General features: G+C 38.1%; 2 protein-coding genes across 6 annotated transcripts; one reads left to right on the plus strand and one right to left on the minus strand.

Annotated features, from left to right (window-relative positions):
- The first annotated feature begins 46,474 nt into the window (after nucleotides 1-46,474).
- Nucleotides 46,475-74,067, plus strand: PITRM1 (pitrilysin metallopeptidase 1). 2 transcript variants are annotated; one of them, XM_021528824.3, is made up of 27 exons: nucleotides 46,475-46,570; nucleotides 47,111-47,213; nucleotides 47,994-48,100; nucleotides 48,639-48,790; nucleotides 49,227-49,341; nucleotides 49,454-49,550; nucleotides 49,926-50,086; nucleotides 51,321-51,447; nucleotides 52,124-52,212; nucleotides 52,743-52,871; nucleotides 54,495-54,608; nucleotides 55,015-55,111; nucleotides 59,031-59,165; nucleotides 61,128-61,266; nucleotides 62,671-62,787; nucleotides 63,866-63,998; nucleotides 64,685-64,805; nucleotides 65,551-65,627; nucleotides 65,928-66,093; nucleotides 66,217-66,317; nucleotides 67,265-67,385; nucleotides 68,192-68,263; nucleotides 69,335-69,447; nucleotides 69,895-70,020; nucleotides 71,240-71,385; nucleotides 72,996-73,098; nucleotides 73,589-74,067. In XM_021528824.3, the coding sequence occupies exons 1-27, from the start codon at nucleotides 46,533-46,535 to the stop codon at nucleotides 73,680-73,682; spliced, it is 3,093 nt and encodes a 1,030-aa protein (XP_021384499.2). In that variant the 5' UTR covers nucleotides 46,475-46,532; the 3' UTR covers nucleotides 73,683-74,067. The 2 variants fall into 2 exon arrangements, with proteins under 2 accessions (XP_021384499.2, XP_077645181.1); XM_077789055.1 differs by having other exon boundaries at nucleotides 46,515-46,570; nucleotides 47,126-47,213.
- A 640-nt stretch (nucleotides 74,068-74,707) lies between these two features.
- PFKP (phosphofructokinase, platelet) lies at nucleotides 74,708-116,064 on the minus strand. 4 transcript variants are annotated; one of them, XM_077789061.1, is made up of 23 exons: nucleotides 115,683-116,064; nucleotides 107,819-107,892; nucleotides 101,954-102,031; nucleotides 99,547-99,736; nucleotides 96,886-97,051; nucleotides 96,197-96,241; nucleotides 95,998-96,106; nucleotides 95,468-95,563; nucleotides 94,646-94,738; nucleotides 94,156-94,281; nucleotides 93,519-93,583; nucleotides 92,858-92,927; nucleotides 90,434-90,580; nucleotides 89,505-89,575; nucleotides 88,965-89,052; nucleotides 87,888-88,040; nucleotides 82,524-82,676; nucleotides 78,913-79,077; nucleotides 77,856-77,917; nucleotides 77,273-77,384; nucleotides 76,432-76,531; nucleotides 75,712-75,817; nucleotides 74,708-75,237 (listed from the first exon to the last, which is right to left on the minus strand). In XM_077789061.1, the coding sequence occupies exons 1-23, from the start codon at nucleotides 115,765-115,767 to the stop codon at nucleotides 75,087-75,089; spliced, it is 2,505 nt and encodes an 834-aa protein (XP_077645187.1). In that variant the 5' UTR covers nucleotides 115,768-116,064; the 3' UTR covers nucleotides 74,708-75,086. The 4 variants fall into 4 exon arrangements, with proteins under 4 accessions (XP_077645187.1, XP_077645184.1, XP_077645183.1 ...); XM_077789058.1 differs by lacking the exon at nucleotides 87,888-88,040; XM_077789057.1 differs by lacking the exon at nucleotides 82,524-82,676 and having other exon boundaries at nucleotides 115,683-116,062.
- Nucleotides 116,065-144,179: the final 28,115 nt, after the last annotated feature.

Below are 144,179 nucleotides of genomic sequence, written 5' to 3' on the forward strand. Positions count from 1 at the left end.
ATAGAATCCTACAATCCAGCTCTTTAAAGCATCAGTCCTTAGCACTTATAGGACAAATTAAATGGATTTTCAATAGATTTTTGATTATCAGGAAGGTATGTGACTGTCTATTATAAACACAATAGCCCTAGCAACATGAGGATCTACTTTCAGCTATTCAACAAATAAAACATATTTGAAAAAGGATTGTGGCCCCAAATCTGGTTTTGGTAGCACACATTCAATTCTCTTGACATTATCATACTCATAACAGAAATTTAGTCCAATTAATACATTTTTTTCCTTTAGATATTCTTGGTGTTTCCAATAGCACCTGTGCCCTTCAAAAGCTGGTCATTTTATGTCAACTAGTGACAAGCCAAACAAAGGACTCTCAGGTATTTCTCAGGCACTAAACAGGTCATCAGATGCCAGGAAACACTTGTTCTATGAGTCATTAATACTGAAATAGCAGTGTCTGTTAATAATAGATGAATATCGTCTTTTCAGAAGAGGATTGGTCTTTTTGACACTAATGTACTGGACTGAATGAGACTTTTCATTAATTTAGTGTAATAACTTAAAGTCATAAAGAATAGAATCATTTACGTTTGCAAAGACCTCTGAAGGTCACCTCATCCAGGCTCGGACTCAAGCAGAGGTAACTTCAAAATTAGCCTGGACTTCTCAAGGCCATGTCCAGTGAGGCACACAGCAGATGCTCCAGCCCAGGTCCATTGTGGGGACTCCCTGCTGAACTCACTCCTACAGGAACACTCTTCACCCAAAGTGCCCTTCCAAGAGTTGTGTAGAGGAAATAAAACTTTTTCCTTCAACCTGCTGGTTGTTCTTTTGCCAATACAGCCCATCATACTGTTAGCCTTCATGCTGCAAGGACTCACTACTAATTCATGTCCAGGTGTTTATTTATGAGGGCTTCCAGGCCCTTTTGGCAGAGCTTCCAACTGGACAGTAATTTCACAGCCTGGACTGCTACATGGAATTCTTCCATTCCAGGTTCAGGGCTTTGCGCTGCTCTTTGTGGGACTTGATGAATTCTCCTGCTGGTTGATATCCCTTTTCTGTACTATCATCTCGTTTCCCTGTTTTGATGCCAATTGAAAACTTTGTTGGGGTTATGCTTTGTCCCATTGTCATTGGTAAAAATGTTAAGCAGTGTTATGTGCTACAGAGAATATACCACAATTTTCTTGTTCAGACACTGCCTCACCTCCACTCCTAAGTGTCCTCACACCATCTGTCACAGAGGAAAAAAAAAAAGAAGAAAAAATTGGCAGTATAAACTTGAAAATCCCCCCATTTCACACGTGAGCAGCACCACATGAACTATGATAAGGAAACAACATATATAAGTAAGAGAGCTCAGCCAAACAAGGATAACACAAAGTCAACATGAAATAGGTGGGAATATAGCTTTTCACAACTTGCTTTTTAATTTTTTACTGTGTTTTTGTACAGTGTTCCTAACAGCAAAAGATGTAGGTGAAACTGTAAAGCCAGTAATAATAATAGAAGGAGAGGAGCTCAGCCAAAAAAGCAAGTTGTCCTTAAAAGGAGGTTAAATTCATAAATACAGACCATGTGTAAGCGGTAAAACAAATTTAATACTTACTGAATAGTGTCACTGATATAAAAATAGGGCATGTTTCCTCATGCTTAATGGACCATATCAGATTCAGAAAAAAGGTTTTAGATATTTTTTTTAGTTCAAAATAGTGACACAGAACTTTCACACTGCCCCATGTTAGTAAACAATAGTCAAAAACCTTTTCTACAAAGCTTTTGGAAAAAAAAATGAAAAGTGAAAAGTGCAATAAATGAGTTTTTAATATGGGGACAGTGATGAACTCAGTCCATTTGATCTCTCAAACCATGTGATATGTTCTTTGTGGCACAAATGAAAGTGGTATTTTCCTAGAAAGAACACAGAATCATAGAAAAGTCTGGATTGGAAGGGACTTTAAAGATCCTCTAGTCCCAAACCTCCTTCCAGTGCAGGAACACCTTCCACTATACCTGGTTACTCAGATCCCTATCCGACCTGACTCTGAACACTTCCAGGAATGAGGTATCCACACCATCTCTGGGCAACTTGTGCCTTCAACCCTCACAGTAAAGAATTTCTTCCATATATCTAACCTGACCCTTCTCTATATTTTGAAGAGATTTTCCCCTTGTCCAATCACAAAATGCCCTTGTAGTATCTTTATGTACTGGGAAATGCTGTAAGGTCTTCCTGAAGCCTTTTCCAGGCTGAACAACCCCAGCTGTCTCAGCCTGTCTTCACAGGAGAGGTGTTCCAATCCTCTGATCTTTTTTGTGGCCTCCTCTGGATTTGCCCTAATGTGTCCATGACCTTCTTATGTTGGGAGCACCAGAACTGTAAATAGCTCTGCAGATGGGAGCTCACCAGAGCAGGACAGAGAAGAAGTGCCTTCCTCAACCTGTTGGCCACAGAACAATGCCAAACTTGTTCTCACAATATCTAAACCCCCATCACAGTATCTAACCCCCTCTCTTCCTTCTCCAGAGAATTTTTAGTGAAAACCTTACGACATCAGAAAATGCTTTCTTTACAAACTCTTGTGTAGGGCAATATAGGAAGGATTATTTAGGTGATGGGCAGCATAATAACACATTGATAGCCTTCAGAGGTTACAGTATTTTACACAAATATTGAGGTTGTCTAAGATGTGGCCAATGACTATTTCGACTCAGATTTCTATAAGATGTGCTGGGTAGCTTGAAACTTGAAACTTTGCAGATTGTGAGTGATCATTCTCTATTTTCTAAGGAAAAGCAAGATCCAGCAGAAAATCATAGAATATCTTGATTTGAAAGGGACCCACAAGAATCATCACAGCACAATCTGCCCCTGCACGGGACAACCCCAAGAATCACCAGTGCCTGAGAGCACTGGCCAAACACTTCTTGAACTCTGTCAGGCTGGTGCTGTGACCACTTCCCTGGGGATCCTGTTCCAGTGCCCAACCACCCTCTGGGTGAAATAAATAAATAAATAAATAAATAAATAAATAAATAAATAATCAGGGACCATCACAATGTTCAGAGCTGGAAGGGACCTAGAAGGACGATCATGTCCAAATGTGAATGCTGCCAGGTGTGAGAGGTATTGGAGACTCAGATTTCACTAACATTGTCCTGTGGCTGCTAACACCAGTGCCAACAGGAGGCAAAGAAAACTTTTCCTTTCTCTTAAGTTTTGACAGGAGATGCAGAGGAGCATCTACTTGAGCAGTCACAACATTTTGTGGTGTATTTGATGCAAGGAAGAAGGACTTGATAAACTCAACAGTTTATCAGTTTTAATTCTGTTCATACATTATCAGTTAAATCTTCATTTCCCTTTTGAAATGGATTGTAAATCCTAGATAGGCATTCTCAAGGGTCAAAGCAGCTATGACTTTTCAGCTGAGATATTTTTTTCAAGAAACACTAATACAAGTTGTAACCATTCATCCTGGTTTTGTGCCAGGTTACTTGGCGAATGCATAGAATTAGGCAGTTCCTTTAATCTAAATTGATGCTTTGCCAAGGTGGGTTATTTTTATTATTAACCTTCTGTCATGCCTGCTGTACAATAGTCCAGAAACCTCTCAAGTCTTTGGCAGAGCAGCAAGGGAGACTCTCTGGCAAAGGAATAAGAGGGACTCAAAACCAATGGAATTTAAATGATTATGAAGAACAATAAAAAAACTAAGTTACTAGATTGCTTAAAAATATCTCGAGGACTCTGTTGCATACAGCAGTGGGAGTTAGTGCTTGCTAACAAAGTATTTTTATTATTGTCAGGGTGGCTGCCCAGAGATGAATTTGCTGATCAGTTAATAAAAAAACAGGTATCACTACTGAAACAACTGTGTTCACAGTTATATTACATCCCCTTTTTTGATGTTTCAGTAGATATCAACAACTGGCTGAACATAAAATAAATGTGCTTTCATTTCGATGAGAAACGTCCCAGTCCTCCAAATCAGTAATTTTCTGGGCTTCAAGAAATCATGATCTTGTTTTCAAATACTTGTGCACTGTTTTCACAACAGGAGGGTTGGTATTATTCTGTACTCCAATTCCATTTTGTTTTTCTATTTTATTTGTGTCTCGCCCCTCCTACACTAAATCTTCCCACCTAAAGACACATAAACAGCTCATAGTTCAATCTAAAATGCTGTGATTCATTTGTGACCAACTGCTTTGTTTGGAATTACATAAGAAATACCCCATTATTTTTTTTTTTTTTACCATAAAATATTGACAATATTTTGGATAAAAAATTATTCTTTTAAGGAAATTGAGGCAATCAATCTTTTGCAGCAAAACTTCATGAGGATGCATGTTAGGAACTTTCTTCTCAAGCATAGCTGTGCAGAGGTAGATGACTTCCAGTTCAGAATTTGCTTTATAGCCTCAAATATTCTTCATGTTGGCTTCCTACCTTTTAAAACAGCCAGTTCTTTTTGGCCTTTGAAACTTTGAAGTCAATAGAATGATATACATGAGAAGATCTGGCTGCATACAGTGTTTCTGAGGCACAGTAATATAATCTGACTTTACCTCTTAACAGTCAGGATTTATGTTTTATTTAAATAGAAAAATCAGCACAGAAAGATCTCCAAACTAAAGAACTGCCTTGGCCCTCAGGAATTCAAAGTCCAGATATTTTTATTTCACGTGAACTCTCCGGTAAGCTGTATAAAGGGTATTTCAAGAAGTATTAGTCAACTAATGCTAAGTTAGGTATCTTATTAATTTTTAAAGTATCTCCCCTGTTAACTTTTTATCAAAGTACCTGCTCTACCATATTAAGCTTTGTCTGTCTCAGGTTATATTTAAAATAAAAAAAATAAAACCGGAAATGGCTTACTAACAAAAACTGTAAGAGTCTCTCAAAGTTCACAGATTCAAAAAGTAAAGGAGAATTTATACAGAATCCCACTGCTCTTTTCTGTGTGGTCTTCCTAATATTTTTGTCAAAAATCCCAGTCTTTGTAGGTTCCCTCACACACATTTCTCACTTTCATAGTCCCTGCACGATTCAGTCAACCCTTGTAACACCACTTGGCAAATGCACTGACTGACAGGACAGCAGATTAAGACCATTAATAAAATCCACTGCACAACCAAGCTTCCAATGAGAATGTGCCCTGTGGTAATGGGGAAACTGTCAGTAGTAACAAAAAAGGAACAGCAAATCTACAAAAGGAAACTCATAACCATCTAACCTACGCAGCCTGCAGTAATGACCTAACTAAAATTATTTAACCAAATAATGCAATGTTTAACTTTCCTCAGTGAGAAGAGGAAAGAAGAAAGGCAGACATAGTAAAAAATTTAATTTTAGGAATCTTGCTCAAGGGAACATTATTGATACTTATTTTTTATTCTTGGAAATACCTATGGGATTTGTAATTTGCCCTTTAACACTTTTACCATTTCATACATCAAGGTATTTTATTGGAGGAAGAAATAAATGGGGGATAGGAATATGAACCTCCTTATTTTTCTATTTGTTTAGTAACAGCATGGTCCTCTCATGCTGTGTATGCAGCCAGAACAGATATTTCACTTTCTATCAGGCAAATGGGAATGGAAAGATGGAACCTGTGTGACATTAGCTTCTGTCAGGGTCATTTAATGGACATCAGGCTAAGAAAACTTTTAAGGAGTGATTTATAAGAAGAAAGGGAGGTTGAATTAGAGAGGAGGAAGCAGAAAGGTTTATTTGCCATACAGCCCTTATTACATTAGCACTGGAAAGCCTGGACTACAAAAGCTTGAGCAACCAAAATAAAATCAATAGGACCATTTGTATAAATTAAACTTACATTATGTGGCACAGCTACTGTACACAGCTGTACATTCTTCATGTAAAAAATCTTCCTTGGTTTAAATTAATGTCTGAGGAATAAGGGATACTCAGTCACTAGCAAAATGGAGATAGTCTTAATGGCTATTATCATGGAAAACAGAGGATGTGGTAGTAGGAAAGAAAGAAGGAAAAGGAGCTGGGGGAAAACCATTCTTTTTAGATCCCAATTTTCAGTCACAAGACAATGGTCTTTTCCCATTGACATTAGCATCAAATCAGGCTGAAGGATGACTGAAGGATGAGGAGGGACAGGGGAGGGGTAAGTGAGCCTCTTTCTCAGAATAATGTTGATTTCTGCACATGGGGTTTTTGGCCATCATTATTTTACCCAGCTGGAACAAAGTGAAAGGACATGGGTAAAACAAGAATTTATTCACTATGATACTCTATCTTCCTTTTCCTGTGACAAAGGACAGCTCTGTGGCATGCAGAAAGCTCCCTGCACAGAAGGTGTTAACCTTTTGCAGTGACCCAAAATGGGGAAATCACTAAGAGAGGCAACAGATCTCAGAAATTATAAATGTCACTCTTTATTGCACATAAAGAATATCTTTCTTTACCTTATTTTGCCTTTCACGATCCATTTTAGCAATGGGTGATACTGAATTTTTTGGAAAGCAAAGGACTCCAGGGAGAGAGATGTAGCAGTAAGAAAAGCTGCAGATAAGCCTGTGAGTCACATTTTCTGTTGATCTAAATCACTGTCATTCCAGCTGTCTTCATCAGAGATACATTGATTTACACAGACTAAGGACCTTGCCCTGTATTTCCAGGAATTAACAGTGGATGATTCAAAAATTTGTATTATAGTTCTTATGCTACAACTCTATTTTCTTAGGAGAAGAAGGAGGATGGTTTTATGTACAGTATCTATGTTGATCCATGGTTACGTTAATTGTCTTTTGGTAAATGATACCTCTCTTATTAATGGATGAACTTCTCAGCTGTAAATGACAAGATAAATTGATTGACCAGCTGGTAGTTTGGAGATACAGTATTTCTCTAAAGTAGCCAAAGCTTGAAGTGGGGGAAGGGATTCATTTTGTTTTAACCAGGATTCAGCATTTCTTCACACAAACAGGACTAACAGAACAATTCTGATGAACACATCTAGGTTATGAAGGAAAAAAAAAAAAAAGGCATTTTCCTTTAATTGTATATTCTGACTTGCAAAACACTTCCTCTCCTCCTCCCCCCAGCACACACACAGTAAATGTACCTTTGGTTTACTTTCGCATATTTTATGAAAAATGCATGATGAGCAGCAGCAGCGGGCAGCTGCCATCTGCCGGCAATTCCTCAGCCTGGGAGAGGGGGCTGTGCATTGACATTGATCCAGACATTTCAGAGATTACTACTGCAAAACAAAGTACATTTGGAAAAACAGAACAATAAATCAGAATTATCGGAATCGAATCTATTAACAGTCTTTAGGATACACCCCTATTGAAGCTGGAATTCCCTGTCAGACTGACAGTAATCCTGATCAAAGAACTTTGTTTTCCAGCAGAAAAACAGAGAACCGAACCTGACACCATGTGCCCTGAGCAGGAATCCTTCTAAAAACTGTTTGTTTTGTTTTATTTAGAAGCTGGGAGGAGACCTGATGGGGGAAGGAGAGAGGCTGCATTTCTGAAATTCTTTCTTTGTGAATCAGCAGATAGCACTTCTGGAGCTGGGAATGTTTCCTCTTGGACCGACTCCATCTCCTTTTTTGGTCTGCAAACGCTTGAGGTTAATGGTTGGGGTTGAAGAAGTTGAAGCACATGGTAGTGCTTTGAATATGAAAAGAGGAATTTGCACAATATGGGTGCATTAGTCATTTGCAGTTCACTAATTATCTGTTTTATGTTAATGCTAATGCTCCATGTAAGTAAAGTAAATTAACACGATAACATAAAAGAAGCAATTAATGGAATATATAACATTTGTAGCTTTAATAAAACCGATTTCATTCCACACACAGAGAAAGCGGCTATTTAGGTCTCTGAAATAAATGAGGAGCTTGCTGAAACCTTGCTGCTCTAAGTAACACCAAGGACAGACTCACATGACATAATATTGTTGCCATGGTAACAGGGATGTGCACCAGTGGAATCATGCCCATATATCATTAATTTAGTGCTCTGCTAAACACAAAATAATACCTCTTCTAATTATATTGTGTCTTTGATTCTTAAGAATGTAACACCGTTATTACCTAGAGTCAACAGTAGGACATTTGAGGCACAATGGCTATCATAACATACAACTTAACCAGAACATATAGCTTGTTGTACACTTTCTTGGATACAAAAAAAAGATTTAAACACCCCAAAAAAGAAAAAAAGAAAAATATTCCAAAGAATCCACATCCACAAGTCTCCCATATCCACAAGTCTCCCCTAATTCTCCTATATATGCCACAGAGGAAGCTAATTGGATGTGTGCCATTTGGCAACATCCTTCTTTACAGTCTTCCTGAGGCTCTGTGATATCAACCACTTCCCAAAGCCTGGAGGCTCAGCTTGATTTAGAAGCGCATCTGGTGCTTTTGGGAAGCGTGCTTGATATCAGCAATCACACTGCACACACACAACTTCCCGAATATCACATCCATACCCAGAACACTCATAGCAGCAGCCAAAAAAGGGGGAGGGGAAAAAAAAAAGCTAGCATAAAGAGCTGTGACTAAATTTACTGATGAGAAAATGCTGATGTTGGTGAAGCCACAGGATGACTTGAACTGTTAGTAATGTTATTAAGTCACCTTAGAGGAAATCACCCTGCAGACTAATGTAAAGAAAGGCTGTTTTATGGCACAAAGTATTTTATTCAGGTGATGAATAGTTTCCAGAGGATCCATGAGTTTCAGGAGGTTGCAGGATCTCACACTCCTCTCAATCCTGTTACCTTACTTCTGTCACTCAGTCTAATTCAGTCAGGTATTTCAGTGCATGTAGTGGCAACACACCATGTGGTCTCGCTGAAAGCAAGAGCACAACTCGTCACAACTAGTCAGTGTGAAAATGCCTTCTGAATTTGGAGTCACAGTGCTTTATTTTCCTATACCTTGATCTTCAAGCACATCACACTGCTTCCTCCTAAGTGGGTTTGCATGATCAGCTTGCTCATTTTGAATCTCAGCTTCCTTCTGACTTGGAGAAGGCCAGAGAACTCTGATGAATGATGGGCTAATTTCATATCTCATTTTTCTGGATGGAAGGGAATCTCCAAGAACCTGTATCTCCCCAGGAACCCTTCTCACATTCCAGCCTGGATGACCTATTTTGTAGGACAGCACTCAGGTGCATCTCTCCTGTAGCCATCTTCTCATAGTCCTCCCCCAAAGACAAATATATACTTTGTTTGATTCTCTGCTTCTTCCACCAGGAGAGATGGAAGGATTTTCCTCATTTTCCTCACCACCCTGCCCCATTAATCTCAAATATCTCCTACATTAAAAAAAAAAAAAAAAAAAAAAAAAAAAAAAAAAAAGGAAATACTGGGGGGGGGGGGGGTATGGGGTGGTCTTTAATATTATTTTATATCTTTTATATTAATTCAGTTTGTAACCTCAGTTAAATGCTTGGCTCTCTTGAGGTGAGACATAATAACCATCAAGTTACTTGTATATATTTGATCTCAATTTTTAGCACATCTTAAACTCATGGGGGATTTTTTTTTTTTTTTCCTGAAAAGACAATGCAATTTCTATGCAGTTTTCCTAGTGATTATTCTGGAGGACATTTTTCTTCAAACGATGATTACAGTCCTAACAAGGTTCAATACCTCCCATCACTTCACGGCGTGGATTCCGAGGACCACACTGGCACCTAGTGGAATGCTCCTGCAGCCAGCCCGGCACGCACTAAACCCCGGGGCTGCCCATGAGCTCAAGTCCCTGCTGCTGTGCTGTGCTGGTATATGCAAAAAAAAAAAAAAAACAACCTCCAATATAAATAAACAATTGCTTAAATAAAAAATAAAAAAATCACAGACAAGCTGAAGAAAGCTAGTAGGCAAAGTCTGGGACTATCTGTTACTGTTGTTATCTCTAAGCAACCAAAAGAATCACTTGTATAGTTCTGTTTGGAAAAAATATGTTCTCTTACACAGGGACTTGTGTCATTCACAGCATTGTAAGTAAGACCTATGTGCATGAATGGGTAGGAGTCTCTCTCTCTACATTGCTAAATGAAAATCCACTCCAGGCAAATGCTAAATAAAATTTAATGTCACGTACTTTTATTTTCAGTGCCTTCTTCCATTGTATACAGTATAGAAACAGCATGTGACAGAGCTAAGTAACATGCTTTGTTTTATCCTATTTTAAATTTGATTACTCCAGCTTTTATATTGCTGATGCATGGCAGGCACCTGATATATAATATGATATGATATTAAAAAGGAAATTACTCCTACAAGTAGTCTTAAGTAGCACTTACTTCTAGCCTCTCCTTCTTCCAGACAGGAGCCTTCTAACAGACCTTGGATTACAAGATTGATTTGCGTAAAATAACTTCTGATTTAATAAATCAGCAACAAGAATAATCAGCAGCAAAATTAGGACATTAGGACACTGTACTTTGGACCAGACAGTCCAATACCTGGTTAGATCCAGTGCTGCCAATGAGCACATGAGGTTCCTTTGTCTAATAATCTGGTTGAATATTTCTTGTTATTAATCTCTGCAATTTTTGGCAGGGGGAGAGCACAGGAACAGACTGAAGCTTTATTCTCATTACCCAAATGCAGGGGCTGTACAAGAATCCTCCCAGCTCTTGGTACAAGGCAGATTTGCTTTCCTTGGTGCCCAAAGGGCACAGACGTTTCATTATTCAGTGTTCAGAATGTTCCCAAAAAACCCTAAAATGTCCACCAACGTTCAGCCAGGTTGTAAGAGTGTTTGTGTCCAAGCTCTCATAAAGTATTCTCTGAAGATCACTTTTGCCTTCTTTAGAGCCCTTTTATACCTTAAGGCTGGCAAAGAGAAGCACTATTATGACAGATTATCTGTCCTTTGTCAGTCTATGCTGAGGTGCTTTGGATGTGACCTGAACAGAAGAGCACTGGTTCACTGTGTTTTCTGGAGTCTGGTAGGTACAATTCCTATACAGCAAAGAACTTCAGGCACTGAGGAAGGACAATATATTGCAAACAAAACAAAGTATACTTTTATAGACTTTTTTCATGTTTTAGAAATGATTCATAATGTAGTGATTAATTATAGTGTTTATTATGTCTGTTTAGGCAAATGTGACAGAACTCTTAGCAGCAGCTCAGCCATAGCAAGGAGAAGCAGAAAATATTATTTTTCCAGAAGAATGAAACTAGAAAAAATGAGGGGATGCAAAGGGACGAGTGCTATAAATTTAAAAGTCTTCCAATTATGCCATCTTGCAAAAATTTCAGCATGCTCTGTGCCACAGCCAAACTTTTCCACTCATTCTTTCAGTATGCAACAAGACTCTAATGGGGGGTCATGAGGCAAAGATGCCTTTTATTATGGCATTTAAAATTGCTTTCTGTGAAGTGCCTGGAAGAGAGATTCACCAAGTGAACCTCAGAGCAGACACGGGAGGACATCATCATCCACTTGCAAATATTTCTGTCAACAGAAAGAAAAAGCTCTATTTTTCAAATTGCATACCCTCTACAACTTACTCCCACAACTGTAATTAGGAACATGCCCCCAGGTACAAATAAAACACACTGTAAAAAGCAGAATTTCTCTCTAAGATTTGACAGGGGTACTTTGTGAGAGACTTACTGTTTCTTTGTACTTAAACTAAAAAATTGGATCCTCACTAATAGGGACTTGCTGTAACAAATTAGTCACTGAGACCTGAAGGCTTCCTATCATAACCAGTTGAATTACACTATCATATGCATAATTTAATATGAAAATTAACAGTCCAACTCACACAACATAGTGTAGGTAATTTTATTTCACTCTACCTTTTGCCCACCTACACAAAAACCTTTTAATTGCCATTAAAAACTGAGTATCATCATTGCAGGATTGGTTGTCCATCTCTGCTCTTTTGTGAAACATGATGGTGCTGCATGAATTTCTCTTTATGGTTGTGGTTCTCAAATACTCTTTTAGGTCGGTTCCAGAATCCTGCAAAATCAGTGGAAGTTCTTCCTTTGATTTCAGTGGGGGCTGGATGAGATCTGTAATTTATAAATTACTAAAGCAGTTGGAATTTGAGACAAGCCCTCGGATTAAAATCTTCAGACGTCTGAGATAACTTACAATTACTGTATCTGAGGAAGGGTAACATGGGATTTTATTGCATAGCATTTTCCCTAGGTACTTACAGTGAATTATTGAAATAAGACATATGGTTTTGAACAGCGTTACATTCAGCATTGCATATTCTGAACATTTCTGGGTTTCAAATAAAACAGTGTGACAATAAACAGACATGATGCCTTTTACCAAAGGGTCTCACAATGCTTTAGAAGCAGCAATTAAGCTGGCAAGGTATTTAAGTGGTGCTACAGATGGTCACTAAGGCACAAAGACATTTCCAAGGTCACTCAATAAATCAGTGACAGCAGCAGAGCTAAACCCCAGGCACCTCTGTCTCCCCACTGCAGCCACATATAGGGCCAGCCTGTGCCTCTGTTCTGTGTTTTGCTGTTGCCCACACTTTTTTTTTTAATTTCTCGGCGTTTTTTGTGAGTGCTGGATGTTCGGTTTATGAATTGAGCAAGCTAATCTGCTGATGTAAATTGGCTGGATTTGACTGACTCCTGAGCAATGTATCATGTGCAATGCAGCATTTGCATTTAGCTTGGACACAGAATGATGTGAAATATGAGTTTGATGCAGTTGGAAGTCACATGGTTGGGTCCTGCAGGTCTGATTTAAAAGACACTGCCACTGAGTTGTTGGAGCTATAGCAGTTGAAACCAGCTGAGGATCTGATGCAGTGATCTCCTAAAACCTTTGAAAAATATAGAAGCAGCTAGATTTTTCAAACAAGAATGACTGTGTGATATATCACAAATCATAGTTGGGCACTTTACACATTCAACAGGCTCTTTAACTATTTACCTGCAGTTAAAGATTTAGAATGCAAATACACAAAAAAAAAAAAAAAGTCTTTAGCTTGGTGTAAATACATAAATAAACAGAAATTGAGACTCAAGAAGCCAGGCATAAATTAATATTTGATACTAAATGTTACATTTTTGAATAGTAAAAAACATTGAAACAATCCTCACAATGCCCTGTAATGAGGCAATTTTAATCTTCCATAATAAATGCTTATTTTAGATGAGTAGAGAACATTTGTAAGGGGGAAGCTGAGACTGAAAGCTGATGACCTTGCCTCTGGACACAAAACAGGTCAGTAGTGGAGTAGAGTTTAGATTGTACCATTTCTCAAATCCCTGTCCCATATTCATTCCTCCAGAGCCCAGGCTCCTAATTTAGGAGGCATGTATTTAGCGACACACTGTCAAAACAAGTCATCATTTTTCAGGAAGAGATAATGTGAGTGGAATTTACAAGCACCAGAACCTTTGCCATGTTTGATCATCAGCATAAGACTCTGTCTGCCTCCTACTACCAGATTTCCTAAAACTTGGAACTTTTCCATAAGCACAATTGCACAGCCCAGTAAGTCACCATTTCCTAGGTCAGCTCTTCTGAGGTCAAACCCTCAACCACCTTCCACTCACAAAGAAGAAAAAAAATGTCTTTGTGGGATTTTTTACAATTATTACTCAGACATACATGTTTGCCTTTAAAATCAAACCATATAACATATAAAGATTGCTTTAATAAGAGAAATACTGTAAAGATTATGGCTTTTCACTTTAGCTGTAAAAAAACCTTTCGTTTCTGACAACATGTGGCCATATTCTGAAGGGCAAGAGAGTGTCTGGATGGTAACCAAATGTTATCTCATTCTCTGACTATTTTAAAATATTCATTAACATGAACCCAAGCTTGTAAAATGAAATAATTATTTTAGTACTTTTATCATCATTCACAACATAGCAATTGCATGCTAATGAGCAAGAAATAGTCTCAATGGAAGAAATAACCCCATTGTTGTAAAATACCTGAGGAAAGCTACAGGAAGTTGGAACTAACTCATTTCAGTGGAACTGTACAAGACAGACTGGAATAAGTCAGAAGGCATGTGATGGTTATATTAGAACATTCCCTTATTGAAAATTTTTATTCTATTAAAGTCATAGTTATGTTCTTAGCTCCTCAGTTAGAGAAAAAAAGTGTGAGTTCTTCTACTCCAAAGCCCCTCGACCTCATTATGATAGGAAATTTTTTCATGTTAGAAAAGTATCATTTAACTAATCTGCATCTAAGTACATGTGAACTTCTGGCATCTCTAAATGTAAGGAAGTAGACTGCAACTAAATTTAGGAGTACATGCAGGGTTAAAAATTAAGAGGTCATCCACTAGAACAGAATTACGCTTATTACCATTTTACTTGAAATGCATTTATAGGCATGGTGAATTTTCCCAGACATATCTTCTGAAACCAAACACTCCTTTTTAATTTTTCTCTTAATTGAGGTTGTTGATTCTAGATGCTGTGGGAAAAGAATTCTAGCAGCGATTTAAGCAAGCACCCAGGACCCATGTAAACATTTATCCTTCTACAAAGCGTGATGCTTTTTTTGGCAAACATTTCCATCTCTTTTATGTTCCTTGGTGCTAGGCTATTCAGTCCCATATGATTTTTCCCATTTTCTCAAAGGCTGCAGTCACTTTTATTGCAGTCAGCAGTTTCACTTGATTTGTAGGACAAACACTCTTAGCATTTGGGGTATCATTCTTGAATTTAAATTTCACAAAATATACACTGGAATAGGCTTATTCCATTGTCTCTGGTACAGAATTCTTCACAATCTTAAAGGTCATAATCTATTGGAGCACCAAAACTCCACACTTGGAATTCTATCTGGAGACTTGATCTTCAAGAATTGATTAAACAAGGAGTTAATTTGTTTGAATAATTAAGGGAATTTCTCCACTTAAATGCCAAAAACTGAACTGAGAGACTCAGCAAGATTCTGCATATGCTTAGCATTCCAACATATTAGTGTGGGAGAAATGAAATATTTGAAAATTATTTTTGATATTTGTGAGATATATGCCCTTCTGTAGGATGACCATCATGCTAAAAGTGAAGAAGGTTTTTGCTAGGTTCTCAAGTTGAATGTTTCAATTGTCTCTTTGGTAACCATCAGCTTCTGAAAATTAAGAAAATGGAGAAAAATCATGATCACAGAGAACTGATGAAAGGTTTTAAATAATAATTTTTCTATGTATAATGTCAGACCTGAACTCATTTGCTTGCAGGGTAGTCAAGCAAAGGAGTAATAAATGACAACTAGTCCATTCCTATAAAGTGAACCATGACCAGTTGTGTGTTAGAAGAACCTCACTACGTACAACTTGATACTGGGAATTTTTCACTATGCCATGATAAATGTGATGCTTGTTTACCATCACTGCTTCCTTTCACTCTATATTGACTTCACTCCACTGGAAGTAAATTTGCATCTGGCACATGGATTATAATGAATGGTCATTAAACCTTAATTATCATATGAATCTTAATTATCATCTGTTTATAATAAACGCTTTGGGACAAGGCAGTGCTTAAAGACCAGGATGTGCCAATATTTCAAGTCTGAAGACTTGGCTATGATGAACAACTGGTGGTGAGAGCTGCTTAGGAATTCACTGGAACAAAGCGAGTGAAACATTGTGGAACGGAAGTTTGCAGTAGTAAAGAGGAAAGGATAAAGAAGGAGAGACAAAATTTTGAAGAAGAGGCATACTTTGAAGTAATTCCTGAGCTCCTGAAGGTCTCTATATATTGTTAACAAGCTTAAAAGAAAATTCAGAGTAATAAGGCAAGAAAATTATTTGCAGTGTTTCATTGCTCTGAGCAAAAGTTATGAATGAATGGTTTGGGAATGGTGCTTCTTCCTAGTGGAGAATCAGAAAACAATGAGCACTTGCCAAAGTTGTCTGTCAAAAAGGCCCAGGACCAGACTCTGAGGAGTTATGCCTCATGTCCTCTACTTGTCAGTGTCCAGACTGTTCATGTCCATGGGAGATGCTTACATCTACCCTGATGAATCCCATCCAAGGCACTTGCTGCACGTGAGCCAAGTTTGTGAGGCCCAAGCACAGCAGTCAGTCAAGTGCCCAGAGACAAAGGGAGCACTGTCAGGGTTGGGATTATAGACTGGGATTAAAATGTCATCTAAGACATTTTAACTATAACCTGTCCATTTAAAATGTCATCTAAGTTTTAGTGCTCTTGAGAGAGTGAAATAATAATTCTCCTGTTAATTAAAATGAACAGGACCTGACTAATCCCTCTGTACTTCTTTGTAAATCCAACCCCCCAATTCCTCCCACTTTCAAATATTCACAATTTTATGAATCTATAAACTGTGTTCCTTGAACATATATTTTTAATTTTGAACCTACAGAGGCTGGATTTTTAAAATCTGCTCATATCCTTGAAAATGCATGATTCGTAATCAGTGTATTTCAGAATATTTCTATGTTTTACCCCAACTTACTCTACATTTCAGTCTTTCTCCCTCAAAGATGCCCAACTAAATCCATGTCTCTGTAGCTCACATGTCCCCATGATGTCAGCTGCACCACAAGACTCATGCGTCAGGTGTTATAAATTATAATCACTTCCCTGGGAAGAGGGATGAGTTCAGCCCTTGGAAGCTCTGGTTCATTGCCCTCCCAGCTCCTTGGTGGTGAGGAACAAACTGTACACAGAGGTACCTCAGACTCTGAACCTGTCTGTAGCCTCAGCCAAAGAGCTCTTTATGTATCTCTGTATAAAACCTTACATTCTTATAGTAAGAGCCTCTAAGGAATAAAAGGAAGCTCCTTGAATACCAGTATTATACAAAAAGACCATTTCTTCTCATAGAACACCAGTCTCACCTGCAGCCCTTTCCCCGGAATCACCAGAAGCAGGTGATCACAGAACACAAGAAACACAATGCCTGCCCTGCCAGACAGAACCCAGAGCTGTGACAGATAAAGATAGCAAAAAACCTGTGGCATGAAGCTTATTAAATCTTTCAGAATTTATATTATCATTCACTGTTGTTGATGGGGAGATTCCTGGGAACTACATAAACATCCAGCTACCTTTTAATCTTACTAAGACTTCAGCCTTAAAAGCATTCTTTCTAAGAAGTTTTAATATTTACCAGCTTTGTGCTACAATATATTTATTTTTATCTGTTTTGAATTTACCACCTTTTAATTTCATAAAAGCCCCCATATTCATGTTATGAGACAGGGAGAACAGATGCTCCTGATCTATTTCTTCTATTCTTTTTATTATTTTGCATTTTTTTATCACATTCCCTTATTTGTCTTTTTTATCCTGGTGCTTTCAATTTCTGTTATGAGTTTCTCCACTGCTCTATTCATTGCATAAAATAAGATTAAAAATGAAATAATTTTAAAATACATCAGATAAAATAGCTGAAGCATACAACATAATAAAGTTATAAACATTTGTGTTCTTGAAGTTTTTTTTTAATGTCTCAAATGATACCAAAGATGGAAAATATTAGCAACAAAGCATTTTGTTTCAGACAATGGCCTCAATAAGGAAAATGAATCTTGTTGTAATTATGTATAAAAATACAGATAAATATACAAACCTACTTATTAATATACAGATATTTAAATATATAAATGTACAAATGTCCATACAATATGTTTGATTTACCTCCAGGTATTATGAGCCCTATAGCCACAGGTCAATTAAATGGTTGAATTAGAATTATGGGTACAAAGATTTGGCAGTTCATGATACACCTCAGCATGTTCCAGACACTGAAATTTATTTGCCAGACTGTTTTAATAGAACAGGCATTAATATGACAGAATTCTAGTTAAATACAAGATTCATGGAGTTATAGAGCAGGTAACACAGTGCCTATAAACCTGTTTTGTTAGCAGGAAAATTAAGGATTGGTCTTACACCAGCTGCAGAACCCAATCTTGCAATCATCACAAATAAGTAACTTTACTCAAGTGCATTTATCATGGCCATGTTAGCTTTCTCATCTTTAATCTAGGCCCCTGCTTCATTTGATTTATTGCAATCATTACCCTCTTAAATCACAGCCTGAGACACCTTTTCAAGCTCAAATAGATAAATATTCTGCGTTCCTACAAGTAATCCCATATATTTATTTATTTTCTAACTCTGCAGTTGTCCTTTTATGTTACAAATGACAGTGAATGTGCTGTATTTGAACAGTAAAACTGTTATTCAGTCTAGAATTTCAGCTTCCATATGAAACATGGATTAGAATATGGTTTACAGCACAATCTGCGGCCACATTAGTGTCTTAAATAACCACCAGATTCCATCTGTCTCTATTTGATCAACACACACAGAAAATGAGAGCCAAGATATAACAAGCATTCGCTGAAACTTTTTTATGAACATGTCCAGTTTATTTTGCACTTCAAATAGACAGAAGCAAAACCAGGAGTGAGGAACATAATCTCATGTGATTTAGTCTCTGTTCCCATCACCCTCAGCAGCGTGCTCCGTGTCAGTCGGTGCTCCAGGTTCTTATTTGCTGAAGCAGAAATTAGCTCGGGAGCCACCGTGAGTGCCCAGCCTGGCATCAATTCTCCTTCTTCCACACAACCCTGGGAGAGTTCAGGAGGAGGAAAGCTCCCTTAAAGAAGATGAGTCAAGACTATATTTGCATTTATTCACCATCCTGTCTAAACCAAAGGACAGATCAATGGCCTCCAGTGTCCCTGCTCACTTATGAGTCATTGGGCATCCCCACCGTCACCTGGGCATCATTATTTGTGGAATCTGCTGAAATAAGGGCATGATTTCCCAGAGAAGGAAAAATCTTTTATCTCCTGCTCTGTTCACCTGCACCACAGTCAGCACAGTTGGATTAGTCAGCAGTGTCTATCCAGCATCTGCAGTACAATATGACTGGGAAAAGACAAACACCATCTTTTCCTGCAGTGCAGATAGCAGCAATTCCTTAAAAGTGCAAGCAAAGAACAGGGGAAAACTGATACCTTTCTGCACTGCTGAGGCACCTTCTTGACACAGATTTTCCTGGTTTCAGCTGCTTTAATGTAATGCATGCTGAGTTTCACTCCATTATTATAGAGTATCTAAGAAGTGAGAATGCTGAAAGAAAAATAATAAGTCAATACTATATAAGTTCTAAATATTTCCAAATGAAACCTTAAAATTTTTCTATTACAGAACAGAAAGCAAAATGTTGGCAATTTTTAAGACTCAAGCAGCTGCACAATTTTCATTCTCCACTGAAAAACTGAAATTTATTTGCCAGACTGTTTTAATAGAACAGACATTAATATGACAAAATTCTAGTTAAAATATATTTTAGTTCTATTTTGTTCTGCATTCTAGTTAAAATACAATTTTCATTTTGGTTTATAAATATTCACAGCAGGATACTTTTATTTTGGAAAGTTCTTCAAAATGACATCTACCCTAAGACTGAGTCAGTTTTAATTTTTTTTTTTTTTAATACTGAAAAATTGAAGTCCAGTTCTGGAGGTGTTGGTTTGATTTATTGTATTGTAAATGCAGGTGAACCCAGGGGGAAGAAATGACAATGTCTGACTCCAGTTCAGAAGGCTGAATGATTTCTTTATTATAACTATACTATAATACATTCATATACTATTTAAATGAGATACTAAAACTACATACCTACTTTTTCTACCTTATCTAACTCATAACTCGTGACCCTCTGTTGAGAGACCAGACACAGGTGGCTTGGATTGGCCATCAGGCTCAAACAGTCCTCACCAGAATCCAATCAAGCAATCACCCCAGGTAAACAATTCTCCAAACATATTCCACATGGGAAAACAAGGAGCAGAAATAGAAATTGTTTTCTCTTTTTTTCCTCTGTGGTCCTCTATGAAAAATCCTGAAAGAAAGAAGAATGTCCCTGCGACAGTATACCTTACAAACAATGGCCATACTATTGAAATCAAGTTCAATGTTTCAAATATACCTTTGTATCATATCAACTTTTATGGGGAGGAATTCTTGAAATTACAGGTCTGTAGTATATTTACCTCACCCACAGTTCTTACAAGAACAACTATTTCTGCTGGTGTGAGGGAGGCAGGTTTGTGTGCAAGGAAACAGTGTTTGTTTCTACAAAGATAAGTTTTCTCTCAAAGTCACATTCTGTCAATGTACTTCAGGACAGGAAAAGTTGAAGACAGGCATACATGTCCCTTGCTTGCGGATTTGAGGACGGCAAATTCAAGTCCTGTTTAGATCCACTGGCAAGGGGCTTGTCAGCAGCAGCAGCAAGCAGAAAGCCTTTGCTTGCATACATGAGATAAGGAAGAAATCCTGAGTCTAAAGAGCCATTACTGGTGTATCCATTGCAGATAATTTTTTCTTTCATGTGAACAGTAAAATTCCCTCATAGCAAGGAGTTAACTCTAATTTAAGTCACCCACCCCCTTCTCCAGATGCTCAGCAGAAGGGATATCTGAAAATCTGCTGGGAGCTCAGGGTCTGAGCCAAAGCCCAGCAAAGCCAGGAGGCTGCTGCCCCAAACCAGAATGAATCATCCATTCTGCAGCATTTTCACACTTATGGGCTTGCCCAGTTGGTATCAGCTGATCAAGTCAGGTAGCCAAATATTTATCACACCCCACTCCAGCCTGGTTGCATAACATGTCTGTGCTGCACAAAGGAAATGCTAAAGCCTGAGAAGTTACTCCAATTCAGGTTTGAGCTAACTCTGAATGAAAACTGCTGGCAACTGTTGTAATAAAACCTGACAAGCTGTCACTCTGCCTGCAGCAAAGAGAGAAAAGCTGTGGTTTTACACAAGGACCTGTCCAATCGGAAAAAAAAAAAAAAAAACAAACATCGAAACCACAAATTTAAGAGGTTGCAATGAAAACTGACTTGATAATTAAAAGAAACTTTTCAATTGAACAAATGATACCACTTAGAGCTTTGCTGCCAGCTATTAAAATTCCTCAGAGGGACATTTTTAACCATGAATTTTAGTGTTTTGTGTAAGTGGCAGCTGGGTACGCCGAAGACCAAGGCAGGAGGCCAGCAGAGGGGATATGGGAGCTGGCTGCCTCTCGTGCCCTGCTCCCTCTTGACCAGGCACACAGCTGACCATTAGAAATGAGTGCCTCCAAGGCTGTCCCATCCTGGTCTCTCTGTCTGCTGACATTGCCAGAGGGTCGTTTTCAGATAGACACAAGAGTGCATCACAAATGCATAAACATGTCAAAACGAGACTGTTTAAAACTCTGTTTTATTACACTGGAGCTTGCAGCAGTGATCAGGAATGACTGATGAGTCTGGGTTTCGGGTTTGAGGATGGCCAAGTTTTCATTAAGTTACATCATTTTTGGCCTTGACCATTTGCTTTTATGTTTTTAAACTTTTTTGCTGGCACAAGCCTTTTTGATCCCCATCCAATTACCCATCTCAAAATAGGTTTACCTCATGCTTTTCAAGAGAGGTTTTATTAGCATTGTTTAGTGGTGAGAGGAAAGCTCAAAGAGCCCAGTTTAGCTTTTAGTCAGAAAATGCCATGCCACTGATGTATTAAAAACCACTGCAGTAAGTCAGAGGAAGAAAAAAAGGGAGAAAAATAAGAAATAATAGTGATAAAAATAAGAAATGAAAGAGTAGATTCTTCCATAATTAATAGAGCACAGAGCTCTTCACTATTAATATAAATTCAATTCAGCTACCTTTGTGTCCTGGACCTTCTTATTCTGTGTATGTAACTGTTTTTCATTATTAGCTGTTCCATCAAGCCTTTATATAAATGCTTTCTGTCATGAACCCATCTAACTCTGTCCTCTAGGAAACATTTGCTCCTTCTAGGTGCAGCAAGGATAATGAAGTCATCCATTACAGGCTCTGGTCTACTCTGTTATAGCCAGTTTATTCAGCAGAGAAGTGTCTCATGGGTACAGGCACACTCTTGCAGCCCTTCCAGCAGGAGATACAGTCCTGGCTGGCAGTATTTGTGTTGATAAACTCCACAAGCCACATTCCTGCAGGTGCCTTTGCACACCCTGCCTGCAGGGCTGCTACCTGCCAGCTCAGGCAAAGGCACTCCAGGAATCAGCTCCCAGAACAGAATCCTCTGTATTCCCCCAGGCTGGATGGATGGATGGATGGCTCCTGGCTCCCCAGGGAGCTTGGGGTTAAGGGTCCTCCTCTGCCAATCTCTTTTTCCAGAGTGCTATGACCCAAAAGCTTTCCCCTGTTCCTTGCCTGGATCCCATTTAAGCTAATAGCTGGACATTTTGTTTTGTGACAAAACTGTATTTCCTCTGAAAGACAGATACTCTCCCAAGTCCTTAAAATTTACATATTCTATGTCACAAATCCAGACAGGAAGCCCACCTATGCAGGGAAATTGGAAAAAAAGATTCCTGAAACCCTATAAATACTCTTCATTCACTGGAAGATGCAGTTTAATACTTAACATCAAGACAAAACTGAATGGACTTATTTTCACTTGGGAATGTCAATAATCTTTGTTTGGAAAATTTTTATTCTGTGGATAATTTTAATTATAATAATAGCCAAAAATTCAGATTTAAAAAAAAAGGACTGAAATTAAGGAGCTTCCCAGAATATGGAAGATCCAATTTTCATTTTGTTCTGATTCTAAAATTCACAATTAAATCCCAAGAGATTCCTATCTGACATAAAAGTCCCCACAAAGTCTTAGTGAAAGGTGATGTATAGCTGTTTTTAACTGGTTAGAAGCATTCAAAATAGCTGACAAATTCAAAAAGCTTCATAACAGAAACAGTTTCTATCTCTGTAACTTGAGAAGACAATTGAAGAGGGCAACAAAATGCATTTGGAATTTCAATTCATGTTCAGAAAAACACTTAAGTATGTGCTTAGCTTTCAGCAGGGCCAAGCTAAAGTTAAGTTAAACGTGGTTAATATGCTTTCCTGAACAGAGATAATTTTCTGCATCAGGTTGTTAATGAACAAATGGTGAGACTTTTTTTACGCTACACGTATAAATGAATCACAGTAATTTCCAACCAGCAAGTAATAAAACTATATTGTGAGGAATACCTTGCTAAGAAAATCCACTATGAAATGTTATATAAAAATAACAGATTGTTCTGCATTTGATTTCTCCAAATGATCTCATTTAAATGTAAATTTTAACTAAGTTATGCTTCCCTTGGTGGTATTACTGTTTAAACTAATTGCTGGCTGTTAGAACTCAAAATCGTGTGTATGCAGCTGTGAATAATAAATTTCTATCATCTCACTAAAGAGCTCAGGTTTGTATCTCTTGATATCTCTTTGTCTTCATGGTATTATTAGAACTAGTTTTTACACCAAATAAAGTTTAAGAAAGGTAACATAGAAAATTTTAAAAATAGATTTTGTAAGGGATTAGGTAGGTCTCTTCCAAGGGAAACATCTGTCAGTTTGCAAAATTTTACCTACAAGTCACTCTAAGATCATTTACCGCTGTCAGTACAAAGCAACCTCTTGCAAACCTGTGATTCCTTGCTTTTGTTTCCCACACACCTAATTTTTTTTCTCTCATCACAACAGTTTGATTTTTGCCAACATTTACAATATGAGGAGAAAAATCAACAGGACAGCTAATGAATAAATGGGATTATTATGACATATCTCCTTTTTTCCTAACAGATTCCCTCCAATTTGTAGCAGGGAATGCTGCACATTCATGGTGTGGTTTGGATCCCCATGTCTGTTTGTGTCTTACAGTGGTGACTGAGCAGAGACCAAGACCTGCCCCAGAGAAATACACATCCAAAACCACTCCCTTTGGAGGCTTTGCAGAACTGTCCATGTTCCACCTGTCCCCAGTGCTTAGCTTGCTCTCCAAGAGAGCCACACAGCAGTTCAGTGGCTGCCATTTGTGCAGAAAAACAAAAGAGCCACAATATAGAAACGATTTGGTGTAGGAATGACGTAGGCAGGAAGTAGCAGGTGAATTTCTTCAGAAATTCTTCTCTGAATTTATAGCTCTTGAAGGGGGACCTTCAAGAATTTCCATTTTGTATTGTGATAATTTATTTGTGAAATTACTCAAAAAGATCCTAACAGGAGTGCTCCAAGCATAAAAAACAAATCTTGTCAGGTGCTTAGATGGTACAGCTACAAAAAAAACCCCAACAAAACAATACAAAATCTAAAAAACAACAAAAGACAAATAAAAAATCCACAAAAAATGCAGACAGATAAAACTTCTATGAGAGCACAGATGAAAACAAAGTGTGAATTCCAGCTACTTCTGAGAAAGGGGAGACCTTAAAAAAAAACCCCGTTACCTGAGAAACCAAATGATCTGACTGGAACCCAGTGTAAAGTTTACATGCATTATTTAAAAGCCAAACCACTGGTCCTCCTTTATGCATCTCTTGCCAGCAAAGCTGAAATATTTTACTTTGCCTATTTCTTTTTTCCTGCCAGTGGTACAAAATAAATTAATTCATTAATCCTGCTGTCACTTTGCTTTAAATGAGGTTTCCAAATATTCATTTAACTTAAAATATGAGCTGAAGATGATAAGTTTTGACCAGAGGTGGGAGTTTTAATGATTTCAGAAACCAGCAACTGGACAGAATCCTTCTACTTTGATTACCAATTAAAACCTAATCAAAGTGTAACCTCTCAGGGGCTGGTTTTGAATTCATTGACACCTTGCACCTCATTCTTTGAACAGGAAACCACTTTGTAGCTGGCACTTTCTGAGTGACTTGTTGTCCATCCAAGTAGAACAAGTTTTAAGATTTAAGAGATTTCAAATCTGAATCTTTTTTCAAGACTTGAAGAGTGTGTAGGATTCTTCTTCTGCTGTAGGTGACAGGGCGTGCTCCCAGGCTGGAATTGCTGGGATTCTTTCCACTTCCCACATGGGCTTAAATTCACAGGTTAAAACCCAACTTTAACTTTTCTTGGCACTTTCTCTAGGCCTGTCAGCAATGACAGTGTCATTATTTTCTCACTCTAGCTCATTTGCTGGTGGTAGGTATGCTTTAGGCTCCTGCCCACAGTCCTAGGAAAACACTAGCACAATGTGAAGAAATGGATCTTCCCACAAATGCCATAAACTTTATGGCTTCCAAACCTAACACCTAACACACCCATGGGAAAATTGCACCCCAATAGTTACCAAGGCACCATAGAGCTACAATAAAGTGCTGCACCCCTTTTTATGTAAGTTCATGATCTCCCACATTTAGAGAAGAAAGGATAGTGTTTTACAGAAAAGGTTGATTTCTCATGGTTGCTGCTGGAATATAAATTGCAATTATTGCAGTCAAGTTACATTTTATTTCTACAATGATTTTTTTTCTCAAAATAAATAAGAACACTTCAATAACCATAAATTTTGTTCTGCTTTCTACTCTCCTAAAACAAATGGAAATTACATGGACGTGTATCCCGAAGATACAATGATAGTTTTGAAACTAATCAGGGGATACAAAACTATGGTTCTGACAACAGCCATTATATTTTCCACATTGCATAATGTAGTTGCTGCATAACTTGTTTTACTCCCTTTAAATCAAAGTTAAGACAACTTAGATTGAAGTTTTAGTAATGTTAACTTAAAAGATGCCTACTGAATCTTCACTAGCCTGGGACAAACCTAAAAAATTATTTTATTTTATTTGTTCTTGTTCTTGGGAAGTGAAATTACATAATTCTGACAAAAAAAAAAAAAGTGTTTTCTCTTTGTCAAAGGAGACAGCACTTTTCACTTTGTAATACTGTCTTCATTGAATCAGATTTATCAGGAGAGTTAGCAATTGTTATATTACAAAATATAAGAAAAACAGTGTGGAAAATCCCTTGAACAGCATAAAGCAGGATCTGTAGTGTGGAAACAGCGAGCCTCAGCTCTCCTTTTGGAGAGTTGCTTGAACACTCTCCATAAATTCTACCTGAATATCTTTTCATTTGCTTTTGTGGATTGCCTAGCTAAATTGAACCAATATAGATATATCATTTTGTACTATTGAGGGCAATTTTCTTTAATTAGCATAATAAGAGGGAAATTACACATCTTAGCAAGGGCCACTTGTGCCATTTCCCTGTGTAGGCAGGTCTTTCCAGCTGATTGCTTTCAATCAACCTGGAAAGCACCAGTGAACGAAGCTGGAGCAGCCTCACTGCCAACGTGATGCATTTCATACAGACATTTCAAACAGGGTTTCTGAGATCCAGACCACATGAAAGGATTTCTCCTGACTCTTTCCGAAAGTTTGTGGTCTATCTGTTCACTTACAGTCATCACAGAAAGACTGACTCAATGCCTATATGTTTTTAGTGGTTTTGATTTTTTTTCCCCTTTTCAGTCTTGTGAGAGAAGATGAAAGAAGAACCTAATTACTCTAGGATTAAACTTCTTTATAGGAAGGACACTTCACTGTGACTTTGAACATTAATACCGCTAGAAAACACAGAGACAATAATTGTCATTTACCATGCAGGTTCAGATGATGCAATGCACTGAATGAAAGGATGCAAAACTATAATTATACATGTATATATACACACACCTATATGTCTTGTCAGAAAGTGAAAGGAATGTTATAATAGCTGCTAATTAACTTTTACAGCATGAGTAAAGTTCGTAAAGTATTTTGAATTACAAGAAGGTGAAAAGCCTTGCTGCTTCTGAACTGTGAAAAAAAAAGTGATACGAGAATTTTTGCCCCCAGAAAAATCACTCAAAAATCAGATAAACTTGTATTTGAAAGTTGGCTTGTGAAAAATGGCTAGTGATCCTGTTCTTTGATGCACTGTAAAAGACTTGGTTGTCAAGTAACACAGGGCAACTAGCAGCTACAGAGGCATAGCTCTGAACTTCTAAAAATATGCTGGCATATATGTACATTAAAAGTAAATCTAAGGATCTGTCACTGGAAATGTCTTGCAGCAATACTTCTTTTCATTTATTATGGAGGTTTTTTTCATTTTCAGGAGATGGCTTCATTTTTGTTAAACATAAGAAAGAGAGCAATTTAAAGGAAATAAAATTAATTTTTAAGAGATTCTAGAAACTGAAAAAAATGTGCTGATATTTTTTCACTAGACTATATAAAAAATCCATTTTTTAAATTTTTCATAGTTCCTTTATTTTTGAGTAGATGAATATGTTACTTGTCTCAAACAAATGCAGCAGAAAAATGAATAAACTTTTGACACATATTTATATATTATCCCTGTAGCCATGATTCACACAGTCATAACAATAGAAAACCAGGGCATGCACACCAGGACAAGGAGCTAAACTCTGTCTTTGACTAAATGTTCTCATGTAAATAAGTCCTAAATACTCACTTAAAGCTTGCTTGATAACTAGACTGAGCAATGCCCAGCTTCACCAGGAACTTTATGAAGACACTGGAGGAATGCTGAGTGAGAAGAAAAATATGAAAATCTGCCTTGCAATGTGAATTCAATCAAAACGTGTATGTACCACAGCCTGCATTCATTTTGAGGAATCTAAGCTAGATGAAAACTTAAAGTCTTATTCATATCACAAAGTATTGCCCAGTACCTCTGGGAAAATGCAATGCAATGCAAATGCAATGCAAAATGTGCATTTTATTTTTAAATGTCCTTTCTGTAAAAAAAAAAAAAAAAAAAAAAAAGAAAAAAAAAAGAAAATAAAACCCCAAAAACATACCCCAACCCAAAACACCAACAAAACAAAACAAGACAAAACAAAAATCACCAATGAAAATTCCATTTACATAGGATTTTTGCAGTGGAAGTTTCATTCTACTCAACCCAAATTTTCAAATATTCCAATTAATTTTTGATTTCTGGAGCCTTCTTCCCGCCTTCACATGAAGGACATCACTATTTGACAGTGGGATCATTCAATTTTCCACATTTCAAGTAAATTAATTTCTTGGCACAAAGCATGCAGGATTATGAGAGCTTTGCCCAGTGCCAAAGCAGTCCTGCCATAAAGGCATGTGTCACTCACACTGCCCACAATCCTGAGGTGTGCTGATGTGCACTCCACAAGCCTTTGAGCCAAACCTGTTATTCATTACCTGGCTTTCCATTCTCCCCAGTACATGTGCAAGATTGTAACATCTGAGGAAACATGTTATTTGCTTTTTATAATAATCAATATCAACATCCCCTCCAGGTTGCATCCTTCTCAAGTACAAGCCTTCCAAGGAACAAATAAATATCACTTTCTGCTCCATTAATGAGCATTTATTTTGCAATGGCCAAAAGCAAGGTCACAAGGACTTGGAAAGGAGCTGCTTTTATAAACTTCAACAAATTTAGTGCCCATGCTTCTTTGAGCAAATCAAAACCAAGCTGCTTTTTGCCTAGAATTTTAAAATGTGAATTACTCACAAAAGCTTCTCTGGCTTTGATTCTCCATTTGGATTACCTGCAATTGCTTGCAAGCACTTAGATGCAAATAAGCACCATTTCCTTTCAAGATCAAAGACTTATTGGATGTCAGATTTTATCTCTGACAATCACAGCTCTATATGCACAAGCCTAATGCTGTATGTTCGTGCAGTCAGAGTTCTGCGTTTACTGTGTTAAACAGAAAGTAGGTCATTGCCACATAGTAAGTGAATGAGCATAACAGTATAAGAAATCAATAATTCTCTCTTGAGGCTTCAACAAGAGAAGTAGGGAAAGAGATTGGATTAATTCTACTGAAACAGTGTGGTTGGTCATTATTCTTTATGTGGATCAATATGAATTGAGTCTGAGCTATTCTAAAACGTACTGTTACTTTCCAGAAGGCAGGGAGCTATTTTGGTGATGTGCTCAAACCATAATAGTTACATTTGTCAGATTATCCATTACACCTCACATCTCCATAGAAATTCTCAGTGCTCTGATGTGCTGATGGAATCATCTTGGGTACTTTTTCTTGGAGGTGAGATAATATAACTGGGGTTATTTTGGGCAATTTCTTAATGATCTTTATTATCTTACTGATTCTTTAAATAGTACTGAGGACAATTTGGTTGTAATTATCCCTAGCCATTTTGGCTATTTTAAAAATTCATTTACTGTCTAATCTGAGTGTATCGTAGTATAACAGGATTAAACCTTCAAATATCAGATGCCACCTTAATATTAGCAACAAAGTAGTTACTGCTCAGGTTTTTCTTCCTCTCTGAATTGTGCTTGCTTTCTTAGCACCAGAATTCTGACAGACACCCAAGATGTATGAATTCCCAGCTGTCTCTTGGGAATATGCTTCATGATGCTGTTGATGCCTGCTCATCTGATCCTGTAACAAATGAACAGCTTCTGGAACTGTTAAATTCCTTTTTCTAAGGACGAGGATTTTTTCTGGGGTGAACTGTTACTGAAAGAAGGAAAAATACTTCAATGGATCTACAAGTATTTAAATCAGCTAACATTTTGCCACCACTTTCATGATTTCAGAAGGAGTTGCAGCCTTTCAACACCACATTTCAGGATGAAGCCCTGAGGAATAAAAGTTAAAAATCTCCTTACAGCCTCTATAATGGAGACTATGTGCTCAGAATGTACATTCAAGGGAGTGTTTAGAGCTGCATAATGTATGCCAGGAAAATGTCCTTCCTCCTTTTGACATTGACACACATTGCCTCAACTCGTGGCAGAATTCTTCCCTCTTATAGCCAACTTCTTTTCTGTTTATTATCTGTCCTCTATCTAATGTGTGTATCTAATGATAGTGGGTGCAATGTGCAGTCATTTGCACCAAAGCAGTGCTCTTATATTCATATTCAGTAAATGGGAATGAAACAAGGATGTCCAGAAGCAAAGAAGGACTGCACAAAAGATATGGAGGGCACTAAAAAGTCAGTTTTTTGAAGGGAATGAGTAAGGAGATTATTGTAATCATCTTTATATGAAGATAAAGTACTTGACCTTTATCTTCACTGCAGCATTTAAAGGATGGGTGAAGTGTTTTGGTTTTTCATTCAAAAGAGAAGACATCAAATCTGAAAAAAGCACCTATTTTCAGCGTCAGCTATCCAGAAAAGTAAAACCTATTTTCTCATATAATGCTTAGTAGACAGAGCTACTCAGTAGGTATCACTCAAAATGAATGAAAAGAGCTATGAACAGTAGCTAAAACTCCTTTCTTCTCTCATTTGCACAGATTTCAGTCTCTTTTCTCCTGAGATGTCATAACTTCATTGTATCTCCAGTTACTATAGCATTTTTCACAATGGACAAGAGCTGAAAGCACATTGAGGAATAATAAATGACTAAGCAAATTGAAGAAAACCCTTTTTTTTTTCTTTTTCAAAATAACTAATAAATGAGATTTTTGTTCCTGAGAAAATAAATATAATGGATTAAATTAAAGCAATGCTGACATTGTGGCTAGCAAATGCAAAGGCATTATGCATTTATTACTTCCCATTGAGTCACAGAATTTAGAGAGTGATCACTACCTCATAGTGTACTTAAGGTCCTTGATTCTGCTAACATGCACTTAAAACATGGGAGTAATTTCATGTGATTGCAATGGCAAAACTAGTATTCTTAAAGATAAGAAGCAGCCAAGACAAGGCAAAATTAACCCAAATTTCTGCATCCTAGACATGGAGAAATACATCTTAAGTTTACTTCTGCTGAAAGTTATAAGTTAATTTTGCCTTTTGGATATCATTACACAACAGGAATATGTGGAGACTAAAACAATATATTAATTTTTCAAACTGAATCCTTTAAAGGACAGAAATTCCAGGAAAGGTAACATCACATACTTTCTCAACATATTTGCATTCAGACAACAGGGAGTGTAAACATGCAAAACTCCTAGGAATCAGGTCAGTGAGGCAAGTGGCTGAATGTGGATTTGGGATTAGAATTTTCAAACAAGTTAGATCCCTCCTCTGCAATACTGTCCTCAAACCTAAGTGACTTAAATTACTTAAATGCCTGAATCTTACTGCCCTTTCCTTTGATCTGCTAAAAGCCCTAGTCCAGCATTGAAATCCAAGTCCCATTGAAGTCCATAAAAACCCACTCAGTTGATTTCAACAATGTTCCAGGATTTCACCTGCAATGTCTAACTTTTCCCACCCTATGAGCTTGTTTCTTACCCAGTAATGATTTAATTTAGCACACGAACAAGCCAGAGTAATTACTTTGACTTCAATCCAACTTGAGGTGAACAATCTTTTAAGGAAAACTATCACACAGTGACAATAAACCATGAACAAAATAGCCCCAATAAAAATCACAAATTTCTGCAAGGACACAGGGATTTATTATGCTTTCTATGGGCAGAAGGCAGTATTGTTGATCTGTGCTGCCACCCTGTGTCATTCAGCACTCTGTCTGCTGATTTCAGTTCTAACATAGGGAGTATTCTCTGTGCAGCTCTAAATGCTTTATGATATTGGCCCTTTTTCCATTTCCTTTCTGGTGAACTTTGCCCACAGAAAACACCCCTCACTAGATTCCATCAGTGAGTGGGATGTATATTCCAGCTGGACACATTTGATATCAGCCTAGTTCCAACCACATGAGTGCATCAACCCTTGAAAAGTAAAAGCAAAGTCAAATTGATATTTTTTTACCTCTAGGGACAGACATCATTGTGTGCTAATTGTCAGATAGGTTATGCTCTGATTTAATTGGAAAACTGCAAGTGAAAATTATGGACAATGTTTTCATTAAATTTTTTTCAAGGCATTGCTTAATCACAGTTCACAATGGGGAAATATTCCAACTGGATTTCCCTCAGCCAGTCTGGGGAGAAAATCTGTCTTTATTTTCATGTGAAGTCCTTCATGCAAGAAGATTGTGATCTTTAATCATGGCACTTAAACACAACTACAGCTAATAAAGGCACAGTTTACATATGTATGCATATTTAGTTGGAAATAATAACTTTTAATTCTGTGCAGATGTGCAACAGCTTGAGTGGCCATGGGAAAACCAAGCTGGCTGTTTCCTCATGGACAATTAGTGTTTCCCTCTGTTCAAGGGTGCAAAGGGCAGGAACGTTCATTCCTTTCAACCACAACTTTCCATCTCTTTAAGAAAATATTGTATACAGAGAATGCTACAATTTATTGGTTAAAGTTAGCTGCCAGCAAAACCACATGGTGTCCTCTCTTGGCAGACAGGAAGAGTTTTAATTAAAGAATGATGTTTTGCACAGGGCAGTATTCACCGATCAGTGAGTGCTCAAACTTTGTTTTCTCACATCTGAAGCTGAGAGGCCTCCACTCTTTTCTTGTTTGTGGTTCCCTTTGGAGCTGTAACAGCCAGGAAGTTCTACAGAGACTCTGCAGTCTCTTGGCTTCAACTCTTCAGGTTGTTTCTTCATAATTCAGTTATCTTCCTCCTAGATTACTCCTGCCCAAACTGATGAGTGGGACATTTCTAATATGTCCTCTCACCTTTAGAGAAATACTCATTAGATACCAATCTTTGCATTTTATTTCACAAAACTAAGTTTAGAAACTTTAACTGCTATAAAACACCCAGTATACAGAAAATATAAGACTGAAGATAGTTAACTAATTGTTAATGAATACTGTCTTTGATCACACACTGTTTTTTTTCCACAATGTTATTTAGTGCTGATAATAGCTAGTACAACATAAACTGATATTCCTAGTAACTCTCAGGACACTCAACATTGAGATCTTATTTACCATGTGCTGTTTAAAGCCAAATATGCACATAGGATGTTTCATCTCTTCATGTCCTTTTCATGCTATATCATAGCTCCATTCTTCACAAGTATTCATTAATTCCAGGTACATGTGCACCAAGCAGCAGAGGGTTGGACAGGCCAGACACAAAACTAAAAGCATTACAAATGTACCAGTGTCACATTGCACCTTGTCTTAAGGAGATGTTTTTGCCATGGAATGAGAATCACACTGTTTCTGTAACTCAGACCAGTATCCCTGCATGATAATGTGCCCTGCCCTTCAGCCACACCAAACAACTTGAAGCTGGCAGAGGGACCTGGAACACAGTGTTGTGTCACACAAACATGGCCTTATCTTCACTATGCTGTGAAAAAGGAGATGTTGTTCTTCTTGATTTAGGAAAAAAACGATCTGATTTTGCTCCTATTACAGAATACCTTCAGCTTGGTTTTTCAGTGATGACAGCAGTTTTATGGCACTTTAAAATACACTCCTTTTTTGCTCAATTTGCAAACCTAGATTTTACTTTTAGTTTCAAATTAAAATAATTGCAAAGTTCTGTCATGGTATGGACGGTTTTCTAGAAAGATAAACAACAAAAACCCAGCCTAGACCACATATTAAAAATCTTCATATAATTTCAGTGGAAATCTTACTACATCTCTACAGAGATCTTTTAAGACAGCAAATCATAAATTGCACATGTAATAACTGCCTTCAATTTTCAGAGAAGGTTGTGAATAGCATTGGAGGTTTATTACTTTGCTGCAGTGTCAGATTTTAGCTTTAGAATCTAATCCCACCCACCTAATGAGCTCTAAGTGCTCGGCTTGTCTCACTGCCAACTGTGTCAAACAAAAGCTCCTCCTGGAGGCAGCCCAATCGATAATGCAATTGGAACAGCAAAAGGAGGGAAGCTAAAACCAGCAGGTGACTGACAAGAAAGTGGAAGTTAAGCCAAGGCTTTGCCATAAAAAAGGGTGATGGCATCAGCTTTAAATAAGACCGGGCTAGAAGTAATGCTGCAAAACAGGACTCAATCCTATATCCAGGAGGTTTTAAGATATGAGGGCGAGCCATCATTCTCCAGAGGCTTGGTGACCAACAACCAACCTGGCTCTCAGGCTCACAAATCTTTCACGTGTGAAAAGGCTCAGGTCATGGGAATTCCTGGGCTGCAGGGATTCTGGCAGGACAGGGCTGTGTGCAGGCCTGGGAGCTGTCCATGCTGGCTCTGGCTGGGACAGAGTTAATTTTCTTCCCAATAGCTAGTATGGGGCTGTGCCTTGCATTTGAGCTGGAAACTGTTGGTAACACATGGATGTTCTAACTACAGCTGAGCAGTGCTTCTAGCCTTTTCTGCTCCCCACCCTGCCCCACCAGCGACATGGTTGGGGGGCAAGAGGAAGGGGATGGCTGGAGGGGACAGCTCACCCAAGAATGTCCCACACCGTGTGCCACCAAGCTCAGTGTACAAAGCTGTGGGAGAAAGGTGGTGGCGGGGACATTGAGGGTGCTGGAGTTTGTCATGCCAAGTCACCATGACACACGATGGAACCCTGCCTTCCTGGGCATGGCTGAACACCTGCCTGCACACAGGAAGCAGGGAATTAATTCCCTGTTTTCCTTTGTGTGCACGTGCAGCTTCCCTCCCCCACACCCTCCTTAAATTGCCTTTATCTTAACCCATGAGTTTCCTCACTTTTACTCTCTCAATTCTCCTATCCCACTGGAGAGCATGTGTGAGCAGCTGTGTGGGGTTTAGTTGCTGTCTGAGGTTAAACCATGAAACTCACTGCAAAAACTGAACACTAAAGCTATCAGTCTGAACTCTAAAGATATCTGTGAAATTATTCAGGAGCTTCTGGAGCTACGAACTTGCCAATTGTGACTTTCCTAGAACAAACCAGAGCAGGTCTCACTTTCCCATACCATTTCTTGAGCATTAAGTCTGCCATGATCCTTGATCTCACCTGAAACTGATATCACCCCTTCCAATGGCATAGCCTCAGTTTAGCTTTCTTCTCCTTCCCTGTTCTCTGGCTAACATTAATTACCCTGTGTGTGGCACAAATATCCACTAGCTTTGTCTTGCATTCTATTACTTTTCCTTCTACCTTCTCCACAGTCTCCAAAATTGTGGAAGATGGGGGTGTTTTATAAATTCTCACTACTCCAACACCTACTATCATACCATCCTAAGATTCTCCACTGTCAGTAGTGGTTCCTTAAAAAATGAGCCATTAATATGTGTGAAGAAAGCAAAATTTTCATCCAAGGAATGGATTGTTTGATTGTGGAGGACAAATAATTTTTTGACAGTTCCAAAGTCACAAAACTAAAAGAGTATTCCCAAGGTAATTTAAGCAATGCTAAATGGATCATTTAGCAGAAAACTCTTAAATATGCATGGCATGTAGCAGCACTTTGGAAGCAGTTTGTACTTTTATTTTTGAAAGATGTGTAAATTTGACCAGTGTTCCCTAAGGTGTAAATTTTAAGGCTCTGTTGAATTTTAATTGCTTACTAACAACATTATGTAATTCTCCAATTAATCTTCTCTCAAAACAAGCTTACCCATGAGATATTATTTCAAAGCCTATTTGTGCAAAATTGTTATTTTTAAAAATGAAAATGTATTTGAATTCCTAGCTCGACTTTATATCTTCTATTTTTGAACAATGTGTTAAGCAGAAAATGTAACTGTTCAGTTTTGCAAATAAATGCAGCCCTTCTTGTAATTTAATTACGTCAAACCTTTCTCTGGAAACTGTTGATGTACCAGAAGAAGGTTTGGGGCCAACATTAAAAAATCTGAATCTATAATCTATAATTTATATTCTATAATTGATATTTTATAATCTATAATCTATAATCTCAAACTGGATCTATTTTTAGCATGTTTGCTAATTTATTTAAATAGTTTGCATGTGTACAACATACATGGGCTCTTGATACATTACACAGCATGCAGCTAAATTGTTTATTTTAGCCAAACACAGTTATCTGAAGGCAAAATGTGAGTTTGGTAAGCTCTATTTTTTATAGATAAATTACTGAAAGAAGTGTATCTGTAAGCAGGCCTGGGGCATATATATTCAGTTATTTTTCCACATATGGTGATTTTTCTAATGGCTGATGTTGTATGTGACATTCAGGATGTTCATTATTTCATTTATTGGAAGCTCTGTTGGTCTGTTTTGAATGGCTTGAGTTAACCACAATAGAAGAGCTTATCATAATAATGGCACACAAACTGCAAGAAGGCAAAAGCTTTGGCCCAGAGCAGCACTGTATGAGACATTGCCTCATCTGGATGCAATTGCACCCTAAGTTATGTTTAAGAGTTGAATAAGTCAAAGTTATTATCATGTTCACTTTTGTGCTCAGTTGTCACTCTAGAGACATATAGTGTACTGACACTTATATGCTATCTGGTCTTAATGTTTTTATTGGGTATTCATCTTATAGGGAAAATTAAAAAACAATATTTGATGCTCCAGAAACAGAGTGCCTTTTTCTGACTTGTTAAGTACATAAATATGAAGTATATAGAACAGGTAAAGTGAAAAATATTACATGTTGTCAGGAAGATTTGGAGATGCCAAGGATGCCATATTTCTAGATATACATTTTTTAATTACAGTCTTCCAATCTATTTTTTGTTCCCTTTTGTCATAGCCTCACAAATTCATGCTGGAATTTTTCTGTTTGTGACTACATACCCCATTAGTCATAGTTCAGTCCAGTTTCTCCTGATAAAATGAAAGTACAAACCCATAAGTGAAACCTTGCTGTGCTGACCTTATTTGCAGAGTGGTCCTTGATTAGATCAGCATTTTTTCCACATCCTCTTCATTCTCCATTTGTTTGTGGAAGACATGGGAGATGACATTGCAGAGGGATAGAAAGCTGTGTGACATGTACATCCTGCATACATATGGATGAAATCCACACTGAAATGCTCCTCATTTGTTTGTTTTAACAATACAGGAGGCTGTAGCTACAAGCTAACATCATAGGTTCTTTTAACACTAGTTTTGCTATGATTTTGGTCAAAATGAGCAAAACGCAAGCTTTAAAGAATTTGTTCTTGAGAAAGATTCACTACTGAATTACTTTTCATGTTGCCAAGAAAACTAACAGCAAAAAAACCCCCTAAGTTTTCAAAATGTATAAAATCACCACAGAGGTAACTTAGAAGTCTGTGCTCAAAGTAGATCCATTTATGTAGGAAATCCATTTATGCAAAATAAATATTCCAGAAAATTGCCTTGTTTTGAAAGTTATAATGAAGGATTAAGAGCAACATATATTTGAATTTCAAATGTATACAAATAAATTTGCATTTCTGCAAAAAGTGTGCCAACTTTCCTGGAACTTAGAAGTTTCACCTATATATCAATACACAGGTGACACATTATATGATTCTGACAAAGAAATTAATATAATTTCTGAGTTCTACTGATCAATTAATGTAATCCTATTATATATTAAACAGATAAGAATAGCAACCTTAACTCATGATTCCTTTGAGAAATAGTGAGACTGAGAGATTTGATGACTGAAGTAGAGATTATACTGATGCAGAAGTCACCACCCACCTTAGCAAGGTCAGGGTTTCTTTTTGTAAGTCAGTGGCAAAGTTAAGATTCCTCGAGTCATGACATACAGTCTTCAGTTTTAATAACTACTAAAGCCATCAAAAATACTAACTCAATTTTCATATTATTGATGCAGGCAGTCATCCAACACTAAACCTCTGTAGTAGGTTGTCTTCAATTATTAAGCAGTAAAAGGTGGCAGTTCTTTATCAGGAGCAGAGATGAAAGAGAATATTTTGCTTTAATACACGAAGGGAGAGACATGTTGCTGAACATAATGAGCTGTATACTATGTGGAGAACATCATAATGGGCTCTTTATTTAGATTACATGTGGAAGATGAAACAAATATGTTCATACATTTCAGAGACATCTTTTCAAAATTTCAAATAATCTCATTTCATTCACTTTGGATAATATTTTACATCTGACAGAGTATGAGATCATTCAGCAGATTAGGTCATGTTGCCTATTTGAAGACTTTATGGATTATTCAAAAGGGAGAGACTTACATGTCCTGAAAACCGTAAGTAGAAGTGAAATGTGCATGATAAAAACCCTGCCTCAGTTCTGCAACCTTACCTAGGTGTAGTTCCCAGGAGATTTACAGGAATGTCTGTACCTTGCCTGAAACTCAATGACTGCAGGAGCTGCAGCTGTGTGTCAGAAGGATATTTTTCTGGAGGTGGATGTTTCTCTTGTGCACCTCTCCTTCCAGTCAGCTGCCCCTGTCACTACAGCTATGGAGAAAGCACCATAAAGAACAAAAGCCATGGGACAATATTGCGCTGGTTTGTACTTCATGAAACACTATTTATTTCAGTATATGACTTACTATGACATATGTAAGTTAGCAGAAATTGTTTGACCCATGAGACTTGAAGATTAACTGAAAACAAGGGTTTTGAGCAAATTAAAAAAAAAAAATATATTATGTACAATCTTCAACATTTCTGAAGTGTTTTGACTCCAAATCATCAGAACAATGACCTGCATTTTAAAGTTTAATTGCAATTGTACAAAATGATGACACAAAAAAGACATTTAACAAGACTTGAAATTGTGTCTCGTGTCTACAATGTGTTTATAAGAGCTGGCCAACTGCAGCATCATGTAAACATTAACAGTAGAAGATACAGATGGTTTCTGCTTAGCATTTGTTTACAATAATAAAGTGTAAGTCAAGTTGCATTTTGTGCTGCATTTTAAACAGCTGTTTAAGACCCAGTACAAAATCTAAAACTAAGTACTACTTAGAATATAACATGCCTTGTTTTTTAGGAAGAGTCAGTGAACTGGAGAATGTTTTGATTAGTTTAACTGGATATCCTTTGTACATCTTAGTTTGCTAAGAAAATTACACTTGCAGCTCATGCTTTTCCTGCCTATCACTAAGCTCCCCCCTGCTCTACCAAGTAATTGCAATGGAACCTGATGAGAGCAGAAGTCCCAGGGATATTAGATTCCATGTTTTGTTTAAAGAGACAAGATGAGCAACAGAAAAGCTCAGATGAGGGAAAAGCAGGAAGTCTATCCCTTATAAGCTCAGTTTGCTGAGCAATCAGCCCATGCACCACTCCAAATCAGCTACAGCATGTGATTGCCCAGGTGGCTACATGGTGCTCAGGTAGCCAAGATGCCCAATGCATCACAGCCAAAAACCAAGCCCCAGCATCCACTCTCTCACTGTCCCACCAGTAGGATGGGGGAGAAAATCAAAAAGGTAGAACTTGTGGGTTGAGATAAAGACCTAAGGAAAGCAGAAACAAAGGAAAGAAAACCAAAGAATTTAATTTGGTGTTTCCCACAGTGGGCAGGTGTTCAACCATCTCCAGGAGAGCAGGGCCCCATCACATGCAGTGGTGACTTGTGAGGACAAACCCCATCACTCCAAACTTCACCACTTGCTCCTTCTTCTCCTACACTTTATATACTGAGCACGATGTCCCACGGGCTGGAATGTCCCTTTGGTCACTGGGGTCCCCTGTCCTGGCTCTGTCCTCTCCCACCCTCCCAGGCCCCCCCAGCCTCCTGGCCACTGTGGCCGCATGAAAAACAGAAAAGGCCTTGGCTCAGCGTGAGCCCTGCTCAACATTGTTAAATTATCAACCCTGTATTCAGCAAAATCCAAAATACAGCGCCATACCTGGCCCTATGAAGACAATTAATGCTACCTCAGTCAAACCCAGCACATCTCATGTGGCCAGCACGACTGAGGAAGTTCTTGTTCCCCTGCACTGCACACGGGTGAGGCCACACCTCGAGCCCTGTGCTCAGTTTGGGCCTCTCCTGACAAGGGAGACACTGAGGTGCTGAATTGTGTCCAGCGATGGGCATGGAGCTGGAGCAGGGTCTGCAGCACATGTTCTGTGAGGAGCAGCTGAGGGAGCTGGGGGTGTTCAGGCTGGAGAACAGGAGGCTCAGGGGGACCTCATTGCTCTCTACAGCTCCATGAAAGGAGGGAGCAGCCAGAGGGGGATCAGCCTCTTCTTCCTGACAAGAGATGAGAGGAAATTGCCTTTAGCTGCATCAGGGGAAGTTTAGATTGGGTATTAGGAAAAATATCTTAATGGAAACAGTTATCAATCACTGGAACAGAGAAGTGGTTGAGTCACCAGTCCTGGAGGAATTTAAAAGATGTGTAGATGTGCTGCTTTGGGGCATGGCTCAGTGGCTGTCTTGGCAGTGTGAGGGTAATGGTTGGACTTGATAATCTTAAAGGTCTTTTCCAAACTAAATGATTCTATGATTTTACACTGCTAGCACAGAAAATGAAAAATCAGAGTAGGGATGAGAGGCTTTGACAACATTGCAATATGGGGACAGATAATGGGGAATGACTTTACTTCAATGTAATGTACACAACTTATGTAAGCACCTGTCTCTTCACATAACAAACTTCTGTAGTCACAGTTGAAAATATGGCATTTTTACTGTCACTGCTACTTCAGCATGTCGGAATTCACCCAGCTGAGTACACTATGTGCTCACACATAATAAGGAAAGATGAAGATCGGTGAGGAATTGTTCCTCTGGCTATTGGAGTACGGACTCAGGCAATGTCACCCCTGGTGGTTCAGATCATATGAATGTTAATTCACTCAGGCTTTTGAAGTGAATAACCTAGTCCTGAAATGAAACCCAGTAAAATTATAGACATAAGTTGCTCAAAAACCTTTTCTAAAAGGCAATTGGAACAGGGCTTCACTGGGTTAGGCTGCCATTACTTTACACAACCATTAACTTAATGTCAGAGTGTTACACTTCTGATTCCTTCAAGGCCCTTTTTCCACATATAGAGGGATGAAGCACAATTTGATATTATAAAAACACTGTCCCAGTAAGCTGTATTACAGCTCTCTCACTAGTTCAGTAATTTAAACTAAAATTCCCTCTCCTCAGTTATATTGTAGGACCACATAGAGACTTGAGGAGACTGAGGGCCAAGTGGTTTAATTTATACAACCTTTGCTCTTTGACTTTGCAGTTGAAGATGCTTGTTATCATGGGGACACCCTCTGAGTTTGATACTTAAGTGTAGGTACACGGTTTGTGGTGACTGGGAGCAGGGCTGTGGCCAAGCCTCATCCCCAGTGGGCACAGCTGTGAGCAGCAGGTGAGCAGCAGTGACAGCAATGAGCCAGGGAGTGCCCAGGTGTGCTGAGCAACCACCAAAGGGAACAGAGGGCACACAGGTGCAGTGCAGGAACATGAGGGGGATAAAAGGCTGGGCTAAAGAACAAGAAGGGCAGATGCTTCTGAAGTGATATGATGATAGGAAGTAAAGTGATAAGGTATTACTCTGTATGGGTTGAAGCTTTCTGAAATTTTATGGTGGCATTGTGTGTATAATGGCTGTCATTACTGTGAATTATTCTGCAACACTTAAGTATGCAAAAATTGTAGGAAATGGGAGGGTTAAATGCTTTTTCTTTCCCTTGAGTCCTCTTCCTAAAATGAAAGGTAAGGAATAATGCGGAAAAAATTATTTCTGGAGTGTGGCAGTTGAAATATAAATAGATGTGGAGCAGTTTTCCATCTATTCTGGACAGTATCAGATAGATCTCACCTATCCTCAATATACTCATAGTGCAGGTAAGTATTTCACTTTATTTCCCTTACTACACCTCCACAGGATCTAGAATGTGGTTTTGCAGACACAGGCAGTGAGTTCCCTTTGAAAATGAAATTTCTCACATAAACTCCACAACTCCTTTATGCAGACATTGTCATTCCCACGCACAAAGCGTTTTCTTTGGCCTGTAGCTGTGCTATTTGTGTATCTGCATTGCTAAGGACTTAATAAAGGCTCTCTGTCAGTAGAGTGACAGGAGCAAGACTGATGAACCTTGTTAGAGTTATGTGAGAGACCACATCTGCACATCATTAATCTCTACCCTGGCTTGTCTCACTGTGGTTCAACAAAGAAGTTGAAAAATTAAATATAATCTAACTAAGGTTAGCCAACAATGGTTAAAAGAAAATTCATAAAATCTACATCAGTCTGCAGAATCAAGAATATGTTTATCCTCTTCTTGGTGTTGTGGGCTATAGTCTCTGAACAGGTCTGTGACAACAACAGTGAAATTTCTCAGCAGTGAGGCTTTCGGCTTTTTTTTCTATTGAGGAAAAATGGGCTTTGATGTAACTCATTATAATCTATGCTAGTGCTACTTCCCTACAGCAATTAATATTGCTAATATTAAGTGGAGCTGTTCCCAAAATGATTCTAAAAGGATGAATGAAAAGTCTGGTAATGGTAGGCAAGCCACATAGCAGAATATTTCTGGGTATTATAAGCAACCAGCCAAAGAAGGTCCTTTCAAACACAACAATTCTCCTTTAGCTGCCATTGTTAACAAGTGACTCATAAAGAGTTTGAATACAACACTAAACTGCAATCTAGAGGCAGCATTCAAGTTGTGCACAAAGTTCTGCTAAACACCTGAGAAACTGAGGTGTTGAGCAACTTTCCTCTTCTACATTTGTGATATTCTGTAGCAATGTTTTTTATTTATTCCTTCATGATATCCTGTTTTGTGTAAATAACATTGATATGCGACCTCACTTATATGTATGCATAAAATTACAGGACCATGTATTTTTTGTCAGCCTTGACCCAAATGGTTATTTCCCTTTTACCTTCCTGTCCCTAAATTCCTCCCTGTCACACTATTTGTTAGTAGAAGAAGCAATCAAGATGTTGATATTTTGAGATTTTTAAAGAGGGCAGTAAAATTATTTGAAATGTAAACTATTAAGTAAGATTTTTGTTTTGGCCACAACCAGATATTCTGGTCTGCTTATGATAACCCTAAACCACAGATGCACTTCTGATATACTGCCTTATCCAGGCTTTTAGCAAGGCACATGAGTCTCCTTTTTTCCCTCTCCAAATAACTGGGAGCAAACCTACTTCTGGCACTGTAGCAATAGCACTATCCTGTTCTCTGACGGGACAGTACAAAGCAGGGTCTGCATGTGCCAGCTGCAGTCCTGCATGGGGCCACCAAGCCCTATGTCCACCTTATGGGATCTCTTGAAATAAATTGTACAAAAATTACCACCCTAAACACTGGGCTTTGTTTTCATTCTGATTTAGACCACACAATCTTTGTGGGGAACATTCCCCTTTTCTTTAACATGTATTTGTTTTGTTTCTTCCAAATGCTACAGACAGGAGGCTGCTAGTGGGCAGACAATTCCTGGGAAAGCCTCAAATCCTAAACTGCAGGCTAAAGAGATACTTGTGAAATTAGGAAGGAAGAAGGAAAGCATCAGCAGTGCAACCATCAGGTTCTGTCTCTGCCTCTTGCAAACTCGTCTGGAAAAAAATATAGATAGGGTAAATGAGAAAGTGCGCTGAGGGATGGGGCTCCTCTCCATGTGGCTGTGTAAAACACTGTCTTCAGTGCCCCACTGAATGTTGTCTAACAATCCTTAGTTTGCTGAGGTTTTGTTATTGAAAAAAATACACTTAAGACTAGAAATGAACATTCTTAAAGGGAGCCTACAAGAAATCTAGAGAGGGTTTTTTTTTGTAAAGGCATGTAGGGGTAGGACAAGGGGTAATGGCCATAAACTGAAAAAGGGAAGTTTAGATTAGATTTTAGGAAAAGTTCCTTTCTGTGAGGGTAGTGAGGCACTGATGTGGATTGCCCAGTGCAGCTGTGGAAGCCCCATCCCTGGAAGTGTTCAAGGATAGGTTGGATGGAGTTTTGGGCATAGTGAAAGGTGTCCCTGCCCTTTGCAGGCGATGTTGGAATATAGATGATCATTAAAGTCCCTTCCAACACAAACTGTTGCATGATTCTGTGATAAATTCCAGAAACAAAACTGGTACAAAACCAAGGGGTACTAGTAGGGTCCTGAGATGTTCAAGGTACAGCTGAAGCTGGGATCATGATCTTATCCTCTCAAAGACTTGTCATTAGCAGAACCTCTCTCAGGAAGGTGATGGGTGGTGATTGCAGGGAACTGGGGTAGAGAAGGGCTTTAGCATTCCAGATGCTAAAGGTCGTTCCCAACCCACCAGCTAACACCATTGTCATGAACCCCCCTCACTCATGAAGAGAGCCTTTACTTGTGGCCTTCAGGAAAGCACTGGTAGGCAGAGTCTCTCTTTTTCAGACATTTTAACTTGGCAAACTTTGGGCCTCATTGTCTTTGAATAGAAGACACATTTGTCCAGAGGGAAGGACCAACCTCTGCTGCTGAGGATAAAGAATGGAACTTCTTAGTTAAACACAAAATAGCTTTTTCATTCCTGAACAGATTATGTTGAATTTTTTTTTGTAAGAAACAGCTTGTGTAGGTATGGGACTTTTTAGATCAAATATCTTAGATAAACATGTGATTGAAAAGAAAATATTTTGAATTAAAATAATACTAAGCAAAAGTATTTCTCTACTCAAACACTGAGAATTAAATTATCATCTCATTCTCACCATTGGAAAAGCTCACTTGACGCAATTGCAGTTACATAGAATTTGTTGCTAAATAACTGAAAGCAAAATCTGGTCATGGTAATCAAAATGGTTTTATGCCATTTATCAAGACAAGTCAACAAAACTAATGTTAAATCTGTTATATTTTCACATGCCAGTGGTTTTCCTGAATTAATCTTTCCTTAAGATACAGAAGTCATGTTACATATATGTGTGTGTGTGACTATACTTGACAAAGAATGCAATGTACTACTCTTACATTATCACCAGAGATCTTACACAGCAAGACAATGAAAAAAAAAAAGTCGTGTAAAATACCAGTTTGTTTTGTTTCACAGAAGGAAAGCTCTGATGTATAAAACATATCAAAGACAATAGCAGAAAAAAGCAAAAATATTTTAAAGTTGTCAAAAGAATCACATAAAAGACTTCCATCTTGTGATTAAGTTTAGGAATGATGTTTGATGTATTTTGAAACTCTGCTTGCTCAGACTGGTGAAGTTTGTGAAAGGTTGCCTGTCAAACGCTATGTCAGTGATATGAAAACAGACAGCCAGAAAATCATCCTTCCAATATACACATCAACTAAAAGTAAATAAATGTCTGCAGCAGAATGCCAGCCTGATGTTCCATTAAGATGAATGTTATAAGCCATGAAGAAAACTAAATATTGATGACAAGAAATCTGTAAAGAGAGACAGTAGCTTATGGTCAGATTAGCAAACTGTTAGTAAAATAAAGAAACTGAACAGTCAACAGAAACAACAGTATACCCTTGAATACAAAAAATGCTACAAATTAACCTTGAGACCAATGATAAACCATAAGCATATGAAAACATTTAGAAGTATTTGAAAACTGGACCATGCAGTGTAATCTCATGGTTCTATGAAAGGCTCAGAAATGCTTTTTTTAATATGATCATTCTTGTGAGAACATTGTTCATTATATGTTTACATCATTGTCTGGTTTTAATTTGAACAAATGTTGAAGTTCCTATAATGACTGGTTATTCACAGTGTTAGACATAACTTCTGGTAACATATGCATATACTGAAAAGAAACATACTGAAAGCAGGTCCCATGAAAGGTGTGGGATTTGAACCTAATCTGACACAAATACAGAAAAATATAACAAAGAGAGGAGGTGAATTGGTAGAAGGTAGGAATAAAATTTGGTAGCAACCAAATTTGCTAGTATCCAGGATCTAAGCTTTACATGAGCTGCTGGATCTTTTCACTAATCTTAAAGAATGAGAAAGGTAAAAATAAAGATAGATGACAGGTTATATGGATTAACACACAACATCCAGACTTTAACTGTGGCAAGCTATTGGCTTTTAAGTTTAATTTAGAAATTGATGAATAGGAAAATTATATGGAAAATACAAATGAGGCAGCCAGAGAAAATGAAGGGTCTTGGAGCAATCAGGAGTCATGTGGCCACTGGGGAAGTGGTGGATGTGCCCTAGGACAGTGTGCAGTCAGCAGGGGCAGGAGGGCTAATGTACATCCAGAATCAGGAGAGGGAGAGAACATCCCTGCAGTGACTGACCGCAGCAGTAGCTGGAGCAGCAACTCCTGCCAGAGAGGAGGAGGAAGAAGAGAGCAGAGACGGTGGACACAAAAATTCCCAGCATACTTTCATACTTTAAATTCCTTTTTTATTTTTTTCTTTTGGTTAACATTATAGCCAAAGAATTGAGGACAAGCAGCATGAAACATACCGAGCACCTGCCCTTTACTACATATACAAGATCTCATGCATGTACTCTCATTTGGCACCAGGCAGGCTTTTTATGTCTAAATCAGGTAGCAAGGCTTTGACAGCCTAGAAAAGGGATTGGCACTTTGGTGGCCAACCTTCACAGGCGCCGTCCTGAGGAACCTCATGAACACGCAGTATAGAATAAAATTTCAAGCTACCATCTCAAAATCCTATTAATTTACAAAACAGAAGGAATAAAAGCCCAGGCACGTACAAGCACACACTCCTAGTGGGTACGACATCCTGCGCAGCCCCAGCAAATATAATATCCATTGTAACATTTGCGAAAAGCCAATCATAAAATATGCATTTTTCACACAAAGGCGTTTCCAAGAGATTCCCCTGCTATCCCAGGCCAACAAGCACAGCCCCAAGGCGGGCCGGGCCCCGCCGCCCGGGCTCGGGGCGGAGCTGCGGGGCGGGGCTGAGGGCCGCCGCCAATGCGGGCGGGGCGCCGCTGAGGGCCGCCGCCAAGGCGGGCGGGGCGGGGCTGAGGGCCGCCGCCAATGCGGGCGGGGCGGCGGCGCCTGCGCCGGTTCCCGCAGCGCTCCCGGTGCGGCCCGGCCTGCCCCGCCCGGCCGCGCAGCCATGTGGAGCCGCTACCGGGAGCTGCTGGGCCGCGACCGGTGAGCGGGCGGGGAGCGGGGACCCTCCCCCTGCCCCGGCCCCGGCCCCGGCCCCGGCCCCGGCCCCGCTCCGGCCCCGGCCCCGGCCCCGGCCCCGGCCCCGGCCCCGGCCCCGGCCCCGGCCCCGGCCCCGGCCCCGCTCCGGCCCCGGCCCCGGCCCGGCCCCGGCCCCGGCCCCGGCCCCGGCCCCGGCCCCGGCCCCGGCCCCGGCCCCGCTCCGGCCCCGGCCCGGCCCCGCTCCGGCCCCGGCCCCGGCCCCGGCCCCGGCCCCGGCCCCGGCCCCGGCCCCGGCCCCGCTCCGGCCCCGGCCCCGGCCCGGCCCCGGCCCCGGCCCCGGCCCCGGCCCCGGCCCCGGCCCCGCTCCGGCCCCGGCCCGGCCCCGCCCCGGCCCCGGCCCCGGCCCCGGCCCGGCCCCTGGCGCTCGGCCGAGGGGCGCGGAGCTCCGAGCCGCTGGCGGGCGCAGGGCCCGGCTCGCCGCGCTGGAGCGGCGGGCCGGGGCCGGTCTGGGCGCGTTTGTCAGGGGGAATTGTGTCGTTCCAGGTCTCTGGGCCGCAGGGCGTGCAGGTGGAGGAGCGGGGCCGCGAACGAGAGAGCGCTGCGGTACCGGCCGGGCGAGCAGATCCACGGCTTCACCGTGCAGCAGGTGAGCCGCGGTCGCTCTGTGGGTACATCACCTTCCCCGCGCTTAGAAAGCACTGAGTGAGGCCCGGCGGCTGCACTTTAAATACTTGATTCAGGATTTCCTTGTAGTGACTTCGCTGCAGACAAACGCTTTAGGTGCCATTAGTACATATTCTTATGGGGAGCTAATTCTAGAGTAAATTATGCCTCCCACCAGTCTGTGTGTGTGCTGTAGATGTGACCATTCGGTGTGGCCTTCTTAGAGTCCTGACAGATAACGGAGCTTCACTGTGTGAATGTGTTTTGATAAACACGTTCAAATAATATATTATTTCCTAAGAAGTTTTTAATACCTGTGTTGGAAAGCTGCTGTGGAAATGTGCTGAATTTCTTCTACTTTTTCAAAGGCAAAAAGGGGGAGTGGAGAGGAAAGGTTATTTATGAGAAGTGATTGTTAGTGACAGAGCTAGTGGTAGAACAGAGTCCTTGCTTTTTCTATCTGCCCTAGCCACTGATATTTTATGCCTCTTCTTTTTGTATATCGTATTGAATTTTTATCTGTACCATAAGAGTATGGTTCCTCGGTGGTAGTATACTTTCATTGGGTTAAAAATTTCATTTAAATTTTATTTTTCATTTGTGTAATTATTTTTCCCCTCAAACCACAGGAGCAAAAATTTGTTCAATACTGTATAAGCCAGTATTATGTATAAGACAAACAAACTGTAATTCCTATATTGTGCACAATTTATCTGCCCTAGTTGAAGTCACACTGTAATACAGATGTTTTCTTCCAATGCAGGTGACAGCTGTTCCTGAGCTGTTCCTGACTGCAGTGAAGCTTAGTCATGATGGTACAGGAGCCAGGTATTTACATGTGGCTCGGGAGGACTCCAATAATCTGTTCAGGTAAGACATTAATGTAGGTATTACACATTCAATCTCCACATCACCTTGTGTTTTTTCAGTTGTAATCTGGCATCGTGGCTGGATTATTCTGTGATTACAGGGAGGACAGTACTTCCTTTGTAGGGCTTCTTAGAATTTTTTAGGTTGCAACAGATATGAAGTCTGTTGTTCAGTCTGCTGCTCAAAACAGGTTCAGTGTTTAATTCGGGTCCAGTTCCTGCCTTGAAAACTTTCAGAGACTGAGATTATGCAACCATAACCTTCCATGACATTTTTTATTTGAGCCTTTTGGATAAAAATAAATGTGTTTACTCTTGTGTTGAAAACTTCTATGCTAACTCCAGAAATAGAAGTGCTGTGCTTGCTCTGAAAAAGATGGCTGAGCACTTGGGAGTCTGAAGAAGTCAAACTCTGCATCTGGTGTGTGCCACGTTAGCTGTTAGGCAGTGGTGATGCTCCCATAAATCACAGGAGCAGGCAGGAGTGGCTGCACTTCTCCTCACACATGACTCCACACCTTCCATGCTCTCTCTTGCAGTATCCAATTCCGAACCACTCCGATGGACAGCACTGGGGTCCCACATATTCTGGAGCACACGGTGCTCTGTGGTTCCCAAAAGTATCCCTGCAGAGATCCCTTCTTTAAAATGTTGAACAGATCACTGTCCACTTTTATGAATGCATTCACAGGTAAGTACAAAGGAAATAATGTCACTTAAAATGCTTGAGGTTTTATTGCCGTAGAGCTATCTGTTGGCTCTCCTTAATTTGGCTTTGGAGAGCCATTATTATTGGGGGTGATTGTTGTGAAGTATTAAAATCTAACAAGACAAGACACAAAATAAGTCTTGTTCACTTGTCAGTTACAAAGTCCCAGCAGAGCTGGAGCTTTATAGTATACAAAAATACATTTAATTATTTATATGGATATATGGCTAAAGTAAAGTTTTCATGGTAAAATATCTGCAATGTTAAATATGTGTATTCCTCAGCAAAAATGCATTTCATTTAGTACATTTATTCTCTTCCTTTTATTTATATGCATGAGAAATTAAAAATCAATAATGGCAAAATGTGTCTTAGACTTTCTAAAATTCTGATTATTTTTACTTTTATTTATATGCAGCTAGTGATTACACTCTCTATCCATTTTCAACACAAAATCCCAAGGACTTTCAAAACCTCCTGTCAGTGTACTTGGATGCAGCTTTCTTTCCATGTTTGCGTCAGCTAGATTTCTGGTAAGACAGTTTGAGATGTATGCAAACCTTAAATTAAAAAAAAAGTGCCCTCTCCCCCCCCCAATCAACAAGGTCTTCAAACTCTCAACACTTGCTGTTATTAATTTTGCAGGCAAGAAGGTTGGAGGTTAGAACATGAGAACCCAGCTGATCCTCAGACACCTCTAGTCTTCAAAGGAGTTGTTTTTAATGAAATGAAAGGGGCATTTGTAAGTTTTGTGGATGTTTAAGTTCTTGCAGATGGTGAAGTAGTTTCAACTGTAGCTTAACAATGGTATTATTGTACCCCATTGAAAATGTAAGTCCTCAGTAAACTCAACACTCTTGAATAGATTTTTTTTTTTAAGTTAGCCTGTCAAAAGCTTGTTTATGTATAGAAAGGTACTTTGTTAATCGATTTTATTGTAAAATAGTCTCTTACATCAGCATGGAACCTTAACTCATTTTCTTAAAGCACATGGGACTGCATGCCTGTGTGAGGAGGTTGTGTTAAGTTAGAGCTCGGAGGTCTTATTACTGAGCACCTTCTGTCTTTTAAATGTGTTTTGATGGCCTTCACTGAAATGTGGTGTTTTCCTATTAAGACAGATAATGAGAGGATATTTGCACAGCACCTGCAGAACAAAATCCTTCCTGATCACACTTACAGTGTAATTTCTGGTGGAGATCCATTATGTATTCCTGACCTTACATGGGAGCAGCTTAAGCAGTTCCATGCCACACATTATCATCCAAGCAATTCCAGGTATGTGGGATTGGTGACTAACTCCTTAGGTTACTGGGTTAGTGCTTTGTATTTTTGTCAGGAGAAAACCAGAAGCACAGTGTTTTTAATCACGTGGCCAACAACAAAGATAGCCTGTGCCCTACAGCAGTTAGAGCAGTGTGGTAGCAAGGATTTTTTTCTAGAAAGAGCAATGAAGTGTGGATTGAAAGCAGGAAAGAAGGGTGGCTGATTTTCTCAGATGTGTCTGCCTGATCATGTGTATGTGTTTTGGGAATCGATTGACCTGAACTCATGAGCTGTGGGGGAGGGGAGCATACTAATAAGTACTTAGTGATAATGTCAGGGGGTTAAGATACAAGTAGCAGAGATTAATCTAAGGGTTCCTGTCCTCCTTGAAGTAACACGGATTGAGTTAGAAGTTACAAATGAATGATTTAATTTTCTCCTGCATCACATATTACTGCAGTGAGTTCCAAATAATGGATAGTCATTTGATTCAGGTACTGATTTGGTTGATATTAATAAGGTATTTAAGCTGGAAGTCAATTTGAAAATTACATGCAGGGAAATAATTATTTCTCCTGTACTAATTTTGTGGCCAGTCTGTTATTTTGATGAATTCACTTGTGGAACATCAGCTGGTGTCATGACAGAGAATTTACAATCTGTTGATTTTTCTCATCATCCCAAGTATTCTGCTGTACTGGTGTTGAGATTTTAGTTAGGGGATGAGATCTACCTGAGGCACAGCTTGTGCTCATAATTTGTCCAGTGGAAGTCTTTTAGAAGTTGGAATGTGTTTGGTGGGGTGACCCATAGAATCCAGCCATGTTCTATAGACAGACAAAACCTAGGACATGGATCATTGTATTTTATACTTAAAGTGTGAGGACCATAAGAATTTTGTTTTCTGAAACTTAGAAGCACTGGGTTTCTGGCTTCAATTACTATTTTTTTTTTTTCTGGAACATTGTATATTCCTGCAACTGAATGAATTTGAACATAATAAAACTGAACATAATGCAAATAAATATGGTGTTTTGTAGCTGACAAGAAGAGAAATATGGATTTTTATTGAGAGATTGTGAGTTTTATAAATACTGTATAGGTTGAAGACCTGCCAAACTATTTTCCATTTCAGATGTAACAGAATTACTGGAAAGCACATGAATTTCAGTGTATAATACAAGTAGCTACTCTACATTTCATATTAAATCAAGTGCTTAATCCCAGTATTTTATTTGAAATGCAGATTTTTTACTTACGGTAATTTTCCACTGGAGCAACATCTGAAGCAAATACATGAGGAAGCATTGGTAAAATTTGAAAGAATTGAATCAAATACTGACATCCCAAAACAGAAAATCTGGGATAAGCCTGTAAGTAAAACCAACAAACAAACACCACTAAAGCCAAAAACCCCCCAGGGTTAATATTTTAATCTGCTGGAGTTACTAAGTTGTTTAGAATTCTGTAAATGAGCTGAAGTATTTTTATTTTTGGTTACATGGGGGGCAATCTATAGTTACTTTTGAGTGTCAGTAATGTAATGATTGCCTGCAGTTGTTTGTTTTTCTTATTTCCAGTTTTCAAGTCCTTTGTCATTTGAAACACTGAAGCACTTATTAATGGAAAGCATTTAGGGTTAATGAAAGAAATACTGGTTCTTGATGTCAGGAAATAATGCTTTCTAATAGTATCTAATCTTCCGAATATTGGTGTCAAAAATAATTTTCATGTTCTCTTCCTCCCTCCTCCTCCTTTCCCTCACTAGCTTGTCCAGAAGTGTAAATATTTCTTTCAAAAATAGCCCAGAATGTTATGTCCAGACTTTCTTCAACCTCTCCTATATTGTTCACTTTTAAACATTGAGATGTCACTCATTTTTCAAGATAATGTGTGTTTGTGTATTTGCTCATGGATTGTGAATTTATTTATGAGCATCTGTGAAATTATTTTAAATAATTGGAAAGATGATGCTATGAAGATGCAAGTTACTTTTTGTTTGTAACTTCTGCTGTGAGTTTATTATGTATCATTTATTGTACTTTATAGAGAGAACACAGGGTAACATGTGGTTTAGACTCCTTTGCTGCTGATCCTTCCAAGCAGACCACTGTCAGTGTCAGCTACTTGTTGACAGAGTAAGTATATCAAAATGAAATTCTGGATAAAAGTTTCATTTTAGATCTTTAAGCAAGGTACAGTCATGTTTCTTGTCCCAAGTCCCTGTTGATAAATGTAATCCCTAAAGAAAATAATGCCATAGGAAAATAGATCAGTCCTGCTTTAGTAAAGAAAAGTTTAATTGCTGAATAATTTGGTTTAGCAGATGCACACAAGGAGAATCAAGTGTTACTTTACAGAACTGTTCAGTGGGTGAGGCATTTGGAAACATTGTCTTCCTTTCAGTTCCCTGCCATGTGCAGGTTCTTCTGTATGACCCTGCTACTAACTTACCTCCCCTTGCAGCACAATTTAAATTACTTTCCTGGTAGTTATAACTAGTGAAAGATGCAGAGCCCTCTGATTTCCCTAAGGTCTGATGTGGGCTTCACAGCTGACAATTACTTCTCCCTTGTTCCCTCTACCTTTGTTTTCCAGTTCTGTTGAAATGGACTCGGTGATACTGGGTGTCACATATGGTTTTTAAGAACTAATTGTTTTTCTTCAGTATTACAGACACTTTTGAAACGTTCACCCTAAGCCTGTTGTCTTCACTGTTGGTTGATGGGCCAAATTCTCCTTTTTACAAAGCCTTAATTGAGTCTGGTGTTGGTACAGATTTTTCTCCTGACGTTGGGTAAGTGTTGCAATTCACATTTCATTACTAGAAGCAATGTTAGAAAAACTAAAAAGCCCTTCTAAGTTGGAAGAACTCATCTCTTATACAAGCAATTTACACCAGAGTAATCGCCCTGTAATATTAAAATATCATAAAAGATATTTTCCTGATATATTCCTGGTGAGCTGTAAAGCTTTCTGTGATGTAACTTTTGTCTCATTGAAGCACTTGGATAGAAGCTAAGTTGGTTAATCAAACTTGTATTGTTTACAGCTTATGAACCATAAAAATGGATAGATAGAGTAAAATATGGAATACCTTCAGTGCCTTAATTTACCTGGGTTTTTCATACTGGACATTTAAGTATTATGTAGAAGTGTTTGTGAGCTCTTCTCTGTAACCACATTGCTTTTATTGCTTTAATTCTGTCGTTTAGTAGTAGGTAGGTTTGTTCACAAATGTGCCTTTGTGCAATCAGGTGCTGTTAACTTGCCATCACCTCAGTACAGAATTTGCCTTTTTTGTCAGCGCAAAGAAGGAAGTGCTTTCCAGGCATGATTCATTTGACTGATTTTTGGACTTGAGGATGACTAAAATCATGCCTTTTCTCCAGTGACTCTCAAGTGTTTTGAGTGGGAAACCTCAATTTCCCACTCATCCATAATTTTAATGTCTTACTTGGCCTGGCTTGACCTATTTCTGCAATAAGTAGTTGGCTTTCTGCAAGTCCTGTGTCATGTGTGCCAGTGCTTTGCAGGCATCTTCATACTCTAGAGCATGGCAGTAGAAATCCTGCTTTAGACACCGAAGTAGGGATTATGTTGTATTTTTTGTCAGCCGGTCCTTTTCCATGTTGGTTGGATTGATATGGATGTGAGCTGGCTTTAATTTGCCTTAGTGACTGTATTGATGAATCTACAAGAGTAAGTTTGAGCCCAGAGATGAGTATTGCAGAATCCAGGATCTGAGCCTGCCACTGAATTCTTTCTGTGGTTTTTAGGCATGTAATATTGGTTGTTTACTAGTGCATGAGCACCTATTTTTTGAGCTGCTAGGTGTTCTGTATTTCTGCAAGTGCCATTGTATTTCTATAAAGATGAGCTCTGTGGTTAACCTTGCCTGACAGTTTGGACAGAATTGTCTTTACTGTTATATTTTTTTTTTAAATACCGTTGGTAACAATTGCAGTAAACATGGAAAACTTCACCTTAACCACTTACTTTACCAATACTGCTTTAGAAGTGTTGTTTCACTCACCTGCTTGTAGTAGAATGTATGTGTTTGGTGTTACAGCTAAAATTTTCACCTTAAAAAGACTTCTTTACCTGAAAGAAATTACAGAAGAATGGGAAGATGAACAGAAAATACCAGCTTTACTTCTGTTGCTGTTTTTCTTTCTCTAAAACCATATGCTGTGGGTTTTCTTGACAGTGGCTACTACTATTGAAATTGAACAAAAAATGCTATTAAGTTCCATTTCTTGCCTCTTTGGTAATTATTTTACTTTCTATCTAGCTTTTAAATCTTTTGTGTTTGTATATGTGGAAACAATGGGTGTTTTTTCCCTTCTCTTGCCTTTGTTGGCAGCTTTAATGCTTAAGTTCTAGTACTTATCACTGAGTTGGTTATGTTTTATTCTAGGTTTAATGGCTCAACAAGAGAAGCTTATTTCAGTGTGGGTCTACAGGGTATTGCTGAAAGAGACATTGATACTGTGAAACAGATAATTGACAGAACAGTCGATGAAGTTATTGTGTGAGTAATGCTTATTTTTTAAGAATAGTATTAGTTAACATAATAATACGTAGGTGTGTAATAATGCAGACTTGTATATAATAACATGCCTTAAAAATCTAGTTATATTACAATAAAGGCACTAAAGCAGAAGTAATATTGTTCAATACTCGTACAACTTGTGTCTGCTACTTCCTTTATTGTAGTTTGTTCTCATCAGTGTAACCTTCAGGAGTTTGATGTTAGTTCAGTTTCTCTAAATGATACAACATGATTACATTATTTCATATCCATTTTTGTTCAATGTGAAAGATGTTATGTTGTAATGCTTCCTTTATTGTTCTCCTAATTCATTTTCATAACCTCACTTCGGTTATGATCAGTGCTAATGGATATTATTTCCTTTTCTCATTGCCCCTTCCCAAAGGAAAGGTTTTGAGGAAGATAGGATTGAAGCTCTACTTCACAAAATTGAAATACAGTTGAAGCATCAGTCTACGAGTTTTGGACTTGCCCTGACATCTGTAAGTCTGTGTGTGTGTTTCTTTTAAGAATATTTAAAAAAAAAAATCTACCACCTATGTCTTTATAAAATACAGGGTCATTTTGTCGTCTCCTGATATGTAAAACTTCCCATTTAAGGGCTCTTCCTCTGTCATATTGTGTACATCTTTCTTCTTTCTTTTCAGTAGCTGTCAGACTGTCTGTGGACTTCCCACTGTATGAGTTAATCAGGCAGTGAGCCTGTTGTCTTTGCCTGAATAGCAGCTTTGATTGTAGTAGCACTGGTTATTCTGTGATGGGCATATCATACTGGCTCTGGGAACTGTCTGTTTTGGCTAGATGCCTGTGTGTTTTCTAAAAGCCAAATAGAAGGACTGTATTTTTCTGTGGACTTCAGGATTGTACTGCTGTAAGTTAATTTCTAGATTCACAAGGGAAAATGTATAGTAATGCAATTCTTGGTCTCAAATTTTTGTACTAAACTGTTATAGAAAACCCATTCCACAGCAGAATGTCTTGAAGGAGTCTGCAAGTCATCTTATGTTTGGAATGAGTGAGGTGCAGTGTTTGCAGTCACTGTGGAAATCAGGGTCTCCTGCAGCCACTCAGTCTTTAATCTCCTTGTTCTCTTCTGTTCTGCAGCAACTTCAGTTCCTCTGTGGCTCTTTTGCTTTCTGTCTCTCAGGTGTTGTATATTCTTTGCATGAGCAGGGTTTTATTCCTAGGTATATACATTAAGGCAAAAAAGCAGAGCCCTGGATTAACGGGAGATTTGTAAATGGGTGAGCACAAACAAAAGCTTTTTTAAATCAGATTGCCATACAGCCATATAGGCAAATTGTGGATATTTAAGTGCCTGTCATGTTTCATGGTAAATCTGGCCAAATATGCCTGACTTTAATAGTCACTACTTTCTGGCATGTGTTCAGATGTTGTGAGTAGTTGTCTGATGAAATATTTATGCAGATAACTTTACCCCTCAACATTAAGTCTTGAAATTGATTCAACTGCTATGCCTTCGTTGTAGAACAGAAAGCTCTTGGTAATTTCTTGCTTTTAAAGGCCTGTCTTGCAACATTTAGTGCTAATACTCCCATAGAGGAGAGTTATGTTTCAGTTTGTTTCCCGGAAGTCATGTTTTAGAAATTGGCTTTGAAGAGGACCTTGTTATAACTAAAGTGATCATAGAATTATGGAATTATTTGGGTTGGAAGGGACCTTTGAAGATCATCCAGGTCCAACCTCCCTGCCATAAACAGGGCCATAATTTGCTAAATCCAGTTACTAAGAGCACTTTTGACATGCCTTCAAACACTTCCAGGAAATGGAGCACCCACAGCTTCTGTCAGCAACCTGCTCCATTGTTTAACCACCCTCATAGTAAAGAATTTTGTCTTTATGTCCAATCTAAATCTGCCATCTTTCAGTTTAAAACCTTCGCTGCTTGTCCTGTCTGTACAGGATGTGAAAAAAGTCTATCCTTTTAAAAGTCTATCTTTATAAGCCCCCTTCATATATTGAAAAGCTGCAGTAAGGTCTCTCCAAAGCCCTTTCCTTCTCCAGCCTGAACAACCTTAAGTCTCTCAGCCTTTGTAGGAGAGGTGTTCCACCACTTCGATAATTTTTGTGGTTCCCCTCTGACCTACTCTCACAGGTCAATGTTTGTCGTGCACTGCAGGCCCCAAAGCTGTGTGCAGTACCTCAGGTGGGGTCTGATGGGAGTGGAGTAGAGGGGCAGCATCACCTCCCTCGCCCTGCTCGCCCTGATTTTTTTGGTACATCCCAGGATACAATTGACTCTCTGGGCTGGGAGCATTAATTGTGGTCTAATTTCCAACTTCTCATCTACCAATATCCCCAAGCCTTTCTCTACAGGTCTTTTCTCAAACCTTAAATCTCTAAACTTGTACTGATTGTTGGCCGTTGCCCAGCCCCAGTGCAGAACTTTGCACTTGGCCTTGTTTGAACTAAATGAACTTCATGTAGGTACACTCCTCAAGCCTGTCCAGTCCCTCTGCATGGCATCCCTTCCCTCCAGAGTGTCCACCACACCTCTCAGCTTGGTGTCATCTGCAAACCTGCTGTGAGTGCCCTCAGGAGCATTGGCTGTGTGATTAATAAAGGTGTTCAATAGTATTGCACCCAGCAGACCCCTGGGGGACAGGCAGTGCTTGTTACTCATCTCCCTTTGGATGCTGGCCATTGGAATGCAACTGCTTGCATGTCACCATCCACCAATTCCTTATCCATCCCATAGTCCATCCACCAAATCCGTATCTCTCCAATCTAACAATAAAGGATGTTGTGTGGGACTGTCAGAGGTCCTTTGAAAGTCAAGGTAGGTGACATCAGTTTTGTTATTAGGAAAAAGCTGTTCACAAGAGGGTGGTCAGACATTGGAGCAAGTCCTCCCAGGTGGCTGGGATAGAGTTAAATCTCTCCCCAGTGGCTGGAAGGGGGCTGTGTTCTGGTTTGTGCTGATAACACAGGGGTGTTTTCATTGTTGCCCAGTGTTGGCACAGTGTCAAAGCCTTCTCTGCTTGTCCCTCCCACCCTACCAACCAGGAGGCTGGTGATGGGCAAGGAGCTGGGAGGGGACACCAGGGGACAGTGGACCCCAAAAAGACCCAAGGGTTGCCCACACCCTGCTCAGCCGTACGAGCTGAGGGAAGAAGCAAGGAGGGGATGTTTGGAGTGATGGTGTTTGTCTTCCTAAGTCACCAGTATATGTGATGGAGCCCTGCTGTCCTGGGCATGGTGAACATCTGCCTGCCTGTGCAAAGCAGGGAATGAATTCCTTGGCTTGCTCTGCTCACACACAGGTTTTGCTTTACCTGTTACACTGCATTTATTTCAACATGTGTTCCTTCACTTTCACCCTTCTGATCCTTTCACATCCTGATGTGAGGGGCAAAGTGAGTGGCTGTGTGGAGCTGAGCTGCCAGGGATGAAGTGTGGCACCAAAGAAGTGGCTGTGGCCCCAAGCCTGTCAGTGCTCAAAAGCTGTTGCACAGTGCTCTTACATACATGGTTAATCTTCTAGGCTGCCTGCTGAGAACCAGGACTGAACTGTTGTAATGACCCCACAGCAGCCTCACATAAGGAGTGACTGCTTTTAATTCAAGAGAATTGGCTCAAGCATGTTCTAAAAAAATACTCTGCTTTGTATCATATTGGGGAATTCCACAGAATAGAAAAAAAGAGTTATTGCTGAAAAATACTGAAGGCTTATGAACCTGCCTGTAATTAAAGAGGTAGGAAAAGAGAAAGTGGATTTGACAGGATTTTATACTTTGCTTTGTTTTTGGTTTTTCCCCATTCACACAGAGGAGAAATAAACAAACTTTTGGTATCTTGCACTTGTGTTGTTTTGGAGAACTTTCAATAGCAACTTAAGCAAACTCAAATTAGAAAATAAAAGAAATATCCTGGGGATATTTCTGGCTATTTAGCATTTTCTTTCTCCAAAGTCTCACCTAATTAACATACTTTACATGTTTGAGTCAACCTTCTTATAAATCATTTAATCTAGCCGATACAAAACTGTAGCATGTATGTACTTACTACTTTGTCTCTACCACCTGTTTGTTTTCCTTTTTTTCTTGAGATGAAAAATTCATTTTAATGTGAGGTACTGAAGAATATTACAGTATATTTCCAGATATGCACAGCTATGTAAAAAAAAAAAAAGAGTAATAGTTTAAAAAATGGTGGTTTGGTATAGTGAAATTAGAGGCAAGATTGGAGAGAATGGGGGATAGGTGATGGTGGAATAGAACGTTTATTTGAAAAATATCTTTCCCTCCCCCAGCTACATTAGGACTACGCATTCTGTGTCTGCTATTCAAGTATAAGTGTTAAGGTGGTTTTGGAGCACTGATGCTCTCAGAGAAATGCAGATGGATTGTCCTGTTTACTTAATCATTCTTTCCCATTCAGTACATAGCTTCGTGCTGGAATCAAGATGGGGATCCAGTGGAGCTTCTGAAGATTGCAGATAAAGTCTCTCGGTTCAAGCAGTGTCTTAAAGAAAATCCCAGATTTCTTCAGGAAAAAGTTAAAACATACTTCAAGGTAGGCAAGCTTACAGAAAATTATCTTGTATTAATTTTTGAATCACAATTTTTTATTTGAAGTTAAACTGAAGGCCAATTTTTATCACCATATTACCTGTTTTTAGGTGTGGCTTGAGCAGCAACATATCCAAATGAAACATGTTAATTTTAATGGTTTAAGTTTCCACATTTAAAAGGGAAAAAAAAATTACCTGGTTGGTCAGTTGGAACCATATTTAATCGAACACTGATATTTATATGATATATTTAATAGAACACTAATGTTTACCATACTGCAATTGGTATAGAAGGGCACATCTCTTTCCTGATGAGAAGTTCAGATGTGAACAGAGAATTCTGGACCTAGTTATGTGTTCCTTAGTATTGACATAGCAAGGTGCATCTAATTTTCCTTGCAAAGGATTTGGTTACAAATAAGATTGTCTTGGTGTTCCTCATGTCCATTGAGCTGCTGTCTGAATGTTGCTGTCAGTGCCAATTACTTTCTGCTCTTTCTCTTCTTTTCCTCTTTATATGTTCTTTTGGATTTTTTTCAGAAATAAAAAATATCCAGTAAAGGCATTATAATGCTGAATAGTTCTGAAGCCCTGAATTAGTTAATTCCAGAAAAAAAAATATCCAATTATAGCAATGCAAAAGTGGTGTGGGGTTTTTGTAGGGTTTGTTTGTTTTGTGGCTTTGTTTTATTCATTTGCTTTTTCTGGTAGGTTTTTTGTTTGGTTTTTTTTTTTTTTTTTTTTTTTTCCATAGTCAGCTTGTTTGTTTCAAAAGGCAGATTAATTATAAGTAACTGTTACCTAGATTGGAGTAAATCTTGATTCTAATATACTCAAAACCAGGAGACATCAGTTGAAATCAGTTTTCCTAAGAACATTTACTAGTGTCTAGAGGTAGTAGGCTGCTGTTAAAGTTTTGGCTTCTATAGGGAAGAAATGCAGGTGCAGTATTTTTGTGAATGTCTTTTACTGTACAGTTCTGTTGAGGGGGCTGAGGCAAAGGCACATCTCAGTAGGAAATGATGAGAATAGTTGTATGTTCTTACATCATGAGATCATGCACTGTTGTACCTGTGCTGGGAGATTCTTCAGGCAGGCAGGCAGAGAGCAAAGGTGAGAATGCTTTTCATCCTCTCCATTTTACTATGGCTAGTTAGTTTTGCATGTCTCTCTTTAACTCTGTAGTCAGGTTTCTGTGGTGTTTTCACACAGGCATGGGGGAGATAAACTCATAAAACAGCATCTGATTACATTGTCCCAGATTACTGCTGTCTATCAGTGCCAGATGTTGCTGTTTGACTCCTGCATTGAAATGGGTAGTTTTTGAGGTCACTGTCTTTTGGCTGGCCTCCCTTTCCTATTATGGAAAATGGAAGCTACTTGAGTAATTTTGATATTAAAATTCCATAGTCTGGTGTAAACAAAGAATTCAACAGCAGTTTGAAGCTTGCGTAATGCCTGGAGTTCTGTGGCAGCGAGGCTGATGTGTGAAGCATTTCTGAGCAGGATGAAGCATGCACATTCTACATCATTTGGGATCTCTGTGCACTCAAGCTTGGGCAGGTTGAAAGAGGTGTTTAATCAAACCCTCCTGCATTTAACAGAATTTCCCCCTCTTAGAACACCCTCCAGATGAAACTTACGGCTCTGTAGTGTTTGTTATGTACAGTTGTTTAACCTGGGTTTAATTAAACTAATGAGTACTGTGTGCTGTTGAGGGATTCTGACTCTTGAGTGAAACTTAGCAGAAGGCTGTTGGTTCTTGTTCCTCTGCTGAGCAGCCTTTTCCTCAGAGCAGCTTGTTCTGTATGAAACAAGGGCTCAGTCTGTGTGGTTGTGATACTTTGGATAACGTGCAAGCCAAATGATGCACAGGCTGTTTATCTGCTGCTGATGGAGCAATAATCTGAGACAAGGAAGTTGCCCTCAGAATTAATGCTTTGTTTTGGGATATATTTCTGCAGGATAATCCACACAAATTGACTCTGTCAATGAGTCCAGAGGAAGACTACCATGATAAACAAGCTAAAATGGAAGCAGAAAAGCTGGAAAAAAAGGTCAATGCACTTTCTGAAGAGGAAAAAACACAAATCTTTGAAAAAGGTTAACTTGCTTTTTCACATATTTATTTATATAATGATTTTTTAGCTGTTTTTCTGTAGAATATCTTAAATTTTCACACACTCTCCAGCATTTGCTCTGAAAGGGATGGGTTTTTTTGTGGCAAATTTGTATGTATGTGTTAAAGGGCAGTGCAGTGCTTACACTACAGTGTATGGTTGGTATATTCCATTAGTTTTAGCACTCAAAAATAAAATCATCAATGTCTTCATTAGGGCAGAAAAAAGGAAATTGTTTTAAAATACCAATCTGTTTATTCTTTCCCATGTTAACTTGCACTGAGTGGAAGGTGAATTCCCAGAATCCCAGGATGGGTCAGTTTGGAAGGGATCATGGTAGGTCATCTTGGATAACCTCCCTGCTCAGACAGGGATGTCCTAGAGCACATGGCACAGGATTGTATCCAGGGGTTTTGAAGTATCTCCAGTGAGAGAGACTCCACAGCCTCTGTAGGCATCTGTTCTGTGTTGGACACTGCACAGTAAAGTAGTTCTTCCTCATGTTCAGTTGGAACTTTTTGTGCATCAGTTTCTGCCCATTGGCTCCTGTCCTTTTGCTCAGCACCACCAAGCAGAGCCTGGCTCCATCCTCTTGGCACCCTCTCTTCAGATACTTACATACCACGTACCTTGAAACTTTTTATTTATGAGCATGAGGTCTGCTCCATGCTCCTGTAAAACTTAACATTTTTTAATTGTATTTCTTATATTTTCTGGTTAAAAAGCCAACTATAAAAGTAACACTGGGTTTAACTTATTCACAAGAATAACTTACACTTGAAAACCGTGGGCAGTCATCTAATTTTGTTAAAGCACTGTCTAGTCACAGAAATCCTCCAAAAATGTGGCGTTAATCTTCTGAAGCTTTGGTGCGTGACAGGAGATAGGGAGCACGAAATTAGAGGAGGCTTTCTACTTGCAGAGATAAATTGGAGAGTACTCAGAGGTGACCAGCTAGTGTCTGAAAGTCTGAAATGTGAAAGTAATCACAACAATTTAGTTGCATCAGTGTTCTGACAGAGCACTTGAGTAAGAACTGGAACGGATTGGGTTAGAAAGAAGCTTCTTATCTGCCAGGTCTGGGTCCATGCTTGCAGAGCTGAGTGACAGCACAGACTGGCAGGTGTCACTTAAAGATTAAATTACATTTTACTATAAACAGGCTGTGAAGACGGGATTGGAAAGAGAATCTAAGCATGTCCTCTGCTGTTGTTAAATGATAATCTGCAGAATTTGCTTTAGGAAAATATTTGCAAAGTTGCTGATAGAAGACTCCAAACTTGACTCTTGAGTTATTCGGATCTGCATCATCTCAGTAGGTTTTAGGTCTTGACAGCAGTTTCACTACAAGCTGAAAATGACAATTTTGGTATTCTCTTCTTACTAGGTTTGGAATTAATTGCTCTTCAAAGCAAACCTCAGGATACCTCTTGTCTCCCAGCTTTAAAAGTGTCTGACATCGAGCCCAAAATCCCCTTCACTGTGCTGGAGACAGCACTTGCAGGTTGGTGTCACACTCGTGTCCCAAAGAGCAGCATTGTTGGGTTGTTCCCTGGCTGCTGGCCCAGCTGTGGCCCCTTGCCCAGCACATGCACTGGCTTTGTGGCCCATAGCTGTGCTCTTTCTCCTCCTCTCCAGCCCAGCACCTCTGGGCAGACATGGCAGTGGATCCGGAGAGCTGTCACCTCCAAGGGGCAGCATGGACATGGAACAGCCTCCCGGCCTTCCCAGGGCTGGCAGGAGCTCCTGATGGCAGCTCCCTGCTGCAGGCATACTCCCTACTTGCCCTGCAGTCAGAGGAGTCTCTGGCTGGTACATTCAGTGCTCTTGAGCAATCTCCTCACTTTCCAAAGGCTTGCCCACATTGCAGAACTCCTGGCAGCCAGGGCAGCAAGCCTTCCTTACTGCAGTCCCTCCTTACCTGTTTTTTACAGAATATGACATAGAGGAGCCACAGGAAAAAAATAAGTTACTGTCCTTCCTCATAACTTCAGAGCAAGTTTTTCCCTGCTTTGCTAGTGGTTTCCTCAGGGACTGATACAAGGTGGTAGTTCTGAATTTTGTTACAGTTCTGTCAAAATTTTGCAGGTAAATACTTTCTGTAGTATATTTCTAATAGATATTTTTCTTCAAAAATTACCAGCAAGTGTCAAGACTGTTTAACCTTATTGCAAAAAATGGCCTAGTTTTTATAGTCTGGCTTAGGAAGAGTGTACAGTGCAAAAAGCTGCTTTCCTCAATTTTTAGATGGATGAAGGCAAAAATAAGGAAGAAAAACTTTTTGACTTGTTCAGGAACCAGTTCCTACTAATTTTATCTGAATGTTATCTCTAAAATATGATCTCTGTTAGAAGAATCCTCTTTTCAAATTGTCTAGGTGTCCATTACCTTACCATGTACAGAAAACAGAAAAACCCCTTTGGTCCAGCATTCAGTGTAATGTGCAAAATTTAAACAAGAAGTGTCTCTGAAACACCAACAGAAAATTATTCTTAATGAGATACTCTTGTAAGAAATCATTTTGCTTTTGTGTGTTTGTAGTGGGAAGATGCTGGTTATTCTTTGCTGTTGTTTATCCCTAGCTGATGACATTCCTGTCCAGTACTGTGCTCAGCCAACCAATGGGGTGGTTTATTTCCGAGCTGTTTCCAGCCTGAACGCGCTTCCTGAGGAGCTCAAGCCATACGTGCCACTCTTCTGCAACGTCATTACCAAGTGAGATGTTTGCTTTCTTAGAAGCTGAAGCAACAGGCTGTAATGATACTAATACTGCCTTTAATAATTCCAACATCTGTTCTTACTATGAAAGGGAAAGGCTGATAAGTTGGTTTTTTGCAGAAAAAAGTTCTCTTTATTCCCCAGTGTTGCTAAATAGTTTCCCCTTCCCCACCAGTCTCTGCGTTGCCTTTTTGCCCCGTGCCAACACAAGCATTCCGTCAACAGATTGGAAAATTTCTATAAATGAGAAATAACGTAGCAGAGATTGAAGGTTTTGCTTGAATACACTTCTGGTGCAATTTTGCCATGTGGGGATGGAAAAAGTGACCCCATCATAAGGGACAGAGGAGCACAAAGCAGAACAAGTGACCTGGGCTGGGAGGAATAGGTCCTTATTGATGAGAAAAACTTATGCTGTTAATTTAGTTTTTAAGGATGTTAGTAGCAAGCCGCATATAAAGCATGCTTTTTAATACAGCATTTTAAATTAGCAGGATGCTTTACTTCAAAAGCCTGGTGTGAAGCTTTTATAAGACATGAAGTATTACGTTTGCTTGATAATGCCCCAAATTGTTTAGTTGCTAAATTAGTATTGTCCTAAACAGACTAATTTACTAATGCTACATGGATTTTGGTTTTGGCATACACTGAAAAGGGAAAGAAATACCTATTGTTTTTCACAGGATGGGATGTGGAGCCCTTGATTACAGGGAACAAGCCCAGAAAATAGAATTAAAAACAGGTGGTATGTCTGTCAGCCCACATATCACTCCAGATGATTCACACCTGGATGTCTATGAACAGGTAAATTAATCATCACCTTGCAGATGTTACACTTGCAGTAACAGTTCTGTAGTTAAGGGTCAGGGCTTTCAGGGGAGGGTTAAGTTACTGTTCATTGAAAGTCCTTGGAAGATATAAATTAGATAATTACAGTAAGTTAGTGTTTTGTGCTAAGGGGAGTGCTTGATGTGGGTGTTGTGTCTAAGGCAGTACTTCACTAGCATCTGTCACAGTATTTTTGTGTAGCCCAAAGTATTTTGGAAGCAGAGGGTAGGGGGCAGAATGGTGTGGTGTTACACACACAGTTTGCTGTTAACGTGTTATGTTGGCAGCATCACTTGATCTATGTGTTGGGCATAACAGTTCTGGCAATATTTCTTTGAGATTTTTGCAAATTTGCTGAGGGTTTGCTCTGTATAGATCCTGGATGTTAAATTAAGGGAATTCCCATGGAGAAAGGTGCACCTCAGAACAGAACTTGCACTTTATGGGAAAAAATACAAAATTTTGTGTCTGAACTGCTGCTTGCTGTTGAGAAGAAGAAATTGGGGAATTGCCAGCCTTGCTTTGTGAGAAGAGCAATCACATTTCATGTCTGCTCTCATTTCAGTAGCACAGCTTGCATTAGAGTGATTTTGTAATGTGTAGCATTAGGTTGGCATCATTGCATCACTTCCATGAAAAGGTACTGTGCATTTTTTGGGCCATTGCTGTGGTTGTCTTGTGTGAAGGGTTTTTTTGTGTTTTGTTTATTTTTTTCCTTCAGGGTGTGCTCTTTTCATCTCTGTGCTTGGATAGAAATCTGCCAGACATGATGAATTTATGGAGTGAAATATTTAACAAGTACAGTACATTGGGTTTTGTTTGTTTGTGGGTTTGCATGTTTTTTTTGGGCTCTCTTTTTCACTCTTACCCCAGCCATTCTTCTCTTCTTAGCGGCCCTACTTTGGGATTTATTTTCATAATTCTATCTCTAATGCCTTTCTAAACTTACATATTGCATTAAAAGCATGACTATATAGTGGATTAAATGGACAACCAACAGTTTAAAAGCACTTTGTTGAACTTGGGATGATAATTGATTCAGTAAAATAAATTTCACTGGTGTCCTTTTGCATGAGACCTGCTTGTATTCTTTTTCAGCCCAAGGTTTGAGGAGGAAGAACATTTCAGAGTGCTGGTTAAGAAGACTGCCCAGGAGCTGTCAAATGGCATTCCAGATTGTGGCCATTTATATGCCTCTATTAGAGCCAGCAAAAACCTTACATCTTCTGGAGAGCTGCAGGAAATGTTCAATGGGATGGATCAGGTGAAAAGTTAATAATGCTCTTCAGCAAGGCCCAAATTCTTGACTGTGGAGTTACAGGCTGGTTTTTGTTAATTTATCTTGTTGATTTAATCTGTGGTCTTTCTGCCTTCCCTTCCTGCACAGGTGAAGTTGATGAAGAGAATAGCAGAAATGTCTGATATTAAACCCATACTACGCAAACTACCACGCATTAAGAAGTATTTATTAAACAGTGACAACATCAGGTGAGCTAAAAAGAAAGGGGCATTTTGGTTAAAGAGAGGCCATGGCCTGTGAACATGCTTTTCTCAGTGCACCTCATGGGGTTTTATGAAATGGGACATCTGTGGGAAAACTACAGAAATGTTCAATTTAAATTGCCCTTGCTTATAGAGCAGTAGCTATGGTAGCTCATTTTGTTCAATATTTAAATGGTTTGAGAAACTTCCAGCAAATTTTATAGGCTACAGCTGTACCCAAAGCTTGTAAGTGACCTGTGCGATTTTACAGAAATAGTCAAAAATCTGCCTTTTGTTTTTCACTTGAAGGTGCCCATTAGACAAATACCTTTAGATTTTTTTGTAACAGTTGAATATAGTTTGGTTTGGATTTTTGTTTTGCTCCTAAAAGGAAAGCAGTGACATTATGAAACTTGCTTTATGCATATATTGGAAAAAGTAAAAAGAGCACATTAAGGAGTTTAATGTCAGATGCATTAGTTCCAAAAATGGGTCAGTTTGAAGTGACATAATTTGCAAAGTTTTGTTTTTGAAAGCATGAAATGATAAATGAAATTATGTAAATATCTGTAGTGTTCAAAACTAAGTTAGGGTTGCCTGTAAAGAGAGGATACAGAGGGCATTATTTTCCTTCAGAGATATTTTTGTTTCCTAAACTGAGCTAGTCCTGTCTTGTGCACAGGAGGTTTGACAATTACGGTTCAACTTTTGGTCAGAAAGTGTTCTAGGATGAGCAAAAGAACAGCAGTTGGACTGTATTTTTTTTTTTTTTTTCACATCAGATGCTGGATTGAATATTTTGCCTTTTTCTTGTTAATGATTACCTGAGATCACTGACCTAACATTCTGATGATTTAATAGAAAATATTTAGAAAGACAGAATGGTACAAATTATAAAGGACTCTCTGAAAACACAAAACCATACTTAAAAACTTGATATGTGTTTTTGACAGATGTTCTGTGAATGCAGCACCTCAGCAGATACCAGAAGCATCTAAAGAAGTAGAGAAATTTCTAAAGGGCATAGCCAGAAGTAAAAAAGAGAGAAAACCTGTTCGTCCACATGTGATTGAGGTGAGAAATTGTCATTTGTGATTAGGGAATCAAATACAGTTGACTTGATCATGTCAATGCCATTGTGCAATCAGGAAAAGTTTGAGCTTTACATGTATCCATGTAAAGATGCCTGAAGAAATCTACCAGACATACCTGTGATCAGCTGCTCTGTGGACATATCTGTGATCAGCTGCTCTGCTTTGCCATGGAGTGTCTTCACTGCAGCACAGTGGGCAGTAGAAATGCAGGAGTTCAGCTGTTAAGCCTTACCCTGGGGTTACTGCTTCGGCATGGGACATGGAAAAAGAGTTTCTTCCTTTCCTTGTTGCATAAAACTGTAATTCTTTTTTAGCTCAGCTTTACTTGAAATGTTGGCCAAAAGCAAATAGGGCATGATGTGCAGTTCTTCAGTTGCATATGAGTTTTTGTTACCAGGGCGTTTAGGACATTTGGCACAAAATATGCTTGATTCACTGGAGTTTACAAAGGATCTTCTCTGTCACTTTACAGATCTGTTTTAATTTCTGATGAAACTGGAATGAGCTCCCAGTTCCTTGCCCATGAGTGAAATGATAGTTTGTAACTTTATGGGCCCCATTTAATCTGGGTCTTGGTGTCTCTCAGTGCCGGATTACTCTTAGAAGAAAAGTAATTTGGCATTTGTTTAGGAAATAGGAGGAAGCAATTGAGTACCTTGCGTATGTTTGTGAAGGCATGGTTTGATGATTGCCTTAGAGAGGTTTGAGTGGAAGGGGTTGCATTTGTAGTAGTCTTGGTTCCAATTTTTAAATCATCTTTTAATATGAGGACTGGCTCTCTTGTAGAAATCTTCAGAAGTGAAACTTGTGGGAAGTGAAATGGCTACTGGTTTGCAGATCACAAGGAAATTAGTTAATGTAAGTATATTATTGGTGAAGGATGTTGGTATTACAGGTCTGTTATTGATGGTAATGGTCCATCTTAAGCTGTTACAGAAGCACAGCACTGAAACATAATTCATGCCCTTCAGTTCCACAACTAACCATCAAACACAATCACTTCCAGTTAGTCCCTTCCTTTCCTTGGTCTCCTCCCTAAATTATTCTGAATGTGAATGACACCTGACAGAAGAGCATTAGTGAAAATTGGATGAATATGAGGATCTGTATTTGGCTACAGGAATGAAGAGCATACCCTGAACTCTCCTTTTAGAAAAGAGAGGGGCAAGGAGAGCTCAGCCCAGTGCTGCAAATGCAGTGCTGTGCTTGGCCCAGCCAGAGTTGTGTGAGGGTCTGGGAATGGGGTTTCTGAGTTTAAGAAAGGATGGGAAGATCTGAAATAGCAGCACTGGAGGTGTGTAAGGATCTGCCTGTGCCTAAGTGAGCATACAAGCAGATGTATGTGTGAAAGAGGCAAAGGAGCCAGCTCTGCAGAGACCCAGAGACATAAAGAGGACTGGAAATTTGGAAGTGAGGTTGTAAGGAAGAATTGAGTCTGTTGCAGGGGATGTTTGAGCAGGAATTTATTCTACAGCTGCTGTCATAAATAGTTTACTTTTTTTTTGTGGGTACACAGTTCCTGACTCTGCTTTCAGTGTCTAGAATGGATGGGTTGGGATATGATGTGGTGACATGTACATGTGTGATATAAGTAGAGAGTCATGAACATGTGTTTCAAGCAGAGAAAATCCGTGGCTAAATCCAAACTCCTTGGCAGTGATTCAAAATCTGCAGAACTGAGAAGGGGGTCTGCAAGGATGGGTAGCTGATGTATGGTCCCTCTCCTTTAGTTTTCCAAGGCAATTCTTTGTACTGGATTGCTGATACAGGCACAAGGGAAATGTCACTGGTTGCAGGGTAGGATAAGTGGCTGCTTTAACATTTGTCTGTATGTTTGGCAGAATTTCTTAGTTGTCAAAAAAGTGAGAGCTCTGAGATGGGTAAATTGTCTCTGCTGCTAACTATGACAATAATATGCTTTTTCCCTAGGATTCTACTTTCAAGCCATGCCAGATGAAGACCCATTTTGTACTTCCCTTCCCAGTGAACTATACTGGGGAATGCATTCGAACAGTTCCCTACACGGCTGCAGACTATGCCAGGTGGGAAGCAGAACCTGAGGGAGCTTCTCTGTGCACTGCACAGCACAAAGCAAAACAGAAAGGGTTGGGCTGACTGCAGAAAATACAGTGCATTTGTAACAAAATCTTTGCAAAGCAGCTCTTGCATATCTGAGCCCAGAGAAGCCCTGTAAATACTGAGATTAAGTAATGAGGGACTGCTCTCCTCTACTTTGGAATAAACAGCCCTGCCTACTTGGACGTGTCCTGAGTTGACAGTCCTATTGCATGTAACAAAGTTCAGTGCCCCTCTTACAGTGATGTGACATTATTCAGCCATTATTAAATAGTGAGTATTGCTGTGGTAACTGTCATAGATTACAAGCAGCAGTGCATTGCAAATGGGGATCTGGGGGAGCTTTAGGGGCAGTTGAGACTGTTACTATTGACCAGCTCACATCTTCACTGCTTCTATTTCTCTCGTTTCAGCCTTCGAGTTCTTGCACGGTTGATGACAGCTAAATTCCTACATACAGAAATCAGAGAGAAAGGAGGGGCTTATGGTGGAGGTGCTAAACTTAGTCAGAATGGCATATTCACATTCTACTCCTACAGGTAACTGCATTTCTTTCCTCTAGATGGCTGAGGGGACCACTGACTGCTGTGGTCAGTGGTCCCCTGACCACTCTGCTTGGCTGTGTCTTATTTTTGACTTCATTGTAGCAGTCTTTCAAGAAGTGAAATAAAAGGGAAGAAATTAAGTGAGTGATTCAGTGTTGATGAAGTTAGATTGCCTAATAAAACTATCCTTGCTTTATCTTGTTTGTGCCCATGGGAAAGCTTAAATTACCTCTGCTGGTAGCAACCACTGCTGCAGCTCTGAACTTTTGTGTTTACTGTCTCAGTCTCAGATTTATGTATAACTGGCTTTCACTTATTTATTTCTGGGTTAAGGAGCCCCTAGAAAAATAAATTCAAGACTACTCTAAATTTGAGACCATGAAGTAGAATGGTGAAGTTCTCTAAGGTCCTGAGTTTGAAAATACGAATCTTAAAGCAACTGGCTGAAATCATCAGAGATTCAGCAGAAAGCATTGCTGGTGATGAGCTAGAACTGCTTGCTCCTTCTTTTCTACTCTCTTCTCTTTGCCAGTCCAGAACAGTTACCCTGTATTTAGCTTCCCAGGGCACTTTCTGATGAAATTTGAACTGGAGGTATTATAGTTGTAATCCTGACTAGCAGTGTTGTGTGGATGGAGTCCTGGCTTCAGTTGTTTTCCTAGCCCAAAGGCAGCCTGGCACAATGCTTGGTCAGGGTTCCTGACTGAGGTTTGAGCAGTCTGGCCTTTCTGTGAAGTTACAACGTCGTAGGACTTGTCCTGGCAGTAGTCCTTAACTTGCCAGTAGTAGTTAACCTGTGGCACCTGTTTTACAGAGAGTAAAAACAGGTGTGGCAAGAAAAGCAACTGAGAGGAGATAGGGCATATCATAAATATTCCTGGTGTGGGCAGTAATGGCAGTGGTGCTTTCAGAGCCCACTGTGAACAGCACTGGCTTACCTGACCTGCTTTTATTACGCCACTTCTCTCTACACTATCTTGGAACTACTTTGAGGCAGCTGAACTTCTGTACCTGTGTATATAAAATTCTGAATCTGCTTGTTTGTAACACTACTTTCTTCTGAAAAAGAAATGCAAAAAAAGGAAGTTTATAATTTGTTTTTCCCCATGTGTGCTATATAGTAAATTATGAATGAAGTGAGAATAAAAGAATTTAGGTTTTTCATTTTGTAAGACTGAAGTAAATAATTTTTAGATTTTCTTTTTCTTCTAAGAGACCCAAATTCATTAGCCACCTTGAAAACCTTTGAAAAAGCAGTTGAATGGGCCAGATCTGGAGAATTCACACAGCAAGATATTGATGAAGCTAAACTAGCAGTGTTTGCTGCTGTGGATGCACCAATAGCTCCTTCAGACAAAGGTACATTCTCATCATCTTCCCTGGGCTGTCAGTGTTTATTTACTTTTTAATTTTGGTTTAAAGGGAAGAAAATAATTTACTAAACTGTGTTAGATTATAAAATTTGTGTTTGGAAGATGAGAGAAAATGGCAGTTTCAATGAATCTATTAGTTCTTACTGCTCCTTCTTAGAAACATCTCATCCACCCAGGTTCTGCTGAAGTTTTGTGTTGCTGCTCCTCTGCATCACATGGAGGGAGATTGAGGAAATTATTTTAGGTTTGGAGAGCATTAGATGCAGACAAATGAAAATACTGGTCCTCTGATTGAAGAAGAGCTGAGGGGTTACTTTCCTGACTCACGCAGACATACTGACTGGGAATGTCACTAGCCCTTTGTGCATGTGTTCTCTGAAGAAGTTAAAGCACAGAGGTCTGTCTGCTGGGTGGAGGATGTTTTTAGCTTCTTTGCAGATCTGCACATCCATGATGCATTGGTAGTATCTTTTCAGTTTATTAACATGTAGCTTTGCTGTCCTCACTTCTCTCCCTTGTTCTCTTGCTGAATTTCAATCCAAAACTTGCCCAGGTAAAACACATTTCCTTCCCATACACAAAGGAATTACATGGATAAGATTAGCATTATTTTAAAATGTGCTTGTATTAGCACTAACCCGTTTAAACAAGAATACGTCAAATTAGGCTTTTACCTGTCAGAATCTGGTTGTGGTCTGGGCAGTTAAAAAGCAATTGGTGTGAGGTGCACACGAGTGCAGTGCCTTGTGTGCATGCCCACACTGTGCAGTGCACATTGGGCGTTGGTGTCAGGGAGGGATGACAAACATTCTTTGGCATTTGAACACAGATCTTAACAGAGCACTGAACAGGAGAGCTCTGTTCCAGAGGCCTGGGAACTGGTGCAAGGAACACCTGTCCCTTCATGCTTCTGAGTCACTGGGCACTGCAGATGGATGTGAAAACCTTACCTGGCTGGGAACTCAGCCCTGCTTTGGGCAGGAGGTTGGACTAGTTGACTGAAATCCTCCCAGCTGCCTTTATTTCCCTATGGCTATTTGCTTGACAAAAAGCTTTTCTGTGATTGTGATTATTTTGGAGTTCTCTAGTTGTTCAGGGAGCAATTAAAATGCTGTGGGCAAGTACTCCAACAAAACATTAAAGCATTTGTATGCAGATTTCTGTATGTAGTACAAAAATATGAGCAAACCTTCACATTGCAGATACATCACAACTGAATGGAAATAAAATAGTTCAAAAACAGAAGCTTCATGAAATGCAGTTTGTTTAAAAAGTTGTTAGATGATAACAACATAATCTCTTCAGAATGAATTATGTCTAAGTTTCCTGGACCACCATTACGTTCAGATTTTTGACAAACCAAATAATTTGCCAAAATAGAATTTTTTCCTAAATAGGAGACTGTTACTGCCTCACCCTGGTTTCAGCTTACTGTGCTTGATTCAGTTGGATATTCTCCCAGCATGATAGTTTGATGGTTAGTCTCTATTTCTTTTCAGCACACATTCCTGTTGTAGTTTGCTCTCATTCCTGCCCGTGGCTGTGACAGGTTCCAGTGCACCAGAGCAGTGTATGGTTTTGTTTTCTTTTCCCTAGGAATGGGTCATTTCCTGTATGGGATTTCAGATGAAATGAAGCAGTCGCACAGAGAACAACTTTTTGCTGTCAACAGTGATAACTTGGTTGATGTATCTAACAAGTAAGCCTGTGCTCAGTTGTCATATTTAAATTACTGGGCTTCTTCCCTTGGTCTTTCATACTACTTTCACTATTTTCTTCTGTAACCCAGAAAAGGATGTGTTAATTATATCCTGTTTATTGCATGTTTAGCAGATGTAATTCCCTCCTACACTCTGAGTCTGTGGGAGATTGGGTTTGGTTTACTTTTGAAGGGCCCAGAAACTGTCTGGGTAGACTGTATACTAGGTATGAGTAGACTATATAAGCTGCTTCTACTTCACTTGGAGCATTTTGTGTCTGATTTCTGAATTCCACTGTAGATATAAAAATTCCACTACAGCCAAGTACAGGGCTAAGGAGAGACTGTTGTGATGAGTGAGCACAACACAAGTTGTATGCAACAAAGGACACTCCTAAAATGGGAGTATTTTTAACTTTGACAGCAGTGCTGTGGTTAACCGAATGTAGCAGTTTCTCACTTGTTTATGTTTTTTTTTCTTTAATTCCAGGTATCTTGCAGTTGGGAAGAGCACTCGTGGTCAAGCTGTACTTGGCCCAGAAAATGCAGAGATCACCAAAGATCCCTCATGGGTCAAGCGATGACTTTGGCTTTTCTGTGGGTGTTTAGCTGCAATCTGTGTGACTACAACATTAGGGGTTTTAGTAACTTTTAGCAGTGCTGTGGTCCAACTGAAATGTTCATTGCTGGTTTTTAACAGTGTTCACCAAACCAGTTAGAAGCTCCCCTTCTCAGAATAATGATGTGAAAAATTTTCTAACCATACAGTATTTGAGAGCAAGAATTATATGCTCTGCATGGCAAAGACAGACTTTAATCTTTTAATGAAGCCTCACTCCTCCAATCACATGTGAACACTATATAAATGAAATATTTTTGTATATGTAAAACTCTAGTTTTGAATGGTGTTTTGTTTGAAATCATATTTGCTGCTGGGTATATAAAAGAGCTGTCTCTCATACTGACAGATTTCATTCTGTGGTGTGGTAATTGCAGCTGCCTTTGCATAAGCCACCTCCAGCCTGAGCAGTCTGTGACAGTACATTCCACCAAGCTGAGCATGCAGTGCAGTGGGAAAATCCCTAATCAATCAAGGAAGTCTATATAAAATATTTTATATAAAGTTTAGTTTAGCTTGAGTTTGGCCAACATTAAGTCAGACTTTGGTATGCCATGATTCAGTATTTACCTTGTTCTCAAGGTCCATTTAACATAAACTGGCATTATAAAACATTTTTCGCCGTTTTTCAGCCTTGTTACCCTTTTTGATCAGTATTGGGGGTGTTAATAATCTTAAAGAAGCTCTAAGAAAAAGGAAACATGAAGCAAGGGCCACGTTACACCCTTATGAATCTCACATTGCTAAAGCTGTTCCTCCCCACTCCCAACCCCAAGAACTAGTTTTATCCTTCCTGTACAAGGAGGATTCCAACTCCTAGCTTGATCCTGAAGCAGCAAGGAGTGTGACTGAGTGTTGCTCTGGTGTGACTGACTACTTCCTGCAGAGTTGAGGAAAGAAAAGGGGACGTTCTTTTTCCTTCACTGGAGTCTATAGAAAATCCTTCATGAACTATTCCTGCAGCTGTTTAAAAGCAAATGAACACACATGTGATGTTTGCAACAGTATTTTATTTCACTTCAGAAACATTAAGCACATCCTGTAACTCAACACAAGAACTAGCCATCTACACTTAGTTTTGGGGTGTAAGTACTCTGAAACAAAGTGCAGTAGATGAGTAACTTACGGAGTGCATAGAACGGTGTTGCACTTGTTTGTTTAAGGGCAGTATCAGTACTGGTGTTTTAGATGCAAGGGTTTGTTTCAAACATAACACACAAACAGGACAGAATCTGTGTGACAGCTGAACGTCTTGTTTCACATAAAGTGCTGGAACAATAATTTAAATGTTTCAAAACAAAGCTTTAACGATTCTAAAGCATTGTTACTCACAATGTGCATCTATGACAACAATTTAAATGTGGTGTGTTTAGATGGCTCCGGTCTCAGCTTCCTTTGGGAGCATGGCCACGTGTTCCAGCTGGCCTGAGTCTGACACGTCGTAGCTGGTCTTGTACTTGGCCAGGATCTTCATCAGCGGTCGCAGCTTCAGCCACCACTGCTCCTTGGGAATCCTGTGTCTGGAGGGGGAAACAGGGAGATGAAATACAGGAGGGTAAAGCAAACACCTTCCTTAAAAATGGAAGCAGGCACTGACTGGCATGGAGGGATGTAAAACGTTGATGCAAAATGAGAAGAATCAAGGACAGAATCCCAGATGAACAGGTCTTAATGGAAGATGTTAAGCATAATACCAAATTTGGCACAAAAATGCTTGCCCCACTGAACTGAAACAGAAGTAAAGTAATTCTAGCCGTTAAGGCAAAGACTATCACATGGAAGTTACTTAATAGGACAGCTGAGTCCCAGACTTGTAAGACTTTCAAGTGTAAGGAGGATGAAGTAAAAGCAAAAGGCAAGAGAAGAGAACAATCCAAGTGGATCTGGCAGAACTGAGGCCTAAGGCAAAAGCAGTAAGGCGTTGGGAAGTGTTTGTTTGAAGTGGTGCAAGGCAGGCTGTGGTGAGGTGTTTACCACCAGCAGTGCATACTTACACAAAGTCTGTTTCACTCTTCAGCTCAGCCACGGGTTGGAAAACAAGGTTGCGTCTCCGTATTCCCAGCAAACAAACTGAGTCATCAGTATTGGCAAATACTTTTCCTAAAAATAATGAAGTAATTCAGCACCTTTCTTACAAGTATAAGGGCAAATACCACTTTTCTGCAATTAAACTGAACAAAAACTTACAGTAGCCTAATTTCAGCTACTGATTATTTAATAGATTGAAATAACCAAATTAGTGCTTTAATAGGGTTAGATCTTCACTTTTTTAGCTTAACTTCGGTGATTAGCAATGAAGTAAGAGTACAATTAAACAACAAAATGATTGAATTTTAGCATCCAGTTTTAGATCAGATTTTAGGAAGTAGTGCTTTACAAAAGTTCTTAAAGACTAAATATTACCTCCTTCTGTCTCCCATGAAGGCAGCATGAAACAAAAAAGAACAAATGTAACTATACAAATATTAATTCCTGCATGCATGAAAACCTTCTATCACACTGGCTATTTTGTTTAAGAGGATGGTGAAACAGCTATCTGAATTATTGTTCATATAGTAAGAAGCACAGTAAGGTATCACTGAATAATAAAAATACCAAGATGGGAAGAAGTATGTTGACTAATAAATATTCATATGTTTGTGAAGTGGAGGACTCTTACAGACTGACAGACAATCAAAGACAGTAACAAGAGACTGCACCAAACGTTTCTGCACCTTTCCGGTAGGTTTCTTTCAGTTTTTTGGAGATCCACTGCATAGCTTTCGCTGAAATTTTTGTCCCAAAATTTCTATCAAATGGTGAAGGTGCTCCACCCTGTGCAAAAATTGAATTCTGGGTTAGCTTATCAAAGCAGGATTGGTGTGTTTCATCAGTTATCTCTGCTAATTTCCATTTCCCTCACTTAGAAAAGCAAAACAAAAGCTCCACCCCGTCAGTCAATCTAAGATGTTTAAAATTTGTATTCAGCACCTGTGGAATTCTCACAGAATCAATACTACTTCTCACTTAGGACAATCGAGGGGATTGTGCATTTTCCTCCACTTCAGCCTCGGTGATGAGTGTAGCCAAATCAGGAACTCCCTTTGCCCACCAACCAGCTGCACAGTGAGATAAAGCAATGCAGACAGCAGCACAGGCCAAAGGAGTAGCTCACTTCTGTTTCTTCCACAGAAACACCCATCTGCACAGATTTTCTTAATGAAATCTCCACTCTTGAAGAGGGTTCAAGAGGCAGATATATTGTGGACGGGCAGATAATTGTATTATGAAGAAGGTATTACAATTCATTATAAGACAAAAAGTGGATTTATTAATATAGACAGAAGAGGAATAAAAATGAAATTTTTAAAGAATCTAATGCATTTTCCCCTGATTTTTAAAAAGGGCTTGCAATAAAACCTGATGCTAAAAAACTTTCTGAGTTGCCTACAAACAAAATTCCACTTTGTTTCCCTTAATCTTAAATCAGACTTGTTTTAAATGCTTGAATAGTGTACTGTATATACTTTGTGCATACAAAGTTAGTGCTGTCTGTAGCTTTAGGGTTGTATTTACCTGCTGCATATGGCCCAATACATTTTTTCGACAGTCAAACACTCCTTTTCCTTCTTCAGAATACAGCTGATAAATGAAATCAGTTGTGTAGTTTTCATTGCAGTTCTCATTTCTGTAACAATTAGGGCCAGATAATTAGCAAATTAAAGCACTGGATGTCTTTGCAGCTACTGAATGCCAAGTCTTTTTTTCTTGATAGCAGTAATCCTGGCATGGACATTTTCACCTGATCACATACACTCACTTCATGTAACAGGCTCATGATTTTTAAGGTTTTTATAGTAAAGGCCATAGTGTGACACACTACCTTTAGTAAAAAAGAATCTGCAATAAAAGACAAACCCAACAAGAAAACAGACTGAAAAGGAGGATGAAGTATTAGATTACAGAGCAAATATCTTCACACAGAAAGAAGTTTTGGACTTGAACTGCCTTTTGGAGCAACAGCTTTTCTAAAAATCTCAAGTTAAAGAAATAATCAGGGAATATAGACTAGGAGTGTCATTCCAAATAGCCAAGCAGCCTCCCTGGCTGGGAATGCTCAGTATCACTGATGCCATCTATTACAACTACTTTTACCTACCTCAGCACTAGACCACGCTGGATACTGGTTTTCATTTTTTCAGTCAAGTGTTCCACATTAGCCTAGAAACAAAAGTATTTTTAAAGATTCATACAGAGCTCTGTATCTGAAACAACTTTAATGAGCCTACATTTCCTGAAAACTTCTGCCAAATATTCCACATAAAGCGAATTCAAATTATCAAGATTTTTGGAGATGCAAGAAAACTTACTGTGTATGTCTATTCATCCTGGGTTAAAACTAACCTTTTTCTTTATGTCAGAAGTAATTGATTTTATTAAATCAAAGGAGGTTTTTATATGCTATACTGGTACAGCATCCAGCTTGATATACATAAAAATACAGAAATTGCCACTGAAGTTTACAGCTTGACCTTAGTTCCAGTCCTGCCAACAACTGCATGGGGATAAATTCTGATTCATTTCACATCTCTCTGCTTCTCAGGAAATTTCTATCCTTTTATCTTTGTGTTTGTCCATGACTGCAGCAAACACTAACCATCTCAGAAGTATAAAGTCCTCACAACAGACAAGTTCTATATTGGCTTGTGTATGTACTACAACATAATCCGTAATCCTTAAAGCCTGAGGGCTTTATTTTAGTAACACCTCCAGACATGCTCTGAATAGCTGTGGTAACAGAGTCAGTATCTAATAAACCTGCCGTACCAGTCAGTTCTTGTCCTGAGCAGCCTTTAAACACAACTCTAGCATAATGAAAAAAATACTGTTTTCTTGTTTTTGGCTTTATTTTACAACTACCCATGTCCATTTAATTTGAATTTTAATCAGAAGACTACAAATGAAACAATCTTGTAAGTGCTTAATTGCCAATACAATTATTTTTGTCATTTTACTGAACTTGGGTATCACCACTGATTGTGTCTACAGTTCTTTATATAATGTTTTAGCACAGGAACTGGCATGACAAGCACAGATTTTAGGCCCAACCTCAGCTGTTTTTTCTTTCATGAGCCATCTACTTCAAGTATACACATTATGATACACACGTACAACAGCTTTAGATCTACTAAGAATGGGCAAAAGGTGCTGAATACCTGGAGCTCTCTGATATCAAACTGCTCTTCGAAGATGTAAGCAGCATCAGCTCCTGCTGCCAGGGCCCCCATGTTGGCCAGGTAGCCGCAGTAGCCGCCCATGGTCTCGATGATGAACACGCGGCGCTTGGTGCCGCTGGCCGACTGCTTGATGCGGTCACACGTCTGCTCAGAGACACCACAGCCTGAGTATGCACTACAACCCCTCACTGCTTATGTTTTTGTATGTCATGCAACTTTGTGACACCTACTGGTAACAAAAAAGTTAAAAATAAAGCATTTATAAATAATGAATCTTTAAGGAATTCCAAAACGGCATAGCCCATGTAACTATAATAATTATCCAATAAATGATTTCTTACAAATCATATACTAAACACTGGAGTAGAAATAAAATATTTTTCTACTAGCAACTTTTAACATCTACTTGCTTCCTGCAACTACTGAAACAATAATTTATTTTGGTTTGTAGTGGCATTAACCAGCTGTTTCTGTGTTTTCTAGCATAGATACAAATAGATATAATGAAGTTTTTCAAGGAACTGCGGGATGAATAAACTTCTTTAACTCTATTGATTACTTAAGGTTACTTCTCCTTAGTATTGATATTAAAATTCACTGCATTCCCATCTGTACTGAACTTAAGTCCTGAGCATGTACTGCCCAATTACTTTCCAGTAATGATTTCCACATAAATATAATTCTTTCAAGCACTACTCGTGCATGTTTTAAAATGCTTTTGGTTTTTTACTAACACATACATAGTTACTGTAAGAAGATTGATATCTCCACTTGCACGTTACTCTGAGAAGCATAAGGAATGTTCTCTACACAGAGATCTGTTACTTACATGAAACCAATTAACGCCAATATTGTCAGAGCTGCCTAAAAGAAATGGAAAGTAACGAAGACAGGCAATCTCCAGTGCAGTAAGACCTAGGAATCTTAGGAAAACACTGTAACTCAGGAAAATGCAGAAACCTAGGAACTAGTTTACTATCCACCTTTAGGTTTTAGTAATACTCAAGAATCTATTTGACAAGCTCACCTCCTGGAATGAATTTTTCTACCATTTTAAAGTTGTTGATTAATGTATTTTCCTTTCAGAAAGCAAGTCTGAGAAACAGAGTTCCTATTTTCTTCTTTGTCTTAGAAACAAATAAATAGGATATACCACGCTTTGTGACAGGAAGAATTTTGTGAAACTAATGTAGTGTCCCAGCACCAGTTCTGTTTAATAAAAATGGAAATGAAAGTACCTGGAAAGTTTGTCATCATGCAACCTGAATTATGGTAACATTAAAATATCCCCATGATTTACTGAGTTTTTGAATGAGTAGTGTCTGGAATATTTGAGGTATTTCTAGTTCACAGTTTATTAAAACCAGAACTTCATTCAGCTAACTGAAAATACTACTTCAGGCTGAAATTCAGATTGTGAGCAATATGGCCCTTAAAACCATACCTAACATATCACAGAACAAATCATTACCTGATATGTGAGAAAACAATATAAAAACTCTAGAACTTCTAGCATAATACAGTTTAATGCATTTAAAGACTAAGACCAGCATATGCATGTATTTAGGTCAAGCTAGCAAAAGATACATATAATTTAATTTATACATATTTATGTATTTACATATATGCATATTATGTGCTTACACACAAAACTGCAGCATTCACATGAATTTATTCTGAATATATATATTATGTTATCCCAAGCAGAAAAGTATCTCCATAACAAACTACGTCACAAAAGTCTCTGCTGATATTCTAGCATTTTTTCAAAATTACACTTTTACGTGTCTTGGGTTTTACAGTGTCACCAAGCACTTTACTTTCTCCTTGCAGACATTGTTTCATGAAAATTTTTACAGAACACTGGAGCACTGGAGCAATTTAACTAATTTTATAAAGAGCTGCCTGAAACTGGATAGGTACTATGTGTTTAACTTATGTTGTAAAACAATCTCGTCTTTAGACAATAAAGATACATTGGAAGATTTCCACTATTTTGAGACTTCAAATATTTGTAAACCCCAAGATTTCTAAAAAGATCTTCCATTGCTAGCAGGAGAATGAAATTTTCTGCCTTTTGAGAATCTCCAAGTAATAAGCAAGGAGGTAAATCAGTCAAGGCCTATGGGACTAATCACTTGAAATCGACTTAGAAGGGATTCTGTCCTTGACTGTACAAGAGACAGAGTACAAACTTTCTACTACTCTTGCTTTCTCAGAATGACTGTGACAGAAAATACCCAAATGTGAAATTGGCACAGACAGAATTATTAATTCATACACTACACTACAGGCTGGAAAAGCCAAACCTCAAATGCCAGGTTTCAGACATCATAAACAGGGCATGAGGGCTCTTTTTGGAATTCTATTGCTAGTTGAGCTTTCATATGAACTGACCCAGCTTAATGAGAAATCCTAATGTTCGAAACTCTAAATTCAAGTGTTCTGCTATTAACATTAGCTAAACATCCTAATGACAGTAAAATTCAAATGATACAACCTTTTTTTTTTACAGAAAGAATTACTGATATCTATAAAAACTAATTAAATTAGTACCAAAAACAATTACATAAGAGGAAGCAGCAGTATATTAAATCATTTGTTGCCCCATTGTGTTTCCAAAGTTATCACTTTTGAAGGTGCATCGTCACAGACTTAGCTACTTCTATAAACGTCAGGGCAAGGGGGGGAAAAGCTAAAGGAGTGGTGAGGTACCAATGTCCTACCTATGAATGTTGCTACACGATGAGCTTTTTCACTCACTATGTAAGAACACTACACAAAGCAGGAAAACAAACCTGCTTTTCCCAACCCCCCGGATCTGTACTCTTGATTGGACTTCCTTGTCAAATTACTTCATGATTTGTTATATGGCATGCTAATGATGGGTTTGATAAAACTCAAAGCTGCTAAGATTTACTCATTTGTTTGCATTACATCTCAGCTCAGTTCCCTTTACTGTGTCTTAAGCAGAGCAAATAGGACTGAAAGAGCTCATGGAAGTTGTACCCAATGAAAAAACTATGATAGACTAGAACACGGATTGTTCTGACCCTGCACTGTTTAGCTGAACATCAGTGACAGACTTAACTGCTTATCCTACCCATGCATTTATATGCACTTAATGTATGCTAAGCCTAATGGAGTCTACAGGATTATTTACGTGTGATATTTATGTGTTTAGTGTTAATCACCTACTTAAAATGCTCTACAGCACTGAGCTCAGTCAATAGTTCATCCAACAAATGGGACATTTATTTATAAAACATGTGCTTTCTTCTTCTATCTAAGTAATATGTAAGATAAAAATGAAATTGAAGAAAGCAAAATATTTGATTCTCAGTAAAAGCAAATAACCTAAGCACTAATGCAAGAGTCTTGAAGAACAAAAGAGAGTATCCAAAATTTAAGCATTTAACATGACACTTTTTCTAAGGTTAATCTTTAATCAGTCTTGGAAAACTGAACTATTAACCATTAAAACACACAAGTAACTGAGTTATATAAGAAAACCAGACATTGCAAAGTCTTTTAGTGTCCTCATCTTATGCATTTTATCATCTTAACTTTTAAAAGATATGCAGTCTTACCTCCACAATAGCATTCAAGGCAGTGTCAGTGCCAAGGCAATTGTCTGTGCCTGGCACATTGTTGCTAATAGTAGCAGGTACCACACACATAGGAACTCTAAACTCCTCAAAGCTGGCACGCGCCTCGTAGAGCTGCAGACAACTTTCAAAGGCCTGAAGCAGTGGTACAAGTGTGAGTGGAACATTCCTTGTCTTTGGACTGCTCTGCTAATGACTCCTGGCATGTGATGGTAAATGTGGCTGTCCACTGGCCCAAGTAAATACAATTGGTGAGATTATTTTGTGGGGGTGGGGTGGAAATATCCTGTACATACCACAACAGTGCACTGGGGTTGCATTGGCACAATGCTCTTTGAAGAAATGCAGAGGATTAGTACATGTTAGTACAGACTGAAGGTGAAGTAAGCACAGCAGAGAGGTCTGAAGCAGCTGGGTAGAAAAGGATGGCAATAAGCTAGACTGGAAATCATTCCACAAGAAAGAACTTAAAGAACAGAGTTTGATACATGCTAAAGAGCTTAGAAAGTTAACTAGTAAAACCCTTGCAACCTGAAGAAAATGCTTAAAGAAAGACACTTTTTAAAAAAACTATGTTATCCTAGAAAGTCAAGACACACATCTATTTCCACCAAGAGAAAGGAAAAAAGAAATTCACCCATGCCTTCAAAGTTGCTATCAACATCACACATCTGCCTCTGTGAACACAGACTGGATGTAGGCCTAGAAAAATCCAGGAACATATGCACATGGATGAGTTAATAAAAGTTTGCAAGTATAGCTCAAGGATTCTTTGAAAAGCAGTTTTAGGTCCTTGGAAAGACTCCAAACTCTACAAAATATATTATCGTTCAAAAGGATAAGGTGCTCCTACTGGATGTCAAAATAAATGTTAAGATTTTGCAGCTGTTTTAGGTAAACATACATTACACTATTCCAATTATTTCTAATCTAAACTCATCAGCATCTCTCATGAAGTGTGGCAATTTTTCAAACTGCCTATGTAATGGCTCTCCACCAGAAAGCCTGATTACATAGTACATGACTTTTTCATCTCTTTCTCCCAGAAACTGATGTTCACAGAAGTCTCATTTTCTTGATTTGTCAAATCAGTTCAGAGAAGCCAACTATTGCAGATCAAAACTAGATACCTATTGAGGTATCTACAGGCATATCTGCATAGTGACAGGTTTAAGGAAAAACTTAGAAGAAAATTACAGGTAAATCCCCTACCTGTGAGAGCTCTCCTTCTGAGCTTTTGTCCTAGATAGAGAAGATCCTGTTCAGTGAGAAGACAGGATATTTATGGCTGTAGGTGCATAAATGCAAACCAATTTTCTAAAAAAATCTCTCTCTTCTCACTGTTTTGTAAATGAAATGGCTCCGTGCTATACTTTGTTCAATTTGAGGTTGAAACACAGCCGAAAAGATGGCACTTTCAGACCCAAAGAGCTCAGAAGAAGTACAGCCAGGAGCAACAAAAAGAAGGGGTTTATTTTGGATTTGGTTTTTTGAGTGGCTGAGACTTCACTTAGGAAATTTCAGTAATTGCCTGGCCCAACTTAGCTCAGTCAGGCTGTTTTGAATTTTTATTTCTATTAAAAGAATAAAGACATACAAAGTAACAGTGGTTTGGTAAAACCACACAGCTTCCTGGGGATCTGCAAAACACAAGTTTCTCTAAAATGTTTTATATTAAGACTTCTGGAAAAACAAGTCAAAGGGAGATGTAGAGCACTAACTAGCATAACTGGTTAGTCTGCATTTATGGTATGTTAAGATGCAGTTATGATATGTTTTACTTGCATTAAATATTGCCATTTTATTTGATGCAAGTGATTTCAGCCAACATAGCCCATGACTGTACCTTCACCAAGCACGAGCATTAGATGATTATATGCAACATCTTTGCATGACTGTGGCAAAACATGAAAATGCTTTTAATATATGGTCACTTAATTATAAAGGGTAAATAAGTGATCAATGGTTTTAGTGACTGCTATGCTAGTATTTTTTTTTAAATTACTACAGTAAGGCCATAGAGGGATACTGCACTGTGTTAATAAAATGGTTTAATAATTTCCTACCCTTTTATTTGATATGTGTTCCTAAAAAGGTTGTTGCCATAGCCAACATAATAAAAATTCATGCAGTCAAGCACAGACTACTGTTTGTTGACTTTAAGATGATCTAAATACAAATGGCCACTGAAGGGAATGGAGTTACTACCCTTACTCCACATCAGCTGTTACTAGGACTGAAGGGGATGAAAAATTAACAGGTTAGCTAGTGGACAAGGCTAATTTTCAGCTTCCCAGTTCAGAGTAATGTGGAGCCACACATGCTACTGGGATGGTACAGGCATCTGTTTTCCAGAGGAAATGTGTGGAGACTGCCTTAAGGCATCTGACTGTATCTGTCTTTGTTCCTTGGGGGACGTTTCCTTTTTTCCCCCCCATAAAACCAAATCATCAGTCTGTACCCCCATTTTCTCTGGTGAAAGGAAATGTAAGATTTACAAAGAAACACAGGAAGTTTTAGCCTCTCCCTTTTTCAGGTTCCATTATTCTCATCTAGCTGATACCTTTTCCTTTCATTTCATGGCTGCCACATTCCTGAGGTCTCACATCCATAATAACATCCTATTTATTTCACTGAATTAGCAACATACTTGAAAATATAGACATTTTTATTATGGTAGTTACTTTAGTGATGCTTCATTTAATAGAAAATTTAAAGTTCATGTTCTTATCCTGCAATCCTAAAAGGATAACTTCGTATGCCTATATATATATATATATATATATATATATCAATCAACCTTAAGCCTATCCTCCTCAGGTAGAAACAGCCAGCTTTTCCCTTTATATTTACGTTGTCATTAGTAGTATTCCTAATATTCTGAAAAATAAAGTCAAAAATACAGTTTAACATATATTTAAAACACTATTCAAAAGACAAATCAAATCTGAAGCCAAGATTTTAAAACAGAAGTGGAAAAAAAGAGTCCCCATGATCTGTTATAGAATCTAAACTAGTTACTGAGAAATGTTCATGCCTTTGTGAGGAGCACACTCTTTACTAATCTCTCATTCAGGAATTATGTATCTGATAAGCCTGTTTGTAACTGTTTATCTGTTTAAATGCAGAATGTTAACACATTCTATCAGCAAATGTTTCAGCATACTGTAGACACTTGGCAAGTTAAAACAACTGACAAATGTCTAATGATGCCAAACAGCAACAGTCCCTCATTACCAGCACAACTGTACTTACCTTACCAGAGGTAGGCAAGATCATGCCATTAAGAACCGTACCACAGAAAAACTAAGTGTCATGACACTTGGGTGTTCAGAAGAGCTTCTACTGCTCTGAGAGCACTGTAAACTATGATGCATTTATTAACCTAACTGTGTTAACAGGAATAAAAAACTACATATAAACTTGACAAAATGGATATTCATGTCTACCTCCTACTTTTGTCCACCATAGTCAATTGCATGACATGTATTGAGTTTATCTGGTCACATTTAACAGGGAGCACAGTTGCTACTGCACCTGATCTGAGCATGGCACAAGAATGAAAGGACAAAAATGAAAGGATGTATTTTTCACTGGGAGTTTTTGTGAATCATATTCAAACAATCAGAGCACAAAACTAAAGACACCAAGCAGAAATGTTTTCCAAATACAAAAGTCTACTCCTTCCAATATCACCACAAATTTAATCTTCCACTCAACTGAATATAAATCTTGCAAAGCCATTAATTTTAATATTTAATCCAGAGAAGAATCTAGGCAAAATTAAATGCAAAACAACCAGGAGAAAGCCATTAGCCAAAAAAACCAAAAAAAAAACAAAAAAAAAAAAAACAAAAAAAAAAAACACGAAAAGCCAAGCTTTTGAAAACTTTTCAACTACCACACAGAAAATGCAACTACCACACTGAAAATGCAAACATTTTATCTAATGAAGGCAGATGACACCTAGAAACCTAAATAGAAAAGCAAACCACAGCAACACAGACTGACTACTATATATCCCCTTTGCATGAAATAACCTATAAAAAGAAGTCAGTTTGGTTAACAAAGTTTATGAAGATAAGAAAAGAAGGAAAGCAGATGTTATGCACAATCATTTTACTCACCTTAATTAATAATCAGTCATTTTGGACGGATATTTTTATTTACCAGAACTGGAAACAACATCAACACTTATAACCCAAGTTGTCAATAAAGAATTAATTCAGTGAATTTTAGTTAGCTTACAGTCTTACTCGAGTAAGACTGAGTCTTACTCGAGTTAAGACTGTACAATACTTCAAGAAACTGGTGTTTCCTAAATGAAGGATTTCTTTTGATGAAGTTAAAATTATTTATGTTGGAATGGTGGAAAAAAAAGAAAAAAGAAAAAATTATGTTAGTACATTCAAAGTTGGTGGCATCTGAGGAATCCTTGAAATTAAAAACCAATCATGATTACAATTTTCAAATACACTTAAATGATAAGAGAACTGTCATTTAATTTTCAAAAGCAACTTCAAACTCTTTTTGTCCAGCTGACTAAGCTTTCTGTTCAAGTGAATTAGTGAGGAATGGCTGGGGTTGGAAGGGACCTCTGGAGATCACGTAGTCAATCCCTTGCCAAGGCAGGAACACCTGAGCAAGTGACATAGAACAATCCAGAAGGATTTGGATTATCTCCATAGGAGACTGCAAAACCTCCCTGGGCAGCTTTCTCCAGTGCTCTATCACACTCAAAGTAGAGAAGCTTTCTCCTCATAAGAGATTAAACACTCAGTTTTTACCTTATGTTGTATTACTAGATTTGATATTTTAAAAATTACTTAACATGTCTCAATTCTTTTTATTAAATCTGGTATTAGCAGAATAAATGTAATGTCTATTATTAGAGAAATACAGATTTTACATATTCTCTTAGAAGAATAAAGATGTTACATAACTAAGAATCTCCTTGCTGAATAGAGCAACTTTACTTCAGTGCCTGTTGCAGCTGGGTATACTACAACTATACATTATGAACAGGGATGTTTTTCCCCTCTACTGTGCAAACAATCATCCAAGTCTCAGCTTTAGGTTTCTTTCTTTCTTATACAACAACAGATGCCATCTTATCTTACACTTAAAAAATTTAGAGGTCATTGTAGTTTCAGCAGAAACTAAATGGAAGCATTTGGGATCCTAGAATTTCTCTTTTCTAAAGTGGTGTCATGACTGTGGCTACAGCAAGAAATTCTAATTTCCCAGATCACATTTCTTAAGTTCTGGTCGACAAAAATATCCAGTAGTAGCCAATTGAGTAAGTTTAAACAGTTGCTTTGTTAGTACACACCAGAGCAGACTTACATCAGTTATAGTGTTCAGAGCAGTATCTGCACCAATGCTGAAATCTGAACCCGGTACATTGTTGGATACAGTTGCAGGAACCATAACCATTGGAACACAGAATTCGTCATATTTCTCCCGGGCAGCTGACAATTCCAGAAGTCCAAGGTAAGCCTGTTGGGCACAGGCATCAGGTGAAAACATTAGGATGAATAAAGGAAGGGCAGAGTTGGGAGTGACAAAATGAGAAGGGCCACAGGGGGAGCCATTTCTACCACAGCACACTTCAGCAAGTCAGAGCACTAAGGAACCACTAAAATCTAACACAGACAAAAAAGAAAGCGTTAGAAACAGGCATATATTTGAAAACAATTAACAGAGCATATGTTCTCTTGAAAATGAATACTTTAGGCACAGAAAGTTGGTTTTAAACAAAACAAATTAGTTCCCCAATCTTCAGGTACTGTTAGTCCTGATTTAATAATCTTAATATTCCTGAATTAGGGTCATAGCTAACAACTTGAACAAAAAAGGAAGATACATTTTTTATCAAAAAAACACTGAGCACATTCTTCTCTGCAAGAAGTAGGCAAAATACTTTCCTGAATCAAAATTTCAAAAATTATTTGTTTTTTTTAGAACAAAGCAAACATGAAATACAGAAAAAAATACTTCTCTAGATCCATTACAGATTTTGACATGCACTATGTGAGAGGAGTGGCTTAAATAAGGGACCATAGTGCAATTTCTACTAAGAGTCAAGACCTTCTGCAAGGATATTCTAAGTATTGATACAGTTATAGACTGAAACTTGCACAACAGAAGTTATTAATTTATTTTAATACAAAAAACTATAACACTATCTCATCTCATTTATCAATTTAGCACATCTGTTTAGCAGTTCTAGTCTTGAATGCCAGCTTTCCAGAGAACCACTGATTGACAACACTTATGATTCTAAACACTATCTATGTTCTGTATCAAACACAGATAGAACCAAATGCAACTTACATGAAGATTGGGTAAAAATCAAACAAGACTATTAATTTTGTTAGGATTTCTAGTCTACTTAGACATAATTAAGATATTTCAGTGTACCTCAAATCCACCAATAACCATAAGGGCGTTAATGTTGTTAGTGCGCATCTGGTCAGCAATCTTCTCCAAATATTTTGCAGGAAGAGTACTAAAAATCATTAAATCAAAAGAAAAATAAAAAACAATTCACAGACTCTGAAGCACTAAGAACTCATTACTAAGCTGAAACCATAAAGTCAGCAGGCAACACAATGGTTTTTGTTTTACATATTTAACCATACAAGTAGCTCTTCCAGACAAACAATAAGAACTCATGTTAAGTGTAAAGAAACTGCAGGTTTGAAATCCTTTAAAGAGTAAAGACCTCAGGAAATTTTTAAGTTAAGGTCCCAACTTCCAATATTCAGAGCTGGTTCAGTATTAAAAAGATACCCAAGTTGGAACAAAAAGATTTGAACAAAAAACAAACACAAAAAACCCCAATGTACAAAAATTGAGGACTTAAAAACACTCTAGGGAAAGAAACAAACATGGAATCACACAGTGGTTATATAAAGCACTACAGTTCATCATACCAATTGACAAAAATACTGATGTTACCGTTTTGTACCAAGAATTGATCCTCCTTGACCAGTCCAGCCTCCAACATCTCCCCAGGAAATTTCCTTTATCTTTGAATAAAAGTAGAGAAGGAGATTTGGTTAAGTGATTATCCAATTACTTCTCTTGAGCTGCAGTAAACACCAGGTACTACTTCATGAAAAGCTGTTGGAACAAGTTGTTGGGCAATGACATATGAGGTCATGAAAGAAAACAGCATCAGGAGTTTAACTCCATTTCTCTTGAATTACTACAATCCCTTTCCATTCCATTTGTTCTTTCTTCTTCTTGACCAAGATGAACCCTGTCTCTGTGTTTCATATCTCAATCCTATTCTCCCATCCTCTCCTACTGAATGTGAAGCAAAAAAATCTAAAGCTAGGTCTTTGATGTAAGTTTTGGGATCTTGGCTCTAGCCAGGCACAGAAATCAATAATGTTCTATTCAGTTTCTCTTCAGTACACCAATCAATGCTTAACATTTAAAAACAGGAGAAGAGAAGAATCTTCCTTACCTAAGGGGAAAAAAGCTTCCTCCCTCAATAAGCACCATTACAAAGTTTCTTACAGTAAAGGAATACGTATGCAATAACTCATTGCTCAGAATCAGAGATTATTCTGCTACTCTGTGAAAAAACTACAATATGCTATATATACTTTGACCAAAACTCAAATGCAGGATTCATCTGAACTGATTTTGTAGCCCTGCAGCATGTGTTTAGTAATACACAGCATAAATTACTCTACAGAGTTGAATAGTTGAGAAATACAGTTGCAGTCCAGGTTTTATAGATTTTTATGAAATAAAAGCACTTAGAGAACCAGTTCCCTCAGCAGTTATGACATAACATGCCTTCCAAGAACATGAACAAAGGTGGTGGTGTGGGATGGGGTACCTAGCACTTGGTAATGCACACAGGTGACACTGACCTTCCCTCTAGCGAACCCTTCAAAACCATCAATGACAGCAAATATTTTGTGACCTTCAGTGATGCCAACTCTCACTGCAGCCCTCACGGCGGCATTCATTCCAGCTGCAGGGGCACCAACATTTAAAACTGCCACATTAAAATTACTCTGCAAGATAAAAATAATATTTAGTAAGGACTTTGACTTCTACACCATGGTTAATTTGTACATCATATGCCGTTGCTAAATACTGGAATGCAGGAAAGAAATTTCAAAGCTCCTAAACATGTTGAAAATTTAAAGTTATCTGCAAGGTGCAGACACATTTCCCCACTTGCAGAATATCAGAGACAAAAAAAACCAAAAAAAACCAAAAAAAAACCCCATTTGTTCTTAAGTAAGACTTTATCATAATTCCATTTGGTTAACAAGTTAAATTATTCAGGTTTTTATATTCTAGCCCAGGTTCAAAAAACATCAAACAGCAACAGAATAGTTTGGGTTGTAAGGACCATAAAGATAATCTCATTCCAGCCCCCTGACATGGCCAGGGACACCTTTCATTAGACCAGCCTGCTCAGAGCTCCACCCAACCTGGCCACGTTACCAATTTCATGTTACTAAAGCAGGAACGTTTTTTGGTTTTTTTTGTTTTTTTTTTTTTTCAAGAACACACCAACAATAACAAAAGAAAAAAAAAAAAAGTAGAAACTGACTCTAGCACCACAGCATGTATGTGTGTATCATCAGTACAAGGCAGAGAGGAACAGACAAGTTTTAAAATTAAGGTAATGGCCAAGTTTCTCAAGTAGCTGACAATACATTAGTGAACAGGAGCACTCAGCATCTACCAGACATTTTCAGATTATGGAAGTTTTTAAAACGTTTCTGAATTACAATTGTAGTAACTTGGGTCCTGCAGAAGGGGTAGAAGTTATTTAGCTATATTCTGGAAGATGAGAACAAATGAAAAAACAAAACTTACAAGTTAAGTAACTATCATGGAATCTCATCTGATTAAAAACCAGAACAAGCAAACAAAAAAAAAAACCAACCTAACAACAACTTCTTCAAAAAACCACAATAAAAGAGACACAAACCAGAGTGTATGTAGGGATTTTTTTGGGGGTTCTTTTTTTTGGTTCTGGTACAGTTGAAGGATTGTAGAAAAATGCAATGTAATTACAAACAGCAAAATATAATGTGTGCAGAAGCACTGCTGAAGAGAGCATTCAGCTGGCTCTTCTGATCCGATCAGCTTAGCTCTTTCCTCAATTCCTGTGACATACACATTTCATCTACTTTTTAATTCCTATTCAACCTCTTTCACTGAAGGCACACAGATTTTGTTAGTATGGTCAAATCCAAGTAGTTAGTAATTGCACATGGCCTACATTTCCTTCCAATGCCATTTATCACAGAAGGCATGACAAAAGTATTTAAAAAACATGCAAAAGCCCAGTCCTAACAGTCCTGGATTTGCATTGCTGCATTAAAAAAAAAAACCTCCACTACCCAAACAGCTGATCTGCTTAAGAAAATGTTAAATATCCACCTAAAAAAATTCTGAATTCCTTCATCTCTTGAAGGTCAGTCTCAGGTCCTTACTGTATTACAATGTAATTTTGCTCCTTAATAATGCTGAGAAGCTACCACAAGTAATCATTACTCAAATATTTATTTGGGAAAAAGATTTCTAGAAAGAGTAAAAGCAACATCATTATGCAAATAAAGTAACAAATGGTCACAAACCGCAATTAAAAGAGAAATTACCAAGTGAGATGACATAGTCACCAACTATGATCAAACAGAACTATTCAGTAAACTTCCAATAAAACAAAAAAAATTCCTTCAAAGATTTGTTTGCACACAAAATTTAGCATCTGCTCCCTAAACAAATCCAAATTTCCTCTTATACAAATCTTAGGAACTACAGAAAAACTAAATGTCTGTTATTGCTTTATGCAGAGTGACTTCTTATTTCGCAAAAAGGTGATGGATCTGCCCTCAGTATTGCTTCCCATGAATTCCTGGATTTTCTTTTGCTCTTGAGTGGCTTAACCCTTCAAAAGGAAGGCTTAGAATTCTTTTAATATAGAACCCTCCTTTATAGAAAGATTTTCAGAGTCTTAATCATTATCTTATCACACCTCTTCTCTCCATGGTAAGAAACAGAGGGCAAAACAGTAACTGTTAGAACCAAACATTATAATAATTGGGATGAGCTGTAAATCCAAGACAGAAGGAAACTATCTACAGCAATTTTCTGGTTACAAAGGTATTTCTCTTTAAAAATTGTTACTTATTATTAGAATAAACTAGTGTGTTTCAAGAATCTTTATAATATTTAATTTTAACCTATGCTATAATAGAGGTTTGAAGGGAGTTATAAATAGATCCCAAAAGCAGACATACATTGCACATTCAACAAACCCCCTTCTTTACCTTTGGAAGCTCAGCATCTGGCTTTTTGTGCGACAGTAATTTGTATGTGTTAAGGTTGTTTTCAAAGCTCCTAAACAAATGAGAAAATAAGATAAGCAAATGAAATAGTAAAATTTTGAACTCATAGTTATTTTAAAGGAACATTTGCATTTTTCAGAAACATTAAAAAGCTGGTATGAAATATTAACACCATTGTTATTGCAAATGCAAAACATGGCAAAAACTGGAAATGGGAACACAATGAAAAATATTCAATTCTTTACGATAAGAGTCATAAAACATGAAACAACTGTGCAGCTAATAAATTAGTTTTCTAGACTTGGGAGAAAGCATTTTATTATCAGGTGACTTAAAACACAAATCCCTCTCCTGACAGGACTAAAGAATACCTCTTCCAACATTACTGCTAAAACTACCAACTACTTACAAACAAGCTCACAGGACTGGCCTCAAATCCATAAATAAACAAATTTATCACAGTTACCAGTCAGATCATTCAGCACAGAAGCTATTTGCTTTGTGACCAGTTAGCCTAGGAACAGCTCCCAGTCTGACACAGCAGAGAATCAGAGTTTGCTTTGTTTTGCAAATTAGAGTTTGTTTTTGCAAAGCAACTATGCTTTTCTACAGCAAATAAACTGATATAAGCTATTGGACATACCTTCCACGAAGCTTCACAGCCTCAAGAAATCTTCCCTCATCCATGGCTTTCTGGACTTCTTGAGTCTTGAAAAAACAAGTTGATTACTCAGTATGTTTAAAAAACACAGGAGTTCAATTATTTCATATATTCCAGCGTTAATGTATTTCCACAGTGAAAAAAGAAACACTGACAATTCTTCAATTTATGAGCTACCTCCTCTCATAGCATAAATTAGGGTGGAGGAGAAGAAGGAAGCAGAAATTAGGTTTTAAAGTCTTAAAGGGACAAAGAAATCAACATATCATTAAGTATTTTCTTCTTTCAGTTTAAACTGCAATTTTAATGAAGAAGCCTGACTTATGTATGACATACTGTAAATGGATGCAAGCATCTGAAGAGTTTGTTATAATAAAACCAGAAAATCTGAGATAAAATTTTAGAACAAATTAAGAAGATATGTATTTCTTTTTCCTTGATAGTTTGCAAATGAACAGTAACACATAGAGAACATACATGAACTTTATTATTCATTCCCAAATATGGAAAAGTGCTGTACATATTTCATCAATGTCCTAATGAGAAAAGGCAATTATTGTACATAGTAGCCTGTTGTAGTACATAAATAACATAAATTGGGTTTTTGCCAGAGTCTCACCATCTGCACACACTCCATCAGAGGAAGACGGACAGCCTGGTTTCCAGACAGGGACACAACACAGGCAGGGGTAGCTGGAGTAGCTTCTAAAAGGGCAAGCACGGCTTCCACACCCATACGACTCGCCTGCAGGTACAGAATGTTTGAGTGTTCAAGCAAGCACTGAAATGCACATGGCTTCCAATCACAGAAATGGTCCTGATTTCTCTGTAACTCAAGCTGACACAAATCACTCCTTGGTAGGGTGAAAAAGTTGTGAGCTGTTTATACCCATATGTATGGACTATTAAGCTTCACATTTTGATGCTAAACATAGATTACTTCACACAAAGTGCTTCACTACTCTGAATTTGAGCTATTCAGACAGTTAGTGTGAGGTAACACTTTGATTTGTCAAGCTGACCAGGTAGAGAACCATCCCACCCCCAAATAATTATAAAATGCAGTTATCCTATGTGGTGCCATGGGCAGTTATTTTGGGAATACTCACAAGAATTCTATCAAAAGCTGAAGGGGTTCCACCTCTTTGCACATGACCCAGGATGGTTACTCTGGTGTCAAAACCAAGCCGCTGAACCACAAGCTGCGTAAAATTTCAAAATATAGTGGGTTTATCATTATCATTATTTTATATATATGCTAGCATGATGTACACTTAACACCACTTAGTGCTAAATGTTACTTCATAAAACCGCAATTCTGAATGAAGTCAAAGGTATCTCTAAAACTGACAGCTATGGAAAACAGAACTTCATAGTCAGAGGATAGGTAAACTCCAGGTAAAGCCAAAGTATCATAGCTCTTTTACACAAATGACTATTTCCCAATTTATTTCTTAATGTCTCCTTAAAAAAAGAAGGCAGAAAAATTCAGCTTAAAAGTTTTCTTAATCTTAGACACCAATGAAATCTTTAGCACAGCAACCATTTGGACACAACTTTGTCCAAAGCACACAGTATTAGCTCACTGTGAGACAGACCAATATTAAAAATTTTACAAGACATACAAAGTGAAATAGGATTATAAATACAGGTTTGAGCTGATTTCAAACTATCAATGAAAGCATTCATGAAGCAGATGGTTTTGAACTGCTGTGTTGTACTACAAGGAGAAAAGGTTCCAATTAAATGCCACTGAAAACATTGCCCTTTAATTTGACTATGGAATTTTAGATAACAAAGCACAAGTATAAAATACAATGGTGTGATAAGCTACCTTATAGGAACAGATGTACTCTACAAAAATGTTATTGTTAACAATAAGACCCATCTTATGAACAGAAATCTTGTATCATAGGAATGTTGACACTTACATCCTTAACCTTCTCTGATGTTATAGGTTTGTTGTGACAATCAATAGCTCCTTCAGCTACAATAATAATATTCAGCCTTTTCTTTCGTGCTCGGTTCTGTAATAAAAATAAAAGCACATTCATGCAGTTAAAAAAAAAACAAGAGTAATTTTCAACATAATTTTATAATCAATTGCTCTACATCAAGCTGCTAGCATTTGAGGAAACATTTCTTGTATTTGAACACTCATACATGATGTATTTTTATATACATCTTTTCACTGATGAAGTAAAATGTCTAAAATCAAACTGCTGAGGAAATTGAGACATATTGCTTATACAGATATAATTTTATCCCATTCCCAGAGCAGGTCATATGATTCCTCAAAACAATCACAGAGTGCAAGAAAAAAATGTTCAAGACCACAGAAAACTTTATGTGACACCAAAACCAAAGACTTGCTTAAAATCCTGATCACACTTTTTAATCACTGCTTTCAAATAAACATCCACAAAGACGTCAGGGAATCTCAAATACATGAACAAATTACCTCTGAAAGCTTAGCACACATTGAATCTTCCCAGCCTTCTTCTGGTGGGTATTCAGGAATAAACACCCAATCTGCACCACAGGCTAAGGCACTAACCAGAGCTAGATACCTAAAAAATAGAACAAATTATTTGACTTTTACAGTTTTCTTTCATAATTGTGCCTGTTCAAAACACAAAATGCTGAAGGACAATACATACCCACAGTGTCGCCCCATAACCTCCAGAACAAATGTCCTCTGATGGCTGTAAAAATAAGAAAACAAATTAACTGAACCTAGTATCATGAAACAGCTTGTGTTTACTATGGTTACTGAACTCAGAATTCCTTAGCAAAACAGAAAAATATTAGAACAAAATCATTGTCGTATTAAACAATCTATTTTAAATTAAGTATCTTCCAATGCATAATTCATTTTCACTACTTTCTTGAAAAACATGTATGGGCAGCTATGAGAGAAGATATGAACCTTTACTGGAAATGTAAATGATGCAGACCTACAGTTAAGAACTGTAATGGTATAGCTGTATTTAAAAAAATAATTTAATTGCTTAATTCTTACTGAAATGAAGCTTATATAAGACAGATGTTATTTTTGTACTATTTACAGTGTGTCTGGATCTTCTCTAACAGACTATGTCTGAAAAAGACTGAAAACATTAAACCAAGTTTGCCCCTAAGGCTGATGCAGTCTCTATGATTGAATACTTGGAGTACTGCCATGACAGCAATGATGAAAAAGCAGTTACTAAAGAAAAAAAGAAACCAAGACATTTGAAATATGCAGTCAAAAAGAAATTTTATTACCACACCTACCTAAACTCTATTCAAAATTAACTTAAACAAACGTGTGTATTTGTTATCAGTCTCTATAATATGCCAAATTTACCTCTGAGCAGTGGTCATGATGGCATCCACAACTTCAATTATTCTGTGCAGAGCTGAGTCAGTACCTATGGTCATATCAGTGCCACAGAAGTCATTGTCTATGGATCCAACCATTCCCACAATGTTTAGGTAAGCATATTTCTTAACAGCCTCTGCATCAATCTTTCCTGGAAAGAAGTATTCAGAGAAAGAACTATAAGACTATTGAAAAAAAAAAATTAGATGCATTGCTTGGGTGCTTTACTTTTAAAAACTAAACATATCCAAACATTAGATTATGTTTAGATATTTTAGGTAACAGGTTAGTCAAGACTAAAAACAAAAGCCAATCAAACATCCAAACAAAAGAATCCTGCACAGAACTCCTTACAGTAAGGAAGGAAATAAGAGCTTTTCAGTCCATCTCAAAGTGTCAGATAATTATTAAGTTTTGTAACCAACCTTAAAATTGATGGTTTCAAATTAAAACAGTATAATTCAAAATGTAGTCTCAGTGTACAGCATGCAATAAAGAAGCAAAAGGATGCAAACTGAGCATATGATAAGCAGTTAGAATGGCATTATGGGCATATGTAAACAGTTAGAAACCAGCATCCAACTTTTGAAGATTTCACGTCTGCAACACTGAAAGGCTCTGATTTCATGATTAATAAGCAAACAGAACGAAAAGCTCCTATTCTACATCTTAGCGGTGTTTCCCAAGACAGCAATGAAAATGCTGAATCATCCAAGAGTTCTAAAGGATCTCAAGGATGAAATACCTTAGCTGCTTAAGCAATTAAAACTACCTTAGTATCTGTGGATGGGATGGTAGTAAATATATTGTCAAATTTGTAACATGAGATTCAAGAACTATGTAACAGTGTGTTTAATGTCTACATTACAGAAAAACAGCAGAAACCATAAAAAAAATGTAACTAATGCCCATGAAGATATATAGAACATTGTGAAGAAGAATCAAAATGTTTCCTATGAATGTATACCATGCATTACAAACCTCTTCTAGAGTTCCAAATGTGACTTAATATCTGGTTGATACATTCTACTTAGATTTCTAAAAAGCCATTGACAAAGTCTTTTGACAAAGGATTTTGAGAAAACTAAGCAGCCACTGTATAAGACAGAAGGCTTTTCATAGAGTAAATAATGTGAAACAGAGAGTAAAAAATACGAGGCAGAGGGCAGTGATAAACACAAATTCTTGTATCTTAGGAAGGTAACCAATGGAGTTCTACAGGGATCTGCGCTGTTCACACGCTCAGCAATAACCTGGAAAAGGCAATGAGCAGCAAAGTGCCAAAGTTTACTGATCAAATGGAATTATTTGGCATCTAAACATATGGAGTGTTTGAGAAGAAATGAAGACTAGCAAGACACAGTGAGCACTAAAGTATCAGATGGAATTCATTGCCAATAAATGTAAACTAGGACACATGAAAAAAATGTACCCTAACACCACAAACAAAATAACACTATTTCCAGCATAATATAATAATGCTGTTTTCATTAATAAATCAGCTTCAATGCTCAATAGCAATAAAAAAATCAAAATATTAGAAAATATTAAGGAAAGAATAGAGAACAAAACAAAGATCATTATACTACTGTGTAGATCCATGGTTTGCCCTCATCTTGAATACTGGGTGCAGTTGTGGTCCTCCCCACCTCAAAACAGGGTAGAACTGGAAAAGGTTCAGAGAAGGGCAACAAAGATGATCAAAGATATAGAACTTACATATAAGGAACAACTAAGCAAACTAGGGTTCTTCCATCTAGAAAAAGAGATGATGAAGGGAAAATAAGACAGCTGCAAAATCTCAAGTGGCATGCAGAGAGGAAGCAGGATTGACCATTCATGGTTTATTCTAACACAGAAACTATGGACATCAAATGATCTAGAAGCCAGCAGTATCAAAATAAACAGAAGAAGATTCTTCACAATCTTCATTATTCAGTGAAGTTGCAGAACTCCTTGCTACACAATGTTTTCAGCAAAACTCTGTATGCTTTCAAGTAGACTGAACATACATTTATGGAAGAGAAAAATGCATTAGGGACTGCTAACAGCATCTGGTTCAGGAAGCTCCAAAGACAGAAATGGATGGAACCTATCAGAGTTCTTATGTATTATGAGTAACACACAGCATCAACACACCATTATTTTAGTCTACTCTCCCTGTACATTCTCCTGGATGCTATCAAAGGCAACTACTGGGTTGGCTGAACTTCTACCAACAGCCACTTAATGTTCTGATCTTAAACAATGACATACAGGAAGGAAAGCACCATAATTTAATAACATACAAATGTGTAGCTTGTAGTAGAAAAGGAATTACCACCTCAAATTGGATATGAGGGCATAGGGCTTTTCAAGAAAAAGGTAAGAGGTTCAGATCCTGAAAATTATTTATACTAGAGGACAAAAGTCACAAAGACTGTTGCCCATTTGGCCTTTTTGGACCTTTATGATACACACAAGTGGACGTACAGAAACCAAAAGCTATTATTTTATGAAGAACCATGCGATTTCCTAGAACGAACACATTTGATTTTTAAACTTTAGATGTACTCTCTGGATACAGCCTGCACACCTACGCAGTGTGGGTTCCTAAGTCCCCTGCAGACTGGAGGGGAAGTCTAGGGGGCCTGAAGGCACACCCACCTTTCTGTGCCAGCTCCTCCAGCAGCCCGCTCCACTCCTCCCGGAAGAGGTTGGCGCCGGTCAAGCTGCCGTCGCCGCCGATCACGCAGAGGTTGGTGATGCCTCTCTGCACCAGGTTGAGGGCAGCCTGCAGGCGGCCCTCGCGCGTGCGGAAGGGTTTGCAGCGCGCGCTGCCGATCACCGTGCCTCCCTAGGAGAGGGAGAACAGCACTTCTAGTTAACGATCTGGCACTTTATTGTACATCTCTAAGATGGATTAATGATGAGTTTTACAGCATAACCTCCGTCTTTTAACTTTACAGTGATGTAAGGTAATAATAAACAAATTATCAAACCTGTGGGAATTTATGTTCAAGAAGAGATACATACACACACAAGGGAAAATCAAAAAAATCCACTCAAAAATGAATGATAAAGAGCTACTCTGGAAGGAAAATGTTAAATTACATCACATTCATTTTAGCAGTATTAAAATAAATAGGCTGTTATTTATATTTAATGGCAAGAGCAAAAGTGATATATTAACTAGTTAAGTAATTACATTAATTTGCCTCTGTGTGGTATCTTTCCCCCTAATATCACAAGATGCACAGACAATAAGAGAAAAAATATATCCCTGAAATTCAAAATTAGCATGCATTGTCATTCCACAGAATCATGGAAATAACTGCCTTCAATTCCTTACAAATCAGACTAATGCTACATTTTATGTTTTATTGACTATCTGTTGCATTTATTAATATGAATTAAAAAGCTTCTTTTGGAAACGGCGGTGGTAATTTTTAAAAATAACTGAACTGCCCTGTCACTGAAAACTACAGGGTGCCTTGCTGGACACACATCATTTACATGTCTTCTCTGTTTATGTTGTTCAGTCACTCAGGAAGTTTAATTTTTACTTTATTTATTGTCACAGTAAAAAGTAGCATCAACTAAGACTGAAAAAATGATTTTTTTTCCTGCAGGCAAAACTGGAGATGACTACATCACTTTTGCATAAATATTCCCTTCACTTCAACTTGTAGTAAATCTGTCACATCCATCTAAATTTGAACTTCACATCTGCAGTGCCTGTACTGACACAATTTACTCTATCAATAGATGTTTGAGCTCTCAGGCCAATTTTCCATCTGTGTTGCATAGCTGCTAGTGGAAAGAAAAAAGAAAGTGGAACAGAATTCAGCTGTCTCCAGAAAAAAAGGTAGATGTGTACACACAGAGATGCTAAAAAAAAAAAAAAACAACCAGAACTAAAAAGTCTCTAAAACTAGGTATTTTCATACTTAGAAGAAAAACAGCTGCAAGAGGAAAAGAAACTGTACTTGAAACAAAGTGCTACTTGTTCTGAATAAACAAATATACAATGAGCTGCAAAACCTTTCTCATCAAAACAAATAAACATTCTATAAGGTACATTCTGGGGTTCATTGTTGGTCTGTTGAATTACCAGCAATAAAGCTCAGAAAGATGTTTTTCTTTTACACTACACACATACAGGAGCCTACATCCTGCTCCTGCGTGGCTTGGCCAAGAGAACTCAATTTTTTCTGTCATCGTAAGATGCATCTGGATGATGCTTTTAGTCATATTGTTTAGTTTTAGAACTCAATGATCCTCAATATATTCCATGATTCTACTTACAGATTCTGCAAGACAGACACAGAGGAAAAAAAGAAGAAAAACAACCAAACAAAAGGGACAAAATACCTCACAGTACTCCAGGGCATTGATTTAAAAAAAAAAATTGTCTCTGCTAACTGTTTTATGTTCATTAACTTTACAAAAAACTCCAAAGAAACCCACGCTTCACTGGGAGGAAGTTTTCAGAAAGCTTGGCAAGCAGTAAGGCCTCTTTGCCAAACATAGCACCTGCTCTGGTAGAGGTAACAACATTACCATGCTGAGCAAAAGCTGCAGAGATCCAAATGGCCACACTGCAGAATGTTGTAATAAAAATGCACTAAGTCATCGGCAGTATCTGAGCTCTGCAGAATTGCATTGTAATTACATCCATTACTATAATTCTAAATTCACTTACACAGAAAGCCAACAGGGTTTCATAAGAAATTATTTGCCTTACAAAACACAGCTGTTTCATGTTTTGGCTCTATAATGACTTGTTTATTAAATATAGACATGCCAATATGGCTTTAGGAGGCTAATGACATGTGACACTGCAAATCTAGAACAAAGGTTTTCAAGATTATTTCTGGGCTCCAAATTCAAAAGACTACACCAAGATTTTTCACTGTAGAAATCAGACTCTGTTGGAAGTGGTACATGCTGGTCACTCAGCCATCACACACAGTTCAAATACATAACTCCAGGGGTTGCCTGAATCTAAAATTTTGGCTCTTCTATTTGAATAAAGAGGTTCTGGGTCCCACAATCACCCCTTAGCACTTACCACTTGCAGGATACTTGAAACACTTTCCCATGAAACTTCTACAATATTATCACCTCCATCAACCATTCCCTGGTAACCCTGTAAAAGATAAAGTATTTCATAAGTCTGATTTTTAAAACTAAATCAAATTTCCACTACAGTAATACTCACTTTGTGCAGTTTAATACAACTTTAATTAAAAAGACGGAATTAAAAAATACTCTATTTAAATGAAACAATATTCAAGAAGGTATCACTGCTTGTTTAATGGGGGGGTGGATAAAGCAAAACAAACCCTCTTCCTAAAGGATCAGTTCAAAAACAATGTCAAAATAAGGTAATACTTTTACACAATTCAGAGTATATGCAGAATTTACTCAATAAGCAGTAACCTGGAAACATACTAAGCCTAAAGTGGCTTAGTATTCATAGAATATATATTATTTTTTATGTCAAACTTTGAGTCCTCACCAGCACGAAAAAGTAAGAATCTAAAGCTAACCTGAACACAGCAAAAGTACAAGTTACTCAATTAGGCTTTTTAGGATTCCAGTACAGATTGCAAGGAGAAACCATGAAAGTTTCTGCTCAGCGAGGCTTGACTGAATAGAGACAATATGATCAAAAACCATCTAGATGGAAAACTACTTATGTCTCTAATTTCTGCCATCCAACAGGTCTTTTCAATACCTTGTACACTCTCCAGATAACGTTGACATGTATCTAATGTATACACACAGAATGGCATGGTTTGAACGGGACCTTAAAAGATCATCAACTTCCAGTTCCCCAGCCATCAGCAGGGACATCTCCCACTAGATCAGGCTGCTCAATGATCCATCCAACCTGGCCTGGAACACTGCCAGGGTTGGGGCATCCACATCTTCTCTGGGAAACCTGCTCCAGTGTCTCACCACTCTCACAGTAAGGAATTCCCTCCATATGGCTAACCTACATTTCCACTCTTTCAGTTTGACCCCAATACTCCTTGTCTCATCCTTACAGTTCCTGGTGAACTATCTTCCCAGTTCCCTTGTAGGCTCTTACATACAGGACATACTATTTGTATGTTAATGTACACACACAATGACTTGAAGAGCTAAGCCATTATTTACACAATTTGTTCAAAATTAGAGAAAAGTGGAAAGGGAATAATGCTTAATCTTATCTACATATCAACTTAAAAAAAAATCTCCCTCAGATGAAGTGCAAAGATCCTCAGTAAGAAACATTACAATAGATACAACTAAACTTGATGATGGCTAACACCAGCTTTGTTTGCTTTTTTTTTTTTTAACATAGAATTTGATGTTCCTTGTATCATTCAGTAATGGAGTAAACTCTTTTCCTAAGTATTTCTATTGACAACTACAATAACTCAAAAGATCCACTGGCAATAAATAGTGTAATGTTGCATCTTAATTCAGTCTACAGTGCACTGAGAGCTGACAAAAATATATACAGTTCATGTGTGCTCAAGTCATTCACCTTCCATTTTAACTTGAGAGGAAAAACAAAAGTGCGTCCAAAGAAGTATTACATATAAGAAATATATACATAAATAAGACTGATGGAATAAAATTCCCAGTTTTCAGATTAACAAATCTAAAACACAGAAAAAAAGCAAAGAGAGAAAATAGTAGCTTAAGACAGGAAACACCTCATGGCTAGGCTAAGGATGAGCTATGACCCATTCCTGCACCATGTTTCCTTGAAATAGAAGGACTTTATGCATTTTGGTCAGGTGTCCATATCTATGCAAACAAGTGAGAACTGAGGATGTATTAACAATTCCTCCCACTACAAGGTAAGGGCAGGGAACCTTTGGAATCATGATCTGTTTGAATTGTTACATGAAGTTTCCCTAATTTAGTTATCTGCCAAGTATGTGTATGCTGCCTCTGAATAAGGTAGGGAGAACCTTTGTTTTTCACACCATTAAAAGATACAAGCTGTAGAATTAAAACAGCTTTCTAGAAAAGCTATTGGAGGAAAACATTAATTACTAATTACAACTGAAGTATTAATGATGATAATTTTCATTTATTGCTTTAGTTATGTAAACACTGATGAGGACTGGACAATGTATGTTTGAAGGTTTACCACTGTCACTGTTCCAACTGTATGGTTACCAAAAATCAATGGCAGATATGACTACAGACCTTAATATGAGGGTGAGAATCTGACAATTTACATGAAAAAGAAATTAAATTCTTACTTAGAACCTAAAAATGTAGAAGCTTGGGTACTGATATACTAAAACTGTGGGGCAAGAATAGAAAAAATGAACAGTCAAAAATACTGCAAGCACAGTTTGTGAAGATCAGCACCATTTTATGTTTAATCATTCATGTACCCAAAATCTAAATATTCAAAGAACAAGAAATCTCTGTGGGTCCCTGTTCACAGGGCACATTCACACACACTGCAGCTCCAGGAGAGCATGGCAGAAGCAAACACGGCTTCCAGCCTGAACTCTGAAGACAAAAGCTTTTGAAAAAGAACAAGCCATCTTCTGATGTGTTACATGGGAGACATTTGGAGCTTTAATAGTTTTGTGAATTTACTTTCTGAGAATTCTCAGCCATTGCTCAACACAAAATAATACTGCCACTGAGTGCACAAACCAGCACAGAAAAGACATGAAGTTTGCCTCACAGAAATCCATGACTGAGCTACCATTGCACTCCCAATGCTGGCCTCTTGAGAAAAAGACTCCTCATCAAGATGAAGAATCTAAAAGCTCCATAGCTTAGTAGCAAGAGCACGCATCCACTGGGAACTATGTGCTTCAGTCCTGGAAAAAGGGCAGGTTATTTGTATAAATATTTAAGTTTCTAAAATTGACTGCCATAAATGAGAGGCATGACTTTTTCTTGCCATTCTCAATTAAAAAGGAAAAACAAGAAAAAACAAAAATCAACCTGACTTTAATAGCTTCTGTTTAGTGAAAAAAAAAAAATTAAATTAGCCCCCTAGAACAGCCTGATACTCTACACATAATTTCAGCTCCTAGATTTTTAAAGCAGGAGTGAAATTAATCCATGGGTATTCAAATTTTAATTCAGATTGGAGTAGATTTGAGGAATAATGGGATGACAGTCAAGAAGGGAAACTAGAGACTAAAATAAAATATTAAAAAATATGAATCTGTGAAGCTAGTGAAACTCTATAGATTTGCAATTAATAGCAAATTTTTGAAATGTGCTAACTTCAGTGAATTAAGATACACAAGGGGTTTTTAAATTTTATAGCTATAAATTCACAGGTTTTATATAAACTAGAAAAAAGATGTATAACAAATAATAGTTTTTATATAAATTAACTTATAGTTTTCATTTTCACGTGAGTTTACTCTTCTTTTCCTTTTGGGACTTGAAAGTCCAAATAGGCCATGAATTCCCATATGTAACTGTTTCTGTTTCTTTGGGCTTCTGTAAAACCAATTTTAAAAAGGCTAGAAAATTACTTATATCTAATTCATTATCAATTTTAATTCATTTATCACAGTAATCTCTCATCATAAGATGAAGAAAAATGGAGTTAGAAAAACAGAGTTACTTTTTCACTTAGAATATGGAACTAGTGCTGGCCACAACTGTAGAAAACAGATGGTTTTGCAGTGCAGAAAAAGTTCATATTGCAGACATTGCCAGAGGAGAAATAAAGCATATGATGGCTACAGTAAAGTAAGCTTGAAAAGGCTGAGACTATTTTCAGATCCAAATAAGAATACGTTTTTTCTTCTTTTGGATATGATCACTTCAGGTTTTTCCTTCATTATTTCAGAGCAGCTTCAATACATATATCATTTCATCCTGACTTATGTGTTAAAGTGCTCCAAACATAGGCTTAAGATACACTATCCTCTTTGCTTAACACACTCAAGTCACATTCAATAAACTGTAACTCAGAAAGAACACCTTATTAAAAGCATTAAGTAACTCAAACTATACCCAAAAATACATCTCCTCTTTATACATTAGGCAAAGGCTTAGAATAGGGAACATAAGTTACAAGTATCAGAAGATTTTTACCTTCTCTTACACTTGCCACTTCCATCTGTTTCCCATTTCAAAGGGGTAAAATTAAACAGATGTTTCATGTCAATGCTTGCAACTCTGTTTCTCTGAAGTACTTGTAGGCATTGTGAAGGAAAACTGACTTTATATTTCAATTATAATCAGCCAGAGAATAACAAAGCTTCATGTTTGGTACTTTACAAAACAGAACTAAATGGACTAACCTAAAGGAAAGATCTTTTTCAGATCCCATACTTGCAATGAAATGTGCATTTCCTCACAGAGCCTGCTGTTACATTGAAAATATCAGGACAATATATATGGGAAACTGAAAATTCCCAGCATTGACTCATTTTTTTACAATCACTTTTTATTCAGAATTATCTGTGACTTTACACTGGCCAACTCTACCAAACACAGGAACATCCTAACTTAAATAGCACTATTTTGATAAGTCCAGTTCAGAAAAAACAGATATTCAAATTTCTCTTGAAATGTATGTCTCTGTGATACCAAATATGTTTAAAAGGTGAAAAAATATGGCAATTCTTGACTTAAGTTTAATTAAAAAATAAATTCAAATCCAAGTTCTGGCCTTAAGTTGCCCAAAACACCATCCATACTTCCAGAGAAGTATCTGACCCATTTCAGTGAGCCTGAAAAACAGCTGAACACTGAAGGAATTCCAGAGATTGGCCATGTAATTAGCACACACTAAGTATTCAGAGCAACTTGCTCTAGCACAGTAGTAGGAAAGAATTTTGGAGCACAGTCTTCTGCTTATTTGCATTTCAATATACTTTGCATCTCATTAGTAAATGAGCTACAGGAATCAGCAAACAGGGAAAAAATTGATAAACAGCTACTTTTTAAAGATATATTCTGTATTTGCCATGCACAAAACTAAAACAAAAGCATTTTCTAAGAACTTCTATGAATTCTAGTACTCCATATTTTTATATTAAATTTAGACTTTACTGGGGACCTACTAAGCTTTCTCTCATATAAAATTATTATGATTTGTAATAACCTCAATCTACTAATGAGCTGTACAGGAATTCCAGTGGGGACAGAATCAATATATTTACCGTATTGTTTAATCTACAAAAATTGTATAAAAACTGAAAGTGTCCTTTACAAAGAAGTCCAACTGCAGCAGTTTTCCAGGAAGATAAATACATGGAGCATCACCTTGGCCTTGACATTAAACTTGTCCCATCTTTTTTTACTGCACAATTGCTACAGAAATTTACAATCTTTCTGTATATACAGTTACAAATTTCAACAACAAAATTCTGATGTCAAGACAGACCAAAGAGGGTCAAGTTTTTGATGTGGCTTTTTTTTTGTTTGTTTGTTTGTTTGTTGGTTGAGTTTCTTCAGTCACAAGTTAAAAACCAGGCAAGATGGCACCAGTGCCACAGTACTCTTCATCATAACTAAGCTGTGGAATCTGTTAAGTGAGGGTAAGGATACATCCTTATCATACTCTAGGAAAATTGAGTCAATGGGTTAACAATCAGCAGTTTAAACAATATTAACAAATATTTATAAAGTGGGGACACCTATCCAACAACTGCATAGATATGTAGCTCACTGCAGGGTGGTAACTGCTTTAAAGTCTTTGGTGGCATGCAAAGAATTCCATCTATTTAAGAAATTACTTTAAAATTACACAGTTTAAGAATATGCCTTGTGAGATGTAAATTTCCATAAAAATAAAAAGTACTAAATAGAACGCACAATAAAAAGGAATGACACCTACAACATTTTTAATTTATACTATTTACTCTCCATGGTATTTCTACAAAAATTCAAGTTTAGTCAGAAGACAAAATAGAGAATGAATTAAACAAAAACTAACCTCATAAATAAAATAGACTTTGGCATTTACATAGATTCCCATGCGTACTACTGCGCGCACAGCAGCATTCATACCTGGGAAGAAAAAGCAAAATCACATTGTTACAGTCATCCAGCACTTTCTGTATAGCAAAGGTACTGTGTCTAGAAAATAAAGGGAACATTAATTCATTCTTAAAGAAAGACAATGATCAGCATCCATTAAAACAGAAATTTGCTTAATGACAGTGCAAGCAGCCCATGAGCATGAAGGGTTCAGAATTATTCTTTGTTACAATAATTATGTGAATGCCAGTGTGTGTTAATCAGAGATTAAATTGCTGCTGACTGCAAAATAGCATTGTAGAAGTTACAGCTACTGAACAATGAAGTAAATTAATTTTGCAATAATGGTTAGTTTCCAGTCTGAAAGGCAAACATTCAGCAAGCTAAAATTTAGTTTCTTCTCATTCTTCGAATGAGAAGTTATATTTGAACTTTTTCTGGGATTTCCAAAATAACACAGGTGGGGAGTAGAGCCAAAGTTGACCTGGACAGATGCTCATTTAAAAAAACAAAAGTAGCAGTAAATTAACATAAATAATACTACATTGACTCATTTGACAGAAAAGTGTCTAAACACCACTTTGCTCCCAAAAATGCAAGCCCTGATTGGAATTCCCTGCTCACAAGGCACCTGACAAACTATAATCCTGGAAAATCTTCCACTTAAGTCCCATGCTCAAACACTCAACCTGCTGAGCAACAGTGGAAGTTCCACTGGTCCCTCTACACAGGCCAAATGTATTTCTCTTGTAATTCATCCCTTCAGATACTGCATTATCTTACCCATTATTCAGGAACTCTCCAGAACTAATTAACTAATTGCTTACATACCACTAAAACAGATATAAGAGATCACACAAAGCATGAAGAGAGAAATAGGCTTCACTGATACTCTTGGCATATCAGTAAAAAACGGATGCAAGAAAGGTAACAACCCAAAGTACTAGGCACCAATTCTCCAAATCTGCTGCATTTAATATCAAAACTGCCAAGTAGCAGGTAAGCTCTGCTGCTCAACAGAGGGGTTAAGTGTTCACCTCTTTGCAGATATAAAAAGCTGATAACTAGAACATTAAACAACACAGCAAGTCATAAAGATCTAATCATACAGCTTTACTGCAAAAAATAGAGCAGTAAAAATCAACCTGTCTAAAGAATCAGGCTGAGTTTTTCTCAAAGATTCATTACTTATGAACACACCATAAAGTCCCTGAAGTTGCTCAACATGAAACAAAAAAATTAAGTTTGCCAAAAACAAAAAACTAATTTGGCTGTTTGCATAGATGTTACTTACACTTAAGACAGGAATCACAAGTGTTTTCACCTAAGTTCTGTTTTAGAAAATAGTAGCAAGAATTCTTTCAGCCAGAGTCGGCCTTCTGGCATAGCTGGAAAAAGCTTTCAAATGCCAAGACAGCTAAAAGCACAGCTTTAGACAAAGAAATGGATGATGCCAAAGAGAAACAGAATCTCATCTGACAGCCTGTAATAAAAAGAAACTTAGCATGATAAATCTCAGATCAAACAGAGCAAAGTTATCTCCTCAGTGAAACAGTTTTCATAACAAAATTAACACCCCTGAGAGACAAAGACCTTTAATTTTAACAGACTGACAGCTCATCACAGCACTGCCATTTTCCACAAACAGGAACACTCAGCACAAGGTACTCCTTTCACCAAAGCCCACAGCTTGCTTCTATTAAAGCACATGTTGTGTGGGAGGCTTTTCTGTTGTTGCTGCTTGGTACAGTGGTTTTTTGGTAGCTCTGTTTTGGCGTTTGCATTTGTTTCTTTTTTTTTTTTTTGGGGGGGGGGGGGGTTGGGGTTGTTTTTTTTTTGTTTTTTTTTTTTTTTTGAGGGGGATTGCTGTCATTTGGTTTGTGTGTATATAAACCCTTAATAGAACCATATACTTTCTTAGTGAGTATCTTTCAGTTTCCATGTTTCTTGCATGAAAAATTCACAATTTGCTTGCTCTATGAAAAGGCAAAAACCCAGGGAAAAAAAAAAAATCTGTAATCCCAGATTACAGACAGCACTTTCCCAGTACTACCATTGCAGCTTTATAAATTTATATAACCTACATTTTATTGTTATTTCATGTTGGATATCTTATTTCCTTATAAATAAAAAGGACTTCATTGTCTAAGGGCAAGCTCCTGGCTTATATTTCAGAAGGGCTGAGGACTAAAGAATATTATAATTTGATACCTACAAAATACAGTTAACACATTGCAGCTTTATACTTCTACAATTTGGCTGTCTAAATTGCAGTAATTCAACAAAAAAACCAAAAATAAATACATTAAGCCTCTGTAGGACTGTCTAATAAAATTTATTTGTGAGTCTTACAAAAATATTTGTGAATTACTGTAATAACCATGAAATGTTATTACTCACGCTTATTACTTTAAAAGAGATTTATAGCAGGTTAACTGTGGATTTGGTTCTGAATAATAAATGCAGTTTGATAAACATACAGGATTAAAATAGCAGCTTCAAAAGAAAGCCACAAGTAAAACCAGTATTTTTTTTAATAATATAATAATTTTTAAAAATGTTTCTGAATTATTACTTGCTTTTGCATTAAAGCCTTGGAAAGATGGAAATACTTATTTTGCTCTTTTGGACTCAGCAATGATTAAGTGAAATGTAACTACTTTCAGGGCTTTACATAACACACAAATTAATTTAGAAGTTGATAATTTATTGTCCTTGATCTTGTTTATTCGATTGTCCTTAAAAGGAACACTTTTTTTTCAAAACAGGGTTACAAACAGTACTGCAGAAATCTTTAAATTATTTCAGAGGCTCTCTCTGGCTCCAAAAGAGTATCCCTCTCTTGTGTCTACATCCTGGTTCATGTACACATGCACCACTACAACACAGGAGGTCCTACATGAGTTTGTGTTTAAGCCAAGTTTGCCTTGCTTTAGTCAGCCAGACATGCCTTTAAGTAAGTAACTGTAACATAAACCATTCAAAAGCAAAATTGAAACTATGCATCTTGGACAAGCATCAAGAAATACTTAAGTATCACCAATTTTAAAGATAAACATTGGCTTTAACACTGGTTTAATGACTTAGCACATATGTTTCATTGCTACCCTGAATAAAGATTCAGACTTAAAAGACTATATACCAAAAATCATTAAGGAAAATGTCTAAACTTTACCAAACAGGAAGACTTTATTCAAGTATGTAAATGGTTATGTCAGTAAGAGCCTATAATCATCAAAAGAGAAGCAGTCAAATACAAGAACTGAACAAATCAATAAAAACACAACTTGAATTTGTTCCATTTACTTTTAATTACGTTACAGATTTTATTGCCTATAATCACAGTAGTTATTCTAAATACCTGAAGAAAATATTACACAATTTTCCTGAACATCAGCTGTATTAGATCAGAACATTCTACTGCACAATTGCAGAACATCTAAATGGCAAACATACCTCCTTCTTAAAAATTAAAATAAAAATCTTAGGAGACTAGTTTCAATCATTGAATCCACTAGTTATAGAAGCAGCATCTCAAAAATACTGAATGCATTGAAATAGTTACACTCATCCATTAATAACAGCATTCCTTAATATTACATACAAATAGTACTTACAATATTTTATCTACAGACACATATATATGTATTTCATATACATGTCTATTTGTATGCATTACTCTTAGCTGGAAAAAGTGCATTTTGGGGGGGCTAGAGTTCAAAAATTCCTTGCGACTCAAATTCAAATTATGCAAGTGTTAACAAATAAACCCTAATTTGGATGACATAAGAAGAGTGTGGATTGTTCTAGTTTGTGACTTTTTTAAAAAATAGTATATATTTTACTGTATTAGTTGAGAAGCTTATAGTGGAAAAAGAAATTCTGCCACCTGAACAAAATCAATACATTTACACTACTATATTAAATATACCTCATGTTGTTCCTCAGCCTGTAATGCTTCAAGAGCAGAAATATGTAAATCTTTGCTTCCACAGTCATGGTCAGTGATATTCCAAAATTCTGGAATCCAAAAGGTTTCTTTAGAGTTCTTTTTAAGCTGTTTTTAAACCCAGTATTTGCTGAAGGAGTTGAGCTTTTTCATTTGTTCAGTGCCAAGATTCCTTCTTCCAATCTATACCACCAGGACAAGAGCTGTATATCTACACTATTAACTAACTTGGAACTTTGGCTTGGCTTTGGTTTGATTTTTGGGAAGCCTGGAATGCTTTGAGCGTAGGGACACGCAGCTCTTTACTTCAGCAGGATGGACTATGATACTCCAGACCATTACATCCCTTACCTATGCTGTCCTCCTCAACACCGAATCTTTAGAGTTTAATCTGAAAAACAACATGGTCCTATCCAAAGGCAATGACCTCGGGGCAGCAGCTCCACCGCCACAAACACATCCTGCCCCAGGAGAGCACAATCGCCTTCTGTCAGCAGCTTCCCCACGGCGCTTCCTACCACGGTCCTGGAATAGGCTCTCTGGAGCTCTGTGAACGTCAGGCACCTACGCTGGTCAAAACCGTCTGTGGCAGCCACTGGAACCACAGAAAATTCAGCCAGTGCACTTCATGACCTGAAGCAGAATGGCCAGAGAATCCCACAAAGTGAGAAGTGTGACTTATTAAACCTCATTTATTAAAGCACCTTACTGAGCTGCAACCAGTACAATTTAGAAATACTCCAGAAGCTGAACCAACCCACAAATATTGAGAATTGATTGTCATATTATCGAGAACTTCTTTTGCCTCTCAAGGTACTTGTGATTACAGCGTAAAGTACATTTTTAGGTTACAATTTAACAGCTAGTTAGCTGAAGTGATGGACTGTCAAGTTTAGTACTTATACAAACTATAAGTGTACTAAACGGAGATCTTTTTTTCCTGTGAAACAGATCACTGATAAATTCTTTAACTCCACAAAGAAAAAAAGTCCAGTATGACATATATACGTTCTATAGTCTTTGAAATTCTACAGGTAGAAAAACAAAAAAGAAAAATGAAACTTTCAAGGAAGTAGCACCAATGTGGGGAAGTAACTGAAAATTTAACATGCCCTATAAATAGAAAGCCTTATGTAATTTACATAACTCTACTTTTAAATTATTAGAAATACTAATAACAGCAGAGAGATTTCACCTTAAAATAATTTCACGCATATTTTATTCTATGCTCAGACTTACAGTCCAATCTAAATACTGGCAACTATTATGACTTTGTGTTTAATATGTGTTTTTCCTACTCGGTTGTTTGTGAGTTTAGTTTGGATTACATATATTTTGAAGACTTTTAATGTCTGACGAATATAAAACAAAACTGAAACTTTATTCCTAATACTAGAACTTTTTTGCCTACTTCTGAGTCAGTAGCTTTGCCTCACCTACACTTTGCTTGAACAGATTACTTTCAAATAGCAGTAACAGCAGTATACTTCCTTCTTCATGTACTTCAGAACTTTACTTCTCTCACACATTTACACTCTGTCCTCCAAAGGGCAAATGACCTTGTCAGGGCATGACTCATTCTGTCCCTTGTTTAACTCCTAACCTTCAAACTGACTTGAGGCTGCTTATTTTACACATCTCTGCTGCTACCAATATATTAAGAGGTTATGGTCACTCACTGTGTTTTGTGATTCAGGTGAAATTGATCAAGTTCTAAAATGCTGGGAAGGTCATTTCCTTGCTCTTCAAAGTTAGGACAACAAGGCTGCCAATGAAACAGCTTGGAAGGCATCCCGATTACTTTTTTTGGTCTTTGTGACAACCCCACTCCTTAGACAGTAACTTTCACAGGCTGTTACTTTGGAACCCCCTCCATGTTTCTGTGGCAATCTGCCAGCTGTAAAGTTTAGATGTTACCCATGGATTCTGCAAGTCCTTCAAATGCCTTAATTCACACAGTGGCCAGTGAAGATCAGTACTTTATAAAAGGAGATGTATCTGCTGCTGCATTATATAATCTCCAGCCACGCAGAAGCAAGTTGCAGGGCTCAGCCTCTTGCTGAGCACGCTACTGCTGCTTCAGGCAGTGCCCTGCCACACTTTTAAATTAAAATGGCAATTTGGCCACCACATTATTAAAACAGAGGTGCTCTGATTCTCAGTTCCTCCTAGAATCATTTAGCAGTGGAACTGATGTCACTGAGGGCAAACTGAATAAAACTTGAACAAGTGTAGCCCCACCAAGGAGTAAGAGAAGCCATTTAAACGCATCGATTTGGTTTTCTCTCCAGAACTGCAACACTTTCCTCCTCGATGGCAACAAATCCCTTTCATCCCGATTAGAGTTTCGGATAATCCTAGGTAAACCCGGGGGCTCCCCGTTATTCCTGCGGGCAGGGGGAGGGAGGATGCTTCTCCCAGCCCAGATGACGCAAAGAGGCGGAATCTGCAGCGACTCGCAGCGGATCACGTACACACCGGCGGAGGGAGGGAGGGAGCGCGGAGACACTGGTCCATGCAAGCTAGCACCGCATGGAAGCGCCGGGAAACCCGGGAAGAGGAGAGGGGAGGCTGCCCCGGCCGCGGGCTCGTCCCGGCACGTCCCCGTGTAAATCCTGGGGAGAGACTGGTCCCTAAACCGCCGAGCTCACGCAGAACGAAAGGAGAGGCTCCCACCCCCCGTTCTCTTCATGAACGTGAATGAGTGCCGCTTCTTCTTTAAGTGAAAGTACTCTCGAGACAGTCCCAGCGAAAAAAAAAAAAGTAAAACAACCTAAAATTAAGAGAAGGTGCTAAAAGCAATTATCATTGAGCAACTCTCCTCGTATAAAGAGAGTAAGAGTCCTTGTACAGCACGGAGCATTGCGTGTTTGAAATCTTAATTAACTGAAACTTCAAACTATTACCACAGGATCACAGAATATGCCGAGTTGGAAAGGAACCATTAAGATATTCTGGTAGGAAAGAGGAAACTAAAGTGTAAAAAAAAAATGGATTATTAGCTAGGAATATTGCGATCAAGCCTCTTTTCTTTCCCATCCCTCTTAATGTCTGCAGGTCTTTTGTTCCCCCTGTCCTGTAGTAGCTACGACTTCCTCTACACTGAAGAGATTTAAGAAGGCGAGACACGTTTCTAACATACTCCTACGGGGGGAAAGTAAACCACGATCTGAGCGTTCTAAACCACGGGTAGGAACATAAACGTGCTGCTGGTGCCAAAACGAAGTGAAAAGCAGATGAGGCGAGGGCTGGCAGAGCCCCAGTAGCGCAGCCAAGCCTCCCACCCGCCGTGCAGGGCGGCACGACCTCCTCCTCCTCCTCCTCCCCGGCTCGCATCAGCCATCCCTCCTCACCCCACCACCTCTCGAGGGAACGAGACAGCTTGGTAGTAAAAGTTACTGCAGCGCTCCTACCCTCTCCTTTGCCCAGCCTGGGGCAGAGGAAACGTGGAGAGGAAGGGAGGGGGGGAAGAAGAGGTGAGAGGATGTTTGAACCTCAAGCGCCCAGGCCGTGCAAAAATTATTTATCTTTTAAAGGCGCTTAGTAGGAAAGCCGGGTCGAAGGCCAGCACGGAAAGAGGAACCCGAGCAGCACCGCAATCCCGTGTGGACCGCTCCCAAAGCGCTCTCTCCACTCCCTCCATGTGCCGCCCCGTGGCTTCCCGACACCAGCCCTGAAGCAGCCCACGCTGTTTCCCCGGCCTCCCGCATGGCAGCCAGGGAGGCCCTTCCTTCCTGCCCCTCACACCATCCTCCAGGGGCTCCTCGCCCTCTCCCGTGCTGCCCCGCTCCCCACCGTGCCCGCAGCTCCCCCGCCTTCTCCTTCCCCTCGTCCTCCCCGTGCTCCCGGAGTAAACGGCGTGAGCCGCTACCTTGGGCATCGCCGCCGCTGGTCAGCACCCCGATGGCCTTCCCGGCGCCCGAGAGGTTCTCGAAGAACTTGGGCTGGTGATCCATGGCGCTGCGGGAGCGGCAGCGGCGGGCGAGGCGGAGCGCGGTCGCTGAGGGAGCCCCTGGCCGCCGGGGTCTGCCCCCGCTCCGCTGGTCCGCGCGTTCGGCCTCTGCGGGAAAAGAGCCCGAGCAGCCCGGTGTGGGCGTGCGGTAACCGACAGGTAAATCTCTGCAGAAAACCTGCGGGAAGGGGCAAGACTGTGTGCAAAAGCCCGGGGGGGGGAAAAAAACCAGAGCGGGCAGAGCAGCAGCTCTTAAGCTCGTCTCGCCCCGCCGCCCCCCGCTCTGCCCGCCGCCGCGCCCTGCCCGCCTCCCGCGCGCCGCTGACAGCGCGGCGCGGCCCCGCCCCTCGGCCCTGCGGGAGCGGCGCTGACGGGCGGGCGGCGCGGCCAATGAGCGGCCGGGCTGGCGCCGCGAGCGCGGCGGGCGGGGCGGGGGCGCCGGCGGGGCGCGGGCAGGTGGGGGGCGGCCCCGGCGGGGCGGGAGTCCCGGCGCCGCCTCCCGCCTTCCTTCCCCTTCCCCCTCTCCTTCCCGCCGCCCGAGGTGGGGGCGATGCGGGAACATGGCTGGCGCCTTGGCGCGGCGGCAGCGCGGGGGAGGGAGTTGTGTTGGCTAGAGCTGGCTCATCCTCCCCGCAGTAGCGGCTGAGGAAAGCCGCGTGTCTCCGCCGCGCCTGCGGCTCCCCTGGGCAGCGCCTTCAGCGGAGCCTCGCCGGCGGCTCCCCGTCCCCCTCAGGGCGCTGCCGGAGGCTCGAGGGGGGAATCCGCTGCCAGCGTGTCGCTCCCTCGCAGCCCGATGCCTCCGGCGCGGCTCGGGCTCGCTGCCCGCCCGGCTGCTGCTCGGAAGGCTCCGGCACGGCGCGGAGAGCGCGGCTCCCGCTGGGCATGCAGGACGGACGGACGGACGGCTCTGCCGGCGTCTGGCGGGGTCCGTGTCGGGGCCGGGCAGGGGCACCCTGAGGCCCCGAGCTCTGCTCGTTCTCTTTCTGCCCTCTCATCCTCAGGTGTTTTCCCGCTGAGGCTTCTCAGCACCGCAGTGGGCGTTCAGGCGCCGGTAGAAAAGGATTTGTTCGTGAGTATCAGCGGCTGAGACAGGGTTTGAGTCAAAGAGCAACAGGCGAAGCAGTCGGGAGGATTGCTCCGGGTGGGAATCGCAATCTTTCTGCTTCCTTTTCGTTCTTAAGCACTGATGCTTTTGCGTGGGGAGTGATTAGTATTAAGTACTACTACTTAAATGCGCTCTTAAACTCCTTGTATTGTAACACCACGCTGGCAGAGTAATTCTGTTGATCACAGCGGCGTGCGTAGTCACAGAAACTTTAAAAGCGCCGGGTTTTGGTAATTTAAGCAAATAAAGCTATATCACCCTGCATGCAGTTGTTTGTGGTACTTTGCATAAGTAAAAGTATTTGCGAAATCGGGCCAACTTACTTGCACGAAATAATAATGCAAGTCAGGGAGAGAGTCAGGAACAGCATCAAAATGCTGACTCGAGTTTTATATTTTAATTGCTATGTTAATTACTGGCTTTTTTCAACGTCTTCATCACATCAGAGACAACTCACATCGTAAAAATACACGTGCTCATCCTGTCAGCTTTTACACAGACACATGTGGAAGTACAGTCATTTGAGTAGTTCAGTCAAAATTACTCATGGATAAATGTTTGAAGCCTGAAAATGGATATTTATACCTATCGTGTGGGCATCTCACATTTGCAAATCTACACCGAGACTACAATGAGTGTGATTTGACAACAGAAACAATCCATTGACAAATAGATTGTGTACTATGAACATTAATATCTCTGTAGGGAATTTACCATATTCTTTCCTGAATCTGAAATCTTGAGTCACAGGTTATAATGAAGGTGATCTTCTGTTATAGAAATATGAAAACGCCGTGTTCAAAAGGTTCTGGTTCAATTTGAAATCACATTATTTTATTTGAGAATAGCTCTGCGAAAGTTCAGTTAAGATCTTTGAGTGATTCAGGGCTTGATCTGAAACCTTTTGCTGGTAGAAACTTTTACGACTATTTTATCACCATGGACCAAGGGCCATTGTCATCTCAGGAGCACTTTGACAAAGACAACAACTTTTTCTTGCTTGTGTTTGCTTGCTGCAGCCATTTCTAAAAAATGGCTATTCACTGTAGCTAAAGCATTGATATTTTATCTGGAAGTAGACTTGTCCCTCTTGCTTCCCAGTACAACTTCAATGCTAAGGAGCTCCTACATTCTGAAAGTATTTTTTCCTTCAATTGTTTGGAAGTGATTAATTTTTTTCCCCCTCATGTAATAAGGAATCTGCCAATGTTTTCATAATTTATTACAGCTACTCCTTGTTCTTCAGCAGAGCTGTCGGGGAAGATTTGTGTTGTGGCTGTGCTGGGCTTTTAGAGGTGGGAGGAGAGGAAAGGATTTGGAACTGTTTGTTCCTGAGGTTGTCTTGATGTACTTAAATATCTTCCAGCAATACAATTGTCTATAGTCTTAAAAGGATTGAGTGACTGCCTGGTTTAAGTGTTGAAGATTGTTGGGCATTGTTAATGCAGCTAGGTACACATGTATAAATCATACTGACACTAAGAGAACAGGCTCTTGTCATATATGCAAATTGATAAACTGTGTATCTGAACAAAGCCTCAGCAGGTCATTTGCACACTACATTAGGTCCTATAATTGTCCTGTTACTGAATTACTAAATGGAACCAGCTTACCTGGAATAGGGAGAGGACAGGTGAGTTCTCTGAGACTGACCATTCCAGGTGGTCTGGTGCATCCTTTTCACATTGCCTGTTTGTTCCCTGTGCCATATAGGTCAAGCCTATATGCCCATTTTTGAATCTTATAATGACCTAAAAAATCCTGATTGAGCCTTTAACATACTTTGGGTTGCTACCCACCTCTTCTTACTGCACCAGCATCATTACAGGTGCTGCTTTAAACTATATAGCAGTTCATCTTCTGGGTGTAATACCACAGATGCACCCAGTACCACTTTCAGGACGGCATTTTCCAGTGAAATCAGGCTCAACTGGGAAGAACAAGTTATGCCCAAAGAGAATGAGATTACAGAATTGATACCAGAACTGAATGAATGGATTTCCAGCCAACTGAAACAGTTTTCTACAGCTAGAACTTTCTTGGGTGTGGATTCTGTGGCATGTATGATACCCGAGCCCACACTTCCAAGTTTGTCTGAGGTGCTTGGAGGAGTTGTTTCTTCTGCTCAGCTGTCTTTCTTTCATGACACTTAGGAATCATAAAGACAAATAAATTCTGCATATTCAGCCTTTTAGTATTAAAAACCAGTCAGAGAACAGAAAATGAGGTGGAAGAATTTACAGAAATTCTAGCCCTTTAAAATTTTGCGGGCTATTCATGGAGTGCACAGATAGAATGAAAAGAAGGAACTGATAAGTCATTTAGGTATTGTTTCTGAGCAGATGGTGACAGTGATTTCTTTAAGAGAGCTGTCTGCTTTCTTTCATAATACTTCCCTATTTCCCATACAACATTTCCTGGTTTTACCTGTCAACTATAGAGGATTTTTTTGGTTTTTTTTCTGTGAGGAATGACAAAACATCACCATATATTCATCATGAAGGAAAATCATATATTGAATATGAGCTACAACCTCTTATTGAATGTCAAAGGGCTGTTGCTTTGAATTTGCTGTAACTGATTCTTCAGTTGAAAGGTTAGGTACAAATTTAAGGCATTGAGTAAATTCCCACTGAAATAAAAGTACAGGAGTTTTTAATGGTATTTAATCTGGCCTTCTGTAAATGAAAAACACAAATTTAATTCCAATGTTTACTTCATATAACTGTTCTTAATTGAAATAAAAAAGACAATGATTGAACAGTATTTTGTAATTTCTTCCACTCTGTTTTTATCTTGGAATCTAAATGTAAAACATGATAAATCAGTAGCAAATTAATTCCTAGCCAAAGCATTTTGAATGGGAATGTTGTTACATAGCTTTAAAACCAAAAGCTATTGTTCAGCTTAGAGTAGTTTTGAAGCCTCCAGGGCTTTATGGAAAATGTTCTATAAGTAGTTATATGGAAAATATGTCAGTGTGGTCTTTAGGCTTGATATTATTTGTTCTCTGGTAATTCATGTCTTATTTCTTAAATGACACATACACATTTTGAATTTGTGCCCAACAGGTTCATTACGTGTCACTGTTTTTACTTCCTCCTACTGCTGGCTCCTAAATTTATTGCTTAATGCTACTATCAAACAACATGCTATGTATTGTCTAGGTTATCTAACTTTCAAACTTTGATTATTGAAAAAAAAAACCCAACCAAGTTCTAAACCCCTAAAACCTCATCTTTCTGTGGTTTGATATGACCTGGAGTCTACTTCTTAATTGAAAAGTGCATTATTCTTTGTGTTTTATTGGGTAGGAAAATTCACGACTGAGCTAAATACCACCCAAAATTATTGCAGACCAAAGAGGATCTGTGTTACTGGGAAAGATACATGGTATAAGATATACTCTTTTTGGAAAAATTGAGCCATGCTAGTCATACACGTATCATAATTGCTCAGAGGTTTAAAAAATCCTCAGAAACAGGAAAAAAAATAACTGCCTAATACTTCAAAAAGAGGAAAGATTGCGCTAATTATTCAATTAATCAACCATACAATTGAGTAAGCTATTTGACCAGGTTTGGGGGAGAATATGAAAGCCTTTCTCACCTAGAAAACTTCCACAGTGAGCCATCATTGGGCGCCACAGGATAATTTGCAAACTTGCTGCACTATGAGCCACAAAAGGTGTCTGTCTCTTTGGGAAATGGGTAGGGCCATGTATACATGCTCATAGTCTTCATTAGAAAGATATAGACTACTCGTGTTCTCAGAATGTGGTAGTTCTGCAGCTTTCTCTTAAATAGTGTAAAAGGATTTGAGATACCAAGGAGAATTTTTACTACTGAGGGGATAATTCTCAAATTATGTTTGTTTACATTGATGCAGAGTGTAAAAATGTGAACAATAACCTTAGAACATTGTCTAAAATGCAGAACTTTCTTTTAGATGAATGTCCTAATTGATTATAACTGTTATTATGCTTTTGTACAGGACTTCTGAATTTGTGAATCCTTGGAACAGCTTCACCAGGAGTGTTGGAGTGTCCCCATCCAGAAAATGTCCTCCTGATTGGTGGGCAGATAGTGAAGGAAGGCTTCAATGTACTTGGGCAAAATTTATCTCATTGAGCATTGCTTCCTAGTCATGTGCTGAATTGTTAGGCTCTCTCTCTATGTATATATGTGTATAAAAACGTGTGCACTGTGGAATTTTACATGGAGGCAATTTCTGCTAAAGAGTGAATGATATTGAGTTCTCTGAAGATTTGTTATACCATATTCCTTGACAGAGTTTGGTTAGGATGATGTTTAGCCACTTGTTTCTGAAAAAGGTATGAATACAGAACACATCAATTAAGTGCTTATGTGGGCTGGGGCCAAATGGATAATTTGTCTTGAAGCTTTCTCTGTTCCTTCCCTTAGCAGGATTGATGGAAATAACTGCAAGGGGGAAAGTCTGAAAGAACCAGGAGAGATAAAGAATGTAGATGATTTATGCAACTTAGGGCTGCTCAAGGAGACAGTAGTCTCTTCCCCTTTTTTATGGCATTGGGGATCATTTTTATGTGTAAAAGAAAAACAACCAAAAAATCACAGGAATGTTTTTCTACTTAAAATTATGTACTCATAACTATATTTCAAAAAATGCTACTCATTCATTTGATTGGTTAGTGTAACTTCATTCCTAAATGTAAGCTCTGATATTTTCCAAGCCCTTCCACAAAGAACAGAATTTTACAGAGTTAGCATAGCAGTATAGGTGAAGTATTATAAATGTAGTTACATGGTTGCTGATGTGATGATAAGAATGCAGTTCCCCCAAATACTCAAGAGTTCTCATGAAACGGGACAATTTTAGTTTATTTAAAATTAAACTGATTTTGGTTTATAGTTTGCAGTATTTATGTTTTGTAGTACGTTAGAGTTAAATAGATGACCTTGTTGTCCATTGCAGTGTAAATACTCAACTTTCTACTTACCAAATGCTTTTGCTGAAGTTTAAGAATTTATATTGCTTTTATTTGTACTGTTAAGCGATGGATTTGGTATATAATTCTCATTGGTTTACTTTACCTTTGAGGATACATTTCACTCTTTGCAATAGAGATTGTGCATGTTTTCTTTGCAGTTTTGTGCCTTGCCTGAAAATGGCAGCTCCAGCAATGAATGCTTAAAATAACTTAGGTGGTTGTGGAGACCTCAGGCAGCCATTAGTGACAGACTGCTCAGATGGACAGAATGATACATGACTGCAGATTTTATTGTACGTGCTGTGACCCTAGTCCTCCAAAGGCTCTTGTTCAGTGTGGTGTCTTTGTACTGAAAGAGGATTAAAAATTGCCTAAGACTAATGGAGACAATCTTTTGGGGGGAAGTGAGGTGAACAGAGAGCATAACTGTTCTAAATGGAATGTGTTCCAGATTGTACAGGACATTTTTGTCTCTTTTAAAAACTGTCTGGGGAGTGCCACAGAGTTGTGTTTGCAGGACTGAGGAGAGTAGACTTGGTACCAGAACTGAGAGTGGAATCATCATTACATATGTGTTAGCAGCAAGTAGGTTGTAAGATTACAAGTACCTAGGGATTGCAATGAAGTAAGGTATTCCATCCAAATAATTAGCATTTCAAGAGCAGTCTTTGCCTTCCTTTCCTTCCTTTTAGGTATTTTCTTATCATCCATTTTCTTTTTCTCCTTGTTTTTACTATTTTCAACTTTCTTCCCACCTCTTACCTCCTTTTTCTTAAATTGAAGAGAATAACGGGAGTTTTTTTCACTTCCACTGTTAGTTTTAGTATAGTGGTTAACTGCTACAATTTTCATACTCTTGCTTCTAAATATTTTTATGGCATTGCTTCAGTATCATAACAGAGGATGAAAAATATTTTATGTTTCCCGTACAGAATTAAATAAATAGACTGTAATAACTGGCAGAGCCATTTTCATTTGGAAGAAGCCAGTCTGGATGCCTTATGCAATGTGATCTGTTTTCTTCCTGTGAGGAGAATTAATAACATCTCATTTTTCCTTGTCTGTGAAATTTATTAAGTTAGCAAAGATGTATTTAATATTGAATTCCTTGAAAAATGCATTTGAAAAATGCACCCCTCTCACAGAGCAACACTAGAAAAAGTCTAATCTCAGATTCTGTAGCACAACCCTCACCCTCCCCCCTGAAAAAAGAAGTCAAGCACAAAAAAAAATCCCCCCAAAAAAGCCCAAACATATTTCTTATGCCAGAACCTAGAGTTTAGGAATAGTTTGACGGGCATAACTGAGAATTTAAGTGACATATTTAAACTATGGAACAGAGATGAGTAAAAATCCCAAACCAGATCAGTTTTGCTTTTAATTACAGAATTAATAATATTGTAAACTTCTGTGTAGTGTAGAATTGAAGAATTTAAGAGTTTGAGCCAGTGTTCAAACATATTAAATATGCATATACAAACATATTAAATATCTGGTTTCTTGCTTTTTTTTCTTTTTTCTTTACTCATATAATAGTTCCTTGAATCCCCTTAGAATTTTAATGAAGAAAAATTGATTTGTTTGATTGTTTTTGCAAGTGACCAAAGTCCTTTTAAAATACATTTGAGTAATAACATTAGGATCATTATGTGAAAATAGACGGCATATTGTGAGTAAATTGAATGGCGATTGTTTGGATCAGGCATAGATGGAGCATGTTTAATGTTTAATGTTTACAGCCAAGCTTTTTAAGCTGCTCGTTTCCCTTCCAGGAAGGCAATGTTTCTTTGACCTTGAGTGTCTCCATTTGCTGCTGAGGCCAAATGCCTTACACATCATCCTCTGTATAGAATCTCGGTGTTGGAGGAAAGTTGGCACAGGTCTTCTATTGCATTCACGTGTAGTTCTCTTCAGCCTTTTTCATCCAGGGAATCAGAAGGTCCATGTGACTTATCTCCTCCCCCGTGTCCCAGTGTAGGATGTACTTTGGAGTATGATATAGCATCTTCCAAGGAAGGGAAGAATGCCAGTTACAGGCTAAAAACATCAGGTGGGGTTTACACACGTGGTTCCACTGCCAAGCAAGTTGCAGCTGGCCTGAAAATAATTTTAAGAAAGAACAAGTGTAGTTTTAGAAAATTCTTACTGTGCAGCTGTCTGGGTGAGCAGCATGAATCAGTGCAGGATTGTGATTAATGAGAAAAGAGGAATCATTTAATAACTGATAGATTCAGACCCATGGGGTACCTCCTTGTCCAGGGAAAAGAATTGTTAGAAGCCTGAAGAGGCCAAAATTACTGAAATTGCAGGCATTTTCTTTGCAGATGTTAGGGCTACAATGTCCCAAAAGCCATGCACCCTGACAAGAGGCCACAGTGCCTGCTGCTGTAGATGATGTCATTAAAGGAGAGGATTTTGCTACAGAGTTAGGCCAGTGCTGAAAATCAAAGTGAATGTAACTTGTGGAATAGGTCTGGTAGCACACAGCTAAGTCTGGAGCAGCAATCCCTTCCATGGCACCTTCGAGCAATGTCAGTCAGCAAACACTTGGAAAAAGAGCAATAACCATCCTGAAGAGGAAAAGTGTAGTGTGGATATTGAAGGGAAAGGCTGCTGAGCACGGATCCAGCACATGGATCACACGAGGAGGACAAATGGGAGATTTGTACTCTGTTCTTTTATCATGGAGCTAATTCAGTTTTACAACCTTTTCGGCCATGTTATGAGTTCACATCATCAGGTTTGCAGCACAGTGTCCCCTCTGCACTGGGTTAGGCCTTCAAAGTTAAACCTTATGAGATAACATGAGATAACAATTTGAAGTAGTCTCCAAATTAACTTTAAATAACTTTACCACCTAGATAGTGTACTTAAAAATGAACATTGCATCTAGTTATATCTTTCAGGACATGAGAGTTTAACAAGAAAATTTCTTTGACCAGAAATAAAGAATTCAGATGTAAGAGAGTACCATATGACAATAGTATTTTCATTTTTTTATCTTTCATTATTTTAATGTTTAATATTCACTAGCAATATTACTTATCTATATTTCTTAAGAGGCAGAAGTTATCCACAAAACAAAAAGATAGACAGTATTTAAATAGCAGGAGCAGAATGTTCATTCTCGTCAACAGGAGCAATAGTTCACTCTAGCCAGCAACATTAACTGTTCTGTGACAGAAGAGTGGAAAATCACAGATCACAGAATGTCTAAGGCTAGAAGGTTATCTGGTCCAACCTCTCTGCTCAAGCAGGGTCATCCTAGAAAATATTGCACAGGATTTTGCATCTAGATGGTTTTTGAAGTTACCCATATGCAAGTATAGCAGTTGAGACATTGGAGTCATGTGCCCACTGAAGTTTCAAGGCTGATCCTAGAAAGAATTGTGAATCTGCTGAGCTGGACAAAGGCTAGACATGTTCCTCTGTGCTAGACCTGCCCTTCTAGAGGGGAAGCTGGGGTTCCAGGTAAACTCTGTATTTCTGGTGAGACTGTTTTATGAATTCAGATTGTTCATGATGGAATTATTTTCAGGACTCCATGCTGCAAGAAAAGTCTTACTTGTCAAACAACTTGGTATTTCAGCTAGATTTTGCTAGGTTTTCCTGGTGTTCAGTTGTGGTATATTCAGGGAAAATGCAAGTGAAGAAGGATAAAGGATGGGTAAGAATATAAAAACATAGAAAGAAAAGGTTTTAGCCATAAAATATGATTTCTTTATTGCAGAACTGCTGTTCCATTTGTCAGAAAGAGTGTTGTCTGTGAAGTTTCCACTAGAAAAAACATTTTGGTATTCCAGCTAGCTAGAGATGATGGGACTATTAACTTGTACTGGACTTGAGTGTTTTCAAGAAGTGGACTTCAGTAATGCTGTAGTATCCCATTGGATGAGGTATTAAAAGTAACTTGAAAAGAGCAACATGGTTGTTATAAAATCCTTACCATTTTTTCTCTAAGTATTTCAAAATTATCTAAAGCAAATTAGACTTAGGATGATTAGAGCAATAAGGTTATCACGTGAAGAGTGTGTTGTTAACAAAGTCCAAAAAGACAATATAAAATTATCCCTTCATCAAAGCACCATAAGCTATTAGTGTTTTGATATGCAGTGTGGACTGACTCATAGGAGCTTAAGCTAAATGGAAGCTCTCTGTTATGATCAGAGGCGAAGAAGAGCTCTCTGGAGTATAATTCAGAGCAGCTATTTTTTTCTTATTAGCTACAGATAGCTTGCCTAGCCTGTAACAGGCCGTGCTCTAGCAAGGATTTTTCCTCTGGTATGTCTGAGTGAAGACCACATAAAGAGGCAATGTGGGGCTACTTTCTTCTGCTGTTGTGGTTAGCTCAGATTAAACTGAAAGCCATGCATTCTCATTAGGGTCTAGAAGCTGGTTTATGGCACTCATTCCTTCTTGTTTTCAGCTGTGAGTTCATGTTAAAAATGAAAAACAACTGACACCGCTGTTGTCACCTAAACAGCTCAGTTGCTACAGCTGAGTAAAATCACCAGTAAACAGAATTTTCCCATTTGTGACTTTGCCTTGTGCTGCTTTTCCCCATCCCTCTTGAGAAGCCTCTGTGCAAATGGAGTGGATTAAAACTTCAAACATCAAATAACTAGTATATATCTGGGCTATCATATGCTAATAGCATAAATATGTCCATTTTCACTTGCTCTTGCTGTTCTTGCCATTCCTGTATGCCAGCAGGTGCCTTTCTCCTGAGTGATAGCTGGGTCAAGGACAGCTACAAGCTCTTACCATATCAGGTACAAGAAAGTATTCACGCTGAATCTGAGTGACAAACCAAACTGTGTTATGTGCTTCATTAAATTAATTAGTTCAGACTATAAGGAGGGTACCATTAGATTTTTAATGATGCTAGCTATCCAATACACGCTAGGGAAGAGTTTAAAATCAAATTACATTGCATGATATTGGGAAAAGCCTATGAAAATAGGAATGCAGGTGTGAAAACCTTTAAAGTAATAATGGATCTACACCTGTTTTGGAAAAAGTGACCACTCTCATCTCTTTCATAGGTTGGAGCTAGAGACTGATTAATCTGGTCTCAGTAAAAATTATGTTTAATATAATACAGTATTGCTGGGATATATCCAGTATTGTACCTTAAAACATGTTTTTTACTTAAAACATTGTGCTTGCTACATGAGGATATACAGACTTCTTGTAATTAGCAAGGCTGCCACTGAGGTATAAGGTTTTACAAAGATGCTCTTAAGATGAAATTTTGAGTGTAAATACTCAACTGGTAAAATAAACTATGCTTAATTTCTGATATTACAAATTCCTCTAGACAGATAAAATCATATTTGCTGGACATAGTTGTTGAAAAGAGTACTAGAAAAGAGTACTTTTAAATTCATGCATGCTAGTGACTTCAAATGGGAGAAAAAAAATAAATGTAGTGTATTTCAAAGATGTTGGTTTGGAATGTGTACAGTCTGCTTGCTTTATTTATATTCTGAAATACTTTCATATTGAAATACTTCGTAAACATATGCTAAATAAGATAACATATATTTAATCCTGTATCTACAGTTTTCCAAGAAGAAGTGTAGGCTGTTTAACATGATAATTCTTTCATATTTTTATTTCTCTTCCTTTTAAAAATCTCCAGCCTTCCCTTTTCTCTCTCACTGCAAAATTAGTGTTTTAGAAGATGCTAAATAGCTTCTGTGGTTTCTTTTTTCCCCAAAGCATAAAAACCTTTAGCAATTCTAATGCTGTTTGTCAGGAAAAATTTGAATAAACCACTCATGAATAGTGACTTATACATTGGTATTTTTTGAGTGATGTTAAATTTTTCTTGTATAAAACCGAGATTCTGTTATTCTGCTCTTCAGAGCCTAAGTGAAGTACTGATGCCTGTGTTTTGATCGTGCTATGGCCAAGCATTTTAAAGTTAGCTCAGGTATTTTTGGACTACTCTGTGCTGTGGAGAGTTTTTCTCAGAATGGTCCCTAATGGAGCCTTATACCTCCTGGTCCAAACTTTCTGTCACTGTCTGGGACATAGAGTGGATTGTGGCCATGACTTGTGATTGATGTCTCCAGAAAGGAGATAACAGATGTCTTAGTTTCATCTCAGTGCATCTCTTCATTCCTTTATTTTTCCAAAATTGTTTTTGTCTCCTTGTACTTTCTGCATTAAATAATTTAAATGCTTTTTGTACTTTCCAATCTGATCAAAACAGGTTATGACTACTATTAAAATAAATATTCAGACATATGAATTAGAATAATAATTGTACCCAAACTCAGTTTACAAATGTCTACATGTTACAGAATAAATATGTGTATGTTTTAAATTGAACTATAATCAAGGGAATACATTGCAAAGTGACAGTAAGACTTTATTATTATTATTGCTACAATTTTCTTTTTAAGTATTTAATGTTATCAGTATATGTAATATGCTTACACTGGCTCTGTACCATTTATGATGGAAAGGCCAGATTCATGTCAAAATAACACTAATGTGTATCAATATCTGCCCTAGAAGGTAATGATGCAAAACACTCCCTCAGTTCAAAGATGTGGAAAGTCTGTTCATTATTTTAATGTTTTATTTGGCTTAGTGGAATTTATTCATTGAAGAATTTTGATTATTGTACTGATTTCTGTGTGACTTCAGGAGGTTGTTTTTTTCAGCTGGAACAGTCTCTGCGCACTGATCAAGTCTCAGCTGAGTGAATGCTTTCCAATTCAGATGATGCATGAACAGGGCAGTATAATGAATATGTCATGAAAGAATACAAACAATGCTGTTTGTTGTTAAACTTGGTGACAAAGTGATGGTCCAAAAGGGTTAATACTGATTAACTAGTTACTTTTATATTTCTTTGTAAACATGAAACATAAATGGGTTTTTGGGCTTTTTTCTGAAGCCATTTTTGAAAGGAGAGATGAAGGGATCTTTTGACTTTGGGAAAGTCGCACTGTAATGAGGTGCTAAGCTGCCTGTAAAGACTCAAACCAGATTTAAAACCAACAAACCAACCAACCAATAAAACCAATGTCCAAAAATGGTAGGAAAATGACAAATTACAAATATTTACAAATATTTTTACTCTTTTCATCTTTGTACAATCTAAGTTAAGTGTGAGTATTAGAATCTTTTGCAGTGTCCTTGTGTGTTTTAACATCTTTGCCTGAAGCGACAGCTTGAAAATCAGTGCCTAGAAATCAGGAACCAAAGGAATTAGGCATATCATACTGCTGAAAGATGTTACGGAACACTGTTCATTCACTATACCCCTCCTTTCTATCCTTCAAAACTGTCAGTTTCATAGATGTTATCTTCTTCTACAGCCTCTCAAATAATCAGTGAGCTGTTTGGAAAAATGTGCCAGTATGCAGTGCTGCCAGTGCCTATTAGATACCATGTGAGTGAGCATTTAAAGGTGTTTTGCTGTTGCTAGTCTTTACAATAGAATGTGGAGATTTTTTGTTTGTTTGTTTTGTTGTATGTGTTTTTAAAAATATCTATACATACATAAAATTTGCATCTGGATGGTGAAACTGCGATCTCAGAACCCCTGAATGGCTGTGGAAGCCTGGCAGCACAGTGCTGTGGAAAGAGGCTGATCTTTTCACACATGAATGGTTAGGGAGTCTTGTGACTGCAGTGGTAAAAGTGCAAGAGTGCAAATGTGAGATGTGCATTGGAAAAGCATTAGGCTGTCAGAGGTTTGTATTTCCATAGCCTGATGGATGTGAAATCAAATAGTGTAACTGATATGCTTACTTTTTAGATTGAAAACAGTTTTGGAGGGTGTTATCTATGATACCAGTTTTATGAGAAATATCACCTTTGGTTTTTTAAAACAAATAAATACAAATATGTTCATATAGAGTTTTTTGCATCCTTTTTATTAAGGCTTAAGTTTTTATATTAGTTTAGAAAAATATATTGACAAAAATAAATTAATCTGTTTATAACCTTAAATGCAAGCAATATGTTTGCTTCTTCCTTTAATTTTTATATCTTGACTTGATAGAAGATCCCTGAAGTATGTGATGGAAACTGACTTTGCTAATGCTTTGCTCTTCTCTTGAAAGAGTAGTTTTCAATTCTTTGGAGTATCTCTCTGGAGTGTGCATGGATCTCTTGCCAAATGCAGTGATCATTTGACTGTGAAAAAAAAAAGGCTATTAAGAAGTGTCTATTAACTGGTTTGTAAAAAAATACATCCAATATTATAGCAAGCAAAAAGTGAGTTGAGAAGAAGCATATAATTATTTAAAAAAAATTTAAGAACATATTAATATTTATTTTAGAAAAGTCTATCTAAATTATAAATATTCTTTGGTATATATGATGACCATTTCTTTTCCACCAACAGACTCATGGTTAATCCTGTCCAAAGTGATGTAAAGCTTTTCTGAATAGGCACAGACTGCCATGGGTTTTGGTGCTGAATTAAAATGAAATGCTTTTTAAAAGCCCATGCTGATACAATGGCCTTGCCATGAGTGTGGACCAAAAGATTTTCAGTGTGTGAAAATCTATAGCGCATGGAAGTGGGGCACAATTTCACAGGCATGTGCAGCTTTGATCAGCAGTGGGACTTCTTGCATAAGAAGCTGCTTTTTATCTTTAGAGTTCCTTAAATTTAAAACAGGCTGGAAAGAAACAGCCTACTTACCTTGGCCACAAATTCCTCCATTTTATTGAAGCAGTCTTTCACTATAGACTCATGGCTGATGTTAAGTCTGGGCTTCAGCTGAAGGGAAGGGAAGGGAAGGGAAGGGAAGGGAAGGGAAGGGAAGGGAAGGGAAGGGAAGGGAAGGGAAGGGAAGGGAAGGGAAGGGAAGGGAAGGGAAGGGAAGGGAAGGGAAGGGAAGGGAAGAGAGAGAAGAGAGAAATGTTATTTTGAACAATGACTGGTATATAAAAGTTCAAACAGTGCCCTCTGATGGACATGATTATCAGCTGAGAGCACTGTAATTCTGCTGCCATATGCAAGCCTGCTGAACGGGTTAATGCTAAAGGTAGTGCAGCACACACTGTCTGCAGAGAGATCAGGGAATGAATATTTCAGTGTTCAGGGCAAGGCAAGGGTCTGCGGGTCTTTTTGTTTTGTGGCAATACTGGTCTTATCAGTGTGTGCTGTCTGAAGGAAACAGACTTCAGAGCAACTGGTGGTCATTGGCATTCAGTGTTACAGATGTACAGAGATGATTATGCTCGATCAGTAACACAAAATAATTATTGGTGTGTATGTATATATATATGTATTAAGCAGTAGTTATTGTCCATGGCTGTACACACTGAGTCCTGCGGCCTGACCTGGCCAGGAGCAGAGTGGGTTTGGAGGTCAGTGCTCCTGCTCAGGCCAGTGTCCAGCTCTCTGCCCTGTAGAGCTGAGCAGTGGTTCCCTCCTGTGCAGCACAGATGGGTAGGGTGCACCTTTGTATGCCCAGTTTTGCTTTCCTGCAGGCAAATCTGATGCCTGGCACAGGCATTAGTTGCAAGGGAAGCTACAGTAAATCTCAGGCTTTGTCCTCTGTAAATAGTTCTTAAGCTGACCCCAACTGAGTTATTTATTTGTTTAAGTAGTTCACTCAACTGAAATAGGCTGAATGCAGACCTAAAGTTGTTTGCCTACAACTTGCATGTAATTCTTTATGTTAGCTTGTCTTGACAGAAGTCATAGATACTTGGAGAAAAACACATTAAATTGATATTTAGTTAAAATAATAAGTACTTCTGTATAGAGCTAGTGCAGTCTTTGAGGAGAAGAAAGTTAAATACTGTTTTTGGCATTGTATCTTTAAATAAGGCCATAATGTGTGAATTTAAAATTGGCCTGTATCATACAGGTCAGTAAAATAGTTGAAAGATACCTCTCTTTACTTTCAGACATAAGATTTAGGTATCATTATTTAAAAATGTAGTATTTTAAGTTTTCTATTGTATTTTCAACATATATATTGTCAGTTTTATTTACCATGAATACCTGACTAGAATATCATGCTATATAAATGAACAAATTGTACTTACACATGTCTTGAGCTGAGCATGAGTCTCATACATTTCTCTTAGAAAAGTGTCCTTATTTTGAAATGGAGTGTCTGCTCTCTTGAAAAACTCAGCAATTTCATGCACTATTTGAACAATGGCTGCATTATCATATTTAACCTGTCATGACAAAAAATTGTATAAAAAATACAGTTTCTGAAGTCTGCACTTAAACATCAGTTAATTTTTCAACTGAGTCCAATTATCATTGGACAATTATCAATTATCCAGTTATCATTGTAACAATTATCAAAGTTGTTAAACAATTTTCACCACTTTCCTGTGCTTTTCTAAATTTTTCAGTACAAAAATTCTAGCTAGTAACATGCATTGCAAAGATGGCATTTATTTGAAAATTGAGAATTGTATGTTAAACTTCCAATTACCATTCATGAGTTGCTTAAATTCAAGTTGCTTTCATAAGGAGGACCCCTATTTTGTAAAATTAATCTATCTTGCATTTTTGGACTGCATTTATATACTTTGATATTTACAATGCATAAGCAATAGTCAATAAAAAGCCAAGAGGCAAAAACAGATCTTTTGAATTCAGGCCCAAGACATCAGACTGTGCAGGGCTTTCCTCCCTGTGTGATGAAGGGCAGCTCCCTCTACCTCAGAGAAGATGAAATACAGGAGAGGCCAATATTACCATCTTTTGCCCCTAGGTGCATTTTAGAAGATCCATTGAAGAGATGAGCTGGAAACATGCAGAATGAATTGCTGGGGCGCAGTGCCTTATCTTGTGGCATTGCAGATCTGGACGCAAAGTGAGCTGTGCACATGATGTATGTGCCAAGTAGTACATGGAATTACATCTGCACTGCCTTTATGGGATTTGCTTCTGACTGAAACTGAGGCCAGCATGCTGTTCTGGTGGTTTTCAGCCTACCACACTGATTCTAACTAATTTTTCCCCTTTAAACAGCAGGACTAACAAGAAAAATCTAACACTTTTCTTCTAAAAGTTGCATTGTGATTTAAATAGTAGAAGAAGGAAGAAAGCAATGATTTCCATAAATAGCTCCTCCAGGAAATAATTTAGACTGAAAAGTAAACAGTCAGAGTTATGATTTAAGCCTGTAGTATAATGTGGCACAATTCTGGTGTAGAAGTCTCATGACAAGATGCAGAGGCTGGGTGAGGTAGAGCTACTACAGTGAGATAATGTCAAGTACGTGTGTTTTTCTACTTACTGCTTTCAGCATCTGCCCAGGGAAACACAAATCTTCACTGCTCACTTCCTCACACTCCAAGGAAAACCCTCTTTTGTTCTTAAAGAAAACATATTGAAGAAACTATAAGCATGTGCTAAAACAGGTTTCTTGTGTAAAAAATTCATAGAAATCACTCCTCGGTTTCTTAACAATAAAGTGTAAAACTGACAACACTGACATTATATATCATGAGTTTGATGATTCATTTGCTTCCCAAGCCTGTCTGAAATGGGAAGAATAGCTGCTTGTTTCAACTTATTTCAAATTTTCCAGGGATGTCAATATGTACAGAGATGAGGAAAGGAAAGGCTGCAAAAGCCAAAGTGGGAAAGGAAACTCTCCATATAGCTGATTTCAAAAAGAGCTTCAGACAATCTTTTGTACCAGAAACTTTGTGACTGTGGATGTCTTTTTCTTTCAGTGAAATTACATAGTACAGTACATTATGGAGTTACAGTTTCAGCTGATGCCAATTAGAAGAACTCCCAGATGACTCTGCATTCTTCTTGGAAAGGCACACAATGTTATATATTCAACAGGATGAGTGCAAATTAAAATCTAAATTTCAGTTTTTTGGTTTTAGAGAGAAGGAACATCTGACTCATAACTTTTTAATTATGTGGGGAAAAAAAGTCGTAATCAAGCAGTTACACATCTGAGGATTCCTTACACCTAAAGTGAAGAAAGATGGAAAATGACATCTATGGCTTCTGGCAATGTTTTACTCTTTGACTTACCAGTTGCTCAATCTTCTGTAAAACCTCACTCCACGGCACACTTTGGAAGCACTGGTGGCTGTTGCCTTGGTGGCTACCAAAGGATGGAGGAATAAGGCAGGCAGTTAAGAGGAGGAAGCAGCTCCCAGGGCAATGCATTGTCAGGTTCTGGAACTAGGAGAAGAAGACAGGAGGCTTAATAAAATCAGGCAGATTTTACATTTTTGAAGTAACACAAGTGTAGGTGATTGTTAGCTCCTGCTTGTTCACTGTGCTCTGTGTTTATGATGTTCTGTGATAGACATAGTTCAGATCTTATGGTTGGACATTTGAAAGGTAAATACATTTATCCAATTAATAAATATACAAAAATTGTACGAGTAAACCCTTTAAAAATATTTATATATATATGTATATAAAATTATATATTTATTTATAATTATATATATTATATATTATTATATTTGTGTTAAGGGTTTCATATGTAGGTTTTTTTAAAAAATCCATTTCTGTTTTTCTGAAATACTTATTTTCATAAATACATGCTCTATATAGAAAACTGACATTATTTACTGTAGTAAATTCAACTAAATATAAACTATTTCCTATTAATTAATTAATTTAAAACCAGTTTTTCCAGTTTTCCAGCCATTTGTTGTAATTCATATTAACATGTAACTTTGCTATCTCTATTTCACACCATGATTTAGAGCGGTTTCTGCTAAATATAAGGTTGTACTTTACTTAGATTTATTTAATAAACTAATTTTGCATTACAGTAGTAATGTAAAAAGGAAGAAATGAAATGAGTAAATAAATCTCATTTAGAAAAGCAGCAATAAAATCAAAGAAGCCTACCTTGTGGATGATACTCAGTTCCTGGTTGTGCACTTCTGTGGGGCTCCTGGGGTACCATTCTGTCAGCTGAGTCCCTTTTAAATAGTCTTCCACTTCTATTCCAGTAGATGATGCAGAGTGAAACTATTTTCTTTCAGTATTCCATCCTTTCAGGTGTCTTGATTTCCAGGCAACAGAAAGTTGCCTGGAATGTGGGTGGCATGTTTTAAAAGTTTTACTTAAACAGAAAAAAACCTTAGTCTGTAGAGCAAAATGTTAATTTTTATCTTACTTGATTTTACAAACTGTTATTGCTAAGAGTTTGTAAATATTCACATGCAGGTGTTAAAATATAGGATGCACTGTTATTTTAAATGAATAGCATTGTCTTCTGTTTTTACAGTATGAATGTAGAATTTCATATAACTTACTCAATGTGGTTTATACCTGTAAGTAATTGAACATTAAAAAAGCTTAACAGTACTCTTTCTGTGTGAACTTCTTAGTTTGTGGTTCTATAACTATTCTATTTACTTCAGAATATAAATACAAACTCATACACACACACATATTACATGTCACATGTATGTATATATAGACATGTTAATTCTAGAAGCTGCACCAATTTCTATGAAGTAATCTGCAGAAATTTTTATTTTACTGAAGGTTTGACATACTTCCAAGAGAACTAATCCTTACAAAATCAGAAAATGTAGTTATACAAATAATAGTAAGAACAATAAAATTTCATTACATTTTCTCCCTGGGAGTTTTAAATCCCATTAAAACTCAAAGCAGACCTAGCATACAACTGTACTGTTCTTGTTATTTCATACCTATCTGAGCTCCTTCCTCTTACTGCCTGAAGTTTCTCTGTAATAGTTTGGCCAAATGTTAAGTACCTGCACACACAGCAAGTGTGCTGATAGAAAGGGGATTGCACCAGGTTTTTAAAGCTCTTTCTGGATGGATTTTCTTGTAATTTTATAAGTCTTTAAGTATCTAACATCCAGCTTCTGGAAACTACATAAAGATTGTATTTGTAACTTTCATCTGTAGTATTCTACTGGTTTGCCCCTTTACAGATTATCTGCCCATCTTCAATAGTTTTACTTTAATAATTCTAGTGGATGTCAATTCTCTATTTGCCATTCATAAATCATCAGGAACTGTAATGAACCGAACAGCTGGAATTAAGGGCAACTTCTGCCACTTGTTTGAGAATAACTGTATGTGTGTGGTAAAACAGTCCTCATTTTATCTTGTCTTGGAGATGCCTCATGAACACCTTTTCAGCAGTAGACTCTGGATACAGGACTTGAATATTTACCATAAGATACCTGCAGCCACTAGGGAAGGGTAAAATTGAGGGTTCTGCTGTCTTAGCACAGTGCCATGTCAGGATTGAATAGAGAGCAGTGGTAACAGGGCAAAGTGGGCATCAGTGCTGGAGCCTTAAACATTTTCAGGCTTGATTTCCATTTCAATGTCATCACACATTTCATTGTGAGCCCCCCCACTTGGCTACCTAACTTGATGCTGCAGATGTGGACCTAAATCTTATGGATTCATTTATAGCCAGGATTACTGTGCAGTATCCTGTGACAAAATCATAACTATTTTTCCTAGAATTTTATTTTACCTCCAGTAAAATTGGTTCAACTGCTGTGGAGAGTGTATTCAGGGAAAGAGTGTGGTGGGGCTGGAGCTAAAACACATCAGCTTTCAAAAGGTTTATCTTGATGTTGTGTGTGCTAGTAGAGGTCCTTTATCAGATGACTGACGAAATAACCATTTTGTGAGCCTCTGGTTTACCTCTGTGAGAGTCTGTAATCATCTGCTAATGTCAGGATTCAAATATGTTCTCTTGAAGAAAAAAATTAGAAAAAATGAAGAGAGGAAACAATAAATTTGTTGTAGTGATGTAAATAACCTTATTTGAATCTACATTCTTTCAGTAACTGATTTTTAAAAAAATGTATTTATTTTTAAAATTAGACTATCTTAACAGCATAAATGCTACTTGTGTATTGTTAAAATGATAGACTTTTCTTAGCCTGAAAGATGACTGACAAATGTCTGTGTTTGAAAATTTGCCACTTAATCTTTTTGACCCAGCTTGGATTTAACATTAGGTTTCACACTTCAGGATAATATAATTTACTTTTATGCATTGAAACTCCATTAATGGTTGGGGCTGGCACCTGAAATACTTTTAGCTCTTTTACTTTAATATTTTGTTCCTGTATTGTGGTTTTTCATTTATAAGGTTCTCAGCACTGATGTGGTAAAACTTGCTCTGCTGTGTTTCTCTTTAAAGCATTTGCAAACAAACAGAAGACTTTTAAAATAATTAAATAATGATAAATATTTTACAGTAAATTTATTGCTCATAAGAACCAAAGTCTTTATTGTATTTAGGCCTTTTTCTGCTGGTTTGACAGAGGAAACTTTTTTTTTTCTAAAAAAAGGTAATGGAAGAGTGTCAGTTTCACTACAGAATTATAAAAATTCCTTGTGCTAGGAGATCCCATTCTGTTTGGGATTAATGTGCGTGGGAGGTGCATACTTCCTCTGCCCCACCTATTTTTTTTAGCTTTTTTTTGAAAAGGCACACCTTGCTATGTGAAACATGACTGCAGAAAGTGAAAGTGCTGTCTGAAAGAAAGCAATTTCCTGCTTTTCAGAAAAAGGAGCCCAAGCCTGGAAATTAAACAGCTGACTTTACCACTTGGAATTGCAAACTGAAGACCTGGAACTGAAATGATAGCATCGTAGCTCTCAAGAAAAAAATTTGCTTTCACTAGTTCAAGAAGCTTGATAGTGAGGAAATTGCTGACCTTTGTTAGGCCTCATAAAGATATAGGTTATAAATTGTCTTTAAGGCAACAAAATGGAACTTGGAAGATCTGGACCTTCAGACTTAGTATTTTAGTGACCTTTATTCAATCACTTTTTCTTTATTACTTAAATTCTTATCTTGAAAAGAGTCCATTGGGAAATTTAACAGAAGGCTTTCTGTCTGCAGAAAGCAGACAGAAATATTATTAGAGAGTAAAACACAAAAACATGTTTTAAAACTCTCAAAATATTATTATAAAACTGTAAAACTCTCTAAATATTATTAGAGAGTAAAACAGAAAAGCCTAAGTGAGAGCTTGTGTTAGTAGCAGAGCCAGGAACAGCAAAGTCTCTGGGGACTCAACAACGTGAGCATGGACAGACTCTTTTCCTATGAAAATCATCTCTTTCCTACCATAATCATATCTTTTCTGTCATATCAACCTTTAATCATTCCTACTATTCCTAGTGGAGAAGGCTGCAGCATGATCTAAACCATGTTTACACAACATTCATTTCCACTTTTAGTCTTCACAAGGAAGTTGTCTTGCAAATTCATCAAAACTTAGAATGACAAATCCTAAAACTAAAATATTTGCCAGGAAGGGGAGAGAATACTAGTATTTTGTCACTGCTACAGGTACCTGAGCTTTATGGATAAGAAATTCAGGTTCCTAAAAAAACCCCAACAATCTCTATTAAATTGTGTCACTTTTTAACTTCAGTGAAAGTGAAGTTATCAGTTATGACTATAGTTTATATTATATTATTGATTATTATGAAGTTATCAATTATGAGTATTAGGAAATAAAGCATACAAGAGGCCAAAGGGTGAATGTAGAAGACCAATGGTGATTTAATACCCTGACATTATGATTATGATGTATTAGGAATATTTTATTTAACTGTTAGTAGTGTCTTGTTTCAGCACGCTACATTTTAGGAGAAAAGGCAAATGCGATTAAATTGTCATTGCATACCAATGTTTAATTAGCTTCAAAAGGAAGGTATTGTTTGAATACTGAAGCTCTGAGTATGTGGCATAACTGAGTGGCAGGAGTAGGTTGTAGAGAGTGCCAGGCATGAGAAGCCATCACTCCAGAGATCTTGTGCCTTTGTATTTGTAAGAAGCTGAAGGAACTTCTGAGCATCTCACAAACCTGTGCAGGGTCTGGTGGCTTCCTGATTTCACCAGGGCCAGGCCCTCCAGAGTACTTAGCACAGCTGTTTTGAGAGACACTCTACTCTACAGGGACCGTTTTAAACATACCAATATTTAATTGGCATTTTACAACCTCTTGGATTCTGGAACAATTTTCTAATTGGAATAGTGATAAATTATATTTTGCATTAACATCTGATCTTTATAAATTGATGAAAATATACTGAAATCCAGTGTGTCCCAGAGCTGGAAGCTGGATTTGGTGACTTTTGAAGTTCCTGCATATTTTTTTCCACACTTTTGTGAGGTTGTGTAAACATTCTTCAGAAAGTTTTAACTCATCCAGATTGAATTCTGATTTGAAAGCCAGAAAATTACAGTAAAAAGGAGCTGCCTCATTTTCAGAAGTTCTCTTAACCACTTCACTGCCTAATTAGAATAATTGTACAAATGATCAGATTGTTTAAACATTGTGGTGAGGCCTGAACTCATTGTTTAGCCTTTACTACTTTTGGTATCATTTCCTTCCATAGGATTTAATAATCCCTGCTTTCTATTCCTGAGGTTTATGCATCTGTTTTAAAATTCTCATTCATTTCTTCCTGTGTACAATTTTTTATGCAAAGACTGAACTCTGTGTCAGATATTCCTGAGCTCATGTTTGGAAGTACTTTGTGGTTTATATAATCTCTTTCATCAATATTGTAATATGAAGCATTATAGATGTCATTTTTTTGGCATCCAGACCAAGGCACTGTCAAAAGGCCTGGCTTCCTGTTAGTACTGATCATCCAGACCCTGAAATTAATACTTTAAATAATTATGACATAAGAAATCATCAATTATTTTCAAAATCATTGCCAAGCATCTTTAACTTTGCATTTATCTTATTAAGGTTTTCTTTTGTTAAAACTTTATCTAAATTTACCCTGTTTCTGTGTACATGAATATAGGCCTTGCTAGCATTTAATTTTTATTAATTAACTCACTTATGTCAGAAAATAATGAAAAAATATTTATGGAAAGTCTGTTAATTAGCTATATAGTCTAGCTCTTCCTTAAAGTGTGACAGTTTATCATTCAAAATTTAAAATTAAAAACCTCAAAAGTCACTGTTTAATTCCTATTAAATTCCATAGGATGTCTCACTTTTTAAAGGTAAATGCAATTTAAAAAAAGTGCATTTATCTGTTAAAAGCATAAATTAAAAGCAGCCATTTATGCTTTTAACACAGAAGTATATTTATGAAAAGATGCACAAAAATCTGTAGTGATGTAAAAGAGTATAAAAATGGTAGAAACTTATTAAATTCTATCAGAATAATGTGTGCTTTTTGATTGGCAGATGAAATTCCTGTTTTGGGAAAGAATTAATGAAGTAGAAAGGCCAATAACAGAAACAAGAGTACAACAAAAAGGAAACCTAATTATAGCAAAACTCTACCAATTTTCAGCTCTCTAGAATCTTTTTTATCTTTACATATTTCCTAATGTGGACTCTGGGCTCTTGAGCTAAGCACAAAGGTTCTGGAAACTGTACTTGGAAAAGTCAGCAGCTATAAAACAGGTCTGGAACACCAGATACAGTGAGAGACTGAGCTAAAAAGGGAATTTGTTCGCTGTCCTTGCCATGGGGAGTGTCTGCTGCCATGGGTAGAATTCCTTGTCTTGGGTAGTGGACCAGGTGATGCCCAGAGATTCCCTTCCTATCTCAGCCATTCTATCAGTCTGTAATCAAATACAAGGGCAATATTTTTGGAAAGAAACCCAATTATTTTGCTTTAGAGTCTAGGATAAAACCAGACAAAAGCATAGGTGGCATCCTTCAGTTTAGGATAAATTATAACCCAGAGATTTAGGGAAGGCTGTACCAACTAGGGATGAACACAATAGCCTAATGCTACTGGTGTTAACATTTTAGTTAAATCTTGTGCCTGCCCAGGCTTCCTGCTGAGGCAGCACAGGCAATGTGAGAGCTGCCAGCCTTCCAGCACAGCATGTGTTTCATTTGTTACACAATGAGGAAGAGGCACTGCTGTTCTTCCCCAGATATGCCTTAAAACTAAACTTCATTGACTTCTCTCTTGAGCTGATCCATTTTTGTCTTCCCACTAAAGTAAGTCGTGTCATTTTGTGTTAACCTACTAGACTGTCTCCCTTGAGTTTCAGACACAGGATCTGTGCTGTGCTCAAATGTGAGATAGATGTGGGTCAGGCTCAGTAGTGTTCAGGGGAGGAAAGTTATGTGGCTTAAATAAACAAATTCAAAGAGCTGAAGTTCTGATAAATTCAAGCATCTCTAAGGCTTCCAGAACTGAAATCTTGAACAAAAGTGTATGATGTAGGACATCAATATTAATTCGGTCCTTTTTGGAATTGTTCCAAAGTAATCATTTCTATAGAGCAGACATTACTGCCTAATGTTAGAGCTACTTCTTTTTTCCCTTTCAAATATGTGTGTATGTGCACTGCAATAGCTGGCCAGTATGCATTAACCTATATCTTGAATAAACTCCTTTATTAACCAGATTCCACCAGCTACCTGCAAGAAAATGTCATTAAGAAACTTCTGACATTTAAAAAGTCAATGAATTTAGAAATATACAGGGCACTTTCAGCCTTTCAACAGATGGTTGTTTATTATTAATTATTGCATGGAAAAGCTTCAGGATTAAAAAAGAAAGGGGAAAACAATGAAGAATGGATAACACAATACAAAATGAAAATATTTTTTCTAGTGACAATTTAATGTCCTTGTTTATGAAGTTCTACTCCAGAAATGAGGATTTTAAAATCTATAAAAACATAACAGATGACTATGGAAAAATCTGAGGTAGTTTCTGCTACAGTTCAATTTTCCATTCCTATCTGTAAGTTTGATAAAGTAGCTGAGTGGGTGGTAAAAAACAGATCCTGCTGTACAGTGTAATTGGAAGTCTCCAGAGACTAAGCACCTTCATTTTGGTTTTTTGGGGAAACTTAGGATTACTCATTTCTTTAAAAACTCATAGCAAGTCATCCACATTTATGTGAAGCCTGGCAAATAAACCTGCATCCTTATGTAGGAGACCTAATGTCAAAACTCTCCTCTGCTTAATAAAGGGAAACCTCATAAGCCAGGTCCTGCCAGCCTCATTAGTAATAAAATATTTTAGGCTTATGGCACTTGTGTGGCAGCTGTGCTTAAATTGAGGAATGATGTACACAAGGCTGATACATTTCTAGAATAAAACAGATTTTTCACACTGTGCTAAGAGGATCACAGTAGTTTTGGAATTGTTGATAACAGGGTTTTGGGCTACCTCCATTTACTAATAGCATAAAAAGACTGAATTAAATTAATGAGAATTTTCATAAACATTAATGTTTTAATCATTTTTAGGTGGCAAAATTATTGAAGACAATTTTTTAATTGCTATATATGGTAAGCACTCTGCAATTTGCTTTAGGAAAGCTTAACTTGAGTGCAAAATGAATGGGAAGAGGAGAGAATGAAGATAGTTTATTTTCAGTTCCCAGAAATGGACATTTAGAAGATTTGTACAAGCCACTCAATCTTTTAGATTTGTCAGTTATAAGAAGCTCTGTCCTGACTTGCAGTAACAATTACAGTCTTATATTCTCTTTTTTTTTTTTTTTTAACAGGTATTATAGGAAAATACATCACCATGACATAAGCATTTTATAAAGTCTGGTCTTAGAAAGTTACATCTGGAACTTCATACAATCTAGAAACTGGAAAGTATTAGACATGTATTTCTGAATAGTGCTTTCAATGAGTTTAAATTTCTAGAACTTTTTTTTCTTGTTTTTTAGAAGAGTTATTTGAAATAACATTTAATTATTAGGTATTTTTAAAGCTTTGTGGTTCATAGTTAGCAAAAGATACAATTTTCCCAAAATCCTAGAATATTTCACAGCATAAAGTTACAGATTTACCCATCTCATAATCCAAGATAAAATGTGATATGTTTATTTTCATTCTTGCTATTATTAAAACTCAGGAGGATATTTTAAATGGTGAATATATAATTGCAAGATACCCAAAACCAATGTGTATATATGTGGCTACTTATCCATACATAAAATAAAATTTTCAGTGATTTACTATACTATATAGAAAAAATAAATAATTTACCACAAGATCTGAAAACAGCAACTGTTGAAATTTTTTACACCAAATTTTTATAATGATGTGTTTACTTTTAACTGCAGAGGTAAATGAGACCTTAAAGATTGTTGATTGTTGATTAAAAAAATGATTTTTGATAAAAGAAAACCAGTAAATGAACTTGAAAAGTTATAATTTTTTAAAAACTTATTTCTGACTAGAAAAACTTATATCTGTAATAAATACTTGGTTCTCTTTACCATGGACTTTGAAAGCAATCCCAGTAGTGTGACATGGATACTTATATACAATCTTCCTATATGTACGTAACTGAGAAGTTTTATATAGCAAAAAAAATCAAATTTCTTATGGTTTAGATTGTTCTAGTTGCCTAGCACACCTACTTTTTTATTGTGCAAAACCAGAATATTCTTCCTAGCTTTCACTTTTCTTGGCCAAAGTAGCACTGCATTGTTTCACTTTACTCTGACCAGCAGCTGGAAAGTACTTTCCACCCTTCCCATAAGTTACACACCTCACTTTACAATAATTTGCAGAATCTTTTTAATTGCCAACTAGTTTTTGTTTTGTTTTATAGTTCTATTTAGTGAAATGGACAATTGTTTGTACAGTACATTCCTGCCAGTTCCAGGTTGAGCTGGATTTTTTTTGTTTGTTTGTTTTTGTTTGTTTGGTTTTATTTGTGTGGGTTTTTTTTCAATTCACAGAATTTCATTAATGTCTTTCCTGGCAATAAATGGAGCATCTCTGATGATGCTGTAACAGTGAGATTTGGGGAATTTCATGCTCCTCCACACTTCATGACTCTACATTTGTAGAAAGTCTGACACATTAATTTTCCTTTCCTTCTAGTGTGCCCCTGCCCATTTCACAGAATCAACTAGGCTGGAAAAGACCTCTGAGTTCATCAGGTCCAACCTATGACCCAACACCACTGTGTCAACCAGACCATGGCACTAATTGCCATGTCCAACCTTTCCTTAAATACTCCCAGTGATGGTGACTCCACCACCTCCCTGAGCAGCTCATTCCAATGTCTAGTTACTTTTTCTATGAAGAAATTCCTCCTAATGTCTAAAATTCCTACTAATTTCCAATTTCCTTGCTACATGCCAAGTTCAGTGGGTAGCACTGGGTTTCATATCCTTGGAAAAAGCCTTGTAAGCCTCAGGCCAGCTGCCTAATTTTGTATGTGAGGGATTCAAGACCCCAGAGAATATATTTTGAATTGTGTCAAAGGGTGACTTTATAAAGTACTCATAACTTCTACTGATCTTCTCAAACCTGATTTCAAGGCTACCTTCCAAAATACCATCTTTAATGGAGGACTGATGTGTTTGCCACTTGTGGATCTTGGGAGATCGGTCAAGTTGGAATTAATGGC

The sequence above is a fragment of the Lonchura striata genome, chromosome 1 (assembly GCF_046129695.1).
Source record: "Lonchura striata isolate bLonStr1 chromosome 1, bLonStr1.mat, whole genome shotgun sequence".
In the NCBI taxonomy this organism is placed as follows: Eukaryota; Metazoa; Chordata; class Aves; order Passeriformes; family Estrildidae; genus Lonchura; species Lonchura striata.

Excerpts from the sequence above, each read along its gene's own strand:
- PITRM1 (XM_021528824.3), top strand. The coding sequence starts at position 46,533 with ATGTGGAGCCGCTACCGGGAGCTGCTGGGCCGCGACCG. Across the intron at positions 62,788-63,865 it reads GCTGGAGACAGCACTTGCAG|CTGATGACATTCCTGTCCAG; the intron begins GTTGGTGTCACA and ends GTTTATCCCTAG. Across the intron at positions 71,386-72,995 it reads AATAGCTCCTTCAGACAAAG|GAATGGGTCATTTCCTGTAT; the intron begins GTACATTCTCAT and ends TCTTTTCCCTAG.
- PFKP (XM_077789061.1), bottom strand. The coding sequence starts at position 115,767 with ATGGATCACCAGCCCAAGTTCTTCGAGAACCTCTCGGGCGCCGGGAAG. Across the intron at positions 99,737-101,953 it reads TTTCAAGTATCCTGCAAGTG|GGAGGCACGGTGATCGGCAG; the intron begins GTAAGTGCTAAG and ends TCCCTCTCCTAG. Across the intron at positions 89,576-90,433 it reads AAGGGTTCGCTAGAGGGAAG|ATAAAGGAAATTTCCTGGGG; the intron begins GTCAGTGTCACC and ends TTTTATTCAAAG.